The 144,179-nt window shown below is 46.3% G+C and overlaps 1 protein-coding gene across 2 annotated transcripts; it reads right to left on the bottom strand.

The window, feature by feature from the left end:
* Positions 1–32,557: 32,557 nt before the first annotated feature.
* On the bottom strand, positions 32,558–135,750 carry ARRDC2 (arrestin domain containing 2). 2 transcript variants are annotated; one of them, XM_073636859.1, is made up of 8 exons: positions 135,415–135,750; positions 37,816–37,882; positions 37,382–37,529; positions 37,113–37,215; positions 35,831–36,087; positions 35,295–35,457; positions 35,054–35,205; positions 32,558–34,139 (listed from the first exon to the last, which is right to left on the bottom strand). In XM_073636859.1, the coding sequence occupies exons 1-8, from the start codon at positions 135,671–135,673 to the stop codon at positions 34,086–34,088; spliced, it is 1,203 nt and encodes a 400-aa protein (XP_073492960.1). In that variant the 5' UTR covers positions 135,674–135,750; the 3' UTR covers positions 32,558–34,085. The 2 variants fall into 2 exon arrangements, with proteins under 2 accessions (XP_073492960.1, XP_073492959.1); XM_073636858.1 differs by lacking the exon at positions 135,415–135,750 and adding an exon at positions 38,682–39,068.
* Between the last annotated feature and the right edge of the window lie 8,429 nt (positions 135,751–144,179).

Below are 144,179 nucleotides of genomic sequence, written 5' to 3'. Positions count from 1 at the left end.
ACCATTCTTCTTTGGCAAACTGCTCCAGGTCCCTGATATTTGAAGGGTGCCTTCTCCAAACTGCCATTTTGAGATCTCTCCACAGGTGTTCTATGGGATTCAGGTCTGGACTCATTGCTGGGCACCTTAGAAGTCTCCAGTGCTTTCTCTAAAACCATTTTATAGTGCTTTTGGAAGTGTGTTTTGGGTCATTGTCCTGCTGGAAGACCCATGACCTCTGAGGGAGACCCAGCTTTCTCACACTGGGCCCTACATTATGCTGCAAAATTTGTTGGTAGTCTACAGACTTCATAATGCCATGCACACGGTCAAGCAGTCCAGTGCCAGAGGCAGCAAAGAAACCCTAAAACATCAGGGAACCTCCGCCATGTTTGACTGTAGGGACCGTGTTCTTTTCTTTGAATGCCTCTTTTTTTTTCCTGAACACTCTATGTTGATGCTTTTTCCCAAAAAGCTCTACTTTTGTCTCATCTGACCAGAGAACATTCTTCCAAAACGTTTTAGGCTTTCTCAGGTAAGTTTTGGCAAACTCCAGCCTGGCTTTTTTATGTCTCGGGGTAAGAAGTGGGGTCTTCCTGGGTATCCTACCATACAGTCCCTTTAGATTCAGACGCCGACGGATAGTACGGGTTGACACTGTTGTACCCTCGGACTGCAGGGCAGCTTGAACTTGTTTGGATGTTAGTCGAGGTTCTTTATCCACCATCCGCACAATCTTGCGTTGAAATCTCTCGTCAATTTTTCTTTTCCGTTCACATCTAGGGAGGTTAGCCACAGTGCCATGGGCTTTAAACTTCTTGATGACACTGCGCACGGAAGACACAGGAACATTCAGGTCTTTGGAGATTGACTTGTAGCCTTGAGATTGCTCATGCTTCCTCACAATTTGGTTTCTCAAGTCCTCAGACAGTTCTTTGGTCTTCTTTCTTTTCTCCATGCTCAATGTGGTACACACAAGGACACAGGACAGAGGTTGAGTCAACTTTAATCCATGTTAACTGGCTGCAAGTGTGATTTAGTTATTGCCAACACCTGTTAGGTGCCACAGGTAAGTTACAGGTGCTGTTAATTACACGAATTAGAGAAGCATCACATGATTTTTCAAACAGTGCCAATACTTTTGTCCACCCCCTTTTTTAGGTTTAGTGTGGAATTGTATCCAATTTGGCTTTAGGACAATTCTTTTTATGTTTTTTCATTGAAGACAAATTAAATGAAGATATTAATACCAAAGAATTTGTGATTGCAATCATTTTCAGGAAGAAACTGAGTATTATCTGACAGAATTGCAGGGGTGCCAATACTTTTGGCCACCACTGTATATAGATAGATTGATAGATAAAAAGCAATGAATGGAGGCAGCACACCAAGCAATATGGCAAAAACAGTGGTTTATTAGCCCATAATGCCACTATGGGCTAACAAACCACTGTTTTTTTGTCATATTGCTTGGTGTGCTGCCTCCATTCATTGCTTTTTGTCGGGATGGTTTTTGTTTTTGCCAGGGAGCCTTTGCACCCACCTTATCTTGGTTCTGCTCCTGCTTTTCAAATATATATAGATATATATATACAGCTCTGGCAAAAATTAAGAGACCACTGCACAGTTTTCTAAAAATCACCATCTCTACATGCCCGACAGCCATTCCATTCCAGTGTCAGTTGAATTCCAACCAAAGTCCACCTCATTCTACTTAATGTGCTTCTGATTAGGTGATCACCTGAACCAAATCTTATGTAACGAGGGAAAGTCTAAAAAACACTGCTGTGGTCTTCACAATCCTCTTGCAACAGGACAAGCTGGATGGCAAAACAAGTGCTAGGAATAGCCCAAAAGTAATTTGAATGAAAAAAAAACTTTTTACCATGCCAAAGGAGTTGAAAAGAAAAGTCTTGAGTGAGGGATACAGTGAGAGTCATGTTGCCTCCATCCTTAAAATTTCAAAGACGGCAGTCCATTACAACAAGGTCAAGCAGCAGACATTGGGGACAACAAAGCTACAGACTGGCAGAGGGCGAAAGCGACTCTCCACTGACCGGGATGACCATCATCTTATTCGAATGTCACTCAGCAACCGCAGGATGACATCAAGTGACCTACAAAAGGAATGGCAAATGGCAGCTTGGGTGAAGTGCATGGCAAGAACAGTTCGTAACAGGCTCCTAAAGGCAGGCCTCAAGTCATGTAAAGCTAGAGAAAAGCCTTTCATCAATGAGAAGCAAAGGAGAGCCAGGTTGAAGTTTGCCAAAGACCATAAGGATTGGACCATAGAGGACTGGAGTAAGGTAATCTTCTCTGATGAGTCTAATTTTCAGCTTTGCCCAACACCTGGTCGTCTAATGGTTAGACGGAGACCTGGAGAGGCATACAAACCACAGTGTCTTGCACCCACTGTGAAATTTGGTGGAGGATTGATGATGATCTGGGGATGCTTCAGCAAGGCTGGAATTGGGCAGGTTAATCTTTGCAAAGGACATATGAATCAAGCCGCATACCGCATACAAGGTTATCCTTGAAAAACACTTGCTTCCTTCTGCTCAGGCAATATTCCCCAACTCTGAGGACTGTTTTTTCCAGCAGGACAATGCCCCATGCCACACAGCTAAGTCAATCAATGTGTAGATGAAGGAGCACCACATCAAGACCCTGTCATGGCCAGCCCAATCTCCAGACCTGAACCCCATTGAAAACCTCTAGAATGTAATCAAGAGGAAGATGGATAGTCACAAGACATCAAACAAAGGAGAACTGCTTACATTTTTGTGCCAGGAGTGGCATAAGGTCACCCAAACGCAGTGCGAAAGACTGGTGGAAAGCATGCCCAGACGCATGAAAGCTGGGATTAAAAATCATGGTTATTACACCAAATATTGATTTCTGAACTCTTCCTGAGTTAAAACATGAGTATTGTTGTTTCTAAATGATTAAGAACTTGTTTTCTTTGCATTATTTGAGGTCTGAATGCACTGTTTCTTTTTTATTATTTTTACGATTTCTCATTTGCTGCAAATAAATACAACATTTTTAGATGTGAATTTCGGAGACATGTTCTCAGTAGTTTATAGAATAAAACAACAATGTACATTTTACTCAAAAATATACCTATAAAGAGAAAAATCAGAGAAAATGAAAATTTTGCAGTGGTGTCTTCATTTTTGCCAGAGCTGTATATATATATATATAGAGAGAGAGAGAGAGAGAGAGAGAGAGAGAGAGAGATACACAGTGGGGAAAATAAGTATTTGACACACTGACAAAGAATGGAGAGGTCTGTAATTTTTATCGTAGGTACACTTCAACTGTGTGAGACAGAATCTTAAAAAAAAATCCAGAAAATCACATTGCATGATTTAACATAAGTAATTTGCATTTTATTGCATGAAATAAGAATTTGATACAATAGAAAATCAGAACTTAATATTTGGTACAGAAACCTTTGTTTGCAATTACAGAGGTCAGACATTTCCTCTAGTTCTTGACCAAGTTTGCATACACGGCAGCAGGGATTTTGGCCCACTCCTCCATACAGATCTTCTCCAGATCTTTCAGGTTTCGGGGCTGTCGCTAGGCAACATTGAGTCTCAGTTCCCTCCAAAGATTTTTAATTGAGTTCAGGTCTGGAGACTGGCTAGGCCACTCCAGGACCCTGAAATACTTTTTACAGAGCCACTCCTTAGTTGCCCTGGCTGTGTCTTTTGGGTCATTGTCATGATGGAAGACCCAGTCACGACCCATCTTTAATGCTCTTACTGAGGGAACGAGGTTGTTGACCAAAATCTCATGATACATGATCCCATCCATCCACCCTTCAATACGGTTCAGTTGTCCAGTCCCCATTGCAGAAAAGCAACCCCAAAGTATGATGTTTCCTACGCCATGCTTCACAGTTAGGAAAGTGTTCTTGGGGTTGTACTCATCCTTCTTCCTCCAAACACGGCGAGTAGTGATGAACGAGCACTAAAATGCTCAGGTACTCGTTGCTCGGGTCGAGCAAATTGGATTACTCGCGTGCTTGACCCGAGCAACGAGCCCAATGTAAGTCTATGGGAAACTCGAGCTTTTATCAGGCGGCTCCCCCCAGCAGTCTGCAAAAAAATTGCCCAAATCGATGAGAACAGTGCTCAAATGACATGGGAACAGCATGGGGAAGACCCCTGGAAGCATTTCTGACTCCCAGGTCACTGCTGTCAACAACGTTGTCAGAAGTATTACGCCACTTTTACGGACTCACAATAAAACATACCAAAACGAAACCAAAATGGATTTTCCTGGGAAATATGTTAAGGAACATCCTTTCCATGACATGTACAATGTATATAAAGCAAAATAAATAACCAAAAACAAAAATACTCCTCCACACCTTGGGCTATGTTCACACATAGCGTTTTTGATGCGTTTTTGCACTTTTGCATTGCTTTCAACAAAGACAAATGCATTCACTGGGAAATGTCATTTTAACATTTTACAACCTTATCTGGCTATGCGGTGTGTGACACATCATCAGACACATGCATACAGTGCTGAAAAGACATGGGAACAGCATGGGGAAGACCTCTGGAACCATTTCTGACTCCCAGGTCACTGCCTAAAAGTGTGCCCATCATAAGTGATCCTTGGCGCATGCGAAGATGCCTCCCGCCATGCACCTGTCGTTGCAGACTTGTAACAATCACCGTCCACATCCTTGTCCCAGTGCAGAGTTCAGTTGTCCCTACCCCATTCCTTGGAATGCAAGTGCAAGTATGCAGCCAGCCACCCACCCACCCACAGGCTGCAATACTATACTGCCAAATTTTTGACAGCTGCTTGCACTTGAAATGTGGCCTTTTAGGCTCGTGGAGGGGGAAGCTTTTCATAACCTCATGCCGGCGGCGGCCGGGTGTCCATACTCGGTCCCCAGCCGCCACTATTTCTCCCGGTATCGTCTCCGCCTTCCACAAGCACGGGTCCCACAACATTACCCGTGCCCTCCCCAGTGCACTTATTGGGAAGGACCGCCTAACCACAAATACGTGGACAGGTGAATGTGGCCAGGGACGGTACGGAGCCAGTCAACAACTTTTTTTGCTGAGAGTTGTATTTAGCTCGGTGAATGTATTGGCATAGAGGGAAACCGTATCTACTCCGGCTGTCATTTCTCCATCACCAGGTTCCGCCCATTGTCACACACGACCATGCCTGGCTGTATGTTCAGCAGTGAGAGCCACAGATCGGGCTGCTGTGTTACAGCTTTCAACAACTCTGCAGCGCTGGGTGGTTTGACAATTAAGCATTAAGCATGTTATCTTCAGCACAGCCTGTTGTCGCTTGGCCAAGGCAGTGCTGCAGTGCTGTCAGCTTGTGACTGATGTGGTCATTTCGGAGATGGAGGTGGAGGTGCATGAGGTGAACAATGTGATTACATTGAGGTTAAATTGGTGACGCTGTTTTTTATACTAAAGAAAGATCCTATTGTTTTGGTTTTTTTACGTTATTTTTTTAGACAAATGCATTCACCGGGAAATGTCATTTTAACATTTTACAACCTTATCTGGCAATGTGGTGTGTGACACATCATGAGACACATCCTGTTTTATTTATGATGGAGGGACTCTCAAAGTCCTAAAACCTATTTTTATAGGGACATCAGACGGCCCTTACTATTCTTAAAAGGCCAGCAGTCGGCCCTCACTATTGTTAGAGAGCCATCAGTTGGCTATGCTTTGTTGTTCCCATTATTAACAAGTGGGTCTCCTATACTGTTATTGCGTATCCAGTGACTGCAATGGCCGCCAAAAATTTGGACGCAACCCAATACCCCTTTGAAGAGACATAGAGGAGGGTCTCAGTAAAAAAAAATGTTCCCATTATAAAGGAGCGGGTCTCCTATAGTGGTAATGCCCATTCTGTGACTGTAAGGGCTGCCAAAATTTGGGAAAAACCCAACTAAGAATTTAAAGACACACAAAGCAGGGCCACAGTAACAAGTACGACATGTTCCCATTAGAAAGGAGAGAGTCTGCTATACAGTTATAGGGTATGCAGTGAGTCCAACGGCTGACCAATTTTAGAAAAAGCCCCACAAAGAAATTAAAGACACACAGAGCAGGGCCACAGTGACAACAATTTCCCATTAGAAAGGAGAGAGTCTCCCATAGTGTTGGTCTATGCAGTGAATGCAAGGGCTGCCAAAAATTTGGAGGCACTTCAATGCCCCTTGGAAGAGATGTGGAGGAGGGCCTCATAAAAAAATGTTCCCATTAGAAAGGAGAGGGCCTCCTATACTTGTATTGCCAATGCACTAAGTGTATGGGCTGACAAACATTTACCCCTGGTGGGTATACATGAACATACTGTATAAAAAAAAATTTTTTACGGGCATCATAAACACTCTTTAAAAAAATGATGTGGGTGTTGCATCACGGACCACGGTCACCCTGGTGATATGGTGGTGGAGGATGAGGAGAAGGAGGAGGACAAGAGCAAATAGCCAAAATCAGGAAGCGTATACCCATGTGTGGGTGTGAAAAGGTGCATGGGAATACACCTCCCAAGAAAAGACACTGGATTTGAGTTTATGTTACGCTGCTATCATTCGGTGGTGTTGAGAAGTCTGGCCCAATCCAGCCCTTGTTCATTTTTATAAGAGTCAGCCTGTCAGCATTTTCAGTTGACAGGCCGATGCGCTTATCAGTTATAATTCCACTAGCGGCACTAAAACCCCGCTCTGATAAAACGCTGGTGGCGGGGCAGGCCAGGACCTCCAAGGCATAGAGAGCCAGTTCATTCCACGTATCCAGCTTGGATACCCAATAATTATAAGGCACAGCGGAATCACGGAGGACATTGGTACGGTCGGCAAGGTACTCCCTCAGCATCTTCCCAAACTTTGCACTCCTTGTGAGAGTACCCAGAGCCTCAGGGCCTGTGCGATGGGAGGGTCTGAGAAAACTCTCCCAGAACTTTGACAGTGTTCCCCTGCCTCTGCTGGATTGAAGTTGTGCCTCTCTCGCCTGTACTCCTTGGTTGTCCAACGAAGTGTGCCCTCTGCCGCCAGCGTTTTCAGATGGGAATTTTTTTAATAGTTCCGCAACAAGGGCCTTCTGGTACAGCCCCATTTTTGTAGACCTGTCCGCCTCAGGAATAAGAGATATAAAGTTCTCCTTGTAGCGTGGGTCTAGAAGTGTCACCAACCAGTAATGACTGTCACTCAAAATTTTGAGAACGCGAGGGTCATGGGAAAGTCAGCGTAACATAAACTCAGCCATGTGTGCCAGACTACTAACAGGCAAGACTTCTGTGTCCTCACCAAGAGGATGACTGACCATGCTCTCCTCCTCCTCCTCTCTGTCCTCTGGCCATCCACACTGAACAGACGGTATGACAGCTGTGCAGGTAGTACCGTCTATAGTGCATGAAACTAGCTCCTGTCCTTCCTCCTCCTACTTTTCCTCATTGTCACCCAATCCACGTTGGGATGAGATGAGGCTTGGCTGTGTGTAATCACCCTGTATGGTTCCTTGCTCCATCTCATCGTGCTCTGCCTGCAATGCATCCTCTTTGATTGTGAGCAGAGAGCGTTTCAGAAGACAGAGAAGCGGGATGGTGACGCTAAATATGGCATCATCGCCGCTCACCATCTTGGTGGAGTCCTCAAAGTTTTGGAGGATGGTACATATGTCTGACATCCATGTTCACTCCTGAGGTCTTATGTGTGGAGTCTGAACTGAATACCGATGGCCTTGTTGATTCTGGTACTCAACAACTGCCCTCTTTTGCTCACAAATCCTTCCCAACATCTGCAGTGTAGAGTTCCAATGCGTGGGGACATCACACACCAGTCTGTGAGCCGGAAGCTGCAAATGCTGCTGAAACACTGCAAGGGCGGCGGAAGCTGTAGCTGACTTTCTAAAATGGGCACACAGGCGGTGTACTTTAAGAAGCAGATGTGGCAGCTCCGGGTAGGATTTGAGAAACCGCTGAACCACGAGGTTAAGCACATGGGCCACGTGTGTGAGCTCACCTCGCCTCAGAGCCGCCACCAGGTTCTGGCCATTGTCACATACGACCATGCCTGTCTGTAGGTTCAGCGGTGTGAGCCACAGATCTGCCTGCTGTTTCAGTGCTGTCCACAACTCTTCAGCATTGTGCGGTTTTTCACCTAAGCATATTAGCTTCAGCACAGCCTGTTGCTGCTTGGCCGAGGCAGTGCTGCAGTGCTTCCAGCTTGTGACTGATGTGGTCATTTCAGAGATGGAGGCTGAAGAGGAGGAGGAGGCTGAGGAGGATGAGGTGCAGGAGCTGTAGACCATGGGGGCATGCCTGATTGACCTAGGGCCCGCAATCCTTGGCGTCGGGAGGACGTGTTCCGTCCCAAGGTCCGACTGGGTCCCGGCTTCCACTATGTTAACCCAGTGTGCCGTCAGCGAGATGTACCATCCCTGCCCACAAGCACTTGTCCATGTGTCCGTGGTTAGGTGGACTTTACCGGTAACTGCGTTGTTGAGGGCACGGCTAATGTTTTGGGACACATGCTTGTGGGACGGCACACCGGGAGAAATAGTGGTGACTGGGGACCGAGTACCAAGGGACGGCCACCGCCATCAGGTTGCGGAATGCTTCCGTCTCCACGAGCCTAAAAGGCAACATTTCGAGTGCAAGCAGTCGTGAAATGTGAGAGTTTAGTAGTGTGGCCTGTGGGGCGTTGGCTGCATATTTGCGCTTGCGTTCCAAGGACTGGGGTATGGACAACTGAACACTGCGCTGGGACAAGGACATGGATGTGCTTCCTGATGCTGCTACTTGAGAGTGTGCAACGACAAGTGCAGGGCAGGAGGCATCTTCGCATGCACCATGGACAGGGGATTGGCTTGCATGCACAACAGCGGAAGAAGCAATGGTGCCACCAGCAGACACTGTTCCTGGACCCTGGGCTTCGGCCCACAAAGTCGGGTGCTTTGCTGCCATGTGCCTGATCATGCTGGTGGTGGTCAGGCTGGTCGTTTTGCCACCCCTGCTGATGCTGGCCTGGCGGGTGGTGCAAATGGCCTTTTTGGGGTTATCGGCAGAGTCTTTAAAAAACAACCAGACTCGGGAAGACCTAACAGTTGTACTGGCAACTTCCTTCGTGTTGGTGTTACGGGGAACGGTTGCCTGCTTTCTGTCTGCGGCCACCACACTGCTTCTTCCTGCCTGTTGGGGTGCTCTGCCTCCCTCCCCCTGTGTGCTGCTGTCCTCGCTCTGCATGTCCTCCTGCCAGGTAGGGTCAGTTACTATATCATCCACCACCTCGTCTTCCACTTCCGCACCCTGGTCCTCCTCCTGACTTTCTGGCAATTGTGTCTCATCATCGTCCACCTCTTGTGACACTTTCCCACCGTCGCCTTCGTGTGACCGTGGCTGCTCAAATATTTGGGCATCGCTACACGCAATCTCCTCTTGCCCCGCTTCAAGTGGACCTGGCGAGAGGCCCAAATCTATAAATGGAAAAGTGAACAGCTCTTCAGAGTGTCCAAGTGTGGGATCAGTTGTCACTGGGTACTCGGCATGGTGGGAGCTACTGAGACTTGACCGTGTGGAAGACAGGGTGGTGGTGGTGGTGGCTAAGTGACTGGAAGCATTATTCGCTATCCAACCAACAATCTTTTGACACTGCTCTGGGTTCAATAGTGGTGTGCTGCGGTCCCCTAGAAATTGGGACAGGAAGGTCAGGCGAGAAGATGTGGGTGTTTGTTGTGGCACAATTTTGGCTTGCCCACGGCCTTGTCCTCGGCCTCTGCACGCACCATTACCATCACGTCCAGTTCCCCGTCCCTTGCCACGAGCCTTGCCCATTTTAAATGGAGGACAGTATCTTCCACGCACACTACAAATGACTGAGTTTGGAGCGAACTTATATGTGATCCGTGTTACGGAGAAAACAGAGTTTTAAATACCTGGCCTGTAGGTAAATAGTTTGAACAGCAAACTGCTGTGATTTGCTTCACTGACACACTAAAGGAAATTTTTAATGGAGACCAGAAATGGCAGTATTTTCTGACAACGTATATGTGATCCATGTGACGGAGAAAACAGAGTTTTAAATACCTGGCCTGTAGGTAAGTAGTTTAAACAGCAAACTGCGGTGAATTGCTTCAATGACACACTAAAGGAAATTTTTAGTGGAGGCCAGAATTGGCAGTATTTTCTGACAACGTATATGTGATCCGTTTGACGGAGAAAACACAGTTTTAAATAGCTGGATTTCTGGCGCTGTAATATGGAAAGGACCTGGCTGTATTCTGCAGTGCCAACAAGCAAATGTCACAGAAAAATGGTGTTCTCTGGATTACTTTTTAAGCAAATAATGAGGATTAAGATTGAAAGAAAAGTATTCCTGGCCCCTGAGACCTGGGCCTTTGTATAGAAATATCTAACAGCAGCAGAAGGCAGAATTGGAATGGAGCCTGTTGTGCTATATGCACTGCAGTCTGCTATATACCCTGCCTGCCTGATATCTCTGCAGATGGATTAGTTAGTCCTCAAAAGGACTGTTTGTTAAGATGGATATGTGTAATGTACGGTTTTTCTCCCTACGCTACCTAATACACAAGCAAATCTCTCCCTGACGCAGCTGCACCTCTCCCTACACTGTCTGATTCTGGAGTGACTGTGACGAGCATGGCGGCGCCAGGTCTGATATAGACCTGATGACGCTGTGCGGCCAGCCAATGACTGTAATGCCACAACCAACATGGCTACGGCATTACAGTGCATGGCAGGCAATCCCTGCATGTTCATTGGCGCCAAACATGCAGGGAGGGGACCCGAGCAGTAGCGAGCATGCTCGCTCATCACTAACGGCGAGTGGAGTTGATGCCAAAAAGTTCTATTTTGGTCTAATCTGACCACATGACTTTCTCCCATGCCTCCTCTGGACATTTAGATGGTCATTGACGAACCTCAAACAGGCCTGGACATGTGCTGGCATGAGCAGTTGACATTGCGTGCCCTGCAGGATTTTAATCCATGACGGTGTAGTGTGTTCCTAACGGTAATGTTTGAGACTGTGGTTCCAGCTCTCTTCAGGTCATTGACCAGGTCCTCCCGTGTAGTTCTGGGCTGATTCCTGACCTTTCTCAGAATCCGCCTTACCCCACGAGGTGAAACCTTGCATGGAACCCCAGACCGAGGAAGATTAGCAGTCATCTTGTGTTTCTTCCATTTTCTAATAATTGTGCCAACAGTTGTTGCCTTCTCACCAAGCTTGCCTATTGTCCTGTAGAGCACCCCAGCTTTGTGCAGGTCTACAATTTTGTCCTTGGTGTCCTTTGACAGCTATTTGGTTTTGGCCATGGTGGAGGGGTTGGAGTATGATTGATTGTGTGGTCAGGTGTATTTTATACAGGTCACAAGTTCAAACAGGTGTAATTAATACAGGTAATGAGTGCAGAGTAGGGAGGGCTTCTTAAATGAAAACTAACAGGTCTGTGAGAGCCAGACTTCTTGCTGGTTGGTAGGTGATCAAATACTTATTCATGCAATAAAATGCAATTTAATTATTTAAAAATCATACAATGTGATTTTCAGGTTTTTATTTTTAGATTCCATCTCTCACAGGTGAAGTTTACTTACAGTAACAATTTCAGACCTCTCCATTCTTTGTAGGTGGGAAAACTTGCAAAATCGGCAGTGTATCAAATACTTATTTTCCCCACTGTGTCTGTGTGTATATACGAGGGTCAGTCAATAAGTAATGCCTCCTATTTTTTTTGTCCTTAAATAAGGTAGTTATGTTAAATATTCGAATTTGGCACAATTCCTCAAACCTTCTTCTCCAATCCACAGCAATTGCAACTTCCTGCACCAACAGGTGGCAGGACTGTATGCGTTTGCAAAGTGGCTGACATCGATGTTCGTATTAGACAACGTTCTGTGATTGAATTCTTGCATGCAGAAGGTGAAACGCCCATTCGAATTCATGAGAGACTGAAAAATGTGTACGGTGATGCAACAGTGGATGTCAGTACTGTTAGACGATGGGTTCATCGCTGTAACACAGCTGAAGGGCCATCACCGTTGGCTGACAAAATGCGGAGTGGCAGGCCAGTAACCGCAGTGACTCCAAGCAACATTCAGCGAGTCAATGACATCATTCGTGGTGACCGCCGGGTGACTGCAGATGAATTGTGTGGCATTATCTGCCTCAGTAAAGGCAGTGTGATGAAAATTATTGGACAACTGGGATACAGAAAGGTTTGTGCACGGTGGGTCCCAAGAATGCTTTTTACCATGCTGGAATACATGCCCTTGTTAAACGGTGGACCAAGACTGTGGAAATGGATGGAGATTATATTGAAAAGTGACAAATTAATCGTTAATGTTGTGGTTTTCAACCTATGTAATTGCATTTGAATTTCTTGCCAATTAAAAGGAGAAAAAAAATAGGAGGCATTACTTATTGACTGACCCTCGTATATATATACATACAGACACAAACACTATATATGCTGTATATATGATAAACACAGCATATAACTCTGTATGTACTGTGTATACTGTATATACATACAAACACATATAAAATATATATACTTACCTCCTTTTTAGATCGGTAACTCCACTTGCCAGTTCCTGCTTCATTTGTGCAGATCCCAGATCAGTTGTGGAGGGTCAGACGTGATGAGGATGGGGAACAAAGACAGAACTTCAGTCTAGTGATGGGTCATTCGCAAATGAACCGAGAAAAACAGCCAGCTCCCTGCTGTGAACGATGGGAGCCGCCACCCTAGTGAGAGTTAATAAATTATTCTAATGGCTCTCACTGGGCGTAAAATTCTGGTGGGGGGTGGGGAGAAACCCCGCCCATTCTAACAAAACCCAGCCCACTGATTTTGACTGCTGGTGGGAGGGGTTTCAGACGCATTAATGTCATCTTAAATTTGTGTTCACCATTTAGGATTCAAAAGAACCGTCTGTTTACGGTGAGCGAAGCCAAGTGAGCCAGATCACCAAAAAGAGTCGGAATGCCAATCACTACTTCAGGCAGCTTCCTGCCCTGTCTGCACGCTGGTCTGCAATGGGCCGGGCCCCTCTTCCTCCCTCTCAACTTCTGAACCAACATTGCCGGAGGAGATAAAGAGAGTAGAGACACGCTTCCCAGAGGATGTGGAGTCTTACACACTGGAAGTAATGTTATACATCCTCTGTGTACTTCGTGGATGGGCTGCAGAAGCAGGTGCCGCCTTTTGTGGATGGGGGCACTGGGCAATTGCCCAGTTTGATTCCCCCTCCACCAATGCCAGCCCTGTCTGTCAGCGATGTCCTTGCTTCATTTCACCTCTAATCAACAGAGCAGCTCTTTTTCTTTACGTCAACGGGGCATCACTGCAGACATCATGATGACTGAAAGCCCGCTATCCAGAGTTCCGCAATATGGAGCAGTGACGTCCTGCTAACAGAGCAGAGTGGAGGAGATGACGCTGCTCTACCGACATGACGTCACCGGAATAGAATAGAATCACCGGCAGGAGCGGTCCGTGACCACTATAAGCCAGCAGAGATTGGTGCCTGGCAGAAGACAGGTAATTAGCAACTACTGTACCTGCCTGTTAGTTTTTAGCTTCATCCGCAAAAATAAATAAACGTTCCAGATGACCCTTTTAGTTTATACATTGAGGTATGGATTATACTTTGTATTGGCACTGATTGCTTATTCCATGCTACCATTAGTACAGGATCTCTTAAAAAAAATGTTCTACCTTGACCTCACTGTATGTAATACTATTATCTGTGATACTGTCTTCTGCGCTCGGGATCTTATCCTACCATGTGATACAGTTAGTTACGCTGTATTTAAGGCTATGTGTGAACTGTCTGCTATTATGCTGTGTATAAAGCTATAATGTGGGATACTGTCTTGATGCCTTGTGTGATACTATCTGTTGTAATGCAGTATCTAAGGCTATCATAAGTGACTATATTTACTCCCTAATCATTACAATTCCCATAACAATTGTCGCCCAACTTTCTATAGACCATGAATGTAAAATAATTCTAGACTCCAGTTATATCATTGTATTCAATAAGCTGAAGGCTCCACACCCTAGTGGAATATGTATTGCAGAGGAAATCACAGAATTCCTTTTTATATGACATTGGTAATGACATAGACCCTGTGATCATTACAGTAACTGTTAGTGACATGTGGAAAGTTTACAAGTATTGGTAAATGTGCATCCAGGGTGGAGACACTTCTCATCCCATGTTTATTTTAAAGGGAATATGTCAAGTCGCACAATACTTTTAAACCAGCACCTTTACATTTTAGAGCTTCAGTCCTGAAATAAGTTTTGAGGTTCCATACAAATGTACATATTTGTAAAGTGCAGAAATATCTACTGTATCTACTATATAATTGTCTTATCCCGTCTGTCTGTCTGTCTGTCCTGGAAATCCCGGGTCGCTGATTGGTCCGGCCGCGGCCAATCAGCGATGCGGCATTTCTGAAAAACATGGCGGCCGTTAGCGGCTCATGTGCGGCACGGAGGTCAGCGGCGATGCAGCCGGGAGATGCAGCCGGCTACTCGCAGCATAAGTCCGCCGACCGCAGGCGTCGCTGACCTACATGCGGCTATCGTCGGGAGATCAGCGGCTACGGCCGCTTATCTCCCGAGGACAAGTGTGACGCCCCTCCCCTCCCCCCCTCTCCCCTCCTCTCCTCTCCTCTCCTCTCCCCTCTCCTCCCGTCCCTCCCCCCGCTCGATCAGGACCCCGGCACCGGGCGTCATACTTACCCCTCCCCTCCCCTCCTCTCCTCTCCCCTCCCATCTCCTCCCGTCCCTCCCCCCGCTCGATCAGGACCCCGGCACCCGGCGTCATACTTACCCCTCCCCGTGCCTCCGCAGCAGCTCTTGTGTCTTCCGCTGATGCTCTGTGACGTCTCAGGTCAGAGGGCGCGGTGACGTCTTTACACCGCGCTCTCTCCTGACCGGTCACAGCGCACAGCGTCAACATGTCGGCTACGCTGGAGTCCAGAGAAGCAACTGAGAAGGGAGGTGAGTATTGGATTTTTTTTTTTTTGCATGGGGCAATAGGGGACCTGCATGGGGCACTATGGGGGGATGGATATACAGGGGATATGACTTCCTGCATGGGGCATTATATGGGGGGGAGAGGTGACATCCTACATGGGGCATTATATGGGGGGGAGAGGTGACATCCTACATGGGGCATTATATGGTGGAGAGGTGACATCCTGCATGGGGCATTATATGGGGGGAGAGGTCACATCCTGCATGGGGCATTATATGGGGGGAGAGGTCACATCCTACATGGGGCATTATATGGGGGAGAGGTGACATCCTGCATGGGGCATTATATACGGGGGATGTGACTTCCTGCATGGGGTATTATATATGGGGGGATGTGACTTCCTGTATGGGGCATTTTATGTGGGGGATGTGACTTCCTGCATGGGGTATTATATACGGGGGATGTGACTTCCTGCATGGGACATTATATGCGGGGGATGTGACTTCCTGCATGGGGTATTATATACGGGGGATGTGACTTCCTGCATGGGGTATTATATACGGGGGATGTGACTTCCTGCATGGGGCATTATATGCGGGGGATGTGACTTCCTGCATGGGGTATTATATACGGGGGATATGACTTCCTGCATTGGGCATTATATGCGGGGGATGTGACATCCTGCATGGGGTATTATATACGGGAGATGTGACTTCCTGCATGGGGCATTATAAAGGAGGGTCGGGAGATATACAGTATAGACCAAAAGTTTGGACACACCTTCCCATTTAAAGATTTTTCTGTATTTTCATGACTATGAAAATTGTACATTCACACTGAAGGCATCAAAACTATGAATTAACACATGTGGAATTATATACTTAACAAAAAAGTGTGAAACAACTGAAAATATGTCTTATATTCTAGGTTCTTCAAAGTAGCCACCTTTTGCTTTGATGACTGCTTTGCACACTCTTGGCATTCTCTTGATGAGCTTTAAGAGGTAGTCACCGGAAATGGTCTTCCATCAATCTTGAAGGAGTTCCCAGAGATGCTTAGCACTTGTTGGCCCTTTTGCCTTCACTCTGCGGTCCAGCTCACCCCAAACCATCTCGATTGGGTTCAGGTCTGGTGACTGTGGAGGCCAGGTCATCTGGCGTAGCACCCCATCACTCTCCTTCTTGGTCAAATAGCCCTTACACAGCCTGGAGGTGTGTTTGGGGTCATTGTCCTGTTGAAAAATAAATGATGGTCCAACTAAACGCAAACCGGATGGAATAGCATGCCGCTGCAAGATGTTGTGGTAGCCATGCTGGTTCAGTATGCCTTCAATTTTGAATAAATCCCCAACAGTGTCACCAGCAAAGCACCCTCACACCATCACACCTCCTCCTCCATGCTTCACAGTGGGAACCAGGCATGTAGAGTCCATCCGTTCACCTTTTCTACGTCGCACAAAGACATGCTGGTTGGAACCAAACATCTCAAATTTGGACTCATCAGACCAAAGCACAGATTTCCACTGGTGTAATGTCCATTCCTTGTGTTCTTTTGCCCAAACAAGTCTCTTCTGCTTGTTGCCTGTCCTTAGCAGTGGTTTCCTAGCAGCTATTTTACCATGAAGGCCTGCTGCATAAAGTCTCCTCTTAACAGTTGTTGAATAGATGTGTCTGCTGCTAGAACTCTGTGTGGCATTGACCTGGTCTCTAATCTGAGCTGCTGTTAACCTGCGATTTCTGAGGCTGGTGACTCGGATAAACTTATCCTCAGAAGCAGAGGTGAATCTTGGTCTTCCTTTCCTGGGGCGGTCCTCATGTGAGCCAGTTTCTTTGTAGCGCTTGATGGTTTTTGCAACTGCACTTGGGGACACTTTCAAAGTTTGCCCAATTTTTCGGGCTGACTGACCTTCATTTCTTAAAGTAATGATGGCCACTCGTTTTTCTTTACTTAGAATTTGTATTATGGCAAGAAAAAAGCAGCTAACAGTCTATTCAGTAGGACTATCAGCTGTGTATCCACCCGACATCTGCACAACACAACTGATGGTCCCAACCCCATTTATAAGGCAAGAAATCCCACTTATTAAACCTGACAGGGCACACCTGTGAAGTGAAAACCATTTCTGGTGACTAGCTCTTGAAGCTCATCAAGAGAATGCCAAGAGTGTGCAAAGCAGTCATCAAAGCAAAAGGTGGCTACTTTGAAGAACCTAGAATATAAGACATAATTTCAGTTGTTTCACACTTTTTTGTTAAGTATATAATTCCACATGTGTTAATTCATAGTTTTGATGCCTTCAGTGTGAATGTACAATTTTCATAGTCATGAAAATACAGAAAAATCTTTACATGAGAAGGTGTGTCCAAACTTTTGGTCTGTACTGTATGCTAGAATACCCGATGCGTTAGAATCGGGCCACCATCTAGTATTCATATAAAACCTCAAAAACATTCTTTTAATGCAAGAAAAAAGCAATGACAGTAATAGTTTAAGAGCATTGGGGGACCTGACAAGCTCCCTTCAAAGAAAAGATTATTGCAAACACAAGAGAAATGCGAATTATACCAGTCAGTCACTAAACGACTGGTGTATGAAAGCTGGACACTGGCAGCACCTCGGGCTAAGGCATATGTGGGATATCCTGAGCAAATATGGACACTTTAAATGAAAGGAATGGCTCACATTTTGGCCCAGGGACCCACTGGGTGATTCATCGGCTCCCCGAGGGGCCAGTCCGAGCCTGCTCATATGAACAGGTTTACAACAGGCATTTTGGTGCTATTTTCAAATAGGATCTGTCCTCAGATTTCACAATACAAACAAATTAAATGGATTTTTTGTTAGATCTGGTGAGGCTACTTTAAAAAGGATTATACGTCTAATCTGGATTTTCAAAGTTAGAGTCCAGCAAGAAAGTGAAAAAGCTTATGAATTCAAGTGTATTTATGAGCTAAACATTTCTGCCCACACAGTGTAATTGACAAGCTCCTCACTGTACTCCCTCCCTTGCTGCTGCTTACATTGCTCCACACAAGGTGCAACGTGTCAATAGGTGGAGATTGAGGTTAATTTAGGAATAATCTTAGATTCATTAGATTTTTCAGTTTTCTTTTGCTTGACGCAAACCTCGAAAAAGGATTATACAACTATTCTGAAATAAATTTGCAAAATAAGGACACCAATCTCATCAGGTCTAAGAAATCTATTTAATAATGTATCCAATTTCAATTTTGATCCTGATGACAGATCTGCTGTGAAGTAATTTATGCCAGAGTCAAGACTAAATCTTAGACGAGAACTGAAAAAAAACAATCATGTTCTTGTGATAATCACAGTGTAAAAGAATATGCGGAGTCACTAAAAAATCATGATGACCAAGAAACCAGCTTTTTATACTTTTTTTCCTCACTGCTTAAAGGGATTTTGAAAAGTAGTGTGATTTTTCCTTCACATAGCAATATCAAAACTTTTTGAAAACCACATGTATGTGGGACGTTTTGTGGCTTTACAACTGTTGGAAAAAAATGCCAATAATTAAAGATTGAATGGAAAAAAAAGATTTTTAAAGTGAACACTTGATACAACACAAATGACATTAAAGCAGTATTCTAGTCAACTTCATATATGGCATATCCACAGAGCCACCATCATTTTTAACATAACTTAGGATTCTTATTTAGAATATTGATATTCCCTACATTACATTAAACTTTGTTACAGCATGGGGCCCAGTGAGCAGAAGCACAAGAGGGGTTGGGGCCCCCCCTCTGTACTGCTGCTCACGGGGCCCCATACAGCAGTAAGAGCAGTAATGCCCTGATGGCGGCCCTGGCTGGGAGTATGCACATCACATACTTGGCAGTGCCAGGAGCGATTACAGTAATACATACATAATTGAAAAAAAGACACCAGTCCATCAAGTTCATCCATTTTCCACAAATTATAGTAGTGTTCAAAATAATAGCAGTATGTTCAAAAACATGGGTTAAGCACAAAATCTTTATACTGGTTTTTATTTCCATGCATTGGGAATATTGCACACTGTTTTCTAATTCAAAACATGAAGAGAAATGTATAGAATTTTTAACTAATTTACACAAAATATGAACATTGGGCTGTTCTAAAAAATAGCAGTGTCTGCATTTGTCTTTCCAAACTCACAGTATGTATTTTTTTGAGGATTTAGCATTCCTGTGAATCACTAACCTAATATTTAGTTGTATATCCACAGTTTTTTTAGAACTGCTTCACATCTATGTTGCATAGAGTCAACCAACTTCTGGCACCTGTCAACTGTTATTCCAGCCCAGGATGCTTTGACTACATCCCACAATTTTTTGCCATTTGTTGGCTTTGCCTCAGAAACTGCATTTTTTATGTCACCCCACAAGTGTTCTGTCGGATTAAGGTCTGGGGATTGGGCTGGCCACGCCATAACCTCAAGTATTTTAATTTATGCAAACTGGTCCATGATCCGTGGTGCGGTAAATAGGTCTGGCACCATAGTAAGAGAAACATGCCCATATCATGACGCTTGCACCACCATATCTCACTGTCTTCAGAGTGTACTGTGGCTTGAATGCAGAGTTTGCGGGTTGTCTGACGAACTGTCTGTGGCTCTTGGACGCAAAAAGAACAATTTTACTTTCATCAGTCCACAAAATGTTTCTCCATTTCACTTTAGGCCTGTTGATGTGTTCTTTGGCAAATTGTATCTGCTTCAGTACGTCTTTTTTTTAACAATGGGACTTTACACAGACTTCTTGCTAAGAGATTAGCTTCACACAGGCATCTTCTAACTGTCACAGTAATCACAGGTAACTTGAGACTGTCTTTGATCATCCTGGAGCTGATCATTGGCTGAGCCTTTGCCATTCTGGCTATTCTTCGATCCATTCGAATGGTAGTCTTCTGTTTTCTTCCAAGTCTCTCTGGTTTTGTTTTCCATTTTAAAGCATTGGAGATCACTTTAACTGAATAACCTATCATTGTCTGCACTTCTTTATACGTTTTACCCTCTCCCATCAACTTTTTAATCAAAGTATGCTGTTCTTCTGAACAATGTCTCGAACAACCCATATTTCTCAGGGTTTCAAGGAGAAATGCATGTACAACATGTGCTGGCTTCACCCTTAAATAAGGGCTACCCGATTCACACCTGTTTCTTCACAGAATGATTGACCTCACTAATTGAACTCCGCACTGCTATTATTTTGAACACACCCCCTTTCAATTAATTATTCAAATACACAGATTTCAAAAACATTTTAAAAAAATATTGATACGTGTCTCCACTAGACAGAAGACTCCAAATATGTACCTTAGAAATAAATGGCAAATGCTGATTACTGTATGTTGTTTTTATGTCTATTATTACTATTTTTAATTTACACACAAACTTGAATTATTCTTAAAGACAATGAGTGATAGGCCAATGTCAGACATTTAAGAAAAAGAAAGAAAAAGTGAGATTCCTTACTAAAGGTAGGGGCATTATTACCAATATTATGTTTTTAATGAAACACTGCTGTACATTGATTACTATTTTCCATCTGAAGTCCTCAAATAACCCAAACAGGTCACAATTTAAGGATATCCCTTAGAGAGAACAAACATAACAATTCCTGATGCACAGAGAATAATAAAATCACCTAGGAAAACAAAGGAAATCCTGAGAACATGAGTTGGTAATGGTCCTGAGGACTGGAGTACATAATCAAGATTAGAGAATTTAGTGGTTATATGCAGACTACAAGGACTTTGCCCACAAAGAAGCTCCTTTTGGGTGAAGGAAGGCATAGATTGATTCAAGCAGAGTTTCTGTCGAAACATGCATATTGAGTGGAGACAGGGGTGGATTAAGAGTAGCAAGGGCCCCAGGCAGTTTAGAGGGTGCAGGCCCCCCCCAAACACACACCTGATGTATCACATGTCACATGATCCCCTGTGATAGATCATGTGATAGTTCACGTGAAATTAATTTGGCACAATATCAATATATTAATTATAATAATTTTTTTTAGGCTGTGTGCCCACTATGCGTTTTTTAAGCGTTTCCGCAGCGGCAATTCCGCTGCAGAAACGCTTAAGAAACGCATGGTAGAAGGTCTGCCATGTTCCCCAATGATAATCTGCATGTGCTGTGCACATGCTGCGGAAATTTCCGCTGCGGATTATCATTGCGGAAAAATCCGCAGCACTACCAATTATTTTGCGGAAGCACAGTGTTTTCGCCGCCATTGACTTGCATTAGAACGCATGGAATCCGCATCACTGCATCTGTACATGCGGATTCCATGCGTTTAAATGAGCGGATGGTACCCGAGTCTGGAGAAGAGGAGACTCTCTTCTGGACCGGGTACCATAGAACCTGTAAAAAAAAGAATAAAATAAAAAAGAAATATTATACTTACCTTCTGATGGCCCCCGATGTCTTTATCCGATGCGTCCTGGCTTGCCGGCAGCTCGCGGTAGACTAAAGGACCTGTGGTGACGTAATTTAGTCATGTGACGGGTCACGCGACCGCTGACGTCGGCAGGCCATCAGAAGGTAAGTATATATTTATTTTTTACCATTCTTTTGGTCACACTATATAAATCCATGCCGGTTGCATGGATTTATATAGTGTGACCAAGTTGTCAAGCACTTTCCAAGTGATGCTAAAATCACTTGGAAAGCGCTTGACAACCCGCATGCAGAAATGCATGTGAAGAACGCTTCACTTCCGCATGTCTCTGGCAGGAAAAACGCATGTACAATCCGCATGCGTTTTTTTCTGCCAGGGAGATGCAGAAACGCTCAATAAAAATCCGGAGCATTTCTGCATCGTGGGCACATAGCCATACATTGTATGGCTTAATATTGAGCACACGTAGCCATCTATACACAGCAGGAGGCCGCATGTAGCTATCTATACACAGCGGGAGGCCGCACGTAGCCATCTATATACAGCGGGAGGCCGCACGTAGCCATCTATACACAGCGGGAGGCCGCACGTAGCCATCTATACACAGCGGGAGGCCGCACGTAGCCGTCTATACACAGCGGGAGGCCGCACATAGCCATCTATACACAGCGGGAGGCCGCACGGCGCCATCTATACACAGTGGGAGGCCGCACGGCGCCATCTATACACAGCGGGAGGCTGCATGGTGCCATCTATACACAGTGGTAGGCCGCACGTAGCCATCTATACACAGCAGGAGGCCGCAAGTAGCCATCTATACACAGCGGGGGGCCGCACGTATCCATCTATACACAGCAGGCCGCACGTAGCCATCTATACACTGCAGGAGGCCGCACGTAGCCATCTATACACAGCAGGAGGCCGCACGGCGCCATCTACACACAGCAGAAGGCCGCACGGTGCCATCTATACTCAGCAGGAGGCCACACGTAGCCATCTATACACAGCAGGAGGCCGCACGTAGCCATCTATATACAGCGGGAGGCCGCACGTAGCCATCTATACACAGCAGGAGGCTGTACGTAGCCATCTATACACAGCGGGAGGCCGCACGTAGCCATCTATACACAGCAGGGGGGCGCACGGTGCCATCTATACACAGCAGGAGGCCGCACGGTGCCATCTATACACAGCGGGAGGCCACAAGGCACATTCTATACACAGCAGGGGGAAGCACGCAGTCATGCACACACACAAACATATACAGACGTATACATACATACACGCATAAACACATTTGAAACACAAAAATACATATAAACAGACATCACACAATGATATCTGCCTGCACCCACACACTCAATCACTCACACACACACCATCCCCTGGCTCCCGTTGTCCAGCTCCTCTCCGGTGGTAAGTAGCAGTGCATGGCGCTCACTGCGTGACGTCACACTAGCAGACACGGCCGCGCACAGGGCCGTGTCTCCTAGCAGTGACGTGGCCGGGCCAGCACACAGGGAAGTTAACAGGTGCAGTGCAGGCCCGGCCGAAGAAGAAGCAGCGGCAGAGCGCCGCTGCTGGGGGAGCGGTCCGGGGGCCCCCCGCCTATGACTGCCGGTATGTGCCGCGGGGCCGCACATATTATAATGAGGGCAATCTGGCCATGGATCCCCCAGAGCCCCAGGGCCCTGGGCGGTAGCCCAGATTGCCCTCATTATAATCCGCCTATGAGTGGAGAAGAAGATCATCCTTGGAAGGTACCAAGTAATATTTTAAGAAAAAAATGAAAGTAATGTAATAAGACAGAGGCTGACGAGTGAATGGCCAAAACTGCATGTTTAATTTCAATTTTTTTTAACATGAATTCACCTGGTATATATTTCCAATCAGGCAAAAAACAGAAGTGACCATTACATTAATGATAAAAAAAAACACTTTTTTAAAAATCAAGAAAGGGTACTGGAAATGAAGAATAGCTACAATTAATAACACTAGCAATACAGGCAATCAAAAAACATAGATTATTGTATTAAATAATTTTACACACACCAGATAACCAATTGACTTACAAGTGTGCAGCTATAGTTTATAAAACTGCCTATTAGAAGCTTAAATCGAGTCAAGTCACTATAAAATGTGATCAGAATTTTAATGAGATAAATGCTCATAATATTTTTATACCATTCATAGAAACTTGATGGCACTGATAAGATCTAGCATAGTGAATAGTAATAGTTAAATCTGATCCATATAGTAAATGGTAATAATTAAACCAGACCTACAGATGGTATGACTATTGCAATCTAACAAGAGCACATATTTGAAAACTAATACACGGTAGCGGTGACATCAGATAGCCTCAATATTATTATCATGATTAAGGTAGATCATATATTTATGCCAACACCACTATCAAATGTAAGCATTATAAATGAAAAAGCTCATTAGTATAGATGTCATGTATGGTGCTGTTAACAAATCAAAATGATCACTCCAATACCATATCCTTAATTAAACAGATTATCTTTTAACGTGCTTTAGTGCTAAATTAATAAACCGGTTACCTGCATTTACAAATACAAGTTTGTAATCAAACGCTAAATAAGTAGGGTATAAGGAGCTCCAGCCTTCAGCCCCAACCCGCAGGTTTCGCCAATCTTCTTCGGGGGGCGAGTTTGATTCATACAGGTAAAACACGCTTTTTGCAATAGACTCTGTGCCCTAAAAGAATAAGAAATTCTACCCAACCTTAGAGTATAAAGGTCCCCATACACATTAGATTAGCCACATCTGAAGTCTCCATTATTGCCGGGATCAGACGATGATCTAATGTGTATGGGGGCTTTCCGACTCTTCCCTGACAGATGATATCAGTGGTGTAGGCGGAGTCATACAGAGCTCAGCATTCAGAGATCTGCAGATAAAATAATGATTTTATCACAATGACAGAAAGCAACCCAATAAGTGATACATCGCTGGAATCAGCATCTTCATTATTCTGCTTTCAGATGGGGTTGCAAAAATGAGGTGATAGATTCCCTTTAAAACATGACATGTCAAAAAACAAGAACTGCAGCAGAAAAAAAATGCAATAAAAATAAAAACACATGTCCGAACTTGCAGCCTCATATGTGTCTATAAGGCGGTTAGTCCGGGATTTATAGACACTGTAAGAGGGTCACTGGTGATATACTGGAGGGGAGATACTGTATGTTTCACTGATGTTAATAGCTTCAGTAATATAAACCTTGAAGTTTTCTCCAGCATGTTATGTGCTGAGAGGGGTTAATCGGCCATGACAGGGCCAGGTTTTTTGTGAACAGCCCTGAAATCCAGGAGGCAAAAGGTAGAGCTTCTGGACTCATTCAGTGTCTGTGTGCTCTGAAGGTGAGCTGACCTCCAGAGCTGTGCACTTGTTAAACATAGCTGAACCCTGTTGTCTGAGTGGGCGGACCCCGCAGTTATACGAGCTTTAATAAGTGCTGTTTGTTTGTGCCTACAAGATTAAATATGGCTATTTTGTTTTGGACTGGTTTATGGAGAAAGTTTTAATAAACCAGTTGAAGATTTAAATGAAAATTATTCCTCTGAGTACCCCATTATGCACCCGAGTGAGCCGATATACCATAATTGGTGCTTTGAATGTGGGCAGAAATCTCAGGACACAGATGATTGTCATCAGGAAACTGTATGACATTGGTCAAGGCATCTGTAGCAGTAAAAGCGGTAGGAAGCCATGGAGGACCTAATCAAGCAGTTGGTTCAAACTAACCTCCACCAGGAGACAAATAAACTCCTGATACAATAAATGCAACAGCAGCAACAGCAGTGGGAACTTTTGGCAGGGGTCGTCCACAGTAGGGAAACGGCTCCAACCCCAAGTCAAGGTGATGAGTCGCACATGAGGAAGACGGTAATGAGAGCCTTGCAAAAGATGACCCTGGGGAATGACATTGATGCGTTGCTGGTGGTTTTTAAAAGGGTGGCAGAGCGCGAAAAGCTGCTGCTCAAGCAGTGGGCGGAAGTGCTGATGCCTTATTTAACTGGTGAGCCCCAAAAGGCTTATTTGACCTGGCCTTACAGGATGCAAAAGAGTATGCCTTACTAAAGACAGAAATAATGGCACTCTTAGGAGTAACTATGACTGTCAGGGCATAAGGGTCCACCACTGGGCGTATTTCGAAGACAAACTCATCTGCTCCCAAATGTTTGACTTGCTAATGCTTGTCCAAAAGTGGTTGCAACTAGAGTCTTTCACCCCAGCCCAGATGGTCGAGCGTGTGGTTATGGACAGATTCATTCACGCCCTTCCTAGACTGGTGCAGACCTGGGTTGCCCAGGGGGATCCTTGGTATGCAGAAGACCTGGTTGGCCTAGTGGAAAGGTACCAGGTGATTGAGAAGTCATTAGGGAAATCAGGTGTCATTGCTTCCCCGTACTGGGGTACTCCAAAAAAAACTGACTCTCAAAAAAGGGGTACTAGAGCCACAAGGGGGGCATCCAAGGTCCCAAGAGCCTGCTGAGGGGTTGCCAAAGGTCGCGGTTAAGGACTTAATTTGTTGGGAGGTGTCAGGCTCCTGGGCACATAGCCACTCGTTGTCCCAGGTCCACCTAACCGATGGACTGCAGCCTAGGGTGACACAGTTCGTGTTACACCTATCCAGCCTGCAGTGTGGACTGTCAACCCAGGAAGGGACAGCAGACATGTCCCATGATGGTAAATGGTGTACTGTTGTCTGTACTCTTGGACACGGGGAGTTTGGTGACCCTGGTAAGGGCCATACTCCCCCATGAGTTGATCCCTGGAAGGATTGTGGACGTTCGCTGTATTCATGGAGATGCTAAGGACTACCCTGACACCAGAGTAACCGTAGAAACTAACTGTGGCACTGAGTCCAATGAGGTCGGAGTAGTCAAGGACCTGAAATAGCCGGTAATAATAGGGCGGGACTTTACCTTATTCTAGGGCTTATGGCAAAAAGGGGGTGCCAAGTAACTCAGATAAGAGCAGATTAATCCTTAAAAAAGCTACATCGCAGTTGAAGATGACTGATTTTCCCATGTGTGTGCTTGCTGGCGATGAGGAAGAGACAGCGACCCATGAGGCCAACATCCCTGAGTTGGGGAATTCCGGGGAGATCTTTGAGACTGCCCAACTGAAGGACCTTAAGCTAAAAGGGGCATTTGATAATGTCAGAGTTAAATGGGGTTGCTCAAGAGCTGTGGGCAGACACCAGGTTTCCATACTTTGCAGTAAACGGGGATGTGCTATATAGGGGGAGAGGTATTGGAACAACTGGTAGTAAAAGAGTCCTATAGGCGTAGAGTGTTAGACATGGCCCATTCTCATGTTTTGGGTGGTCATCTGGGTGTAGACAAGACCCAAGAGCAGATCCTTTAAAGATTCTACTGGCCTGGATGTCACCGAGAGATTTCAAACTATTGTAAGTCCTGTCCCACTTGCCAGTTAACTGCTCCAGTCTCTCACTTCCAGAGTCCCCTAGTGCATTGACCGCATTGCCATGTATCTAGTCGGACCCTTGGTAAAGTCCACCTAAGGGAACCAATATATCCTGGCGGTCCTGGACTATGCAACACGGTACCCAGAAGTGGTACCCTCCGCCAGAGAACTGGTCCATATATTTTCCAAGACCGGCCTCACAACGGAGATCTTGATGGACCAAGGAACTTCATTCATGTCCAGTGATGAGAGAGTTGTGTAGGGCCCTCTAGATTACGCAACTCAGGACATCAGTGTACCATCCACAAACGGACGGCCTGGTGGAGAGGTTTAATAAAACCCTGAAGGCCATACTCAGGAAAGTCGTGGAGAAGGATGCCCGAGACTAGGACTGCCTACTCCCGTATCTGCTGTTTTCCATCAGGGAAGTTCCACAGGTCTCTATGGGGTTCTCTCCATTTGATCTGTTGTATGGCCGGCACCCTTTGGGTATCCGGGATGTTGCAAAGGAAGCGGATGTTACACCCCACCGAAGCATCATCGATCATGTGGCCCAGATGCAGGAGAGAATTGCAGAGGTAATACCGAGAGCCTCCTCCAGGCACAAGAGGCCTAATCAAGGGTCTACAATTGGTCGGCAAGGCTGAGACAGTTTAGCCCTGGAGATCGAGACATAGTGCTGCTTCCATGGTAGAAAGTACATTTCTGGCTAAGTGGCAAGGGCCATACAAAGTGGTCGAGAAACTGAGTGAAGTTAACTATAAAGTCCACCAGCCAAGAAGAAGAAAACCTTATCAGATCTACCACATTAACCTGCTCAAGCCATGGAGAGATAGGGAGCCGGTGGAAGCTCTGTGCCTGGGAGCCAGTCCCGGAGCCAATATCAAGGATGTCAAGGTGGCAGAGATACTATCACTGGCCCAGAAACAACAGTGCCGAGAACTCCTCTAGCGAAAAAGAGACCAGTTTTCAGAGTTACCGGGATTTACTCAGACTGCGGAGCACGAAGCTCTGACGGAACCATATGTGCGGGTAAAGTCATATCAAATCCCTGAAGTCCTCTCAGACGTGATTTCGAAGAAGTTGAGGAGAATGTTTAGCCTGGGCGTCAAAGAATCAAAGAGCATCTGGTCCAGCCCCATTGTCCTTGTGCCGAAGCCAGATAGAGAATGGCGATTTTGAAATGATTATAGTAACCTGAATAAGGTGTCCAAGCTCGATGCATATCTGATGCCCCAGGTCAATGAACTCATTGAAAGGCTAAGGTCAGCAAGGTACATCACCACCCTTGATCTAATGAAAGGGTACTGGCAAATTCCCATGTCCCAAATGGCCAAATAGAAGATGGCCTTCTCTACACCTGATGGGTGGTTCCAACACACCAGGATTCTTTTGGCCTCCAAGGAGCCCCAGACACCTTCCAGAGGGCTATGGACTAGGTCCTAACTCCTCACAAGAAATACTCAGCAGTTTACCTAGATGATATTGTGATCTTTGGCCCGGATTGGGAAAGTCACCTGCAGAAGGTCCAGCCAATAATTGATGCGCTGAGGAAGGTGGAGTTTACCGTAAACCCAAAGAAGTGAGTGAAGGAGTTCAAATTGTTGGTAGGGGCGAAAACAAGCAGCAGGAGAACAAAGTGGAGTTGATCTATATTCAGGGAATTGTGGGATACTATAGGCGGTTCATCCCAAATTTCACCATGAGACCTGTACCCCTGACTGACCTCCTTAAGGGCACAAAGTCATCAATGGCCAAGTGGACTTCCGAAGCGGAGGCGGCTTTCCAGGAGCTGAAGCTAGCCCTATGTAAACAGCCGGTCTTGGTCGCACTGGACTTCAAGAAGTTCATGGTCCAGAGGGATGCTTCAGAGGTCAGGTTGGGAGCGGTGTTGTCTTAAGAAATAAATGGGGAGGAACATCCAGTCCTATACCCAAGTAGGAAACTCTCATTTGAAAAGAATTATGCCAGTGGAAAGAGTGCTTGGCCATCAAATGGGCAAAGTACTACCTGTTAACCCAAAAGTTCAAAGTTACTGTCAGACCAAGCACCCCTGAGATGGATGAGGGAATGGAACAAAAAGATTGCCCGGGTGACTAGGTGGTTTCTGGCTCTCCAGGACTTCAGCTTCCATGTGGAACATAGGCCAGGAAAACTACACGCTAACGCAGATGCTCTGTTGAAGCTTCCCTGTCTAGTGACTGAAGGTACCAAACCTGGCTTTGGGCAGAGGGGGGGAATATGTAAGAGGGTCCATTTGAGTGGCAAATCAGGGATGCTAGTGGGCGGAGCCGATTTTTTGGCGCGAACAAGCCGGAACCCCGAACACGAACTCCAATTTGAAACGCCGAACAAATTCCCTCAACACTACTCATGACAAGAACATAGTTTTGCCTCTACACAAGTTACTAGTAAGGCCACACTTGGAATATTGTGCACAATTTTGGGCTTCAGTGTGTAAGAAGGACATAGCTGAACTACAGTGGGTGCAAAGAGCAACCAAGGTTATTAAAGGAATGGGGGAACTGCAATACCAGGACAGGTTATCAAACTTGGGGTTATTCAGTGTGGAGAAAAAGGCTTGGGGCAATCTTATTACAATGTACAAATTTATTTGGGGGGGGACACAGTACAGCGATCCTTCTAATGATCTTTTTACACCGACATATGTGATGTTGATAAGGGGGCTTCTTCTACATCTAGGGGAAAGGAGATTTAATCATAAATCAGAGACGCAGATTCTTTACTGTAAGAGCAGTGAGACTATGGAACTCTGCCCCATGAGGTTTTAATGGTTGATTCATCACAAAACTGCAAGAAGGGCCTGGATGAGTTTCTTGAAAACTAAAATATCACAGGCAGGGGCATACTAGTACTTAAATTCAGCCCTGGCATTTGAAGGCACACAGGCCTATGCTATCTTCAGCTCCAAGCCCCAGATTAGATTTTCTATTACTAATATTACCCTGCCTGGAGAAAATCTAAATTGGACTACAAGACTTATTTATTTTTTCAATAATACCTCTATGTAAGATCCAATATCATCACCATAAGACTGCGTTCCCATGATGAGCTTTTGGTGAGTGTTTGGTGTTGCAGCCATTGAGTATAACAGGTTACTTGCATTTTTTTTTTAAATAAAACCGCAAAAAAAAAAAAAAAAAAAACGCACTAAAAACTCATTATGGGAACGTTGCCTAATATTGCAATATAATAGACAAATACAACAAGACCATAACTAAATATTACCAGCATATACAGTAGTGATAGTACTACTATCCTAATCAAAACCACTGTGCTAGGACTAAATATTACCACCATACAATGGTAAGGTCATTCCACACCAGTGCTCTGCAGACTGCATAGTGAACAAATAAATCGGGCACTCACTACTTAGCGTTTAATATAATCCTTTATTTGCGATTCCTCATGGAAAATATTACTTATGGCTCAGAAGAGTGGTCTCCACGCAAAACGCTGTAGGCTAAGCTTGTTTCAACAATTTGTTTTCCATGAAGAATCGCAAATAAAGCGCTACATGTTACGCTAAGTGGTGAGTGCCCCATCTGTTTCTTATATTGTTTATTTGGTGTATTTATACACATATCGACTACCTATTGCATCCATATAGGTATACTGTATAGGTTCTTACCAGTGGTGTTTTCGCTGATTGTAGCGATTTTTTCTCCCTTTTCCATTTGGCCCAGACCACAGTGACCACTTCTTCAATCCTTACAAAATTCAACACAGACACATATACGGCTTACTACTTCACATGCACCAGCCTTACATTGCCCTCTGTGCCCTGTATGGTAATCGTATCCTCCTTCTGTGCCCCTACCCAGGAATGTTTCCTCTGTACTCCTTCATAGTAATAATGCTCCCCTGTGCCTCCTTACAGTTAAACAGCACTCTACAGTAATAATGTGCCCTGTGCTTTAATTATCCCCTTGACCCTTTATAATAATGACCCCATACCTACTTATTATAATAACACCCTTAAGCTTTCTTGTAATAATAATAATGCTGCCCTAGAATGATAATGATCCCCCATTGTGCTTTTATATAATCACCCTCAGTGCCTCTTTATTGTAATAATGCTCCTGAGCAGGGGCGTACATAGGCCTTTTGCTATGGGGCCCAGTGATTTCTATCACAGCACATAGGAGCAGTCACAGTAGGGCATACTTCCCAACTTTTAAAGACATGGCGATATATATGTTTCCCAACTTACACAGTTATTTTGCCCCTACTGAAGCCCCTTAGTGTTCTCACCCACTATGATACCCGTGAAATGCCTCCCATAGAGTGTGATTCCCAAAAAATGCCTCCACGCTGTATAATGACCACATACAGAGCGATATCCTCACATTCCTCCACAGCATGATGGCACCACAAACCCCACACAAAGTTTGATGCCTCACAGCCTTCCGTACATTGATCATCACCACAGCTCCCCCCCTCCAAAGTATGATGAGCCTAATAGCCCCCTCCATACAGTATGATGTCCACCACAACCCCCAAACAGTAAGATCATCCACAACCTCCACACTGTAAGATATCGACATAGTATGATATCCCTCACAAACTTTACAGTATAATGGCCCCCACACTCAGTAATATGGCCACTATAGCCCCCACGTAGTATAAAGCCCACTTAAAGCCCCATATAGCATGATGTCCACCACAGCTCCCCACACAGTATATTCCCCAAAGCACCTACAGTATGATGCACACCAAACAGTATATTGTCTACCAAAGCCCACCATACATTGTTCATCAAAGCCCTCACATATTAAAATGGCCACCACAGCCCCGACACAATGTTTTAGTGTTAACAGTCATGTTAGTCTTTTTTCCGGCAACATTGATGACAAGGGTCAATACAAGTCTCTGGGTCTGTGAAAAACGTACAGCACATGAATGACTTTGACAAAGGATGCCGAAGCCACGTCCAAAACGCGTAGCACTTGTATGTCAAGTTTTTATTATCCTGCCCCTCATAGATGTCATTTTAAAGTTTCTTTAATAAAATGGTTTTACTGGAGCTGGAGATCATTGTTTTCTTCCAGCAATGAATGGTACCTGTGAGCTGTCTGAATTTAACAAAGTATAGGAGAAGCTTTGTAATTCTTTATCCATACTGGAAAAGCACTAGCTGAACCACTGATGGCACCAGTATGGTTTTTCTAAAGACATGTGAAGGCCTGACACTGTTTATTGCTGGCTGCAGAATGAGGTATCTGATGAGGAGCGTGCTCTGATGGTCCAATGGAAGTTTTAACTCCATCCCCTTAGTGCTTCTCAGCCGATTCATAACCAAGGACTACATCACGGCCATGTGGTTTCTCTGGGGGCTGGAAAGGTTTGCAGCCACCGATGTACAGATAAGCTCAATAGCTCGATCTGCGTCGTGACGTGCCATTACTGGGGCAAGATTATTCCCTACAGGTTTGGGGAGTAAAGGAAAATTGCAGCAATGCTCTACTGGCAAATTGTTGCTTTCTGGTCACTATAGAAAAACTGCTGAGCACACAGGAAGAGAAGAGCCCATAATTGCATAGGAAAAAGGTTGAAAAATTACATTGGGAAGGGGTTTCTCACATTGATATGGTTGAAGCAGTGATGAGAATTCTAAAAGATATGAATCCCCTGCCCCCACCTCAAATTTGTGGAATAAGTATGGACAACTTCATAGTAGTATAAAGTTTTATTTTATGAAAAACTAAATTAGTAATTAGTCAATACAAAAAGCATACAAAAAACACACATACTCTGGCGTATAAAGCGCACAGTGAATCAATTAACACAAGTTGCACATGGACCTTATCTGAATACAGTAACATAATAAAAGTGCAATAATAATGCCATCGCAGATTCAGCAGTGTGCCTCTTACCATAAAAAAAGCTTTGATTTTTACATACTTGGGCTCTGTCCACATCCACATTGTGCAGCACTAGTTTCCCAAATAAAATTACTTACAATGTGCTATAATCCAAGATCCTATTCATGTCACTGGCTTCTGTGACACAACCAACGTTGCAGTGTGGCTCCCCTTTAACAGAAGCCAGATACAGCTGTGTACAGTTCCCAAAACCAAAAAGGAATGATTTCATATGGTCATTTGAACTATGGGTCCATGCATACACTTAATGCAAGAGGCAATGTAATGGTGTGGTATTTAACCAATCTTACAGCATTAAATAAAAGCACACAGAAAAAAAAAATTCTCAGAAGAGTACAGTCAGAGAAAGAGTAAGTTTAAGGCACATTAGAACATAATGTTTAAAATATCACATTAAATCTAACACAGCATTTCCCATCCCATAATACTGTAAAAAGGGTCACATTTAAACACTAAAGTACATTTGTGCTTCACATACCAAAAAAAAAAAAAAAAAAAAAATCCCACTTCATTGACCTCACCTAATACAACCCTGTATTCAGAGCAAGAGCTTAGCGTGTTTGACAGAGCCACCACATTCTTAGTGACTACAAGTCATAAGGCATTTGATATGTTTTTTGGTGTTCATATATGATATGATTGCTTTTACGGAGCACATTTATGCAATTCTTCGTCAAGAGGTAATTTTGCAAAATGTCCTCCATCAAACAGGGGTTTCCTTAACCTGTACGATAGAGGTAAAAGTCTTGTGCCACAATGGTCTGGCCGCAAGAAATGGCTCAGTAGGGTCCTCCCCTTGTATACAGTCAAAGATCTTGGTTTAATCACATTGTCTCAGCCATAAAACAAAGATAAAGTTCTGCATAATATGCACTTTTCCCCAGTCAAGAAGTGCTAGGAGGGATTAATGTATCAAAAGATAGTTTTAAAGCCTCAAAAATAAGGCAACAGCTTTGGGGTTCATTATGGGACAAAACCTTAAAACCACCAGTAGTGCTGATAAGCAGAATCTTACACACCCCAGGCCTTCAGTGACCAGAGAACAGTTAGTGGTTATTGGATCATCTTTCTCCAATCCAGTCCCCTCTGCAATATTCATTTCAGGGACCCTCACCATGTACAGACTGCATTGTAAGCGCAGTTTTATGAAACGATCTGAACTGCAAGAAGACCACCCCCACTTCTGAATTGGCCTTCAGTCTCATCACTCACAGATGCAATGAGCCATCCTTATGGAAGGAAGGGGGCACTTTCATTTTTTGCAATAATTTTTTCAAGTGAAATGTAGATACACCTCTGCCTCTTGGGCATCATCCTTCAACAGGTCATACAACGAGGACGTATATCTGGAGTGGGTGGATTTGGATCAACCTACAAAAAAAACATTGTATTAATTTATATTTTACATCAATATTCAGTTTTAAAGTCCTAAGTGACTGAAAAGCCAGCAAGTTCTAGACAGAGCCTGGCCCTTGAATGGTACAGAAAATATAAAAATTGAAAGGGGACTTTAACATTGATGGCCTATCATTAGGCTAGGTCCTCAATGTCTGATTAGTAGGGGGTCTTACACTGGGTACCCCCCATTGATCAGCTGGAACTGCTCAGTTGCAGATTTGCACAGCTTTGTCAACTATATGGTGGTCGCAGTTGGGTACTGCAAATCTGCCCCCTATTTGAATCAATAGGGGGCAGATGTGCAGTACCTAGCCACAGCTATTATTCCATTGACCGAGCTGTGCAGTTCCAGCCAGCACCAACTAATCGGTGGGGTGCAGCAACCTCAGACAACAACCTACCCTAAGAATAGGCCATGCTAAAAGTTGCAGATAACCCGTTTAAAGTGCTCAATATCAGGAAGGCCATCGGTGTGATCTAGGATCTGTGGGCAGCATAAATATTCCCATATACTATGCTGTCTAGCTGCAATTCCAGAGATTGCCAGATAACAAGCTGCGAATGTCGATGAGACTGCAGCCTTATAATATTGTACACATCCTCATTTTAGGGCTAGTTTGGCAAAGTGAATTATAGGCACTTATGCGCCATGGACAGCACACGCACCCATTATGGCCAATGGCCCATGTTTTAGTAAAGACTTCTAAGCCTAAAAATGAAGGAACAGGTTGGATAGACTCCACATGTGTATATGAATGTCAGCATTATTCCATGTAACTAGCTACAGGGTAAAATGTATTTATGAAGCAGGGGGTAGCATTTGTTTTAGCCAGAAGTTTGGCGTTTCAGAAAGGAAGACAAAACCAAGTCAGAAAATTAAAGCTTACCTCTGAGTACAGAGGAGGAGGTCTGTTCCTGAACTCCTGGATGTAGGCATAAAATGGCCCCTCTAGAATACAGCCCATACTAGCATGCCGTGGAGGGGCGATCCGGTTTTCAACTTCCTCTTCTGACACAATGGAAGAATATTCAGGAGGAGCTGTGAGAAGAGATTAGAAATTAAAATACTTCAGAGTGTTTTACAGGGGTAGGGGAGAAAGAAAGACACAGGATTGCTTAGATACATACGTTCTGGTTGCTCTGGGGCAGTCAAGTACCTCCAGTCCAGATTAACACTGTACTGACTGCCCACACTGGAAGTGCGGCTCCCGAAAGGATGGAGTGGAATAGTGCCAATCACCAACGGCAGCTCTAAGAGCAATTTTGAGGAACCAGGAATTTCTACACACACCTAAAGACAGACAAAGTCTTTATAACCTATTCTCCACCTAATCAAGTCTCAATATGCTGGGGCAGATTTACTGATCTATACAAGAAAAATAAATGTGGCGTTTGTAATTTGAGTTTTTTGGTGCAATACAAGACAGAATTTTGGCAAATAGGCAGATCCATGAAGTCCAAAGGGCACAGACAGCTGTATAAATCGGAGTGAGATTGGAACAGTGCATGGACTGGCCAGAGGCTCTACTGACCGGAGCGTGACACTTCATGCATTTCTATGCAGCTGTCGGCTGGGAGAATCACCTTCACTGCATTACGATCTCTGCCCCATTTATACGGCCGTCTGACTGCACCCTTAGTATTTAACGTGAGCAAATTTTTACCTTCAAAGCATATTCCACTCTAATAATCCGGCACTGTAAAATGGAGGGTCCAAGTGGAGGGATTTTCAGAGCTCTCCCATGCCAAGTCTCCCGCTTTCCAGCAGGCACAGCATCTCCAGCCAAAGTAGCTACTATAGATTTCTTCTGTTTCAATGTACCACGTGCAATGAATGTCTGAGACTGTATTATGGCCGCTTTAGGCACGACTGTTCGACTGGTGCAATTGTCAATCTCGGCAAAAATCGGAATGACTTCACCTAGAGAAAGAAAATTGAAAGAAAAGTTAGCCTGTTTATAACCTCTTACATTTAGATTGCTATCTATTTGGCACAATGTTTAGAAAGGTTTATGAAGAAGCCAACAGCGCTGATACTGGGTGCCCCCGCTGGAATTAAAATGGCTCGATTACTACATTTCATATTTTGTGCCATATTCAACTTTCCTTTAAGTCTAATTAGTTTCAAATTGTGTTGTATCATTTGTGTATCTTTCCAGAAAGTCGCAAAATTTGTTGCGAATGTACTCTAGAAAAAGTTTAAAGCGCACCTGTCAGCAGGTTTGTGCTCAGTAAACTACATACACTGTCAGGTGGGCGACATTACACTGATTATAATGATACCTTGGTTGATTAAATCCATCCTGTGGTTGTTGTGTAATCTTTACTTTCAGTTTGGAGATGATATACTTGTGCTCCAGGGGGCCGCTCTATCTGGTGCTCTGCCTATATATTCATCTGTACGCTCTTATGACCGCTCACTGCGCCTTCACTGACCTGCCTCCTATATTACATAATGCATCTAGTAGTGCAGGGCTAAGCAAAATAGGAGGCAAGTCAGTGAAGGATCAGTGAGCTGTCATAAGAGCATACAGATGAATATGTAAGGAGAGCACCAAATAGAGCGCCCCCCCACAGGCCGACCCGGAGTACGGGCATATCTTTTTCTCCAAATTGTAAGTAAAGATTACACAAGGACCACAGGACGGATTTCATCAACCAAGGCATCATATTAATCAGTGTAATGTCACCCTCCTGACAGTGTATGTAGTTTACTGAGCACAATCCTGCTGACCAGTGCACTTTAAGTAAAAGTGCAGCTAATGATTCGTGCCCAGAGTGGACGTCTAATTGTCACAGCTGTTTGTTTCCACATCATCCAAGTTTGTAAACGAGACTTTTAAAGGATCATAATATTGAAAAGGGGACAGATAAAATAAACGAAAGAGGGCTATGTGGCAGATATCCAAGAAAGCCTTCTGTATGTAGAAAATGCAATGCCTGTACCTGGAGTATATCCCTTCCGGTCAATCTTGGCAGTGACAGTGACTTGACCCAAGTTGCAGTACCAGGCATGTGCAACCTTCTCCTTAGTGCCCGCCTGAGGAGCCTGAAGAAAGAAACGGTTTACATCACTTGTTAAAAAACAGCTATAGTTATGTGCAACTAAGACATGGAGGACAGAGCCAATCGACTGCTATTGTAATGCACAAGACTTCATTATTCTATGACTACCAGAAGACTACTACTGTACCAGGACACCACCTATATCTTACCAGTAGGTCTGGCGTGTTAATATCAATGGGTTCAATCACAGTAAACTCCTTCTTTGTCTTCTTCACTGTTGACCATGGGCGGTGCAGTTTTGCTTTGACCCAGTAGCGAACACATCCGTGCTTTCCTTCAAAGGAGGTCACCAAGTTCCTGTAAGACATGACGAGCAGCGAGCGTGAGACATCTGTTGAACTGCCAGCAACTGAATATGTGAACTCAGAGATCCCCATCCAGGAATTGGCATGCCTCCATACTTTCTATTCTCTCCAGCTACTGACGGGCTGGCTCCATTACAGTGAGGGGGACACTATGTAATAAACAAGCAAGGATCATACACCAAGGGATGGGCGATGGTAGGAAGCCAGCCACCTGGCTCATATCTGACAAGCCACAAGGTGCCAGGCCAGCACTACAGTGGAGGAGGTAACATACTCACTCAGGCAGCTGAAAGGTGAAGGGAAACTCGTGCTTTCCTGCTGGCAGAACATGAAGGGCGCCGTTGTCTGTGTGGAAACAAAACAAAGAAATATAAGTGCATGTCAACTGCTTCTTGCCGCATTTCCTCCCACAAGAGTACACCAGCTACACTTCCTGTTTAAAGGGACACTTGACGGTACCTTTAAATTTGAGGTTTGTCACATGCTCGGACTTTAAATGATTCCGTTTATAATGTGACAGGAAACCACATTGCTAAGTACAGTACAGAAGCCACAGCTGTCAGCAGCGCTGCAGCGAGAGAGGCAGCAGGGGGCTCAGCTACCAGGGGCATAGATAGGGTCCCATCAGACAGCCTAATGGCTGATAACAGAGCAGCTACCAGGAGCATAGGTAGAGTCCCACCAGACAGCCTAATGGCTGATAACAGAGAAGCTACCAGGGGCATCGGTAAGGTCCCACCAGACAGCCTAATGGCTGATAACAGAGAAGCTACCAGTGGCATAGGTAGGGTCCCACCAGACAGCCTAATGGCTGATAACAGAGAGCAGCTACCAGGGGCATAGGTAGAGTCCCACCAGACAGCCTAATGGCTGATAACAGAGCAGCTACCAGTGGCATAGGTAGGGTCCCACCAGACAGCCTAATGGCTGATAACAGAGAGCAGCTACCAGGGGCATAGGTAGAGTCCCACCAGACAGCCTAATGGCTGATAACAGAGCAGCTACCAGTGGCATAGGTAGGGTCCCACCAGACAGCCTAATGCCTGATAACAGAGAGCAGCTACCAGGGGCATCGGTAAGGTCCCACCAGACAGCCTAATGGCTGATAACAGAGCGCTTGGGGGGCAGTGTCTGCAGTCCTCACCTGTCTGCAGTAAGCTCTCCCGCAGCTGCAGGTACTCCACCTCATCGCTGTAGTTCTGGGTGTACGCCGTGCTGGAGCCGGCGCTGCGGGACTCCGTCCAGTGCACCTTGGCGTAGCCTCCAGCGTGCAGCTTCACCGACTCCACTTTAGCAGCGCTCACAAGCTCCAGCAGCACCTTCCCGGACACCGAGGTCCCGCTGCTGAACACGGGTGGAGCGTCCTCCTCAGAGCAGTCCAGGACCACAAGAAACTTCTTCACTTTATCAAAGATCATCCTGCAGCCGTGTGCCCCGGTGATGCCCAGTCCGTGTATACAGGTCCGCGCAGCGGAGAGACCGTCCCATTATATCGGGGACTCAGGGAGGCGTGTCCATACGGGATCAACAACACTATTCCCGCCAATGGTAGAGCAAGAAGGGTGTGGCTCAACGGGCACACCCAATAGGAGGAGGCGGCTCCAGGTTGCCTTGTGGAAAACAAGCCTAGTACACACCCTGCCCTCAGCCATGGTCCTGTCCTGAACCCGCGCACAGTCCTGCATGACCGGTCCGGCCTGTACCATGTACACCAGGGCTGCACGCTACTACTGCCGGAGGTCACCCGGTGCGAGTACGTCAGTGTCAGTAGCTGCACCGCTCTCAGTGTGCACACAGCCCTACTGCCGCGGATTCTCTCCAAGTCATTTCTATACACAATGCACTTTGCTGTTCATATGTTTCTAGCTGTCCCTTCCCGCATGAGCTTTTGGTGAGTTTTTCCTGCACCTATTAAATCAGTCAGGCTATGTGCCCACCATGCAGAAATGCTCCGGATTTTTCCTGAGCGTTTCTGCATCTCCCTGGCAGAAAAAAACACATGCGGATTGTACATGCGGATTGTACATGCGGATTGCACATGCGGATTGCACATGCGGATTGCACATGCGGATTGCACATGCGGATTGTACATGCGGATTGCACATGCGGATTGCACATGCGGATTGCACATGCGGATTGCACATGCGGATTGCACATGCGGATTGCACATGCGGATTGTACACGCGGATTGCACATGCGGATTGTACATGCGGTTTGTACATGCGGATTGTACACGTGGATTGTACATGCGGTTTGTACACGTGGATTGTACACGTGGATTGTACATGTGGATTGTACATGCGTTTTCCTGCCAGGGACATGCGGATGTGAAGCGTTCTTCACTTGCATTTGCGCATGCGGGTTGTCAAGCGATTTTAGCATCACTTGGAAAGTGCTTGACAACTTGGTCACACTATATAAATCCATACAGCCGGCAACCGGCATGGATTTATATAGTGTGACCAAGTAATAGTTAAAAAAAAAAAAAAAACCTTATACTCCCCTTCCAATGGCCCCCGGTCTCCTTGTCCGATGCGTCCGGTCTCCCCGGTGTCTCACGGTTGTGTGAAAGGACCTTCCATGACGTCATTTAGTCATGTGACAGGTCACGGGATGGCCGACGTCAGCGGTCGCGTGACCCGTCACATGACTAAATTACGTCATGGAAGGTCCTTTTACTCCATCACGAGCCACCGGGGAGCCAAGACGCATCACTATGGAGACCGGGGCCACCAGAAGGTGAGTATAATGTTTTTTTTATTTTATTCTTTTTTTTTTACAGGTACTATGGTACCTGGGTCTGGAGGAGAGTCTCCTCTTCTCCAGACCCGGGTACCATCCGCACATTGAATCGCTTCATATCCGCGTGTGCACATGTACTCATGCGGATATTAAGCCATTCAATGCAAGTCAATGGCGGCCAAATCGCCGCGATTCCACAAAATAATTGGTAGTGCTGTGGATTTTTCCGCAATGATAATCCGCGGCGTAAATTGGGGAACATTGCAGACCTTCTACCATGCGTTTAAGCGTTTCTGCAGCGGAATTGCTGCTGTGGAAACGCTTAAAAAAAAACGCATAGTGGGTACACAGCCTTACTTGTGGTTTTTTACTCATTTTTATCAGGTTTTTGATGCTGCGGTTTGTCTCTTGTTGGGATGTCATGTTTGTTATTTTGGTTTTGATACTTTCTGGTATTTGGCTTTGACAACTTTATAGATACAGTCATGTGCGGATTACATGTGTTTGTGATTAGTTTCTGCAGTGGATAAACACTAAAAGCGCATGTGCATTTTTCCCCTGTGGATTTTCCACATCTAATGCAAGTCTATGGGGAAAATCTGCAGATAAAACTCCGCGTACCGGCAAGAGATATTGACACGTTGCGGATTTGTAACATGCACCGCAGGTCAGTGTATGCGGAGTAAAATAAAGCACAATGGCCATGCGATTCTATATATCCCATCCACTTTGCGGGAACTGTAAGGTGCGGTGTTTTTTGATGCAGTGAAAATACACCAAAACCTAATTGTGGGAACACTGCCTAAAAAAATTCAGGGAAAAAAAAAACGTATGTCACCTCACTGACGAGGATCCTGAGGGAAATTTCTCCAACCTAGGCACTGTCCAATCAGAGAGCTGCAAAGAACACTTCAGGAAAACGTCATAAACTCCCCAACAAAGAAGAGATTCTTGCTTGTAAGGCTATGTGCGCACATTCAGTATTACATTGCAGACAATTCTGCAAGGTTTCTGCATCTCTTGGCAGCAAAAACACTGTAGCAAAAGTGCACATTTTGCCGCGATTTTGTACAGCAATGAATGCTTTTTGGTACAAAATAAAGATATTTGAAAAATGAAATATGTGACATCGCTTTAACCCTTGGATTACCAGCGGACCTGGGGTGAGTATATTGGTTAATTTAAATGATTAAAGAATGTGTCTGTTGTATTTCAAATAAAGTGTTTTATTCTCTGTTTATTTCACTCTTTACTTACAGGTTTAGTAATGAGGGTGCCTGGCTGACACCTATTCATTACTAAAGCTAGGGTTAGGTGTCAGCGACACCTAATCCCATTCACCCTAATCCCATTACTCCTAATGCCCCACTTGTTTTATTAGTACATAGGAATCTGTCAGCAGGACTTTACCCCCAAATTATTTATATGCACACATAGCTCTTACAAAGACAAGTCCGGCGATACCTTTACATGGCCAGTCCTTTCCTCTGTTACTGAGAAATCAGTGTTTGTATTGATATGTAAATGAGGCTGTAGATCTGAAGCCTCTGTCACTCCAGCATTATTCCCAGCATTCGGCATGAGAAAACAATCGCAGCATGCCGCATGTGGCTTCAATATTCGGATTACAGCGCATCCATGAAAAGTCATACTGCACTCGGATGTCATCTGATGTACGCTCACAGAGACAATGAAGCAGATGGAGAAATTAAGTTTGACATCTCTGCACCTTTGCTGCGATTGTCTCAGGCAAGAGAATCTGATCACACTCAGATGACACTCAGCTCAAACTATGTCAGAGATAGAGCTGAGTGTCATTAGCATAATCGGCTCAATTCTCTCACATGAGAGAACATATGGCAGTGTGAGCGTATCCATACACTGTATTCAACATCACTGCAAGTACAGTACAGAAGTCTCTGACCACATTCAGGTTGTAGAATACAACTTTCTCCAATAACCCCCCACGACAGCACCAAAGGAGGATGTCACCCCACCCTAATAAAGACAGGAAACACAAAGAGGTCAAATAGCCCCTCCCTCATCCTCCCTTCAGTGTTTTTCCTGTCCCTATTGGGATGAAGAGGTCATCCAGGGTGATCTGTGCCGGCGGCAGACACCCAGCATACCTTTAAGCCGGGCATCTGAGACCGGGCAGTTTTTCCTCCTCCTCCCCTTATGCTGCTCCTGTCTCCTCCAGGACTCTGGACCCCCATCCCCACTGAGTCCGCGCCTGCGGGTAAGGTCCGGTGAGTGTCGGGCTGGAGGCTTCCTCGAGCTCTCCAGCCCAGCTCCTCCCCCCTCTCAAGGCGGCATCCGGCGGTCTCCATAGTGGAGAGACGCGCGTTGGATCCCGGAAGTGACGTGGACCGCTGATGACGTCACTTCCGGTGTGCGTTCCACCCTGGAACGCAGTAACCTGAAAACGGCCGGAAAGTGACGTGGGACTCCGAAACAGGGTCCCTTAGGTCACTTCCGGTTCGTTTAGGGACATCCTCTGCGAAAAAAAAAAATTATATATACACACACATATATATATATATATATATATATATATATATATATATATATATATATATATTATTTATTATAAATAATCAAATAATCCCGTAGGTGATCGCAGGTGTTCCTGCTTCACCAATTGGACCAAGGGGGAGGAGCCTTCCCACCCCCCTCCCCAGGGAAAGAGGGAGAGCGCTGAGTCCAGTCGCCTATATAAGAGCCCTAGACAGAAGACATCTAAGGTAGGACCTAATCCGTTTTTGTATTTTTATACACTGGATGGTCAGGAATCTATCTTCTCTATGTCTGCGGAGCCCAGCGCAATTCCAGTCCCAGTAAGTCTGGCACTGGGGGTCCTTTCCTAGGTGCAGGTTAGAATTGATACATTAATTACCCTTCTCCCTCTTTTTTAGGGGGACAAGGATCCTGCACCAGGAAATAAATCTAGCCGGAAGTGTGCTATATGTTCAAAAAAACTATCTTCTTCAAACAAAAGATATTTATGCCAGAAATGTACGGAGAAAATTATTAGGGAAGAGCAGCCGTCCCTCATAGACGAGATCAAGGGGATAGTCTGTCAGGAGGTTCAGTCTTCATTGGCCTCCTTTTCCCGATCCACTTCTGATTCGCCTCCAAAGGCTAAAAAGAGGAAGATTTCCCTGGAAGAAAAAAGAAACTCAGACTCCCAGGACGAAATATCCCTTCCAAAAGACTTTATAGAGGAAGGTGAACTTAGCCCAGCAGAGGAAGGTCTGGGAAATAAGAAATATTATTTCTCAATGGAATTTATGGAAGATCTCCTCACAGCAGTAAGAAGAACGATGGAAGTGGAAGAAGAGAAGCCCACTAGATCAGTCCAGAAACAGATGTTCGGTGGGCTCCGCTCAAAGAAAAAGATGGTGTTCCCGATACATAAAAACATTCAGGATCTAATCCTGGACGAATGGGAATCCTGAAAGACAACTGAATACACCAGCAGAATTGAAGGACAGGTTTCCGGTAGATGAAGAAACCTCAAAATGTTGGACCGAGATACCTAAGGTCGATATTCAAGTGGCAAGAGTCGCCAAAAAGACAGTATTGCCATTCGAGGATTCGTCGCAACTAAACGATCCTCTGGACCGCAAGATGGACAGCCTTCTCAGAAAATCCTGGGAAACATCAGCAGTCCTTTTGAACACAAACGTAGTCTCCACGTGTATTGCACGATCCATGTCAAGATGGCTCAACCAGCTTGAAGAGCATCTGGCTATGGGCACATCCAGAGAGGAGATACAAGCTTCCCACCTTTACTGCAGAAGGCCGCTGACTTTCTGGCGGATGCTTCAGCAGAATCTGTGAGGGTAACCGCCAGGGCACCAGTCCTATCGAACTCCACAAGGCGAGCATTATGGCTGAAATCGTGGAACGGTGATGTGGCCTCTAAAATAAAACTTTGTTCCATTCCCTTCAGGGGAGAATATATGTTTGGCCAGGCCCTCGACGACCTCCTGGAGAAAGCGGCTGATAAAAAATCCCTGCCTGAACCCAGACACTACAGGAAGACCCCCTTTCGCCCCCCTCGGGAGCAGAATCCCCAGTACAAGGGGAAAGGGAAGTCCGGTCGATGGAGCTACCCCAAAGGGGGGAATGATAGGAATATTTTTTTCCCAAAAGGACAGCGACAACAGAAGCGGTGACGCCAGAGCAGTAGGGGGACGAATCATGAGATACCTTCCCCAATGCCAAAAGATTTGCTTCAGTCAATGGGTCTTAAAAACAATTCAAGAGGGGATGAAGATCGAATTCTCTTCATATCCACCAAAGAAAGTGAGAATAACCCGGCTAGCCTCCCCAAGATTAAAAACCGCTCTGATGTCCGGCCTAAGAAACCTGTTATCATTGGGGGCTATTTCACCGGTCCCAAAAACAGAAAGACAAACAGGCCACTATTCACGCCTGTTTATGATAAGAAAACCAAACGGCACTTACAGAATAATAATAAATCTGAAACCCTTAAACCAATACATCATCTACCAAAGATTCAAAATGGAGTCCATCAGATCAGCAGTTCCCTTGATAGGACAAGGATATGTAATGGCAACCATCGACTTACAGGACGCATACTACCACGTCCCTATACATCCAACATACCGGAAATTTCTAAGGTTTGCGGTGGTTCAAGAGGATCAAACGTTACATTTTCAATTCAACGTATTGCCGTTCGGAATATCCTCAGCACCAAGAATATTTTCCAAAAGTATGTCAGAGGTAGTGGCTTCTATAAGAAAGGAGAAAATCTGCATCATTCCCTACCTCGACGACTTCTTGCTAGTAAGTCCCTCGGTGGCATCACTCCAGGAAGATCTGCAAAGAACAATCCAAATCATGACCACCCTAGGGTGGTTGATAAATCATCAAAAATCAGACCTGGTCCCTGCCACAGAAAAAATGTTCCTGGGTGTTCTATTAGACTCCGCCAGACAAACCTCCTTCTTACCAAAGGACAAGCAGATACTTTTGAGATCCAAGATATCGAAGCTGAAAACCCTGAACAAGGTGTCCCTAAGATTTGCCATGTCAGCCCTCGGCTCCATGACAGCCTGCATCCAATCAGTAGCCTGGGCTCAAGCTCCCACCAGGGTATTGCAAACCCATATTCTCGCACAGTGGGACGGATCCCCAGACTCCCTCAACAAGAAGATCCCGATCCCTCATTATGTGAAAACATCCCTGTCATGGTGGCTCAGCCCAAGAAACCTAAGAACAGGGGTTCCATGGTCTCAGTCCCCTCTGATAACAGTCACGGTAGACGCCAGCAAGACAGGATGGGGAGCCGTCGTCGCCCAAACCTCCTTCCAGGGGGTCTGGACAGAAGAGATCAACAGGAGAGCCTCCAACTTCCGCGAATTAAAGGCAGTGGAGGAAGCACTCAAAACATCGGCTCCAATCATTGCGGGCAAACACGTAAAAGTCTATTCAGACAACATGACTACCGTAGCTCACCTGTCCCATCAAGGGAGTACAAGGTACGAGAATCTAAAAAGTATCTCAGCAAGAATATTCTTCTGGGCGGAAAGACATCTTCATTCCTTATGAGGTCTGCACATAAAAGGCTCAGACAACATCCAGGCCGATTTTCTGAGCAGAAGGAATATCCATCCGGGGAATGGGAACTGGACTCAGACGTTTTCCACATGCTGACCAGACAATGGGGTCATCCGGAGGCGGACCTCTTTGCAAGACGCCAAAACACCAAGGCAGAAAAATACTTCTCCCTAGATCCGGATGACGTATGCCTGGGGATAGATGCATTCGCTCACCCGTGGCGTTTCCTTCTAGCTTACGCTTTTCCCCCAATTCCATTGCTACCCAGGACCTTACAGAAAGTAAGGACCGAGGAGGTCAAGGTAATCTTGATAGCCCCACTTTGGCCCAAAAGGAGCTGGTTCTGTGCACTAAACAGTCTAAGCATAGAAGACCCCCTCATTCTACCAGCAATCAAAAACCTTCTCCATCAGGGTCCAATACTCCATCCAGATCCAGAGAACCTTCATCTAGCTGCCTGGCTTCTGAGTTCACAATCCTAAAAGCCAAAGGACTCTCAGACCGAGTAATTCATACCCTACAAAGAAGTAGGAAACAAATAAACTCCATATACAGCAAGATATGGAAGACCTTCCTAATATGGTATAAACCAAATATAACAGATCTTCGGCATCCTGACATGACCCAGATCTTGGATTTTCTACAGGAGGGGCTGGAAAAAGGCCTTAGGCCCAGCACCCTCAAGGTACAGATCGCAGCGCTGAGTGCCTATTTCGACCAAAGCCTAGCCGAACATCGATGGGTAAAAAGGTTCATGACAGCAGCTACTCGTCTGCGTCCCAGAATAATCAACCACGTTCCCTCCTGGGATCTTAATATCGTCCGTAAAGGTCTGACACTACCACCTTTTGAACCTTTGGCCTCAATAGAGCTGGATAAGTTAGCCTGGAAAACAACTTTTCTAGTAGCAATTACCACTGCCAGGAGAGTGGGAGAAATCCAGGCCTTCTCAGTGAATGACCCGTATTTGAGAATCCTAGATGATAGGATTATTCTACAACTGGACCCATCTTTCTTACCAAAAGTGGTCTCAGACTTTCATAGATCATAGGAGATAATTCTGCCCTCCTTCTGTCAGAACCCAAAAAATAAAAGAGAAGAAGAATTCCATTCTTTGGACGTAAGACGGGTCGTTCTTCACTATCTCCAAAAGACAGAGGCCTGAAGGAAGGATCAGAACCTCTTCATTCAGCCATCTGGTCAAAACAGAGGAAAGAAAGTCTCAAAAGTTACCATCGCTACTTGGATCAAGAAGGCAATTGTGGAGTCATATCAGATCCAGGATATCTCACCACCAGAAAAGCTGAAAGCACACTCTACTAGAGCCATGTCCGTCTCCTGGGCAGAGAAGGCTAACGCTTACCTCGAGCAGATATGTAGAGCAGCTACATGGTCCTCGGTCCACACCTTCACCAAACATTACAAACTTATATGTCCATTAAGGACTTGGCCTTTGGGCGGAAAGTGCTTCAGGCCATTGTCCCTCCCTGAGCATGAGTCTTTGGTACTCCTCCTTTGGTGCTGTCATGGGGGGTTATTGGAGAAAATAGAATTAGACTTACTGGTAATTCGGTTTCTAATAACCCTCCACGACAGCACTGGTAATTCCCTTCCAGGCTTGGTTAGCCAATCATTTAATTTGAATATGAATAAATATAATTTGAAGCATCCATACTTGTGTGGTCCTTTATAAAAACACTGGAGGGAGGATGAGGGAGGGGCTATTTGACCTCTTTGTGTTTCCTGTCCCTATTAGGGTGGGGTGACATCCTCCTTTGGTGCTGTCGTGGAGAGTTATTAGAAACCGAATTACCGGTAAGTCTAATTCTATTTTCATGACATTTCCATTTTATAGCCTAAGGCCGTGGTCACATGAGCATAGATTTTCTCTTCTGAGAGAATCGGATCAATTATGTTAATGACACTCTGATCAGCGTTTAACCCGACTGACATCTTAGAGTGATCCTATACTCTTGGATGAGAGGATCGTAACAGGTGTGGAGAAGGTAGAGAACAAGATTGCTCCATCTTCTCTATTGTGTGAGTCCGCGGAATAGTTATTTTATATTGCTGCCTGTTATAACCTAACTGGACAACCATGTGTTTGGATCTTCCCGACCTTGTGAAAAGTGGTCTTCTAGAGGGTTGGTAGTTCAAGAATCTTGTGGCAATGGACGAGTTAACCTGCTGGTATTGTGAACAGTTCACAGAAGCAGGGTTGCCAACCGTCCAGAAATTCCTGGACAGTCTGTAAAAATAGGGTACCTTTATACCCTGTGCGTAAAAACTTAATATATCATATCAGAATTACTTTTAATCATAAATTATGGTTTTCCAATGTATCCTTAAAAAATATTGTCTGTCCATGATTTTTTGATAAGCTGTCCAGAAAAAAAAATGAAAAAAAGTCAGGTTGGCAACCTTCCACAGAAGTCTGAGGAGATAACCTGAGGACTTGGATAAATTCAGTATACAAACACACGTCTGTGGGACACAATTCTGCATTAAAGCTTTGACACAAGGCCTAGAGAGATGATGGTATAGAGACACTCTGAGCCACTTGTAACCCCACGTGGAACACCGTAACAACATACATTGACCCCCGAGGATGGAAGTCCCAGCATATAGTGAAGAAAAGGCAGATGAGGCATGCGATAGCTAAAAGAAGAAGCCCTGAAGACTGGACTGCGGTCAGAGGGGCAGCCCGAGAGGTATTAGGTGTTTGTTTTTTTTTTACATTTGTCAGCACTTTATAATGCACCTAAATGGCGGCTGGGTATTTTTTTTATTCTCACAAATCATATTGCAAAGTGTTGAATAGCGGATTTCAGGAGATTCTACAAGAACTCAATCCTCAACAGATCGATCCTTTCCTTTCTAGCGACAAGTCTTTAACTCCTTCACTGCCTGGCGATTTTCTGTTTTTTCATTTTTTCACGTGACAGAGGCTCCAATAGGGGGTATGAATGACGCGCTTCCAGCTAGCGCATGTTAAATCCAGCTGTCAGTGATTGACAGCGGGATTTACCTCTTTAACATCCGCAGCCAGAGCACCACTCCACCCGCGGCTGCTAGAGGCACATGATGGCTGATTAAACCAGCCATCAAGTGCGAGTAAAGATGTCGGTTCAGCATGCGAGCCCACATCAAAGGCAGGGACACTACTTTTGACGTACATGGTATATGTACGTCAAAAGTAGTGAATTGGTCAAATAGATGTTTTTGGTAGAAAGCAAAACCTTGTCGTTGGGAGCAAAGTTGGGAACAGGTCAGGTGTTTATCAATGCTACTCTTTGTTTTAGCTGCAGAAAAATTAGATTCATAAGGGTATGTGCTTGCGATCAGGAGCCGCTGTGGCCCCGAAGCTGCAGGATTAGCCGCACCACTTCCGCCCTAATTATGCAAATGAGCGGTTGCAATTTTTTTTTCCACATGCGACTTTTCCTCATTGATGCAAGTCTATGGGGAGAAGTCCACATGCGGACCTGCAAGAGAACTTGACATACGGCGGTCCTGAAAGACGCACCGCATGTCTGTGTCCATGGGTGATCCGCAGCCTCTGAGGCACGCATAGTGGACATGGGATTTCTAGAGATCCCATCCACTATGCTGTAACATCTGGACGCTGCGGGTTTGACGCTGCATAAACCCGCAGCAATTCTCTAAGTATGAAGGTGGTTTTGTCATTGTCTCTTAAGAGCAGAAAGGAAAGAAGACAATGAGTCACCAAAGCCATGATTCATCAAAGTGTTTACATGAGTTTTCTTTCGTAAAACACTTTGAAAAGACACAGAAGGTTCACACAAAAAGATTTGGCAACATTTGTAATTTTCAGTTTCAGGCAGCTCTGCCAAAATGAGCAGAACTAGGGGAGAGCCAGAGTGGGGACGAGGCGTAGCCATGCAAGCCCATCAAATTTATCAAAAGTGGCGGGGTTTCTTAAGCTAGAAAAGTTACTGCAGTCCCTGTGCAAAGAGGCGCACACCACTGATTAGATGTGCTGAATTCCCGAAGAGGTGTGCGCCTCTTAATGAATTCAGCCCATCTTATTCCTGTACGCCCCTCATTAAGACTGGCACACATATTATCAGTCTTAATGAATTGGGGTCTAAGTCTCTAGTGAAGGTTAGAATGTCATCTAGACAGATCCAGACTGTAGCATGTAATTGATACAGGACATCACTAAAGATCTCATTGACAAAGTGCTAGAGCACAACCAGTGCATGGCATAATCTGAAAGGCATCAGTAGATATTCACAGTTACCATCACAGGTATTAAATGCTATCTTCCATTCATCATCCTCTTTAATATAGATTAGATTATAAAATCAATACAAGTTTGGTGAAGATGGTAGCACTTTCAATACAGTCAAGTAACTCAGAGATGAGGGGCAATAAAGAACAGTCTTTCAGAGTGATTTTATTCAGTCAACTATAGTCTATGAATGGTCTCAGACCAGTCTCCCATGTTAACGGAAGAAAAAGTCTGCACAAACTGGGGTAAAAAGGAGGCTGTGGATGCAAAAGAGTTTCAAAGGAGGTGGCTAAGTTAGAGCTTTGAGGCAGTTGTGAAAATAAGATGGTCCCCACTGGGCGATCTGGTCGAATGACCAGTCCATGGCATCGGTATTGTAGCAACTGCACTTTTGGAGTTCATTGTCTTTAGTGTTCTGTTAGGATCATCTGGTGAGGTGGACTCACAAAGCCACTGGTCCAGGTGGACACTTGGTGCCAGTGATTCAGTGCAGCAGGCTATGAGACACGTGAATAAAAAGAGAACTTTGGATAACTGGCTATGGAAGATGGCAGACAAACCGGCAAGGTGGACGTATTGGGACCCACAGAACTAGGAGGGCAGATGTACGAACATGGCAAGTTTGAAGCAGACACAAAGATGTAGGAAATGCAAAAAGTCTCTAAAAACTTCAAAATGTTCGCAGCAATCAATTAACAGCAGATGCAGGTAATACAAACAGACCTCGCTAGTGGTTCTGGAAGCTTATGGCAACAGATCAGTTAACTAGCTAGACTTGAGTAAAGTTCACCGATGTCTGAGAAGATAACAGGAACAAAGTACTTGGATATACACTGCTCAAAAAAATAAAGGGAACACTTAAACAACAGAATATAACTCCAAGTAAATCAAACTTCTGTGAAATCAAACTGTCCACTTAGGAAGCAACACTGATTGACAATCAATTTCACATGCTGTTGTGCAAATGGAATAGACAATAGATGGAAATTATTGGCAATTATCAAGACACACTCAATAAAGGAGTGGTTCTGCAGGTGGGGACCACAGACCACATCTCCGTACCAATGCTTTCTGGCTGATGTTTTGGTCACTTTTGAATGTTGGTTATGCTTTCACACTCGTGGTAGCATGAGACGAACTCTACAACCCACAGAAGTTGCTCAAGTAGTGCAGCTCATCCAGGATGGCACATCAATGCGAGCTGTGGCAAGAAGGTTTGCTGTGTCTGTCAGCTTAGTGTCCAGAGGCTGGAGGCGCTACCAGGAGACAGGCCAGTACACCAGGAGACGTGGAGAGGGCCGTAAGAGGGCAACAACCCAGCAGCAGGACCTCTACCTCCGCCTTTGTGCAAGGAGGAACAGGAGGAGTGACATGCCCCCTGGGCCGTGGGGTACTCGGTAGCCAGGCCGGTCATTGCTAGGGGAGATGTCACAGTGGAGGTGACCCAGGGCGGTCAATAAAAGGGGATTTTATAGTTTTTGTATTTAATGTTCGTGACGCCACCTGTGGTATGCGGCTATATAGAGCCTCCGCTGCGGAGCAGGTCCTCTGGAGTTGTTAATGCAGCAGAGTTGGTTCAGCTCTCCACAGGTAGAGCTAAGCTCCAGGGCGTTGCTGTGATGGTGAATGATGAAGTAACTGTGGTGGTGCACAGTTACTTTCTGTGTGTCCCTCTTGGTTGTCTTCCTGCGCTGGCTCTCACCCTCCTGCCCTGCGCCTCACAAACAGTGTCCCTAGCTTTCACACTCGTGGTAGTATGAGACGAACTCTACAACCCACAGAAGTTGCTCAAGTAGTGCAGCTCATCCAGGATGGCACATCAATGCGAGCTGTGGCAAGAAGGTTTGCTGTGTCTGTCAGCGTAGTGTCCAGAGGCTGGAGGCGCTACCAGGAGACAGGCCAGTACACCAGGAGATGTTGAGGGGGCCGTAGGAGGGCAACAACCCAGCAGCAGGACCGCTACCTCCGACTTTGTGCAAGGAGGAACAGGAGGAGCACTGCCAGAGCCCTGCAAAATGACCTCCAGCAGGCCACAAATGTACATGTGTCTGCACAATAGGTTAGAAACCGACTCCATGATGTTGGTATGAGGGCCCGACGTCCACAGATGGAGGTTGTGCTCACAGCCCAACACCGTGCAGGATGCTTGGCATTTGCCTCAGAACACCAGGATTGGCAAAGTCGCCACTGGCGCCTTGTGCTCTTCACAGATGAAAGCAGGTTCACACTGAGCACATATGACAGACGTGACAGAGTCTGGAGACGCCGTGGAGAGCGATCTGCTGCCTGCAACATCCTTCAGCATGACCGGTTTGGTAGTGCGTCAGTAATGGTGTGGGGTTGCATTTCTTTGGAGGGCCGCACAGCCCTCCATGTGCTCACCAGAGGTAGCCTGACTGCCATTAGGTACCGAGGTGAGATCCTAAGACCCCTTGTGAGACCATATGCTGGTGCTGTTGGCCCTGGGTTCCTCCTAATGCAGGACAATGCCAGACCTCATGTGGCTGGAGTTTGCCAGCAGTTCCTGCAGGATGAAAGCATTGACGCTATGGACTGGCCCACCCCAGACCTGAATCCGATTGAGCACATCTGGGACATCATGTCTCGCTCCATCCACCAACGTCACGTTGCACCACAGACTGTCCAGGAGTTGGCGGATGCTTTAGTCCAGGTCTGGGAGGAGATCTTATAGGAGACCATCCGCAACCTCATCAGGAGAATGCCCAGGCATTGTAGGGAGGTCATACAGGCACGTAGACGCTACACACAATACTGAGCCTCATTTTGACTTGTTTTAAGGACATTACATCAAAGTTGGATCAGCCTGTAGTGTGTTTTTCCACTTTAATTTTGGGGGTGACTCCAAATCCAGGCCTCCATTGGTTAATAAATTTGATTTCCATTGATGATTTTTCTGTCATTTTGTTGTCAGCACATTCAACTTTGTACAGAACAAAGTATTCAATGAGAATATTTCATTCATTCAGATCTAGGATGTGTTATTTGAGTGTTCCCTTTATTATTTTGAGCAGTGTGTATAGTGTACAAACACATGTCTGCTGTACACAGTCCTAGTTTAATAAGGCTATGTGCCCACGATGCAGATTTTAAGCAGAAATTTCCTGAGCGTTTTTTCCTCTCCCTGGCAGAAAAAACGCATGCAGATTTTACATGTGTTTTTTCTGCCAGGAAGAAGCATTTTTTAAGTGTTTTTACATGCGTTTATGCATGCGTTTTTTCAATCACTTTTCCAAGCGATTTTGAGCATCACTTGGAAAAGTGCTTGACAAGTTGGTCACACAACATAAATCTATGCAACTGGCATAATTTATATTGTGTGACTTAGATTTCTGCTTAAAATACTGCACATATAGTAAAAAATAAAAAAAAAAATATTCATACACACCTCTCCGGCGGCCCCAGGTCTCCTCCAGGCGGCATCCTCTCTCCTCGGCGGCCCGCGATGTTCTGCCAGGACCTGCGGTGACGTAATTTAGTCAGCTGATGGTCACGCGACCATCACCTGATGGCTGACGTCAGCGGTCGTGTGACCATCAGCTGACGTCACCGCAGGTCCTGCCAGTACACCGCGGGCCGCCGAGGAGAGAGGACGCCGCTGGGAGCAGACCGGGGGCCGCCGGAGAGGTGTGTATGAATATTTTTTTTATTTTTTACTTTATAATTCTTTTTTAACTTGCAGGTACCATGGTACCCCGGGTTGGAGAAGAGTCTCCTCTTCTCCAGACCCGGGTACAATCCGCGCATTGAACCGCATATATACATGCGGATGTTATGCGATTCAATGCAAGTCAATGGCGGCTATTTTGCCGCAAAATTGCACAATAAATGGTTGTGCTGCGGATTTTTCCGCAATGATAATCCGCAGCGGAAATTCCCGCAGCATGTGTATAGCACATGCGAATTGTCATTGGGAGACATGGCAGACATATTAACAAGTGATTTTAATGTGTTTCCGCGGCGGAAATGCATTAAATCCACATCGTGGGCACACAGCCTAACACTGAGACACAACGTTGTGTCCAAATGGGCTTAAGAGGCTTTGAGAGATAATGTCACGCTGGGCCACTTGTAAAACGCAAAATGGAGCACAGCAAAGGGAAAGGGCCATAGAGGAAGGTGGCAAAGCCTGACCCAGCCAAGCCAGGTTCATAACAGAATTGAACATTATAGTTTCATAGTTTTTAAGGTTGAAGGAAAACTTGCATGCATCATGTTCAACCTATAGCCTAACATGTTGATCTAGAGAAAGCCAACAACTCCATAGGGCAGACTCCATAAAAGGGGAAAAATTCCTTCCTGACTTCACATAGGGCAATCAGACTAGTTCCTTGGATCAATGTCCCATCACAGACTCTAGTACCCATAACATGTAATATTATATATTACAAGAAAGGCATCCAGTCCCTTCTTGATCTTCCACAGCTAATGTGAAGCCCCGGCCGGCCGCTGCGGTCATGGTACTGGTGCACAGCGGTCCGAGTACTGGTCAAGTCCGACTGGGGGTGCGCGCCAGTATTTGTCAATTGTGTGGTTAATAAAATAATTAAAAGGTTCGTAACGCCAGTTGAGATGTTCAGCCTGGTATGGCCGGGCACTGATGAAGGTCCCTGGGAGTGAGATGGTGATGGACCGTGCCAGACGATTAACCCTTTCCAACCAGGGCTGGCTCCCAGGGGAGTTGGAACAGGAATGGTGCAGCAGAGAATAATCAGCGTTAGACAGGGTAATAATCAGTTTGTACATTTTACTGAAGTTCTGCAAACAGTTCCAGAAGATTCCATACAACTCATACAAAGGGTTTTGGTCGGACCTGCACGGTGAGGTTTCAGTTTCTCTGCTGTGATGTTATGTAGCCTCCCTGCTGCTAATTATATCTCTGGTAAAAGATTCCTTGGACCCCAGGGATCCAAGATAGACAGACAGGTACTGGATACGGGATCCCTTCCAGCAAGCAGGCAACGTGAATCCTGTCAGAACACTCACTTTCTCTTGCAGCAATGTCCCTGATTCCATGCAGTTGTTGAGCTCCTGGGCAAAGCACTTTACTGCTCGTTATATGAAGACAGAGCAGTCTCTCAGTTTCACCACGATACCCTGCCTCCTGCAGCTTGTCCTTGAAGTGAGCACGCTGCTCCTCTTCATCAGGACCTCCATGTTGCTACTTCTCATATTACAACTTCAGAAGCACCTACCCACCCCCCTGAGGGATCGTGCACACTTCCTGGATCAGGCAAAAGTGAAGTGCACAATTCTCCAGTAAGGGATCGGGTACAATATGTGGATGCAGTTTTCCCAGCCAAGCAACCAGCCCTCACCATAGCTGGCAATATATATATATAAAAGTATATCATATATGCAGGCATTTTATGGCTCTACAGACCTGGGCACCACACTAACATCTGTTTCACACCAGTCTTTACTTGTCTAGACACACCAGAAATAGATGAAAAATGCCAGCTCAGCCCATCACCATTTTATTCTCAACAGAACATAGAACACAGGTCAAAAGTTGAAAGTTAGATATTTTTCTATTTCATTTGAAAAAAATTAACTTATTTAGAAATTGATAGCAGCAACACTTTAAAAAAAATACTGGAAAAGTAAGAGGTACTAATGAAAAATAGCTAGTGGGTCAATTTTCAACAAAGACACATGACTGTGTATAAAAAGAGCATGTTACAGAGAAAGAGTCTCACAGAAGCAAAGATGGTCAGATGTTCACCAATCTATGAACAACTGCGTCTAAAAATTGTGAAACGATTTCAGAAAAATATTCCTCAGCGTAAAAGTGCAAAAATTTGAATATTCCACCATCTAGAGAACATAATATAATCAAGAGTCAGAGATTCTGAAGAAATTGACGAGTCCGACGGTCGGTATTGGAAGCTTGTGACCTACGGCTCTTAGGTAGCACAACATTAATAAGTGGCATGATTCAGTTGGGCAAATCCCTGCATGGGCGCAGGAATACTTCCAGAAATCATGGTCTGTGAACACAGTTCACAGTGCATTCCACAAATACTATCATGTAAAGAAGAAGCCATAAATATCAACATAGTCCAGAAACGCTACTGACTTCTCTGGACCAAAGTTCATTTACAATGGAGTGAGGAAAAATGGAAAACTGCTCTGTGATCAGATAGATCAAAATGTGAAATTCTTTATAGAAACCAACGACCGAGTGTCCTGTAGATGAAAGAACAGTAGGACCATCCAGCTTGTTATCAACGCACAGTTCAAAAGCCTGCATTTCCGAAGGTATGGGGCTGCATTAGTGCCTATGGCATGGGCTGCTTACACATCTTTAAAAGCACTATCAATACTGAACATTATGATTATAGAACAACATGTGTTCCTATATAGACAACATCTATTTCAGGGAAGACTCTGCATATTTCGGTAAGACAATTCTAAACCACACACTGAATCGATCACACCAGCATGGCTTCACAGAAGAAGAGTTCGGGTGATAAAAGGCCGCCTGCAGTCCAGACCTTTCACCAATAGAAAACATTTGGCACATTATGAAATGAAAAATCAGCAAAGACCCAGGACTGTTGAGCAGCTAGAATCCTACATCATATAAGAATGGGACAACATTCCTCTCCCAAAACTCCCGCAATTATTCTCCTCACTTCCCAGACATTTATAGACTGCTCTAAAAAGAAGAGGGGATGCTACACAATGGTCAACTTGGAGTTGTCCCAACTTTTTTGAGATGTGCTGCTGCCATCAATTTCTAAAATTAGTTATTTTTTTCAAATTATATGGAAAATTCTCTAACTTTCACCTTCTGATCTGTGTTCTATTGTGAATAAAATATGGCTATAAGAGATTTCCAAATCATTGCATTCTTGCTTTCTGTACTTTTTACACAATCAGAGTCCCAACTGTTTTGGAATTGGGCTTGTACTATTTTAGCTATAAAAGGTCACCTGTCGTCTCTTCCGAAACCATTTTTATTTTATCTGTTATTTAAATTAGTCATCACAACCTTACCTGAGTTCTGGCTGCAGGCAGTATTTCCTTGAAATGCTATATGTAGCCATACAGACAATGACACACTATATTACATTCTAATTGAAATTGTGCCAAATGACTCATGTTAAAGGTAATTGTTCTGTAATTAACTGGCATTTTTGATGAGGACATTAAGAACTGTAAACCCTAATTTCTTTCTCAGCATTACATGGCCAGCAGTTCAATATATAGTTCACCATTTACATTCTGTACATCCTCAAAACCTTTACTGAAAAAGCCATACTGCCACCATAAAAAAACAGTGCTCAACCAATGTGAAATAGGTATCGCTAAGGGAAAAGCAAGTTGTTACTATAAAATTACTATGCAATATATTTTCATTAAAGTACCTTCATAGATGAAATACTTTTAGGCACCAATATTGTAAGCATTTCACGGACATGGGTTCAAGCCCAGTAATAAAAAAAAAATATTCTCGTATTTTAACTCAGCCCCATTCAGATGAGTCCCCTTGTAGGCAGTAAGTGGGGGGTTACTGTGACAATGGATTCCCACTGAGGACTCACTACAAATAACCAGTATATCCTTTGGGTACAATTGTATACATCAACAATTGACATTTATTAGAAATAAAAGTATTGTCTGCTGAATTATCAGCACAATCCAGATTTCATGCTGACAACCAGATGCCATAAGAACACTGTTTTGGCATACATTTGGCCCATAGAAATCTATACCAAGGTTACAGTATATGCTTCAATACATAAATGGTGTGAAACTAAAGCATCTTGGCTGTTATGCACACGCCCGGGCTGAGCGGCGTGTGCGTGTTATTGTAGTGATTCCACTGGACCATGAACCGGAGAGTGCCTGGAGGGGCGTGACTAAGTATCTGGCCGATCCGACCAAGATGGCACGACGGCATACGACGCCAGTGCACCAGGGAGAAACCGGGCAGAGGGACCAGGTGCTACTCCAGGTCAAACTCCGGACACGGGGGTTGACCCACACAGGGATTACTGGATCAGGCTGGTTAGGCTGGCGCACAGACTGGAGGGTATAGGCAGGCACGACTGGTATGCAGGCAGGCGGGTAAAGGCAAGCGCAGCTAGAGTGCAGACAGGGAGGCACTAGCAGGTAGGAACACAGGCGGGATAGGACCCAGTACACACTGGGACTCAGGAACAATACAGGTAGAGGGGTACAGGCAAGCACAGCTAGAGTGCAGACAGGGAGGCACTAGCAGGTAGGAACACAGGCAGGATAGGACCCAGTACACACTGGGACTCAGGAACAGGCAGGTTAGGCTGGCACAGACTGGTGGATATAAGCAAACACGGCAGGTATGCAGATGGGTGGATACAGGCGAGTATGCAGGCAGGGAGGTACTGGCCGAAAGGACGGGCTGGAGCACAGAAAGGTTAAGACCCAGTACAGACTGGGTCACAGAACCGCAGATGCGGTAGACAACCACAGCAGAGAGGGAACGCCCGAAGCGGTGGGCAAGAACAGAGCAGGACAGGGCTGCAGGAGCAGCGAGCAGAAGCAGGGCAGGACAGGACTGCCGGAGCAGCGGGCAGAAGCAGGGCAGGACAGGACTGCCGGAGCAGCGGGCAGAAGCAGGGCAGGACAGGACAGGACTGCCGGAGCAGCGGGCAGAAGCAGGGCAGGACAGGACTGCCGGAGCAGCGGGCAGAAGCAGGGCAGGACAGGACTGCCGGAGCAGTGAGCAAGGAGTCAGAGCAGACTAGAACCGCCGGAGCGGTAAGCAAAGGAGTCAGAGCAGACTAGAACCGCCGGAGCGGTGAGCAAAGGAGTCAGAGCAGACTAGAACCGCCGGAGCGGTGAGCAAAGGAGTCAGAGCAGGCTAGGCTGAGTAGGGGGGACAGGGCTCTGTTCACACGGAACAGACAGGAAGGGAAAGGCAGAGCCAGACACCCACAGGGTACTTGCAGTGAAGTAGCGAGTGGACCACAAACTCACAAACGGGAGTACAGAGACAACAAGCAGGAGTTAGGTACGAGTTCAGACTCTGCAGAAAAAGGAAGGGAACGGACATAGAGGCAAAACAGGTAAAGGATAGGAGAGAGTTCAGACTGGAACTGAGTGTACGGAGGAGACCGACACTGCAGCGGGATACAGGAGCGGGTCTGGGAATACTGCCCCCAGAGAGGCAGGACGAACAGGCAAGGAGCGTGTTCAGACAGGACAGACAAGATACAGGAGCAGGTCTAGGTAATCAGCCCCTAGAAGGCGAGAGGAACAGGCTAGGAGCGTGTTCAGACAGGTCAGACAAGATACAGGAACAGGTCTAGGTAATCGGCCCCTAGAAGGCAGGAGGAACAGGCTAGGAGCGTGTTCAGACAGGTCAGACAAGATACAGGAACAGGTCTAGGTAATCGGCCCCTAGAAGGCAGGAGGAACAGGCTAGGAGCGTGTTCAGACAGGCCTGGAAATACAGCCTCCAGGATAGGCAGACAAGAGAACACAGAACGGGACCTGGCACCTTCAGAGTGCAAGCACACACTGAAAGAAACACTATGCTCAGGCAGGGATTGATTGGAGCAGCTGAGCTATATACCAGGTGACAGACAGCAATAGGCTGAGGACGCACAAGAGGTGTGACCCACAGCAGGTACAAAAAGCAGGAAGTGATCGGGCGTCGCCCTTAAGCAGCAGAAACAGACAAACAGACAGCAAGGAGGGAAGCCAGAGAGACATTCTGGACTGGAGATCAAGTGCGCGCTCTTGCACAGTGGGAGATGGACCACTATGCAAGGACGCCGCCAGGTATGTTACAGTACCCCCCCCCTTACGCCCCCTCTTCTTCAGGCCTGCCAGAATCTTCCGCAGGGAATTCGAGGGCCAATTCTTCACTTCGAAGAGATCACTTCCACTGTCCACCGGAAAAACTGATCTCATCTGGTTAGCTAGGATGCTACCTCCCATCCAGCCACCCTTAGCAACAGACGAAACGGGTGGAGTACCAGGAACAGCACACAAGGAAGTCTCTCTCCACATATTTTCAGGTGGCACCCCAGAGGGTACAGGAGACAACTGGAAGTCCTCCACCGGGTTGGAGGGGGACAGAGACTTGGGGGTAATCTCTGCTTCGAGGTACATCTTGTCAAGCTCACAGGAAGAAATAGACGGGTTATCAGGTACATAATGAGGAAAAGTCACTGTCTCTTTGTTTTCTGGTGGTACCCCGGAGGATTCAGGAAACAACTGGAGGTCCTCCGCCGGGTCAGAAGAGTGCAGAGGCTCAGAGAAAACATCTGCTTCAGAGTACACTAGGTCGGACTCACTGGACGAAGTAGGCGAGGTATCGGGTACCGAGTATAGGAAAGTCTCTGTCCATTCTCCACCAGGTGGCACCCCGAAGGGTTCTGGAGACAACTGGCGGTCCTCCGCCTGGTCAGAGGGGTGTAGAGACTCACGGGTAACCTCTGCTTCAGAGTACACTAGGTCGGACTCACTGGACGAAGCAAGCGAGGTATCAGATCCAGGATATAGGAAAGTCTTTGTCCATTTACCACCAGGTGGCACCCCGAAGGGTTCTGGAGACAACTGGAGGTCCTCCGCCTGGTCAGAGGAGTGTAGAGACTCGGGAGTAACCACTGCTTCAGAGTACACTAGGTTGGACTCACTGGACGAAGCGAGCGAGGTATCAGGTACAGAGTATAGGAGAGTCTCTGTCCTTTCGCTACCAGGTAGCACCCCGAAGGGTTCAGGAGACAACTGGAGGTCCTCCGCCTGGTCGGAGGGGTGTAGAGACTCGGGAGTAACCTCTGCTTCGGAGTACACTAGGTTGGACTCACTGGACGAAGCGAGCGAGGTATCAGGTACAGAGTATAGGAGAGTCTCTGTCCTTTCGCTACCAGGTAGCACCCCGAAGGGTTCAGGAGACAACTGGAGGTCCTCCGCCTGGTCGGAGGGGTGTAGAGACTCGGGGGTAACTACCACTTTGGGGTACCCATTGTCAGGCTCACAGGACGAAGCGGACAAAGTATCGAGTACCGGGTGTAGAGAATTCTCTCTCCATTTGTCATCGAGTGGTATCCCGGAGGATTCAGGAGGCAACAGGGGGTCCTCCGCCAGGTAGTAGAGGTGCACAGACTCTGAGGTAACCACAGCTTTGGAGCATCCTTGGACATGCACACCGGTTAAAGTGGGTGAAGCATCTGATGCCGGGTGCAGGAAGTTCTCCTGTGTGGAGTCTGGATGGGCAGAAGTCTCTTCGGGCAGGAGAACTGGTGCACTACCCACGCACATTACCCGTTGGGGCTTCTCCGGGATACAGGGAGATGAAGCTTCAGTAGGGACTTCAAGGTTGGGGTCAGGAGGTCTCAGGGAGGACAGACCCTGGCGTGACGGCTTGCCTCTACGTCTAGCACGTCTGGACTGCCTCTTGAGGTTGGGAGAAGTATTCCGGAAAGCGTAGTCACCCTGTGAGGATTCTGGGTGGGCAGTAGTCTCATTGGGCTGGAGGACTATTGCGCTACCCACACACATTACCCATTGGGGCTGCTCCGGGATATTGGGAAGTGAAGCTTCAGCAGGAGCCTCCGGGTTAGGATCATCGAAGACCATTAGAAAGGCCACCAGGAAGGCCATTAGGTCCAGGAGGATCGGATCCTGTGTTTCATATAGGGGGTTGATCCATTCCAAGGCATCACCCGCCAGGTAAGACATAATGAATGCCACCTTAACCCGATCGGTGGGAAAACATAGAGGGTAGAACTTGAAGTGTAGCATGCATTGCTCCACAAATGCACGACTTTGTCTAGGATCCCCATAATAACGTAGCGGATCCGCGGGAACGAGAGCAGATAGATCCATCTGGACGGGTGCGTAATTTGCCTGGAACTCAGCTAAAGGAAAAAAAAAATATTTATTTATTTATTTTAATGCATGTATTCGCTGGAAAACTTCTCAGAGAGCGAAGGCCGTGGGGCTCAACGGGAACCATGGCCTGAGCATGCTGTTATGCACACGCCCGGGCTGAGCGGCGTGTGCGTGTTATTGTAGTGATTCCACTGGACCATGAACCGGAGAGTGCCTGGAGGGGCGTGACTAAGTATCTGGCCGATCCGACCAAGATGGCACGACGGCATACGACGCCAGTGCACCAGGGAGAAACCGGGCAGAGGGACCAGGTGCTACTCCAGGTCAAACTCCGGACACGGGGGTTGACCCACACAGGGATTACTGGATCAGGCTGGTTAGGCTGGCGCACAGACTGGAGGGTATAGGCAGGCACGACTGGTATGCAGGCAGGCGGGTAAAGGCAAGCGCAGCTAGAGTGCAGACAGGGAGGCACTAGCAGGTAGGAACACAGGCGGGATAGGACCCAGTACACACTGGGACTCAGGAACAATACAGGTAGAGGGGTACAGGCAAGCACAGCTAGAGTGCAGACAGGGAGGCACTAGCAGGTAGGAACACAGGCAGGATAGGACCCAGTACACACTGGGACTCAGGAACAGGCAGGTTAGGCTGGCACAGACTGGTGGATATAAGCAAACACGGCAGGTATGCAGATGGGTGGATACAGGCGAGTATGCAGGCAGGGAGGTACTGGCCGAAAGGACGGGCTGGAGCACAGAAAGGTTAAGACCCAGTACAGACTGGGTCACAGAACCGCAGATGCGGTAGACAACCACAGCAGAGAGGGAACGCCCGAAGCGGTGGGCAAGAACAGAGCAGGACAGGGCTGCAGGAGCAGCGAGCAGAAGCAGGGCAGGACAGGACTGCCGGAGCAGCGGGCAGAAGCAGGGCAGGACAGGACTGCCGGAGCAGCGGGCAGAAGCAGGGCAGGACAGGACAGGACTGCCGGAGCAGCGGGCAGAAGCAGGGCAGGACAGGACTGCCGGAGCAGCGGGCAGAAGCAGGGCAGGACAGGACTGCCGGAGCAGTGAGCAAGGAGTCAGAGCAGACTAGAACCGCCGGAGCGGTAAGCAAAGGAGTCAGAGCAGACTAGAACCGCCGGAGCGGTGAGCAAAGGAGTCAGAGCAGACTAGAACCGCCGGAGCGGTGAGCAAAGGAGTCAGAGCAGGCTAGGCTGAGTAGGGGGGACAGGGCTCTGTTCACACGGAACAGACAGGAAGGGAAAGGCAGAGCCAGACACCCACAGGGTACTTGCAGTGAAGTAGCGAGTGGACCACAAACTCACAAACGGGAGTACAGAGACAACAAGCAGGAGTTAGGTACGAGTTCAGACTCTGCAGAAAAAGGAAGGGAACGGACATAGAGGCAAAACAGGTAAAGGATAGGAGAGAGTTCAGACTGGAACTGAGTGTACGGAGGAGACCGACACTGCAGCGGGATACAGGAGCGGGTCTGGGAATACTGCCCCCAGAGAGGCAGGACGAACAGGCAAGGAGCGTGTTCAGACAGGACAGACAAGATACAGGAGCAGGTCTAGGTAATCAGCCCCTAGAAGGCGAGAGGAACAGGCTAGGAGCGTGTTCAGACAGGTCAGACAAGATACAGGAACAGGTCTAGGTAATCGGCCCCTAGAAGGCAGGAGGAACAGGCTAGGAGCGTGTTCAGACAGGTCAGACAAGATACAGGAACAGGTCTAGGTAATCGGCCCCTAGAAGGCAGGAGGAACAGGCTAGGAGCGTGTTCAGACAGGCCTGGAAATACAGCCTCCAGGATAGGCAGACAAGAGAACACAGAACGGGACCTGGCACCTTCAGAGTGCAAGCACACACTGAAAGAAACACTATGCTCAGGCAGGGATTGATTGGAGCAGCTGAGCTATATACCAGGTGACAGACAGCAATAGGCTGAGGACGCACAAGAGGTGTGACCCACAGCAGGTACAAAAAGCAGGAAGTGATCGGGCGTCGCCCTTAAGCAGCAGAAACAGACAAACAGACAGCAAGGAGGGAAGCCAGAGAGACATTCTGGACTGGAGATCAAGTGCGCGCTCTTGCACAGTGGGAGATGGACCACTATGCAAGGACGCCGCCAGGTATGTTACAGTACCCCCCCCCTTACGCCCCCTCTTCTTCAGGCCTGCCAGAATCTTCCGCAGGGAATTCGAGGGCCAATTCTTCACTTCGAAGAGATCACTTCCACTGTCCACCGGAAAAACTGATCTCATCTGGTTAGCTAGGATGCTACCTCCCATCCAGCCACCCTTAGCAACAGACGAAACGGGTGGAGTACCAGGAACAGCACACAAGGAAGTCTCTCTCCACATATTTTCAGGTGGCACCCCAGAGGGTACAGGAGACAACTGGAAGTCCTCCACCGGGTTGGAGGGGGACAGAGACTTGGGGGTAATCTCTGCTTCGAGGTACATCTTGTCAAGCTCACAGGAAGAAATAGACGGGTTATCAGGTACATAATGAGGAAAAGTCACTGTCTCTTTGTTTTCTGGTGGTACCCCGGAGGATTCAGGAAACAACTGGAGGTCCTCCGCCGGGTCAGAAGAGTGCAGAGGCTCAGAGAAAACATCTGCTTCAGAGTACACTAGGTCGGACTCACTGGACGAAGTAGGCGAGGTATCGGGTACCGAGTATAGGAAAGTCTCTGTCCATTCTCCACCAGGTGGCACCCCGAAGGGTTCTGGAGACAACTGGCGGTCCTCCGCCTGGTCAGAGGGGTGTAGAGACTCACGGGTAACCTCTGCTTCAGAGTACACTAGGTCGGACTCACTGGACGAAGCAAGCGAGGTATCAGATCCAGGATATAGGAAAGTCTCTGTCCATTTACCACCAGGTGGCACCCCGAAGGGTTCTGGAGACAACTGGAGGTCCTCCGCCTGGTCAGAGGAGTGTAGAGACTCGGGAGTAACCACTGCTTCAGAGTACACTAGGTTGGACTCACTGGACGAAGCGAGCGAGGTATCAGGTACAGAGTATAGGAGAGTCTCTGTCCTTTCGCTACCAGGTAGCACCCCGAAGGGTTCAGGAGACAACTGGAGGTCCTCCGCCTGGTCGGAGGGGTGTAGAGACTCGGGAGTAACCTCTGCTTCGGAGTACACTAGGTTGGACTCACTGGACGAAGCGAGCGAGGTATCAGGTACAGAGTATAGGAGAGTCTCTGTCCTTTCGCTACCAGGTAGCACCCCGAAGGGTTCAGGAGACAACTGGAGGTCCTCCGCCTGGTCGGAGGGGTGTAGAGACTCGGGGGTAACTACCACTTTGGGGTACCCATTGTCAGGCTCACAGGACGAAGCGGACAAAGTATCGAGTACCGGGTGTAGAGAATTCTCTCTCCATTTGTCATCGAGTGGTATCCCGGAGGATTCAGGAGGCAACAGGGGGTCCTCCGCCAGGTAGTAGAGGTGCACAGACTCTGAGGTAACCACAGCTTTGGAGCATCCTTGGACATGCACACCGGTTAAAGTGGGTGAAGCATCTGATGCCGGGTGCAGGAAGTTCTCCTGTGTGGAGTCTGGATGGGCAGAAGTCTCTTCGGGCAGGAGAACTGGTGCACTACCCACGCACATTACCCGTTGGGGCTTCTCCGGGATACAGGGAGATGAAGCTTCAGTAGGGACTTCAAGGTTGGGGTCAGGAGGTCTCAGGGAGGACAGACCCTGGCGTGACGGCTTGCCTCTACGTCTAGCACGTCTGGACTGCCTCTTGAGGTTGGGAGAAGTATTCCGGAAAGCGTAGTCACCCTGTGAGGATTCTGGGTGGGCAGTAGTCTCATTGGGCTGGAGGACTATTGCGCTACCCACACACATTACCCATTGGGGCTGCTCCGGGATATTGGGAAGTGAAGCTTCAGCAGGAGCCTCCGGGTTAGGATCATCGAAGACCATTAGAAAGGCCACCAGGAAGGCCATTAGGTCCAGGAGGATCGGATCCTGTGTTTCATATAGGGGGTTGATCCATTCCAAGGCATCACCCGCCAGGTAAGACATAATGAATGCCACCTTAACCCGATCGGTGGGAAAACATAGAGGGTAGAACTTGAAGTGTAGCATGCATTGCTCCACAAATGCACGACTTTGTCTAGGATCCCCATAATAACGTAGCGGATCCGCGGGAACGAGAGCAGATAGATCCATCTGGACGGGTGCGTAATTTGCCTGGAACTCAGCTAAAGGAAAAAAAAAATATTTATTTATTTATTTTAATGCATGTATTCGCTGGAAAACTTCTCAGAGAGCGAAGGCCGTGGGGCTCAACGGGAACCATGGCCTGAGCATGCTGCTATGCACACGCCCGGGCTGAGCGGCGTGTGCGTGTTATTGTAGTGATTCCACTGGACCATGAACCGGAGAGTGCCTGGAGGGGCGTGACTAAGTATCTGGCCGATCCGACCAAGATGGCACGACGGCATACGACGCCAGTGCACCAGGGAGAAACCGGGCAGAGGGACCAGGTGCTACTCCAGGTCAAACTCCGGACACGGGGGTTGACCCACACAGGGATTACTGGATCAGGCTGGTTAGGCTGGCGCACAGACTGGAGGGTATAGGCAGGCACGACTGGTATGCAGGCAGGCGGGTAAAGGCAAGCGCAGCTAGAGTGCAGACAGGGAGGCACTAGCAGGTAGGAACACAGGCGGGATAGGACCCAGTACACACTGGGACTCAGGAACAATACAGGTAGAGGGGTACAGGCAAGCACAGCTAGAGTGCAGACAGGGAGGCACTAGCAGGTAGGAACACAGGCAGGATAGGACCCAGTACACACTGGGACTCAGGAACAGGCAGGTTAGGCTGGCACAGACTGGTGGATATAAGCAAACACGGCAGGTATGCAGATGGGTGGATACAGGCGAGTATGCAGGCAGGGAGGTACTGGCCGAAAGGACGGGCTGGAGCACAGAAAGGTTAAGACCCAGTACAGACTGGGTCACAGAACCGCAGATGCGGTAGACAACCACAGCAGAGAGGGAACGCCCGAAGCGGTGGGCAAGAACAGAGCAGGACAGGGCTGCAGGAGCAGCGAGCAGAAGCAGGGCAGGACAGGACTGCCGGAGCAGCGGGCAGAAGCAGGGCAGGACAGGACTGCCGGAGCAGCGGGCAGAAGCAGGGCAGGACAGGACAGGACTGCCGGAGCAGCGGGCAGAAGCAGGGCAGGACAGGACTGCCGGAGCAGCGGGCAGAAGCAGGGCAGGACAGGACTGCCGGAGCAGTGAGCAAGGAGTCAGAGCAGACTAGAACCGCCGGAGCGGTAAGCAAAGGAGTCAGAGCAGACTAGAACCGCCGGAGCGGTGAGCAAAGGAGTCAGAGCAGACTAGAACCGCCGGAGCGGTGAGCAAAGGAGTCAGAGCAGGCTAGGCTGAGTAGGGGGGACAGGGCTCTGTTCACACGGAACAGACAGGAAGGGAAAGGCAGAGCCAGACACCCACAGGGTACTTGCAGTGAAGTAGCGAGTGGACCACAAACTCACAAACGGGAGTACAGAGACAACAAGCAGGAGTTAGGTACGAGTTCAGACTCTGCAGAAAAAGGAAGGGAACGGACATAGAGGCAAAACAGGTAAAGGATAGGAGAGAGTTCAGACTGGAACTGAGTGTACGGAGGAGACCGACACTGCAGCGGGATACAGGAGCGGGTCTGGGAATACTGCCCCCAGAGAGGCAGGACGAACAGGCAAGGAGCGTGTTCAGACAGGACAGACAAGATACAGGAGCAGGTCTAGGTAATCAGCCCCTAGAAGGCGAGAGGAACAGGCTAGGAGCGTGTTCAGACAGGTCAGACAAGATACAGGAACAGGTCTAGGTAATCGGCCCCTAGAAGGCAGGAGGAACAGGCTAGGAGCGTGTTCAGACAGGTCAGACAAGATACAGGAACAGGTCTAGGTAATCGGCCCCTAGAAGGCAGGAGGAACAGGCTAGGAGCGTGTTCAGACAGGCCTGGAAATACAGCCTCCAGGATAGGCAGACAAGAGAACACAGAACGGGACCTGGCACCTTCAGAGTGCAAGCACACACTGAAAGAAACACTATGCTCAGGCAGGGATTGATTGGAGCAGCTGAGCTATATACCAGGTGACAGACAGCAATAGGCTGAGGACGCACAAGAGGTGTGACCCACAGCAGGTACAAAAAGCAGGAAGTGATCGGGCGTCGCCCTTAAGCAGCAGAAACAGACAAACAGACAGCAAGGAGGGAAGCCAGAGAGACATTCTGGACTGGAGATCAAGTGCGCGCTCTTGCACAGTGGGAGATGGACCACTATGCAAGGACGCCGCCAGGTATGTTACATTGGCATTACTTTGTAACCAAAACCACTATGGACTATCATATGATAAATCCAAATGGAGGCCTAGGGTCCCAATCATTTTTGAATGAATGAATGAATGATGGATCACCATGCACGGATGATGGATCACCAAGACGCTCTGCTGATAATCTAAGGTCTTCTTCTGACATCTGTGTTTCAATACCTGTCCTATCTGTTTTTCACACACAAACCCATTATAGACTATGTGGCAGTTCACATGACTACGTTTTTTTGCTGGCTGTGTGTCTGCAAAAAATACCACACAGATGTGTCCCATTTTGATCTGAGTCATGGATCAAGAATTGCACATTCAAATCAATGGGTGTGTGAAAATACTTGCGTCCTATTGCAAGCTTCATCTGTGTGCAATTCTAACGGTATGTGCCCACGATGCGTCCAGCCCTGCAGCACAGATGCTGCGGAAGAGCTGCAAGAGTGGTGGACATTTTTTTTTTCATAAGCGGACTTTCCTCATAGAGGTTAGGTCTATGGGGAAAGCGACGCATGTGGACCCGCAAGAGAAATTGAAATGCTGCGGTCTGGAAAGACGCGCTGTATGTCAGTTTCCAGGGGTGATCCGCAGGCGCATAGTGGACATGGGATTTCTACAAATCCCATCCACTATGCTGTAACATCTGGCCGCTGCGGGTTTGACGCTGCACAAGTCCACATTGTCAAACCAGCAGCGGTTCCGGATCGGGGGCACACAGCCTAAGGGTATGTGCATACGGTCAGTATTTGCTTGCAGAAATTTCTGCAGAGGTTCTGCACCTCTTGGCAGCAAAAACGCTGAGAAAAATCCGCAATATTTTTGATGCGTTTTTGCCTGCGGATTTGCCATGTGTTTTTTCCAATGACCTGTATAGGAAAAACGCAGGCAAAAACACACAAAAAATAGACATGCTGCTTCTTTTAACGCACATGAAATTCAGCAAGAAAAATTCCTGATCATGTGCACAGATCTTGCCAAATCTCATAGGAAATGCTGGGATAAGGTTTGCAATGCGTTTTTGGAGCCAATTCCGCACGGATTTACAGCATCAAAAATGCACCGTGTACACATTGCCCACTATTAGGGTACCACACCCTCCATGAACTGGTAGGTTGTGAGTGGGTGTCTCACCAGTATTTTGCACCTGTGTTACCTCAACCTTTATTAAAGAGGTCTGCTGCATCCTGTTTGTGCATTCGTTTCTGTGACCTTGGGTGGTAAATACCATTGCCTTTTTGCTATGTTTATGTTTAGAATATAATTTTTTTGGAATTATTTTGAAGTTTCTTTTATTTCTTTGGCTGTGCTTTTGAAGAAACTAGTGCAAGCTGCAATTTTTTTTCATGCACAGATTTGGTCTGTGAAAAATAAAACGCTCATAGGAACAGCACAACAGAACAACATTGGTCAGCGTGCTGTGCTTTTGTGTAATGCCTGTGTAGTACCTCACTCGGGAATAATTGGTTAAACACTAAAAATCACAACTGACTCTGCCGGTTCCTGTACAGACTAGGTATTTTGACACCGCAGTCCCTAGTGGTGCTTGTGGGTACAGAAATAACCCTAACCACAAACTAGGAGATAGCAACTCGGACCTAAAACTGCCTAAACGGCCGTCGAGTTGCTTCATGTTCCTCCTAAAGATCCGAAGGGCAGAGCAGAGTGTAAATTACCAGCAAGAGGAGAAGTGTACTGAACAAAGAACAGTTCCCAGAGTGAATAAAGTAAATAACAAAGAATAGAGCAAATACTGTTAAATAGTCTGCCTACATCCTAATGACAGACAGAAGATAGTAAAAAGTTAAGTGAAGAAACCGCAAATCGGGAACCCTTCGCTGGAAACTCACAGACTGGATCTAAACATCAATAGACAGTGAGAACATCTAAATGAATCTAACACCAGCAGAGAACACAAGCAGGAAAAGGATTAAGCCCTTAAGGACCGAGCCTCATTTTTTAAATCTGACCAGTCATTTTATGAGATAATAACTCTGATTCTGAGATTTTTTTCATGACATATTGTACTTCATGATAGTGGTAAAATTTGTTCGATATGACTTGCGTTTGTGAAAATATTGAAAATTTGGAGAACATTTTTAACATTTCACAATTTTATAAATTTTAATTCTTATGCCCTTAAACCACAGTTATGTCACACAAAATAGTTAATAAATAACAATTCCAAGTCTACTTTACATTAGTACAATGTTTGAAAAAAATATATATATATTTTATTTATTTATTTTTTTAGGAAGTTAGAAGGGTTAAAAGTTGATCAGCAATTTCTAATTTTTACAACAAAATTTACAAAATAATTTTTTTAGGGACCACATCACATTTGAAGTGACTTGTGGGGGGTCTATATGACAGAAAATACCCAAAAGTGACACCATTCTAAAAACTGTACCCTTCAAACACGCAATCAATAAGTTTATTATCCCTTCAGGGGCTTTACAGGAATTAATGGAATGTGGAAGGAAAAAAAATTACATTTAACTTTATGTAAAAAAAAAAAAAAAAAAAAAATTTTTACTTCAGACCAAATTTTTTTTATTTTCATAAGGGTAACAGGAAAAAATGAACCAACCCCAAAATTTGTTGTGCAATTTCTCCTGAGTACGCCGATACCCCATATGTTGATGAATACTACTGTTTGGACACAGAAAGTAAGGAACTCCGTTTGACATTATGAACGCAAAAAATTGATGGAATCGAGAGCAGACACCATGTCACATTTGCAGAGCCCCTGATGTGCCTAAACAGTGGAAACCCCCAACAAGTGACCCCATTTTGGAAACTAGACCCCTGAAGGAATGTATCTAGATGTGTGGGGAGCACCTTGAAACTCCAGGTGCTTCACAGAAGTTTATAAAGTAGAGCTGTGGAAAAAAAAATCAAATTTTTCCCACAAAAATTTTCTTTTAGCCCCAAATTTAACAGGAGACAATGGACCCCAAAATGTGTTGTGCAATTTCTCCTGAGTGCACAAATACCCCATATGTGGTTGAAAACTAGTTTTGAGGCAGAGTGCAAAGCTCATAAGGGAGGAAGCGCCATATTGGAATTCAGATTTTGCTGGAATGGTTTGAGGGTGCCATGTCACATTGGCAGAGCCCCTGAGGTGCCAGAACAGCAGAAACCCCTCATAAGTGACCTCATTTTACAAACTACACCTCATAGAATTCATCTAGGCGTGCAGTGAGAATGTTGACACCACATGTGCCTCACATAAATTTATACCATTGGGCGGTGAAGAAAGAATAAATTACATTTTTTACCGCTAAAATGTTGTTTTAGCCCCAAAGTTTTAATTTTTAGAAGGGCTAATAGGAAAAAATGGGTTTTTGTTGTGAAATTCCTCCTGATTGCGCCAATACCCTGCATGTAATCAGGAACTACTTTTCAGGCACAGTGCAAAGCTCAGAAGGAAGGAGCACCATATTATAGTGCAGATTTTACTGTTATGGTTTGCGGGTGCCATGACCCACTGGGAGAGTCTGTAAGGTACCAGAACAGAAGAACACCCCATAAGTGACCCCATTTTACAAACTATACATCTCAATGAATTCATTTAAGGGTGCAGTGATCATATTGACACCACGGGTGTGTCACAGAATTTTATACCATTGGGCAGTGAAAAAAAATAATTACATTTTTGCCACAAAAATGTTGTTTTAGCCCCAGATTTTACATTTTCACAAGGGGAAATGGATAAAAATGGCACCAAAATTTGTCACACAATTTATGCTGAACGTGGAAATACTCCATATGTGGCTGTACAGTACTGCTTCGCCACACGGCGAGACTCTGGGGAAACAAAGCGCTATTTGCCTCCTGGTACGCATATTTGTCTTGAATAGTTTGCGGACTCCATATACAGAGCCCCTAAGTGCTAGAAGAGCAGAATTTGCCCCTCAAGTGATCCAATTTTGGAAATTATACCCCTGCCAAACATGTGGATGCTAAATGTGGTTTAGGCACACTGGATCTCAGGAGGGAGAGGGGCATTTGGATCTGGGAGTGCAGAATTTGTTGAATTTCTTTTGGGGGGGCGAGGAGCCAGTATATTTCCATTGACAAATGACAGACCTGAGTGAGGACTTGCCTTTTTTGTGGATTAAGTTGAAGCTTTTATTTTACATAGGCCAGACGGCGTCCACAGTGCCTCCATCTGCCTCATTATAGGAAATCTTCCGCCAGGGATTCTGTCTGAATCACAAATTTCAGAGATTTACATGGAAACCCCGATGTAAGCGCTCAGCACAGCGCACAGGATAAATGTGCGCCAAGCCTTACTGCGATCTTTGGAAGGCTGAATGAACAAATCAACAGCAGGTGAAGAATTGGTTTTATTTATTTTTTACGCCGCTCCCCGCGTGGTATAAGTGATTACACGACTTTATTCTTCGGTTCGGTGCGATTACAGCGATACCAGATTTATATTGGGTTTTTAGGTTTGGCTGCTGTCACACAGTGCGGGGACTGACGGCATGGGTCCCCGCACTTCTTCCCGTGCTGCTCAGCTGTCACTAACAGTTCAAAGTCATGATGGGCATAGCACGTCATGGTGCGGGAGCTGACACCCGCTCATGACGTGCTATGTCTGTCATTGGACGTAAAGGGGTTAAATAGAAGCACCAGCAGTGTGATAGGACAAGTTAGACAGCAAATGGAAAACACCTGTTGTCAGAAAGGAATGAAGGAAAGGCAAAAGATAATTAACACCTGGACAGCATCAGGATCTCATGTGGCTGAGCGGACAGAGATGCCGACAGAAGACCACAGGACTGCCGGATCGAATCCCGAGGCACGACAGTGTGATGTCAGTAGTTTCACAGACAGCACTCGGAACGAAAATACAGTCATATGAACTTGGGTTTAGGGTAATGCTTAGACTTTATCAGACTAAATAACCAAACATAACAGTGTACATGTGATTATAAGCTCAAGTGAGAATTGTAAAGATTTCAACAGCACGTTCCAAAAATGACTTCACATTGTAGAGACAATGAAATATATCAAAGCCAAAAAATTGTGATAATACCTCTCAATCCCTCATGCAAACAAACCTCCCTAACGCCCGGGTAAAGGATGCTGGGCAACTTCCTTTTATGATGAAAACATGAGCTCTTTAAAGTTTATGCTGGCAAATGTGGCCTGCTGCCTGGAAACTCCAGTTATAAACTTTCTTTTAAAAGTACAAGCTTATTGATATGATGTGAATCCCTTCCATACCGGTATTTGCTATTACTGCACATACCACATATTCTAGGGCAGGGCCGCCATCAGGGCATTACTGCCATTACTGGTGTATGGGGCCCGGTGAGCAGAAGCAAAGAGGGGGGGGGGGGGTTCTGACTGGGTGAGACACCCTGCGCAGCCTGCACTGAGGCAGCGCAACCGAGCCACTGTATAAATGGCCTGCAGACTGTGTGGCACTCACAGCCACAGCGACAGCGACTTACATTGTATGACCACAGCAGAGGAGGCTGGCCGCTTTAGGCATCAATGACGTCAGATGCTGCCTGCCCGCCCTCTGTTTCTAAGCTGCCGTCACGCCCCTGGCTCATGCGGCACATTATTTGCAGCAGTTGAGGGCCCGAAAGTGGTGAGGGGTGAATGCACGCCCATACACCCACCCATTCCCCCATCCGACCTCCCATTTGCCCATCCGCTATCCCACCCACCAGCTACTCTTCTTGTGCCCCCCCCCCCTCCCTGCTCGTGCAGTGTGAAGTTGAAGGCAGTCATTGTCTGCTACTTGCCAATTTTAATTTAAGGTTAGAGTACAGTATGGCCCTGCCAGAAGAGTCTACCTTGTTGTGCTGGTAGGATTAAAAATTCTTTTGGCCAAAACAAAAGGTGATGGCTAAGTAAGTGATATGGTATTCAATGTGAACTGTTAATGTGTGATTGGTGAGGACGTGGTGCAGATGTGAAGTTATTCCAAAAGTGGTCGGTGGGACTGTGGAAGGTTTCGGGGGATGGAGGCGGAGCTCGGTGGAGGCAGAGCTGGGGTGGAGCCTGGGCAAAGTCTCAAGGGGGCCCAAAAATGTTGCCAGTATGGGCCCTGAAGTTCCTGTTGACAGCTCTGTTCTTGTGTAATGCTTAGCACAGGGAAATTGTCCTAAATAAGTTCAGGACTTGATGCACAGCTGGAATTTAACCCTACTGTTGCAATATTGTGGTACTTTGTTTGGTATTATGGTAGTTTGATATTGTGGTAGTTTGGTGAACACTCCACCCATCAGTCTCTGATAGTTTTAATCACAGCAGGATCCTACCTTCCCATACAAGTAGAGGCCATCAGCCCATGAGAGGAGTCTCATCAGATTAGGTCCCAGCAGAGAGAATCGCCTTATCGAGGCTCCCGGGTACACATGATTTGGCCAATTTACGTGCTAAGTATTCTCATTTTTTCCTATTTTCTAGAGCAGTAATGCTATTCAAATTTCATATATTTCATGTTTGCATACTTAGCGGTACAGAGTGCTACTTTATTTGTTAGTTATATATGGAGATGGCTACTCTTAGTAAGCATCTGTACACACCTGTTTTCTGTTTGGAAATGACAGTCAGTCTTTTGATAGCCTTATAAAATAGTCAGCACAGCCTCTATACAGTATGATGCCCTCAACAGCCCCCTATACAGTTTGGTCACCACAGCCCCCTTTACAGTATGATGTCTCCATAGCCTTCAGTATAATGTCCCCCACAATTCCCTATACATTATGATGTCGCCACAGCCCCCTATGTAGTATGATACCCTCCACAGCCCCCTATACAATATGATGCCCTCCATATATCTTATATAGTATGATGTCCCCACAGCCCAGGTATTGTGTCCCCACACAGCTCTCAGTATAATGTTCCTCACAGTCTATCATACAATATAATTTCCACCACAGCCCCTTTTGTTATGTCCCCACTGCCAGACCCAGAGCTAGCCCTACGTATGTCCCCACAGCCAGCCCCACGTGTATATATGTCCCCACAGCCAGCCCCACGTGTATATATGTCCCCACAGCCAGCCCCACGTGTATGTACAGTTAGGTCCATATATATTTGGACAGAGACAACATTTTTCTAATTTTCGTTCTAGACATTACCACAATGAATATTAAACAAAACAATTCAGATGCAGTTGAAGTTCAGACTTTCAGCTTTCATTTGAGGGTATCCACATTAAAATTGGATGAAGGGTTTAGGAGTTTCAGCTCCTTAACATGTGCCACCCTGTTTTTAAAGGGACCAAAAGTAATTGGACAGATTAAATAATTGTAAATAAAATGTTCATTTCTAGTACTTGGTTGAAAACCCCTTGTTGGCAATGACTGCCTAAAGCAGGGGTCTCAAACTCGGCTGGGTATATGGGCCGCACATGGAAAAAATTTGAATTTGGGGGGCCGCATTCTTTGTTCAATGTGACATTTTTAGTGATACCATTTTTTTTGTATACACCTTTTGAACATTTTTGCCGTGTTTATTTTTTTATGGCTTGGGTCGTTATGGATGTGGCGATAATAAACGTGCACTTTTTTGTGTTTACTTTAGTTTACATATAAAACAGCATTTTTAGTGCCCAATATTTTTTTTTTTATTTTTTTTACAATTTTATTTCCCCCAATTGGCCACATACAGTAATATTGTCTTACAATTAGCATCATATAGTAATAATGGAAAACATCTTGTAGTAATGTTCCCCATCCAAGTCCCCATCTTGTACTAATGTGCCCCATCCAGGTCCCCATCCTGTGGCTATGTGCCCCATCCAGGTCCCCATCCTGTAGCAACGTTCCCCATCCTGGCGCCCATCTTGTACTAATGTGCCTCATCCAGGTCCCCATCTTGGGGCTATGTGCCCCATCCAGGTCCCCATCCTGTGGCAATGTTCCCCATCCAGGTCCCCATCTTGTGGCTCTGGTCCCCATCTTGTGGCTCTGTGCCCCATCCAGGTCCCCATCTTGTGGCTCTGTGCCCCATCCAGGTCCCCATCTTGTGGCTCTGTGCCCCATCCAGGTCCCCATCTTGTGGCTCTGTGCCCCATCCAGGTCCCCATCTTGTGGCTCTGTGCCCCATCCAGGTCCCCATCTTGTGGCTCTGTGCCCCATCCAGGTCCCCATCTTGTGGCTCTGTGCCCCATCCAGGTCCCCATCTTGTGGCTCTGTGCCCCATCCAGGTCCCCATCTTGTGGCTATGTGCCCCATCCAGGTCCCCATCTTGTGGCTATGTGCCCCATCCAGGTCCCCTCTTGTGGCTATGTGCCCCATCCAGGTCCCCTCTTGTGGCTATGTGCCCCCTGTGTTGTTCTTCACACACATAAAATAGAAAAAAAAAAAGATGATTCTCACCTGTCCTCCGTTCCCTCGGCGGCCTTCCTGCAGATGTGGCCCGCAGGCACCACAGAGTCCGACCGCTTGACAATCCCGACCTGGTCCAGGAGGAGCCGCCGACAGCAGCGCTGCATTGCCACACAGAGACTGTCTCCCAGCACTGCATTTCCAATGCCAGCCGCTGGCCAGAGGCCAGCAGCTGACATCTGCATATGGCAATGACGTCATACTCACTGCGCCGACACGCAGATATCAGCTGCTGGCCTCTGATTGGCCAGCGTCTGGCATTGGAAATGCAGTGCAGGGAAACAGTCTCTGTGTGGCAATGCAGCGCTGCTGTCGGCGGCTCCTCCTGGACCAGGTCGGGATCATCAAGGGGTCTGTGCCTGCGGGCCGCATAAAGCAGCCTCAGGGGCCGCATGCGGCCCGCGGGCCGCGTGTTTGAGACCCCTGGCCTAAAGTCTTGAACTCATGGACACCACCAGACAAGGTGTTTCCTCCTTTTTGATGCTCTGTCAGGCCTTCACTGCGGTGGTTTTCAGTTGCTGTTTGTTTGTGGGCCTTTCTGTCTGAAGTTTAGTCTTTAACAAGTGAAATGCATGCTCAATTGGGTTGAGATCAGGTGACTGACTTGGCCATCCAAGAATATTCCACTTCTTTGCTTTAATAAACTCCTGGGTTGCTTTGGCTTTATGTTTTGGGTCATTGTCCATCTGTATTATGAAACGACGACCAATCAGTTTGGCTGCATTTGGCTGGATCTGAGCACACAGTATGGCTCTGAATACATCAGAATTTATTTGGCTGCTTCTGTCCTGTGTCACATCATCAATAAACACTAGTGACCCAGTGCCACTGGCAGCCATGCATGCCCAAGCCATCACACTGTCTCCGCCGTGTTTTACAGATGATGTGGTATGCTTTGGATCATGAGCTGTGCCACGCCTTCGCCATACTTTTCTCTTTCCATCATTCTGGTAGAGGTTGATCTTGGTTTCATCTGTCCAAAGAATGTTCTTCCAGAACTGTGCTGGCTTTTTTTAGATGTTTTTTAGCAAAGTCCAGTCTAGCCTTTTTATTCTTGATGCTTACGAGTGGCTTGCACCATGCAGTGAACCCTCTGTATTTACTTTCATGCAGTCTTCTCTTTATGGTAGATTTGGATATTGATACGCCTACCTCCTGGAGAGTGTTGTTCACTTGGTTGGCTGTTGTGAAGGGGTTTCTCTTCACCGTGGAGATTATTCTGCGATCATCCACCACTGTTGTCTTCCGTGGGCGCCCAGGTCTTTTTGCATTGATGAGTTCACCAGTGCTTTCTTTCTTTCTCAGGATGTACCAAACTGTAGATTTTGCCACTCCTAATATTGTAGCAATTTCTCGGATGGGTTTTTTCTGTTTTTGCAGCTTAAGGATGGCTTGTTTCACCTGCATGGAGAGTTCCTTTGACCGCATGTTTACTTCACAGCAAAACCTTCCAAATGCAAGAACAACACCTCAACTCAACTCCAGGCCTTTTATCTGCTTAATTGAGAATGACATAACAAAGGGATTGCCCACACCTGTCCATGAAATAGACTTGGAGTCAATTGTCCAATTACTTTTGGTCCCTTTAAAAACAGGGTGGCACATGTTAAGGAGCTGAAACTCCTAAACCCTTCATCCAATTTTAATGTGGATACCCTCAAATGAAAGCTGAAAGTCTGAACTTCAACTGCATCTGAATTGTTTTGTTTAAAATTCATTGTGGTAATGTCTAGAACCAAAATTAGAAAAATGTTGTCTCTGTCCAAATATATATGGACCTTACTGTATGTCCCCACAGCCAGCCACACGTGTATATATGTCCCCACAGCCAGCCACACGTGTATATATGTCCTCACAGCCAGCCCCATGTGTATATATGTCCCCACAGCCAGCCACACGAGTATATATGTCCCCACAGCCAGCCACACGTGTATGTATGTCCTCACATGCCCCCATTCATTGGTAAACTAATATAAAATAAATAATAAAAAAGCTTATACTCCCCCAATCCAGGCTCCCCATCCAGCGCAGCTCCGTCTCCTCTTCTATGAAGTACAGCAGTGGGTGCCATCTCCAAGTGGCCTGCGTTCTGCTGGAGTTCTTGGCAGAGTAGGGAGCTGATTACAGCTCCACTATTCCTGTACCAGCGGCGCGGCTCACAGCAATTGTATTCGCGTCTGACAGGCATGAAAACAAATGAGTGCAGGGAAGGAGTGACGGCCGGAGCGCAGCCAGAGAGAGGGGTTAACAGTGTCGGACCGACACTGCTCCCCTGTGTGCCCATCACTGTGCTAAATGCCTGCAGCTGGAGAAAGATGCTGGGTGGCCACAGGCATTCAGCAATGTCATTTTTTCCCTCATAGTGCGTCCCCATGGGGGAAGCAGGAGGTAGCGCCCGAGGCGGGTGCCTACCCTGTCTACCCCTCATCCTGGCCCTGGTCGCCAGCATGCAGTTTTTCCCATCATTCCCATAAATGGCTGAGACTGCAACACCCTCTTTTCTCTGTCAGCATAAACATTTATGGGGATACCAAAATATATGTATATGACTATACCTCTTGAAGCTCATCAAGAGAATGCCAAGAGTGTTCAAAGCAGTCATCAAAGCAAAAGGTGGCTACTTTGAAGAACCTAGAATATAAGACATATTTTCAGTTGTTTCACACTTTTTTGTTAAGTATATAATTCCACATGTGGTAATTCATAGTTTTGATGCCTTCAGTGTGAATGTACAATTTTCATAGTCATGAAAATACAGAAAAATCTTTAAATGAGAAGGTGTGTCCAAACTTTTGGTCTGTACTGTATGTAACTCAAAAATCAGATTTAAACAATAGGTCATTTAATAACCTCACTTAAAGGAACATGGAAAAACTGAAGTAAGGGAAGGTTTTTCTGTGGCTGGATATATGCAAAAGTGACAGCAAAACAACTTGCAATCAACCCCTTAACAACATTTGTCGTACTAATACGCGTCTGTGCCTTGGGACTTAAGAGCCAGACCAGTATTAGTACGTCATGGCGATCGCGCGCACACACAGGCTGATTGTCACAGCTGACACCCGGCACTATGTGCAGGGAGCGGTCACGCACCACTCCCAGCACATTAACCCCCGCGATGCTGCGATCGAAGTCGATTGCAGCATTGCGGTGGCAAGGGGAGGTGATCGCAGATACTCACCTCCTCTTCCGGCTTCCAGCGCTGTCTGCCGTGGCTTCCAGGATGTTGCCATGATGACCCCATGTCGTCATGACAACATCCGGGTCACCAGACAGCAGGAAGATTTTTTGGACATGCGCAGTGCATCTCCAAACAATCTTCTCCCTTTCCAGCGCTGACAGCCTGCATGGCACAGGGATGGTGCTTCAGAGAAAAAAAAGTGAAAGTCCCATAGTGGGACAAAGTAATAAAGTATAAAAACTATCAGAAAGTGAAAAAAAAAAAAAATAAATAAATAAATAAATAAATAAATAAAAAAAATAATCCACCAAAAATAAAAATATAATGTACCCATCAATAAATATTATTATAAAAAAAAAACAATAAAAGTACACATATTTGGTATTGCTGCGTCCGAAACAACCTGGCCTATAAAACTGTCCCACTAGTTAACCCCTTCAGTGAACACGGTGAAAAAAAAAAATAAAAAACGAAGCAAAAAACAATGCTTTATCACAATACCGCCAAACAAAAAATGGAATAACAGGCGATCAAAAAGACAAATATAAATAAAAATGGTACCGCTGAAAACATCATCTCGTCCCGCAAAAAACAAGCTGCCATACAGCTCCATCAGCCTAAAAATAAAAAAGTTATAGCTCTCAGAATAAAGCTATGCTAAAAAATATTATTTTCTATAAACTTGCTTTTATTATGTAAAAGTGCAAAACATAGAAAAAGGATATAAATGTGGTACTGCTGTAAACATACGGATCGGAAGAATAAAGCTGCCTTATCAATTTTACCACACGCGGAACAGAATAAAAAAAAACAAAAAAAACAATTCCTGAATTGTTGGTTTTTGTTTATTCTGCCTCCCAAAAATCGGAATAGAAAGCGATCAAAAATTGTCACGTGCCTGAAAATGGCACCAATAACAACGTCAACTCATTCTGCAAAAAACGAGCCGTCACATGACTGTCTGCCAAAATCTGGAAAAATTAAAGCTCTCAAAATATGACGATGCACAAACTAGATTTTACAAAAAATGCGTCTTTTAGTGTGTGACAGCTGTCAGTCATAAAAACCCCATATGATTCTGGTATCGCTGTAATCACACAGACCCGAAGAATAAAGTCGTCTAATCACTTATACCGCACGAGGAACGGCGTCAAAAATAAACTCTCGGGTTAGGGTTGGGCTAGGGTTAGGGCTGGGTTTGGGGTTAGGGTTGTGATGGGGTTGGGATTTTTTTCAAAAGTAAGAAAAAAAGATGACGATATGGCGACTAGTGTTGAGCGCAAGTGCTCGCTACTTGAGTTTGCATCGGGTGCTCTGGTATGCATTGAGTATCGTGGGTATTTGAGTGACATGCTCGAGTCTCCGCCCCATATGCTTCGCGGCCAAAAAAACTTTGCGGGGATTGCCTGCCATGCACGAGTGATCCCCGCATGTTTTTTTTTCGGTGTCTAATAACCGTGAAACATGCGGAGCAGGGACTCAAGCATGTCACTCGAGCACACGCTGTACATGGTGCATACCTGAGTACCCAATGCAAACTCAAGTAGCGAGCACTTGCGCTCAAGACTAATGACAACTTATTCAATATGATGACCTAATGTAAACAAATTCTGTGTCGTACCTCAGGGTTCAAAATGTTCACTATACACTTTAATAAAATCCTTGAGGGGTATAGTTTCCAAAATGGGATCACTTGTGGGGGAGCTCCACTGTTTAGGCACATCAGGGGCTCTCCAAATGCGACATGGTGTCCGCTAACAAATTGAATGGGAAATCGGCTCAAATTGTTAGCGGACACCATGTTGCGTTTGGAGAGCCCCTGCGTGCCTAAACATTGGAGCTCCCCCACAAGTGACCCCATTTTGGAAACTAGACCCCCCCAAGGCACCTATCTAGATGCATAGTGAGCACTTGGAACCCCTAGGTGCTTCACAAATTGATTTGTAAAAATGAAAAAGTGAAAAAAAAAACACTTTCATTTTTACGAATCAATTTGTGAAGCACCTGGGGGTTCCAAGTGCTCACTATGCATCTAGATAGGTGCCTTGGGGGGTCTAGTTTCCAAAATGGGGTCACTTGTGGGGGAGCTCCAATGTTTGGGCACACAGGTGCTCTCCAAACGCAGCATGGCGTCCGCTAATTATTCAAGCAAATTTTACAATCAAAAAGTCAAATGGTGCTCCTTCCCTTCCGAGCCCTGCCGTGCGCCCAAACAGTGCTTTTTCCCCACATATGGGGTATCTGCGTGCCCAGGGGAAATTGCACAACAAATTTTGGGGTCCATTTTTTCTTGTTACCCCTGTGAAAATAAAAAAAAATTGGGCCTAAAGTAACATTTTTGTGAAAAAAGTTAAATGTTCATTTTTTTCTTCCACATTCCAAAAATTCCTGTGAAGCACCTGAAGGGTTAATGAAGTTCTTGAATGTGGTTTTGAGCACCTTGAGGGGTGCAGTTTTTAGAATGGTGTCACTTTTGGGTATTTTCTGTCATAAAGACCTCTCAAAGTGACTTCAAATGTGATGTGGTCCCTAAAAAAAATGGTTTTGTAAATTTTGTTGGAAAAATGAGAAATCGCTGGTCAACTTTTAACCCTTATAGCTCCCTAACAAAAAAAAACTTTGGTTCCAAAATTGTGCTGATGTATAGTAGACATGTGGGAAATGTTATTTATTAACTCTTTTGTGTGACATATCTCTCTGATTTAAGGGCATAAAAATTCAAATTTTGAAAATTGAAAAATTGAAAAATTTTTGCCAAATTTCTGTTTTTTTCACAAATAAACGCAAGTGATATCGAAGAAATTTTACCACTATCATGAAGTACAATATGTCATGAAAAAACATTCTCAGAATCAGGGGAATCCGTTGAAGCGTTCCAGAGTAATTACCTTATAAAGTGACAGTGGTCAGAATTGTAAAAATTGGCCTGGTCATTAAAGTGCAAACCACCCTCGGGGGTTAAGGGGTTAAATTAAGTTCAGTATGACTGAAGAAACCTGTATACATGGTAGTTCTGAAAAAGAAGTCAAAGAAGCCATTGTCAGCACATTACACAGTAAGACTGGAAGAATCCTACCATCTAGTGGGTGACTTCAGTACTACAGTGTGCAGAGTAAACAAGGTCACAAGTTTTAAGTCACATAGCTCTCCTATAGGGTTATTCCCATATTTTTAGGTGCTTGTAAAAACGAAGACTTTTGAAATTTACGGCTTTTTAAAAGTTCCAGCTCTTCGAGATATCAACACTTTGCCTTTGTTTATAGCTTGTTGTCTAGGACACCCACCACAGCTTGTGCCAGTCATTGATTGGTTACCCATTTGCCACACAGTGCAATATAAACCTCTCACCCAAAAAGCCCTCCACAGTTCTGCACCACCCCACGTCTCCTCCCCAATCTCCATCTATCACCCTACCTGTGCTCTCCTTTCTGCAACTGATCTAAGACTAATACCCTCCATAATCTGAACCTCCCACCTCAGTCTCCACTTCTCTCTTTCTGCGCCAGTTTTCTGGTATACACTACCCCAATCTGATTAATATTTAGCTCCCACATTTTTGAGTGCACTTTAAAAACACATCTCCTTAGACTGGCCTATCACCCCACTTTACTAATCTAACTCTTTCCTGTTCTCTCTTTCTAAATTTTCCGCAGCATCTGGTCCCTCTTATTCATCGGTCTCCACATCCTCCATGCACCCAATAGCACTTGGTAACTGTATATAGACAGATGCTGGCTGGTGACCGGATCATGCAGCTTTATATGAGATGCCCTATTTATTATAATGATGGCTAGACCATACATGACTTTTTATCTATTGTGTCCCCCCCTATTTCCATATCGATTGTAAGATTGTGAGCAGGACCCTCACTCCTCCTGATGTTACTTTGTATTGTATTCATTGCTTGTTCATGCCCTCACATAATTGTAAAGTGCTGCGGAATATGTTGGCGCTATAGAAATTAAATTATTATTACTACAACCAAATCTAGATACAAACCAGACTATTTCCTCCTTTCCTTTAATAGGAATACTTAAATCTCAAGGTCCGCAAGGTCTTAGAACCAGTTTATATACATACTTGTTATTAACAGGTTTGGATCAGAATCCTTTGACAGCTAAAAATAAGTGGAGACTTTTGATTCCAAATATGGGGGAGGAGGAATGGGAAGGAGTTTGAGTCCCCATCCTTTGTTTCCCTCTCCGCTAATAAGATGATTCAGCTGTATATTGTCCATCATTCATATCTTACCCCCCTTAGACTATATCAAATGGGGCATTCCTTTAACGCAGAATGTTTTTGATGCCATGTCTCTGATGCTGACTTCGTCCATTTAATTTGGGACTGCCCAATTATCTGGTCCGTTTGGCAGGAGGTAATCTCTTTATTAACCTCTTTAATATCTAGCCCAATTCCATGTGATCCTCTGATCTGTTTATTTGGGGTACTGGAGGACGATGCCTGGGATCACTATATTAAAGATTTTCTACAGATACTTTATTTTTGGCCAGAAAACTGTTGGCACTAAGATGGATGGGCAACTCACAGCCAACATTGCAATCTTGGATTGCATTGGTTAACTCAATAATCACATACGAAATGATAATATATCAAAATAGAGGATGTCTGCTAAAATTCTCCAAAATATGGGATTACGGGAATTCATCGCATCTCACGGTTTGTGTTTAGCTTTAGGATATGGGTTGAGAGAGTATCTTTGAAATTGATATGTGAACAAATAGGAAACCACTTGTTATCATGATAAGTGATGTCTATATGGGCAGGTATTTATGCTTACATATATTATGATAAGAGTCAATCTGAGGATGGAAACGATGTAGACAGCATAAGTTTGAAATGTTGTTATGGTTGAAGGTTCAGAGTTTGAGCTGTACCTAAATTTGGTTGTTTCTTTGATGTATTGGACTCTCATACGTAAATCCAGAAGCAGTGACATTCATAGGGCAAAGAGGTTACGCATACGACAACCCATCTGACCAGTTTATTTTAATGTGCCCTCATTGACAGTAAAGGATTAGTACGATGTATTCTGCATATTCTTTATTACCAACTGTAATGTGTAATTGTTTAAAAGATTTTTTTTAAATTCGTTTTGTTAAACAAAAGTAGTTATTATTACAGCCTTGAAGCTGGCTGGAATTAGGAGGTAACTGTGTAACAGCGATCCTGGCCAGCTTCAAAATAGTGCTTACAAACTCAAGAGAAAAAAAATTTCTTTCCAAATCAGACAATGTGATTTTCAGGATTTGTTTTCTCATTTTGTCTCTCATAATTGAGGTCTACCTATGATGTCAATTACAGGCCTCTCTCATCTTTTTAAGTGGGAGAACTTGCACAATTGGTGGCTGACTAAATACTTTTTTCCCCACTGTATTGGGGCATCATTTTGTGTATGTGACGCGCCCCCTGGGCCCAGCGTACACGTGTAGTGGGTTACCCGGAACCAGGTCTCTGGGGGGTTGTAGTCTCCGTGGCGGTGACCCGGTCCCGTGGCTCAGGGTGGTCAAACCAATGGGATTTTTATGGTTAATTGTCCGACTACGCCACCAGTGGATTGCGGTCAGTGCGGACCGCCGCTGCAAGGCAGACCGCTGGGGCTGATGGTGTATGCAGCTGAGAGAGCCAGGCGGAGGTGACCGAGCGGACCGGGAGGACCAGTAGGAGGCGACCGGAGGGACGAGCGCAAGAGAGCGCTGTGGCAGCGTGCAGTGCCGGCCAGCGGAGGGTGCCAGGTGGTGGTGACCAGGAGGTGATCAGGAGGACCGGTAAGAGGCGACCGGAGGGACAAGCGCGCTGTGATAGCGTGCAGCGTCCCTAGAGGAGGTGAGTGAGGGGCAGGAGGCCGCGATAAGCGGCCCTACTGAACCCAAGTGTGTACTGTACTGTATTGTATTTGTATCTGTATTGTAATTGTATTGTATTCCCTAGTCCATATTTAATTGATTACCCCCCCGTCCATATTTAATTGATCACCCCCGTCCATATTTAAATTGATTCCCCTGAACACCCCCGTCCATATTTAACTGATCCCTCTGACCACATTAAATTGACCCCCCCGTCCTCATTTAATTGATCCCCGACCACCCCCCGTCCATATTAAAGTGATCCCCCTGACCACATTTAAATGATTGACCCCCCCAGCCCATAATTGAGTGATCCCCCTTGTCCTATTTAATAGATTCCCCTTGTCCACTTTTACTCATCCCCAGTCCCTATCTATTTGCCTTATCCCCCACCATATTTAATTAACCCCTGTCCATAATTAATTGATTGATTCCCCAGACCACAATTAATTATTTCCCCAGTCCATATTTATTGATATTATTGATACTTATTGATCCCCAGTCCTTAGTTAATTGACCCACCGTCCATACCTATTTATTTGCTTTACCCCCCATCCTATTTAATTAAACCCCTGTCCATAATTAATTGATTGATTCCCTAGTCCACAATTAATTATTTCCCCAGTTGATACTTATTGATCCCAGTCCATAGTTAATTGACACACCGTCCATACTTAATTAATCCACCTGACCCACTCAGCTGATTCCCCGTCCATACTTAATTGATACTTAATTGATCCCCCGTCCATACTTAACTGATCCCGCGCCGATATCTAATCGATACACTTGCACATCCCTAATTGATCCCCGTCCATACACCTATATATAAATAATTGTGTTTTGTACTTGTACATATATACTGACTGTATCCCCATATTTAGAATGACGTCCATGTTGGCCGGAGCCGTGCAGTGTACATCTTGCGCAATGTATGCATTCCCTGAGCTACCGCTCAGGGATCCATACTGCTGCGAGAGATGTGAGCATATCGTGCACTTGGAAGCCCAAATCCTGGATCTAAGTGCTCAGATAGCGGTACTGAGGAGCATCGACAACATGGAACAGAGTTTGCTGCTCACCGAGCAGATACTCAATGGGTCAACACTGGGGGTGGAGCTTAGTGGGGAAGCGCAGGCTGAACAGGCAGGGAGCTGGGTAACAGTTAGAAGGGATAGAGGGAAGAAGTATAGGAAGGCTGGTTCAGAACCGGCATTATTGGAGCACGACAGACCCTCTGACCGCCGGGGGAGTGTATGCTCCAGTAATGAGGGGGAGGGGGGAAGTGTAGGGCAGGCTAGACAGGTCCTGGTAGTGGGTGACTCTATTATTAGGGGGACAGACAGGGCAATCTGTCACAAAGACCGGGATCGCCGAACGGTGTGCTGCCTCCCTGGCGCTCGAGTCCGGCACATCGCGGATCGGGTTGACAGGTTACTGGGTGGGGCTGGCGAAGACCCAGCGGTCATGGTCCACATTGGCACCAATGACAAAGTGAGTGGTAGATGGAGGGTCCTTAAAAATGATTTCAGGGATCTAGGTAGGAAGCTTAGGGCAAGGACCTCCAAGGTAGTTTTCTCAGAAATACTACCAATCCCGCGAGCCACACAGGAGCGCCAACGGGAGGTTAGGGAGGTGAATAAGTGGCTAAAGAGTTGGTGCAAGGCAGAAGGGTTTGGGTTCATGGAGAACTGGGCCGACTTCGCTGTCGGCTACAGGCTCTACCGTAGGGACGGGCTGCACCTCAATGGGGAGGGTGCAGCGGTGCTGGGGAAGAAGATGGCTAATAGGTTGGAGGAGTTTTTAAACTAGAGACGGGGGGGGAAACCAAGGAAATAGGTGGGATGTGAGGCAAGCAAGGGGGAAGGGGAGAAGTGAATATAATGAGGGTGGAGAGGGGGGTGGGGATAGTACAGTTAGATCGTTAGAGAAGAATAGGATGCTAAATAACCCCAAAGTTTTATCTTGCATGCTGACCAACGCAAGAAGCCTGACCAATAAGGCGGATGAGCTGCAGGCGCTTATATCGGAGGAGAGGTATGACATCGTAGGTATAACAGAGACTTGGCTAGACGATAGCTACGACTGGGCGGTAAATTTATTAGATTATAGTTTATTTAGAAGGGACCGGAAACAGGGGAAGGGCGGAGGAGTCTGCTTATATGTAAGGTCACGTCTAAAGCCCAGACTAAGGGAAGATATAGGAGAGGGAGAAGAGGGGGTCGAGTCCATGTGGGTAGAGATAGAGGGAGCAAAAAATAATAATAAAATATTACTGGGGGTCTGCTATAAGCCACCTAATATAACAGAGGAGAATGAGAAACTGCTGTTAGGACAAATAGACAAAGTAGCAAAACATAATGAGGTGATTGTAATGGGGGACTTCAACTACCCGGATATTGACTGGGAAACAGAAACCTGTAGATCTCAGAAAGGAAAAAGGTTCTTGACAAATATCAAGGATAATTATCTCTCCCAACTAGTGCAGGAACCAACGAGAGGGAAGGCCGTGTTGGACTTAATATTGACTAATAGGCCTGATAGAATAACTGAGGTACAGATAGGGGGGCACCTAGGTAATAGCGATCATAATATTATCAATTTCAAAATGCCCTTCAGTAGGGTTATCACTAAGGGAACAACTAAAACATTAAACTTTAGGAGGGCGAAGTTTGATCAGCTGAAAGAAAACCTTCAACTTATAGACTGGGACAAAGTTCTTAATCAAAGGAATACGAATAGTAAATGGGAAACCTTCAAAAGAATTCTGAATACTCAGTGCGAGAGGTATATACCGTATGGGAATAAAAGGGCCAGAAATAAGAGGAAACCAATATGGTTGAACAAGAACGTAAAAGGGGCGTTAAATAGCAAAAAAGAGGCATTCAAGAGATTAAAACAGGAAAACAGCAAGGAGGCACTAATGTGTTACAAGGAAAAAACGAGAACCTGCAAAAAAACAAAAATAGCGAAGGAGGAAACAGAGAGACGTATTGCTAGGGAAAGTAGATCAAATCCCAAACTGTTCTTTACGTATATAAATAGTAAAAGGATTAAATCGGATAATATTGGACTGATAAAAAGTGATGAAGGCAAAATCATAGAGAAAGATGAGGATAAAGCTAATCTATTAAATAAATTTTTTTCGTCAACTTTCACAAAGGAAAAAGAACTAACAGGAGAAATGAGAAGTGACAAGCTTAATCCTCCACTAAGTATGACAAATCTAACCCAAGCTGGGGTACAGAAACGCCTCAGTAACATTAAAATAAACAAATCACCAGGACCTGATGGCATACACCCACGGGTACTAAGGGAACTAAGTAATGTGATAGACAGACCGTTATATCTTATATTTAAGGACTCTGTTGAGACTGGGTCTGTGCCACTTGATTGGCGACAGGCGAATGTAGTGCCAATATTCAAAAAGGGAGCAAAAAGTGACGCCGGAAACTATCGGCCGGTGAGTCTGACGTCCGTTGTGGGCAAAATTTTTGAAGGCTTTATTAATGAGGCAATCATGGAGCATCTTGATGCTAATAATCTATTAACCCCGAACCAACATGGATTCATGAGGAATCGCTCCTGCCATACAAACCTGATTGACTTCTACGAGGAGGTTAGCTCTCGAGTAGATCAGGGGGAACCAGTGGATGTCGTGTATCTCGACTTCTCAAAAGCGTTCGATAGCGTGCCACATAATAGGTTGGTATACAAAATGAGAATGATGGGGCTGGGGGAAAATGTCTGCAAGTGGGTAGCTAACTGGCTAAAGGATAGAAGGCAGAGGGTGGTTATAAATGGAATATACTCAGATTGGGTAAGCGTCACTAGTGGGGTACCACAGGGGTCTGTACTAGGCCCAATGTTATTTAATATCTTTATTAACGACATAGTCAACGGGATAAATAGTAAAATATCAATATTTGCAGATGACACAAAGTTATGTAAAACAATTAATACAAAAGAGGACAGTGCAGACCTACAGAGGGATTTGGATAAGCTGGGTAGGTGGAGCATTAAATGGCAAATGAGGTTTAACGAGGAGAAATGTAAGGTCATACATATGGGAAGGAAAAATGGAAGTCACCAGTACTCACTGAATGGGAAATCATTGGGGAATTCAGAGATGGAGAAGGACTTGGGCATCTTGATTGATAGCAAACTAAATTGGAGTGCCCAAAGTCAGGCCACTGCTGGAAGGGCAAACAGGGTAATGGGATGTATCAGAAGAGGTATAGCTGCAAAGGAGGAGAACATTGTTCTTCCACTGTACAAAGCACTGGTCAGACCACACTTGGAATACTGTGCTCAGTTATGGGCCCCAATATATAGAAAGGATATAAATGAGCTTGAAAAGGTACAAAGGAGGGCAACAAAATTAATAAAGGGAATGGAGGGACTGCAATACCCAGAGAGGTTGGCAAAACTAGGACTATTCAGCCTGGAAAAGAGAAGGTTGAGGGGGGACATAATAAATGTGTACAAATATGTTAGGGGACAGTATAGAGACCTTGGCCGGGATTTGTTCAAAAGGAGGGATATTACGGTAACAAGAGGGCATGCACTAAGACTGGAAGAGAAAAGGTTTCAGCACCAGCATAGGAAGGGGTTCTTTACGGTAAGAGCAGTGAGAATATGGAATTCACTGAGTGAGGAGACGGTAATGTCGGATTCACTAAACCAGTTCAAGCGGGGACTGGATGCATTTCTAGATACCAGGCAGATTTCAGCATATACTTAAAAATAAAATAAAATAGTAGGTTGATACAGGGATTTATTCTGACTGCTGGTTTCAGAGTCGGGAGGGAATTTTTCCTCAGGTGAAGATTGGCCAAATCATTTGGGGTTTTTGCCCTCCTCTGGATCAACCTTAGCAATTACAGAACTAACAGGTCGAACTTGATGGACGCAAGTCTTTATTCGGCTTTACTAACTAACTAACTAGTGTGACTCCCCACGGGAAGAGTGCAGCCCCAGGGCAGAGAATGTGTTTTATGGGAGTGATGGTGCACAGGCGTCCCAGCACTAGTAGTGCTGGTGCGGCGATGAAGCACAGAGATGTGGGGTTGCAGTTCAAGTTCTTTACTCACAGTTCTTTATGTCCCAAGTCATTCCGCGGGCAATGACTGCCCAAGCCGTGCTGCGTCCACCAGGTGCGGGGGCTCGGTCAACCCCCAGGCAATTCCAGAGTGTGTCACAGGTCTCACTTCTACTCCTTTCTCTGGCCGTGCCCCACCAGTGACATTACGTCTGTCCAGCTCCCGCGGGCCTTCTCTTCGGAGGGCTTCGTGCTCACCTCCCTGACCCTATGTGCTATGCCTTTCTAGTAGGTGTAGTGAGGGGTCGCACCAAGATATGATCGTGACCGCCGGTCCTTGGCTGAGGATTAGTCGCCTCCACCAACTTGGGATCCGGTACCCTGTTCTGCCAACCCGTCACCCGCAATCTCCTGGGCCTTTGGGGTTCCTTCTGCCTTCGTGTCTCTGGGCCTCTCTTGGTGTTCTGTTCCTTTCTTCCTTTCCTTTCTGTTCCTGTCTTTTCTGCTGGCTCTGGCCTCACAGGCTAGGCCTGCCTCCGGAGCAGAGCTCCACAGAGGCCCTGCTCTGTCACTTCCTCTCTCAGACTGAACACTGTTCTAAGATGGTGCCCACCTCTTATACCTCCCTCTCTGTGTATGAGCCCAGGTGATTTGCAACCAATGGGCTCCTACCTATGCCCAGAAACCCAACCCCTATCTGCTCCTACATCACTCTGTTTTCCTCCCCCCTCCCCACTCCAGCCAGGGACAGATTCTGTCGTGCCTGCATTACTGTCTAATGGGAGCACCGTTGAGCTGTCCCCCGGAAATGGGGTGTGTGTGATGCATGCAGCTAAACGAGCCCTGGTCCACACTCCATCCTTACCCGGGAGTGGAATATCACACCTCTGGTTGAGGTGCAATACCCCTGTAGCGACCGAACCCTCGGGGCGCTACATTCCCCCCCCGGTAAACCACAGCACGTCCTCGGGCTGGAAAAGAGTAAGGACAATTCAAAACATGCAATACTTTTTCACAAGTTTTCACATTAGAAATCGGCCGGCATTATTCAACTTCCCTTTATGGGAAACACTTTCTCTTTACTAGACATTATACTGCACTTTTAATATTACTGGAACTCTTTTGTCATATAACATTTTCTAGCAGCATATAAAACTATTCAGTATATCAAACTTTTTCAGGTAAAACATTTTTTTAGTAGATTCTCTTCTTCACTGGCCACTGTGCAACTTGCGACCAGGTGTCCATTTTTCTATTAGGGGAATTGCTGCTCTCAGTCCTCAGCCAGGTAAGGAAGAGGGATGGCTGCTCTCAGTCTTCAGCCAGATAACAGTTCAGTCGAGATCAACTTTGTATCAGACAAACAGTTCCTTTTATCCTGACGGGCAACTATGTACACAGGTACTCTGCCACTCACTAGTAGCGGTATCCTCCTGATGCTCCTTCCTCATATTGATCTTCAGACCCGTCTGGGTCCTCTGAAGTGTGACTCTCTGCGCCCACCCAGTGGATGTTGAGGGCATACCAGCCCCTTGCGCCGCGGTGCAGTGGGCCTTGCGGCGGGGCCTGGAGTGGGCCGCTGTTGATGACGCCCGGGGTCAGAGGGCGCGGGCTGGTGGTGGCAGCGCCCAGGGCGGGAGGGCTCGGCTGCAGGGCTTGTTTCGGAGTCTGGAGCAGGTCGGTGTCTGCAGCGCCCCGGATCGGCGGCTCCACCAGGGGGCCCGGGAGCTGGCTGACGCTGGCAGCGTCCGGGACAGGGAGACTCCTCTTACCTGCTCCCGCGACCGCTCCTGCGTCACGCGTCTTCTCCTGGCGCTGGTCGGGACCCGCGACGTCTGGGGCACTGCCGATGCTGGGCAGCTTAGTCTGCTGCCGGTCCGCCATCTTGCTCTCCATTCCTGATGTCTTCCTCCCCCCTGGTTAACCGTGGCCTACCTTCCAGCGATCCTCTTCTGTAGGCCGCGGCTCCGCTGACGATAGTCTGCGTTGAGGACCTGGCATCGCGCGCTTCTGACGTCAGCGCTCGCTGGGCTCCTTCCAGGACCTTGTGTGGCGTCAGCGCGTGGGGCGGGGCTTCGGACTTTGCGCGTTTTTGACGTCCACACCCCTCTTCTTCCCGCTCAGCGTTCTGAAGATGGCGTCCGATGGCGGGAAAACGGCTGAAGATGGCGGGAAACGGCTCCGGATGGCGGGAATCTTCACTCAGGTAAGTGCAAAGTCTTTTTCAGGCACGCAATACCCATTTGTGGTGGGTTGGTAACGATCCTGCCGACTACGCCAAAAGTTGACGCGCCCCCTGGGCCCTGCGTACACGTGTAGTGGGTTACCCGGAACCAGGTCTCTGGGGGGTTGTAGTCTCCGTGGCGGTGACCCGGTCCCATGGCTCAGGGTGGTCAAACCAGTGGCAGTCTATTTATGGGATTTTTATGGTTAATTGTCCGACTACGCCACCCGTGGATTGCGGTCAGTGCGGACCGCCGCTGCAAGGCAGACCGCTGGGGCTGATGGTGTATGCAGCTGAGGTAGTGTGACTCCCCACGGGAAGAGTGCAGCCCCAGGGCAGAGAATGTGTTTTATGGGAGTGATGGTGCACGGGCATCCCAGCACTAGTAGTGCTGATGCGGCGATGAAGCACAGAGACGTGGGGTTGCAGTTCAAGTTCTTTACTCACAGTTCTTTATGTCCCAAGTCATTCCGCGGGCAATGACTGCCCAAGCCGTGCTGCGTCCACCAGGTGCGGGGGCTCGGTCAACCCCCAGGCAATTCCAGAGTGTGTCACAGGTCTCCCTTCTACTCCTTTCTCTGGCCGTGCCCCACCAGTGTCACTACGTCTGTCCAGCTCCCGCGGGCCTTCTCTTGGGAGGGCTTCGTGCTCACCTCCCTGACCCTATGTGGTATGCCTTTCTAGTAGGTGAAGTGAGGGGTCGCACCAAGATATGATCGCGACCGCCGGTCCTTGGCTGAGGATTAGTCGCCTCCACCAACTTGGGATCCGGTACCCTGTTCTGCCAACCCGTCACCCGCAATCTCCTGGGCCTTTGGGGTTCCTTCTGCCTTCGTGTCTCTGGGCCTCTCTTGGTGTTCTGTTCCTTTCTTCCTTTCCTTTCTGTTCCTGTCTTTTCTGCTGGCTCTGGCCTCACAGGCTAGGCCTGCCTCCGGAGCAGAGCTCCACAGAGGCCCTGCTCTGTCACTTCCTCTCTCAGACTGAACACTGTACTAAGATGGTGCCCACCTCTTATACCTCCCTCTCTGTGTATGAGCCCAGGTGATTTGCAACCAATGGGCTCCTACCTATGCCCAGAAACCCAACCCCTATCTGCTCCTACATCACTCGGTTTTCCTCCCCCCTCCCCACTCCAGCCAGGGACAGATTCTGTCGTGCCTGCATTACTGTCTAATGGGAGCACCGTTGAGCTGTCCCCCGGAAATGGGGTGTGTGTGATGCATGCAGCTAAACGAGCCCTGGTCCACACTCCATCCTTACCCGGGAGTGGAATATCACACCTCTGGTTGAGGTGCAATACCCCTGTAGCGACCGAACCCTCGGGGCGCTACATATGAGGTGGGGGGGGGACTGTGGAAGCATAATATTGTGTGGTGGTCTGTGAGGGTCATTATATTATGTGGAAGGCTGTGGGTAGCCTTCACAGTGTGTTGGGCCGCTCTGATACGGTGTGCGTTGGTCATCATACTGTGTAAGGGGATATGGGGGAATTATACTGTGTGGGTGAATCGTAATGTATGGAGGGCTATGTGGGCATCATGCTGTATTGAAGGTCACTGGGGCCTCAATGTGTGTGGGACACAATTTAGTGATAATACTATTGGGGGGACATGGGGCATCATACTATGGGGGGGGTCACTTTGGGGTATCATACTGAATAGGGAGGTCTTTGGGGTCATCTTGCTGTTTGTACATCACACACTGAGTAGGGGGTCACTTTGGCAAAAAAAAAAAAAGCCAACAGACAGTTCCATCAGCGGAAAAACAAAAAAGCTATAGCTCTCAGAATAAAGTGATGCAAAAATAATTAATTTTTCTATAAAATAGTTTTTATTGTGTAAAAGCGCCAAAACATAAACAATATAAATGTAATATTGCTGTAAACGTACTGATCCGAAGAATAAAGCTGCCTTATCAATTTTACCACACAAGGAACGGCAGCAATGTCCGTCTTTTTAGGCGTGCATAAAAGTGCCATCCGCCACAGTTTTGTGCACTTTTAAAAAGAAGGACAATGCTGAACAGAGGTCTGCTGTCATTATAGTGAATGGGTCCCTTGGGGTTTCATCTGAATCACGGCACTCTGAGATTTAGATGGAAACCCCGATACAAGTACTCAGCGTAGCGCGCAGGATAAATGTGATCCCAAATGTTATGTAAAATGTTCCCAACAAAAGCTTCCACTCAATCCACAAAAAAAAAAAAGTGACCACTCAGGTCCGTCATCTCTTAAGGGAAATATAGAGGGCTTCCACATTACTGGTAGTACAAAGGCTCTGAAAAAGTGAAATGGCTCCTCGCTCCCCAAAGGAAATTCAGCAAATTCTGCACTCCCAAATCCAAATGCCTTCTCCCTTCTGATCCCTAGTGTACCTAAACCACATTTAGCGTCCACATGTTTGGCATTTCTGTGGCGATGAGAGCCCGCCTAATTTATGAGTGCGTGTCTCCAAAAGCACGAGCTGGGCACTTCCACGTACTGGGCACTACAATGGCAGTTTGCAATTTTCACTCAGCAATATCCGCTGCTGCCTGTTTCTGGAAAATACCCATGGAGTCAAAACCGTCACTACACCTGTATATAAATTCCTAAAGGGGCATCATTTCCAAAATAGAGTCACTAGAGGGTGATTCTGCTCTTTTAGCACTTAGGGGCTCGGTGTATGGAATCCGCAAACTACTCTAGGAAAATCTGCACTCCTCAAGGCAAATAGCGCCTTCCTGAGACTCACCACATGGCTAAGCAATACTGTACAGCCATATGTATGGCATTTCTACATTCAGCAGAAATTATGGAACACATTTTGGTGCCATTTTTACCAATTTCCCAGTGTATTTTCACATCTGGAAAATCTGGGGCTAAAACAAAATTTTTGTGGTAAATAATGTAATTATTTTTTCTTCACTGCCGAATGGTATAAAATTCTGTGACACACCTGTGGTGGCAATATGATCACTGCACCCCTAGATGAATTCTTGACTTCTGGCACCTCAGTGTCTCTGCCAGTGTGACATGGCACCCTCAAACCAGCCTAGCAAAATCTGAACTCCAATATGGTGCTTCTTCCATTCTTAGCTTTGAACTGTGCCTCAAAAGTAGTTGTTTTCACCCACCTATGGGGTGTCTGTGTACTCAGGAGAAATTGCACAACAAATTTTAGGGTCCATTTTCTCCTGCTATCCCTGAGACAATGAAAAAAATTGGGGCTAAACCATTTTTGTAGGAAAAATATATTTTTTTCATTTTTTCATTTTCACAGATCAACGTTGTAAAATTCTGTGAAGCACCTGTGGTTTCAGGATGCTCACCACACGTCTATATAAAGTCCTTGAGGGGTATAGTTTCCAACTGTGGGGATTTCCACTGTTTAGGCACACCAGGGCTCTCCAAATGCGACACTGCGTCCGCTAATTATTCAGGCAAATTTTGCATTGAATAAGTCAAATGGCGACCCTTCCCTTCAGAGCCCTGCTGTGTGTCCAAACAATAGTTTTCTCCCACACATGGGGTATCAGTGTACTCAGGAGAAATCGCACAACAAATTTTGGGGTCCATTTTCTCTGGTTACCCTTATGAAATGAAAAGTATGGGGGTCTAAAGTGAAATTTTTGTGAATAAAATTTAAAGGTTAATTTTTCCCTTCCACATTGCTTCAGTTCCTGTGAAGCACCTGAAGATTTAATAAACTTCTTGAATGTGGTTTTGAGCACCTCGAGGGGTGCAGTTTTTAGAATGGTGTCACTTTTGGGTATTTTCTGTCATATAGACCCATTCAAGTCACTTCAAATGTGATGTGGTCCCTAAAAAAAAAATAAAAAAAAATGGTTTTGTAAATTTTGTTGGAAAAATGAGAAATTGCTGATCAACTTTTAACCCTTCTAACGTTTTTACAAAAAAAATAATGTTTCAAAAATTGTGCTGATGTAAATGCTATTTATTAACTATTTTGTGTGACATAACTCTCTGATTTAAGGCCATAAAAATTAAAAGTTTGAAAATTGCTAAATTTTCATCAAAATTCCCAATTGCTTCCGAAATAAACGCAAGTCATATTAAACAAATTTAACCACTATCATGAAGTAGAATATGTCACGAAAAAACAATCTCAATCATTTGGATCCGTTGAAGCGTTCCAGTGTTAATACCACATAAAGGAACATTAGTAAGGCTTGTAAAATTTGGCCTGGTCATGAAGGTGAAAAACAGCCTTGGGGGTGAAGGGATTAAAAATTACAAAAAGGAAAATGGGCCGATGCAAAAATTTGGGCACCCTTGGAGATTTGTCTGCTCAGATAAGGTCTGAATCCTTGGTCAAAGTTAATTAACCTGTTAGGGTTATGGCTTGTTCACCATTGTCGTCAGGAAAGGCCAGGTCATGCAAATTTCCCAGCTGTATAAAAATCCAGCCTCCTCTAACCTTGTGCCAAAAAACAGCAGCCATGGGTTCTTCTAAGTAGCAGCCTAGCACTCTGAAAATGAGAATGGTGGAGGCCCACAAAGCAAGAGAAGGTTATAAGAAGATGGCAAAGCGTTTTCAAGTTGCCCTTTCCTCAGATCGAAATGTAGTTAAGAAATGGCAGTTGACAAGAACAGTGGTGGTCAAGATAGGGACTGGAAGACTAAACAAAATTTCAGTGAGAGCTGATGGTAGGATTGCTAAATCAGAACCCCATGCTTGACTGCAAAAGATCTTCAGAAAAAATTTAGCAGATCCTGGAGGAGTTGTGCATTGTTCTACTAGTCAGAGACACCTGCACAAATATGGCTTTCATGGAAGAGTCATCAAAAGAAAACCTCTCCTGCATCCTCACAATAAAATTCAGCATCAAAAGTATGCAAATGAACATCCCTTGGACCGATGAGGTGAAAATAGAACTCTTTGGCCACAGTGTTCAAAGGTATGTGTGGAGAAAAAAGGGCACAGAATTTCAGGAAAAGAACATCTCACCAACCATTAAGCATAGGGGTGGATCAATCATGCTTTGGGGTTGTGTTGCAGCCAATGGCACGGGGAACATTTCACGGGTAGAGGGAAGATTGGATGCAATGAAATTTCAACAAATTCTTGATGCAAACATAACACCATATGTAAAAAAGCTGAAGTTGAAAAGAGGATGGCTTCTACATATGGATAATGATCCTAAACACACGTCAAAATCCACAATAGACTTCCTCAAAAGGCGCAAGCTGAAGGCTTTACAATGGCCCTCACAGTCCCCTGATCTGAGCATCATTGAAAATCTGTGGCTAGACCCAGTGGCGTATCAACAATGGCGGCAGGTCATTGTTACTGCTATGGGGCCTGTGAGCCGGGGGAAGCCCGCACCGGGCCCCGCCTCTGCCCATTAGCGCCTGTACTGCCCGTCCGCCCGCACAGAATGATAGGGGTGGAAGCGCCTGCTGACTCTCCCTCCTCCATCAAAATTGCTCGCGCTGATGGCTAGAGGGGGGGCCCAGTGCGAGCAACGATGATAGAGGAGAGAGTGTCAGCTGACGCTTCCACCCTCATCATTCTTCCTCTGCGTCTGACGTCATTACAGGGCGCCCGCTGTTGTGAGATGTCCGGCGCTTCACACCGCATGCTGAGGAGAATGGAGCATCGGGTGGAACCAGTAGAGTACTGTATTTATTTATTTTTAAATCAGTGACCGGTGGCCATAATACCGTGTGGAGGACCACGGGGAGAGCATTTTACCGGGTGGAGGACCACAGGGAGCGCATTTTACCGTGTGGAGGACCACGGGGAGAGCATTTTATTATATGGAAGACCATGGGGAGTGCGCTATATTCTGTGGAGGACCATGGTGATTGCATAATACTAGATGAAGGATTATGGAGGGCACATTATGCTATATGGAAGGCTATGTGGGGCCATTATAATATGTGGGGGTCCATTATACTGTATGCAAGCAATTATACAGTGTGAAGGTTTGTGAGGGGGCCATTATACTGTATGTAGGCCCATTAATGTGCATGGAGAGTTATGTGGGGGTCACAGTTGGGGGATCTTACTGTGTTGTGGTCACCATACTTTGCTTTGGGAGTTCAGGTGGAGTACAGTAGGGTCATGATATTGTACATGTGGAGGAATTCACCATGGTTGGTATCATACTGTGTTTGGGGGGCACTTTTGTTTGCATAATACTTTATGAGGGCAATGAAAGAGGAATCTATGACTTCAGCAGGAGGAAAATTACTATGTAAAGGCTGGAAAGTTGTGATATCTGCTCTTCTGTGACAATGACAATTATTTATTCATTTTTATTTTTTGGGGGGGCAGACCCAATTAGAACTTCTGCTATGGGGCCCCATGATTTCTATGTATGCCCCTGGCTAGACCTCAAAATAGCAGTGCATGCAAGGCGACCCAGTAACCTCACAGAACTGGAAGAATTTTCCAAGTAAGAATGGATGGAAATCCCTCAAACAAGCATTGAAAGACTCTTGGCTGGCTACAAAAAGCGTTTACAAGCTGAAATACTTGCAAAATGGGGTGCTACTAGGCACTAACCATGCAGGGTGCCCAAACTTTTGTATCGGCCCATTTTCCTTTATGTAATTTTTAAAATGTAAAAGATGAAAATATTTTTTTTAAGCCTAAAATACAAAGGAAATGTGTCATCTGTAACTTTAGGCCTTTAGAGATTATTTCATCTTCAACTTGATTAACTGTTCACAACAGTAATTTTGACCAGAGGTGCCCAAACTTTTACATGCCACTGTATATATACACAGTATATTTAGGAGTGTGGGGGGCAGGTGGGGGGGGGGGGCTTTTGAAGGAGAGCCCTATGATTTCTATGTATGCCCCTAGCTACAGGACTTGTTCACAGAAATGTAAAATCTGTTGCATATATGTAAATCGGACTGTTTCTGTAGTACAGGGGTCTCAAATACGTGGCCCAGTTCAGGGGCCTTCCAACGACAATGCTTTGTTTCAATGGAATGTATGTCCTTAAATGCACAGTCAATTGAAATGCACAGTCAATTGCCTCTGATTGGCCAGCAGCTGACATTGGTATTGCTGTGCAGAGATGGAGACACCTGGATGGGGACATTACTCCTGGATGGGGACCTGCTAGGGGACATTACTCCTGGATGGGGACCTGGATAAGGACATTACTCTTTGATGGGTTCCTGGATGGGGACATTACTCCTGGAACGGGACATTACTCCTGGATGGGGACCTGTTAAGGAACATCACTTCTGGATGGGGACCTGTTAGGGGAGATCACTCCTCGATGGGGACATCACTCCTGGATAGGGACCTGGATAAGGCCATTACTTTTTGATGGGGACCTGAATGGGGATATCACTCCTGGATGGGGACATGGATAAGGACATTACTCCTTGATGGGGACATTACTCCTGGATGGGGCATTACTACAAGAAGGGAACCAGGATAGGGCATTAGTACAACAAGGGGACCAGGACTGGCACATTACTACTAGAAGGAGACCAGGATAGGGAATTAGTTCAAGATAGGGACCATGATGGGGCATTAGTAAAAACAACTGGACCATGATGGTGCATTAGTACAAGAATTGGACCAGGATGGGGGCATTAGTACAAGAAGGGGACCAGGATAGGGCATTGGTTCAAGAATGGGGCCAGGATGGGGTATTAGTACAAGAATTGGACCATGATGGGGCATTAGTAAAAAAAGGTGACCAGGATTCGGCATTAGTATAAGAAGGGGACCAGGATGGGCACTTTACTACAAGATGTGGACATTTCTTCAAGATGAGGACCAGGATGGGGCATTACTAAAAGATGGGGACTAGGATGGGGCATTACTAAAATATGGGGACCAGGATGGGGGACAATACTACAAGATGTTTGCCAGAATTGCTAATTGGGAGAAACAAAATTGTAAAAATGTAAAAAAAAAAAATTCAAAATAAAGCATGAAAAAATATTTTGCCACTGAAAATGCTGTTTTACATGTAAACTAAAGTAAACAAAAAAGTGTACCTTTGTTATCGCCACATCCATAACGACAAGCTATAAAACTGTACTATAAACCATACGATAATTTAAAAAATAAAAACAAGGCAAAAATGTTCAAAAATGTGATCAAAAAGTATATATATAAAAAAACGGTATCACTAAAAATGTTACGTTGTCGTACAAAGAATGCGGCCCCCTGAATTTAATTTTTTTTCTATGTGCAGCCCATCTACTCAGCCGAGTTTGAGACCCCTGCTGTAGTATAAGCATAGATTTCTACAAACACAAGATGCAGGGGTGAATTAAGAGCAGCCAGGGCCCCGGGCAGTTTAGAAGGCATGGGTCGTCGTCCCCCAGGTACCCGATGTATCACGTAACATGTCACATGATCCTCTTTGACTGATCATGTGATAGGTCACGTGAGTAACACACAGATGCTCTGATCACATCTCTAGACGGAAAATGACGGAATTTTTTTTCCAATATATACAACCCTATACATAACATAGCGCTATACAGGTGCATCTCACTAAATTAGAATATCATGAAAAAGTTAATTCATTTCAGTTCTTCAATACAAAAAGTGAAACTCCTATATTATATAGTCATTATAAACAGAGTGATCTATTTCAAGTGTTTATTTCTGTTAATGTTGATGGTTATGGCTTACAGCCAATGAAAACACAAAAGTTATTATCTCAGTAAATTAAAATACTTAGCAAAAACACATGCAAAGGCTTCCTAAGCGTTTAAAAAGGTCTCTTTGTCTGTTTCAGTAGGCTCCACAATCATGGGGAAGGCTGCTGACTTGACAGGTGTCCAGAAGGCAGTCATTTACAGACTCCACAAGGTCCCAGAGTTCCAATTTTCATTTGGAAATCAAGGTCCCAGAGTCTGGAGGAAGAGTGGAGAGGCCACAATCCAAGCTGCTTGAGGTCTAGTGTGAAGTTTCCACAATCAGTGATGGTTTGGGGAGCCATGTCATCTGCTGGTGTAGGTCCACTGTGTTTTATCAAGACCAAAGTCAGCGCAGCCGTCTACCAGGAAATTTTAGAGCACTTCATGCTTCCCTCTGCCGACAAGCTTTTTGGAGGTGGAAATTTCATTCACCAGCAGGACTTGGCACCTGTCCACACTGACAAAAGTACCAATACCTGGTTTACACACAACAGTATCACTGTGCTTGATTGGCCAGCAAACTCGTCTGACCTTAACCCCATAGAGAATCTATAGGGTATTGTCCAGAGGAAGATGAGAGACACCAGACCCAACAATGCAGACGAGCTGAAGGCTGCCATCAAAGCAACCTGGGCTTCCATAACACCTCAGCAGTGCCACAGGCTGATCACCTCCATGCCACGCCACATTGATGCAGTAATTGATGCAAAAGGAGCCGCGACCAAGTATTGAGTGCATTTACTGAACATATATTTCAGTAGGCCAACATTTCGGATTTTAAAAATATTTTTCAAGCTGTTGTTATAAAATATTCTAATTTACTGAAATAATGACTTTTGTGTTTTTATTGGCTGTAAGCCATAATCAACAACATTAACAGAAATAAACACTTGAAATAGACCACTCTGTTTATAATGACTATATAATATAGGAGTTTCACTTTTTGTATTGAAGAACTGAAATGAATTAACTTTTTAATGATATTCTAATTTAGTGAGATGCACCTGTATATAATAGAGCAGGGAGATTAATGTTCCCGAAGGCCCACAAAAGAAGACCGTGACTGTTGTGGAGGCCGAACCAATAGGATGAAATTAATTCTGCTCAATATTAATATTAACAAAATAATAAAAAAATTATATTAATTGTATGGCTTAATATTGAGCAGAATTAAGTATGCTGACATCCCCTATATATAGTATGAGTCCCCACATAACTCCCTATGCACAGTATAAGCCCCACATAGCTCCCTATACATAGTATGAGCCCCACATAGCTCCCTATGTACAGTACGAGCCACCAAATAGCCTCTTATATACAGTATGAGCCCCCACATAGCTCCCTAGATACAGTATGAGCCCCGCATAGCCCCCTAGATACAGTATGAGCCTACACACTGCCTCCTACATACAGTATAAGCCCACACATAGCCTCCTATGTACAGTATGAGCCCGCAAATAGCCCCCCATATACAATATGAGCCCGTACATAGCTGCTCATATACAATATGAGACCATACATAGCCTCCATATATACAATATGAGCCCCCACATAGCCTCCATATATACAATATGAGCCCCCACATAGCCTCCATATATACAATATGATCCCCCACATAGCCTCCATATATACAATATGAGCCTCCACATAGCTCCTTTCTCTGATCGACTGTCAGTTACACAGCCAGCTCAGAGAATGATCGAATCCCACTCCTGGGGCGGCAAAATGCAGCTGTCTGGGAGACACCTCTGACCACCGCATGAGGTGGCTCAAAGGCACCCCCCTGACGGCTGTACCCCAGTCACATGCTCCTCCTCTTCCCCTAGGTATGGCCCTGTACAGTCTATATGAGAATACATGACTGGTATCTATAATATAATCAGAGATGTGTCCGTCTGTCCGAAGCCTCTATAGACTGTGCATGCAATGTGCCTGCGCAGTCTGGCCAGAGACAGAAGAACACAGACGTTACAGGTGAGAGGGAGGAGGACGAGGATAAAGGATTTTGATGCCGAAGATCGCGGTATGCCTAAGCGCTGACCGCATACCGCCATCTCCGGCGCCATTAGGACACATACCTCGATCTCTGGCGCCATTTTGTTGAAGACACTGTGTGCAAATTTGTCTTCAACAAAATGGTGCCGAAGATCACGCTATGCTCAGGCGTGAATTTTGACGCCACACTCCTACAGCCTCACCAGAAGAACAGCAGAAGAGGCAGAATGGGGGAGCATGTACCGGAATGGGGGAGCATACACCGTGATGGGGGAGCTTTCAGTTTCACTCATGGGGTCTGGCCCGGCAGCGGTTCAGTCATTGCCTTGATAATACAGAGCGGCCGATGTAACCCCGGCCCTGACTGACAGCCGGCCTCAATGTAGAGCCAGTGTCAGTCAGTGCTGGGGGCGCAGTTATAGGGGACGCTCTGTATACTCAGAGTGGTGACCGAACCGGCACAGTCCCACCCCCATGACTGAAACCAAATGCTGGCGAGGAGAATAAAGTTAACTTTCTCCCCGCTGCATTCAGCTGCTGGGCAGCATAATAACGCTGTTAACCTGCCATGTAACTGTTATATATGCAGGTTAATAGTGTTATTTCTGATGACAGGATCCCTTTAATTTTGTAGCACAATAATTTTTTGTTTGAAATTTGTTTGTGTTTTAAAAACATGCAAATAAAATGAATAAAATTGTGACCATGAGACGGATTTGGGGGCTCACAGTGCAATACAAGAGATTGGGGTGGTGCCTACACCTTACACATCCAGCTCCAGCCTTAGTGACCACACACAGCCATCACTCGGACATGTCGCTCCCCAGAATACCTGATTGCTTCTCCCATCTCCTGGCACCGGCAGTGTACGGCGGCTGTGTGTGCGCTCTGCTTCTCCGCGGAGGCCAGATCTGATAGATACACACACGGGCCATAAAATACACTATGACAACACTTCCTGGCACAGCACACAGGTGGGAATAGTTTTGTACACTGCTCAAAAAAATAAAGGGAACACTCAAATAACACATCCTAGATCTGAATGAATGAAATATTCTCATTGAATACTTTGTTCTGTACAAAGTTGAATGTGCTGACAACAAAATGACAGAAAAATCATCAATGGAAATCCAATTTATTAACCAATGGAGGCCTGGATTTGGAGTCACCCCCAAAATTAAAGTGGAAAAACACACAACTTTGATGAAATATCCTTAACAAGTCAAAATGAGGCTCAGCATTGTGTGTGGCCTCCACGTGCCTGTATGACCTCCTTACAACGCCTGGGCATGCTTCTGATGAGGTTGCGGATAGTCTCCTGTGGGATCTCCTCCCAGACCAGGACTAAAGCATCCGCCAACTCCTGGACAGTCTGTGGTGCAACGTGACGTTGGTGGATGGAGCGAGACATGATGTCCCTGATGTGCTCAATCGGATTCAGGTCTGGGGAACTGGCGGGCCAGGCCATAGCTTCAATGCCTTCATCTTGCAGGAACTGCTGACACACTCCAGCCACATGAGGTCTGGCATTGTCCTGCATTATGATTTCAAAAAGCGTCCTTAAATATATTGTTTAGCACTTCATCGTTACAAATGCTTATACACCATGCTCATTGGGTACTGCTATCCAATGAGTTTAAGAAGTGACACACATATATTTGAATAAAATATACATTTTATTATTTTTTTTTTTTTAAATATATATTAAAACAGAAAGGAACTAAAAAATACACTGGGGCATAATCATTAATACATTTCTATGATATTAGGTGCAATTAAACTATAGTCTGCACAAGAGGTATAAATGTGCTTAAAAAGAATTTAAATGTGGATCATCCCTCTACAATGGGATTTACTGCGTAAAGTAAATATCCAAATTAAGACTAAATGAATTCAATATCGCAAATGATCACCATTGAGGGGAAAGAAAAGGTCACCACACATATAATCGAAGCATTGCTGTCACCAGTTCCTCATAACATGTAAAGTATGGGGTCTATAGCCTCTCTAAACTTCCACACCAGCTTGCTATATCAGCCATATCCTCATGACACATAGGCAAACAATATGCCAACAATATGCTACGCGCAGCTATCCCCTCGCGCCAATAAAAGCAAGTTGCTTGTGTATAAGACTAGAGTGAAAAAGCAGTTTACCTAATGAGATAACTTGATAAAGATCTGCTCCACAGTGCAGCCCCAGTCCTGCATTAGGAGCAACCCAGGGCCAAAAGCAACAGAATATGGTCTCACAAGGGGTCTGAGGATCTCATCTTGGTACCTAATGGCAGTCAGGCTACCTCTGGCGAGCACATGGAGGGCTGTGCGGCCCTCCAAAGAAATGCCACCCCACACCATTACTGACCCACTGCCAAACCAGTCATGTTGAAGGATGTTGCTGGCAGCAGATCACTCTCCATGGCATCTCCAGACTCTGTCACGTCTGTCACATGTGCTCAGTGTGAACCTGCTTTCATCTGTGAAGAGCACGGGGCGCCAGTGGCGACTTTGCCAATCCTGGTGTTCTGTGGCAAATGCCAAGCGTCCTGCACGGTGTTGGGCTGTGAGCAAAACCCCCATCTGTGGACATTGGGCCCTCATACCACCCTCATGGAGTCAATTTCTAACCATCTGTGCAGACACATGCACATTTGTGGCCTGCTGGAGGTCATTTTGCAGGGCTCTGGCTGTGCTCCTCTTGTTCCTCCTTGCACAAAGGCGGAGGTAGCGGTCCTGCTGCTGGGTTGTTGCCCTCCTACGGCCCCCTCCATGTCTCCTGGTGTACTAGCCTGTCTCCTGGTAGCGCCTCCAGCCTCTGGACACTATGCTGACGGATACAGCAAACCTTCTTGCCACAGCTCACATTGATGTGCTATCCTGGATGAGCTGCACTACCTGAGCAACTTCTGTGGGTTGTAGAGTCCGTCTCATGCTACCACGAGTGTGAAAGCACAACCAACATTCAAAAATGACCAAAACATCAGCCAGAAAGCATTGGTATTGAGATGTGGTCTGTGGTCCCCACCTGCAGAACCACTCCTTTATTGAGGGTGTCTTGATAATTGCCAATAATTTCCATCTATTGTGTATTCTGTTTGCACAACAGCATGTGAAATTGATTGTCAATCAGTGTTGCTTCCTAAGTGGATAGTTTGATTTCACAGAAGTTTTATTTACTTGGAGTTATATTCTGTTGTTTAAGTGTTCCCTTTATTTTTTTGAGTAGTGTATTTTAATTGCAAATGAAAAAGAAATCTGCACCGAAAATAGGAAAAAAAAATCAGATTGTGAGATTCTTGCAAAAATGTCACTTTCTCTTATTGAGCAGAGATAATAAAGTACACCCCTGTCAGTGTCAGCTGCATCCATTGTGTGAGACCTCTGCTGCTGTCAGTGAATAGACACCACCTGCGCTCAGGCGCAACTAATGACTGCTTCCATTACCTTCTCACAAGCAGAGATTAGGGACACCTCAGGTCACGTGACACCAAAGTAAAAACAAGTGAAGGTGTAAGACAGAGCGCACTACAAGCCGCAGCATGCTGACACCACAGTGCACACCTACCTCTCAGGGCACAGGCTCACACATCCTGGAGGATGCGCGATTGGCATCGGTGCGCAATTATGACAACATGCGGCCGAGGCGGCCGGCTAGGAGTGGCTGCACGATGTCAGTGAGCACCGTACTTTTAAATTGACGAGCCCAGCCTCCCATGCTTTGTATGCTGGGTTCACTCTGCCTGACGTCATGCGGCAGGGCGAGCTCAGCATTATTCAAGTTGCCTGCGACCACGGGCCCGTGGCGGTGACCAAAAAAAACCATGGGATTGCGAATTATAATGGGGGCAATTCATGGGGCCCCCCTGGGCACCGGGCGGTAGCCCAGATTGCCCTCATTATAATCCGCCTATGACGAGATGTATGGAGTACAGTAGTGTAGCTATCGAGGGGAGGCAGCAGGGGCAGTCGCTCCGGGCTTTGACTTGAAGGAGTCCACCTGTAGCGAATGCCTCCCTTAACTTTATATACAGTTAAACTCTGCGGTAGAATATGTGAGGGCAATTATGTGTGGGGGCTACTAAGGGGAACCCATACATAGTGGGGGCTGCTAAGGGGGCTCCTATACATAGTGGAGGCTACTAAGTGTGTCCTCATATGTAGTGGGGCTACTAAGGGGGGCCTCTTACAAAGTGAGAGCTATTAAGGGGACTCTCATACACAATGGGGGCTACTAAGAGGGTCATCAAACAGAGTGGGGGCTACTAAAGGGGTCCTCATACATAGTGAGGCTACTAAGGGGGCCTCATACATAAGAGGGGCTACTAATGGGGCTATCATACAGGGTGGTGGCTACTAAGGAAGCCATTATACAGTATGTGGGCTACCAAGGCGCCATTATATAGTGTGGGGGCTACTAGGGGGGCCTTATTCCTTGTGGGTGCTACTAAGAAGCCCTTATACCATGTGAGGGCTACTTTGAGGCCATCATACAGTGTTGGGGCTACTATGGGGCTCATCAACTGTGAGGGCATCGTACAGTTTGGGGGGCATTATACTGTGAATAGGCGAGCTGTGGGTGCATCATACTCTGTTATAGGAATCTGTGGGGACATCATACTGTATAGAGGGGAGCTGTGGGGACATCATACTGTGTATAAGGGAGATGTGGGTCCATCATACTGTGTATAAGGGAGATGTGTGCCCATCATACTGTGTATAAGGGAGATGTGGGTCCATCATACTGTGTATAAGGGAGATGTGGGTCCATCATACTGTGTATAGGGGAGATGTGGGTCCATCATACTGTGTATAGGGGAGATGTGGATCCATCATACTGTGTATAGGGGAGATGTGGATCCATCATACTGTGTATAGGGTATCTATATGGACATTGTACTGTACAGGGGGAGCTGTGGGCCCAGCATACGGTGTATAGGGGAGCCGTGGGCCCATAATACTGTGCATAGGGAGTTGTATGGGCATTATACTGTGTATAAGGAAGGTGTTGGGACATCACACTGTGCATAGGGGAGATTTGGAGATATCGTATTGCATAGGGGGGAACTGTGGGCCCATCATACTGTGAATAGGAGAGCTATGAAGACATTATACTGTGCATAAGGGAGCCCAATGGGACACACAGGGGATATTATTACTTTGTAGGTTGGCAAAATGTGGGCACTGTTTTCTAGGGCACTTGCACAGGGAATTAATATATTCTAGGGGTCAGTTTTAGAGAACACAAAGGAGGCATTTTACTTTATGGGCACAGCGGCGGGCATTATTATGTGGGGCAATAAGAGGAGCCTCGCTTTTGCACCATATAGCAGGTGCAGTAATAAGGACACATACGGCGGCAGCGGCTCAGTATTGGGGTATCAGAAGGATGAGGAGTTTGTGCAGGTTGGAAATAGATTGGAGCTGGAAATATGAGAAGTCTAATGTGACTCTGTCATGAGTGTCATGTCACTCTGGGCCAGATGGAAAAGACGGGGAAAATGAACAATTCCATCAGTAAGAACGTCACCTGTAAGTCCCAATATATAACTAATGTAATCACTTTTATGTTCTGCAGGACTGGCATCTACCACTATATAGTCACCATATGGCGGGTAATATCGATGTTGGTCTTTTGTATAGTTGCACCATAGTAGTTAACATGGTTATCTGGTTAGGGGCCCACTTAGAAGTTTTGGCCCCCCGAGCTGAACCTCTAGCTACGCCTCTGATGGAGCAGAAATGTCTGAAACAAGTCTGCCACTCTTGAACCTTGACTCACTTTTAGTTCTCACTTCCCTACAATTCTTTGGACAATGCTTGGACTTACAAGACAAGTCTATAAATAAATACAAAGGGAAATTGTTTTTAGGGCATGTTCACATATTTTGCAACCTTTTTATCTGCAGGAAAAACACAAAATCACATCAGAAAGCCATAGCAGCAATTCTGCTTTCATTTTTTTTTACTGTGGATTTCTGAATAGCAATGTGAGACTGTGAAAACAAAGTTACTTTAAAACTACAGCAAATCCACAGTAAAATAAAGAATTGTCATGCTGTGAATTAAAAAAAATGCATCACAGACCAATTTACGAAAGGGAAAAAAATGCAACGGGTGAACGAGAAATCTCAATGCATCTGCTGCTACTGTAGTATGCTGTGTTTTTTTTCTGCCTGAAAAACAGGACAGAAAAAGCTACAGTAGCTCTACATGTGAACAAGCACTAAGACTAAAAGAAGAAAAAAATTCCAAGACAAAATGTATAATTTAAATAGACACTGGCCTTTCAACAAACATTGCATAAATCAATAGTCGGGGCAAAAATAAGAAACTCTGCAACATATCTTAACAGAGATATCTGTTTCATTCTCCACTTATGAGATGCTTTTTCCCTTCCCCCCTGCCTCCTGAACTTCCCATCTACTCTGAAAAAAATGCTCATATTGGTCAAAATATAATGGACTGCAGCAAAGTGAGGAGCCACGTTACAACTGGGGGAGGAATGAGATGCACTCAGCACAGTGAGACACACACAGATGTGTGCTGCAGATTCAAGTAACGGTAGTACAGAGTTGGATTCACATCTACACTGCTCAGTACTGCTGTATAACATACACATAGAGAGTTTAAATTTGACTAGGATTGGGGACAGGGTGGATTTGAACTTCTGAAACAGGGCCCATGAGTTTTTAGGTTCTCCTCTGTCTGCATATGAGACTGTAAGTAACAAGATTAAATTAGTACTCTGTCCACTATTCCCTCATACTTTCCATGGAAAGCTCAGAGTGATTTCATGACCACTGTCAAATCTCTGTGTGTTATAATACTTAATGATACAGTTTCTAGCAAAGAGGCCCCACATAGTAAACATGTTTTGCTGACCTTCAGCAGGGTTTTCCTTCTGCAGAATCTCCCAGGAGGCCAATATAGAGGAAGATTTGGCAAGTTTAGAGCACATTCCTGTGATATCATTCCACTGTGAACAAACAGCTCCCACTATATCCAGTTCTCCACCGTCTATCGTCTGACCATCTATTCAGCAGATGTTTAGAAGCTTCATTAAACTTTTCTACACAAATATGCAAAGATATTTCTTGGGCAGTACTCTCATTTTCAGTGGCATGGAGCTGCATTCACTATATAAATCACACACTACCAAGTTTACGAGGACATTTCGTTTTTTGTCTGCAATACAGGACTGGGTGTGTTCCAGAAGTTTTGTCATGACAAGAACAAAACTTTACAGTTGTACCTAGACCCCTTTCCTTCATTCAGTATACTCCCCCATCCCTCGGGTGAACTTGATTGACGTATGCCTTTTGTCATTTAGCTATGTAATATCATATATCTGACTTTATACAGTATCACTAGTGTAGTGTTATTCCTTTATTGGAGGCAATGGCTACGGGGAGCAATGTTATTGAACAGCTTGCTGCGATATTTGTCACTCGAAGATGTCTGTGCTTTGCTAAACTTAAGGAAATGAACAGGAATATCGAGATATATCACACATAATGTTTTTTTTAAATCATATCTTTTTTTTTTGTCCAGTGTTAGTGATTGCCAGTGATTTTTTTTTTTTGTGCCAAAATGGCACATGTGGTTCATGAATTTTGCACAAAGTCAAAAATGTTCTGTAATTTTGTCTTTTACCTTTTTTGTGCCTTTTTAGAGAATAAGTCACATGATCATACACCTCTAACATTTGTGCAAAAAATTTCCAGCGTACAAGTATAGTTCACTCGAGGGGGACTGGAGTATATTTGTGCCAAAAATTACTGATTTTTTTTTTTAAAAGTAGCAATTAATGAATTGACCACAAACATCTGGATTAGAAAAAAACATGACCACAAAAGGAGAGCAGAGAAAAAAAAAATAGACGTACTAGTAGAAACTAGACTTCAAAATGAGTGCAACTTAAAAGAAAAAATATTTGGCACAAGACAAAAAACAGACTTGGGCTAAGTTCCCATGATAAGTATTTGGGGTGTTTTAACCCCTTAACGACTGCTGATACTTATTAAAACGGAGGCCATTAAGGGGTCTTATTCCCTCATTGCCATTTTAAAAAGGCAATCGGGAATAAGGCTGTAGCGCCCCCTAGAGTCCGAAAATCTCCGGGGTCTCGGCTACCGGGGATAGCTGAGACCCTGGAAAACATGATCAGGGCCAGATTATTCAGTGAATAACAGCGATCACGAAAAATAAGAAAACTGTGCCGGCTGTTAAAAACATTTGATCTGTCCCTCGGCCCTCCGCGTCATCTTCTCAAAAAAATGGCGGGCGAATACGCATAGCGCCTGCCGAGATCTGCTGGCCGGCACCTGGCAACAGCAGAGATATTTTTCCTATTGGTTCATTTTGATCACCGTGATAGACCCTCACACAGTGATCAAAAGCCAATAATTAGTATGCAACCCCTGCATGCACACTGAGTATCGCAGTGCTCGAGTGATATGCTCGAGTCTCCGCCCCAAATGTTTTGAGGCTGTTAGCCGTGCAAAAAACATGCAGGGATTGCATGACATACGCAGGCAATCCCCACATGTTTTGCGGCTGTTAGACACTCAAAAAAAAACATGCGGGAAGGGGACTCGAGCATGTCACTTGAGCACTGCAATACCCGAGTACCCGATGCAAACTCGAGTAGCGAGCACTTGTGTGCAATACTAAATGGCGGCATATTCAATATGATGACCTAATGTTTTTATCAAATTCTGTGTAGCACCTTTGGGTTCAAAAATCCTCACTATACCCCTTGTAAGGCAGCGCTAGTCATCATGCTGGGGGACACTCGCTGCACCGGGTCAATTAAAGCACACCAGCCACGTTTTCCAGTATTTCACAATCCAGCAGTTTATTACTCTTCATAACTGCTTATAACTGAGTCCAACTCAGTGGCTCGCCGACATATTGTCCAAGAGCCTTTCAAGTGGCAGACAGGCCCACTTGGCTCCAGTTACAGCCTTCAGCAAAGTCACTTATATCAATGTCCATATAAGGCAGTGTTTTACCTTTGCCGGGTTTTAGCTGCTTCAGTCTTGTTCTGCCACAGCTGTGGCTTTTACGGCTTCCCAGATGGGGGTCTCCAGCCCTCGTACCTTCAAAGGCTACTGGTATGTTTTCACACCTAACATCCAGCCTCTGCCTTCCAGGACTCTTGCCTTCCAAGCCTCTGGCCCTCCAAGGCTACTGGGATCGCTTACACATAAGGATCCAGCCGCTGCCTTTCAGGCTTCACCAGGCTTCACTAGGCCTCACTAGGCCTCTCCAGGCTAACGGTGTCCCACACACGGGGACAGGCCTCACGCCTTACACACCTGTCTCAAATCTGCCAGGGTTTATATATCCTCTAGTGCACAGACAGGACCTGTGCTGATGTCACAGTCATGTGATTAGACCTTTTGTGTGCACAGGACCTGTGCGCTGTCACAGTCATGTGACCAGTCACCTGGGGGAGGTACATGGTCGGACAAAACACACCCTGGACCATTACAGTAATGCCGCAAGCCGCTGCATTACACCCTGAATAAAATCCTTGAGGGGTGTAGTTTCCAAAATGGGGTAATTTGTGGGGTGCTTCTGCTGTTTTGGCACCTTAGGGGCCCTGCAAATTTAAATATTGCTCCTTCCGCTCCTAGCTTTGCTGTTTGTCCATACAGAACTTTTTGACTACATGTGGGGTATCACTGAGTTCGTAAGAAAGTGGGTAACAAATGCTGGCATCTATTTTTTGGTGTTACCTCTTACAAAAGTGAGAAATTTGGGGATAAAGCAAGATTTTTGGGGAAAAAATTAACTTTTTCAATATGACGGCCTAATGTTATCAAATTCTGTGTTGTACCTGTGGGTTCAAGATGCTCACTATACCCCAAGATAAAATAAATCCTTGAGCAGTGTAGTTTCCAAAATGGGGTCACTTGTGGGGGTTTTCCACGGTTTAGGCACATCAAGGGCTCCCCAAACCCGCTCTCGATTCCAGCCAATTTTGAGTTGAAAAGGTCAAACAGTGCTTCTTCCCTTCCGAACCCTGCCGTGCTTCCAAACAGTTTTTTCCCCACATATGGGATATCAGCATGCTCAGGAGAAATTGCAGAACAAATTTTGTGGTCCATTTTCTTTTGGTACCCTTGTTTTATTTTAACAATTTGGAGTTAAAATAATTCTGAAGTTAAATTTTTGTGAAAAAATGTTCATTTTTTTCCTTTCACGTTGCTTCAGTTCCTGTGAAGCACGTGAAGGGTTAATAAACTTTTTGAATGTGGTTCTGGGCACCTTGAGGGGTGCAGTTTTTAGAATGGTGTCACTTTTGCTATTTTTTGAAGTCACTTCAAATGTGATGTGGTCCCTAAAAAATGGTTTTGTACATTTTGGTGGAAAAATGAGAAAATAGCTGTTCAATTTTTAACTTCCTTAAAAAAAAAAATTTTTCAAAAATTGTGCTGATGTAAAGTATACATGTGGGAAATGTTATTTATTAACTATTTTGTGTGACATACACTACCGTTCAAAAGTTTGGGGTAATTTAGAAATGTCATTATTTTTTAAAGAAAAGCACATTTTTTTCAATGAAGCTAACATTAAATGAATCAGAAATACACTCTATACATTGTTAATGTGGTAAATGACTATTCTAGCTGCAAACGTCTCGTTTTTATTGCAATATCTACATAGGTGTATAGAGGCCTTTTTCCAACAACTACCACTCCAGTGTTTTAATGGTACATTGTGTTTGCTAACTGTGTAAGAAGGCTAATGGATGTTTAGAAATCCCTAGAAAACCCTTGCACAAGTATGTTAGCCCAGCTAAAAACGGTTTGGCTGATTTGAGAAGCTATAAAATTGATCTTCCTTTGAGCTAATTGAGAATCTGGAGCATTACATTTGTTTGTTCTATGAAACTCTCAAAATGGCCAGAAAAAGCGAACTTTCATGTGAAACTCGACAGTCTATTCTTGTTCTTAGAAATGAAGGTTATTCCATACGAGAAATTACCAAGAAACTGAAGATTTCCTACAACGGTGTGTACTACTCCCTTCAGAGGAGAGCACAAACAGGCTCTAACCAGAGTAGAAAGAGAAGTGGGAGGCCCCGCTGCACAACTGAGCAACAAGACAAGTTCATTAGAGTCTCTAGTTTGAGAAATCAACGCCTCACAGCTCCTCAACTGGCAGCTTCATTAAATAGTACACGCAAAACGCTAGTATCAAGGTCTACAGTGAAGAGGCGACTCCGGGATGCTGGCCTTCAGGGCAAAGTGGCAAAGAAAAAGCCATATCTGAGACTGGCTAATAAAATGAAAAGATTAATATGGGCAAAAGAACACAAACACGATAAAACTGAATGTAAAAAAAACATACTAAAAAATGCAATGAAATAACCTCAAGAAACCTAAAGCCACGAGCACATGTTCAGTATTTGGTCAGTATTTTACAATAGTATTTGTTAGCCAAAACTAGGAGTGGAACAATCAGAGGAGAAGTATAATAGAAACATGTTAACCACTTCTGCATTTTTCACCCACTCCTGGTTTGGCCTTATTTAGCTAAAAAGGTACAAAAATGCTGCAGAAAACCTCATCGTGGTAACGTAGATCACATCCCAATATGCAGTAGGTGTAATAATAATATTATTAGCAAATACCTCCAATTAGAAATGTAGTATAGTTTCTGATTCGCTATGTCTCTTTCCTCATGTGCAGGCGTTGCAGGACCTTAGGTATGCATGGTTACATCCACTGATCAAGTCACAGTTAGTTAGCTAGTTGCTAGTGGTCGTAACCATGGATACCTAAGGTCCTTCAATGCCTGCGCATGAGGAAAGAGACATAGTGAATTAAAAATACTATAGTACATTTCTAATTCGAGATATTTGCTAATATTATTATAATACCTATTACATATTGGAATAGGATCTTGGAGATAGGAATACCCCTTTAAGGCCTCTTTCACACGTCCTGATATTTCCGGTACTAGAAAAACTAGTACCGGTGCTATCCATGTCCGTGTGTAATGTCTGTGTGCTGCATCAGTGTGACATGTAACGGCGCCTGGGAAAAGCAGTACAGTTAGCTCTGTTCCCAGGTGCCGGTTGCTGAATCCAGCTCTCATCATTGTCACCTGATCTCCCTGCGATCAGCGCTACCAGGCGACGCTGGTGACAGTTGTAGTCAGCACCCGCCATCTGTATATCGCGCGTATTAAATAAATTTCAAAAAAACGACGTGGGGTCCCCCTTAGTTTTCCTAACCAGCTGAGGGTTCCCAGCCTATTAATAACACCTCACAGCTGTTTGCTTAGCTTTAACTGGTTATTAAAGGAGGGACCCAAAAAAATGGCGTGGGGTTCCCCCCAATTTTTAATAACCAGCTATGGCTAAACAGACAGCTGCGGGCTGATATTAATAGGCTGACCCCATAGTCAAAATTACTTTAGACAAACAGGGAGAAAAGTCCTTTAATTGAAAAAAAAACAAAAACTCCCTGACAAATCCCCTTTTACCCATTTGTTGACCTAAAAAGAAAAAATCAAAGAAACTTCTCACGCTACGAGCGGTGACGTCAGTAAGGTTACGGGAGTTCATAGGCTGTCTCACACAGAGATTACCTTGGGAACCGCTGCCTGTGACTGGCGGTAACCTTAATGACATCACTGCTCGTCACTACAGCAGCATTCTCACACTAAGCTCAGTCTGTTCAGGCTGGCGTGCTGAGCGGTCACATTACTGATGTCTCGGCTAACCAAACCATCCAGATGGAGCAGAGTTGGGGATCGTCATGGGACCTTATCATTATGGATTAAAGGAGGATAGCTGTTAATAAATGCGTAAAAGAGGGGATTTGTCGAGGTTTTTTTTTTTTTTTTTTCAATTAAAAGGACTTTTCTCTGTAAGTCTTTATTAATTTTGACTACAGAGTTAGTAATGGAGGTGTCTAATAGACACCTCTTCATTACTAACCCCTGGGCTAGATGTCAGGTGACATAAAACAGCTGACATCAACTCCAAAACTATTACCCACTTGCCAACACACCAGGGCAAGTGGGAAGAGCCGAGGCTCCTTCCCAGCCTATTAATATCAGCCCACAGCTGTCTGTTTAGCCTTGCTGGTTATTAAAAATTAACTGCAGCAACCAGCTGTCGGCTTTCCCTCAGCTGGTTAGGAAAAGTCAGGGGGATCCCACGCCATTTTTTATTTATTTATTTAATACGCGGGATACACAGATAGCGGGTGCCAACTCCAACTCTCATCAGCGTCGCCTGGTCGCGCTGATCACAGGGAGTCCAGGCGACAATGATGAAAGTTGGATTCAGCACCCGGCGCCTGGGAAAAGCGCTAACTGTACTGCTTTTCCCAGGTGCCGGTACGTGTCAACCTGATGCGGCATACACGGACATGGATAGCACTTGTACTTTTTGTTTCCAGTACCGGAAATATCAGAACGAGTGAAAGAGGCCTAAAACAGGAAAACCTAGACAAATAAATAGGTGTAAATGATTTGGTCCTCATATGTTAGAAACCAATTAAAAAAACAAATATTTTGGAATATTTTACATGTTCCTGTTTAATTGACCACTAAAAACTACCACTAAATATTCCCCTACAAATTTTTTTTATCTTTTTAACCGTTATGTAAACACAGGATTTGGCCTCATGCACATGATATGGAGGCGGATATGAAATTTTGTTGCCATTGTGTGTCGCTGTACAATGTACCTCTGAAGTATCCTAAGTACGGAGCTTCACTGCAGCATTTTTACTAGTGTTTTTTTTTTTTCTTGAGACGAAAAACTTTATGACCAGATGTTAGCTAGCAGTCCTTAGGAAATGATGAAACACAATATAACAAAATAATAAAAGCATTTGTATGTGCTAGGCCTTCTTTTTCCAAAAAGTGGTAAAATTAACAATTAGAAATATAGTCAGAAAGGTGTAACAGTAAAAGGAATATTCCAAAGGTGAACTTGCAGGCCAATACAGAAGTTTGGACAGGAAAATAAATGGGACCGTCCCTCAATTGTACAGTAGACAAAAACTATATATGATACAATAAATATAATGATATGGAGCACCTATACCTAAAATCATATACTGCTAAAAGAATATATTAATTAAAAAATACACACAGAATGGCAGTGTATCCATATGCTAATCAGTATCAGACCAATGGGGCAACAATGCACCCAGGTACAAAAGAAATAGGTATATAGAAATAATGATAACTAAGGGCATCACTGGTCACATATGCAGTAATATAGAAAATTCGGAAAGGTTCACAAACTATTAAGTACCTCTGTAAAAAATAATTCTATCAAAATAGCACTGCACACAATTCCTCTGAAAACAGTGCAGATAATAAATATTCTGCCCTGAAATTAACTCTGTATATAATGTAAAAAATATGGTTTCCCCAAAATATTTCTGTATATGGCACTGCAGTGTGTCTCATTCAAAATGACGCCATATAAAATGTCTCTAAACTGGCACATATAAAATAATGATCAATATAAAAATGCATCTCATATTCGTGAGGAAAAAAATTCAACATTTTACAGTAAGAGCAAAATGAATGAGATTTCTAAAAATCTCATTCACATGGTGTGTTATTTTTTCCTTTTTGATTTCTTTGACCTGTGGTGCATTTTTAAAAAACGTAGTATGTCAATTTTTTTCAGCGCTTTTAAAAAAAAAAGTACGAAAAAGCATGGCAAAACCGTTGCAAAAAATTAAGATAGTGCACAGCAATGTAAAAACAAAATTGTTGGGCACATGTTCAGTCTTTTGCTACTCATTTGAACCACTCTAAATTTCGGAAAGTGGTTAAAAGTAGTGGCATGTTTATTCCACTCTAGTGGAAAGTACAAAGAAAAGACGCCAGTGGTGGAACTGCTCCAAAAAACTATGGCAATGCCATTAGCAAAGCCACTTCCGGAAAAGTACTTACCAGAGTTTACTAAAGCGGCTTCGCCTAGGAAAACTCGGAAGCTCTGCGGTCAGAAAACGGACATCTTGTGCACATATCCTAAGGTGGGCTTTTTTTGGACATTCATAAAATGAAAACACACTCAACTTATAATGCCACAAGCAGTGCGGAGTTAAAAAATGTTTTAGGTTAAGTTCTTATGATGAGTTCTTTTGCTGAGCAAAAGTGAATTGTAGGCCGCCGTCCTAGTAGAGGCTGGCAGCTGACATGTGTGTGCCCGTCACATATGACGTCTCTATCGCATCTGAACTCTGTGATGACATGGAAAGAGGGCTGACTAGTCAGGGGCAACTAACGACTAGTCAAAGCCCTCATTAGCATAGGAAATGGGGACATTATAAATGCCTTTTTTTAAACCTCATTTTTACAGAAAAACATTATACAGGGCTGGTTAGACAGGGAATTTACTCATCAATAAGTGAATGTTGCTGGGTTGGAGGGCATGGGGGACCTGACAAGTTCCCTTTAATTACTGTATGGGGGCCAGAATGAGGAACAAACATTATTAGTTTATGGTGGTAAGTGGGGGCATTATTACTGCTATAATTTACTTTTTAGGAGACTGTTTTCCATGCGGGGAAAAAAAAAGGGGGTCCTGTTACTGAGCAGGGCGGCACTATGTCGCTTTTTTTCTTCATCTGGCAAAGTGTAGAAGACGGGGTAAAAGCAAGGAAATGTGCTCTACAAGAGATCAGCTAAATGACTGTTATTTTCTGCAGAGACAAGTCCCGGCAGGAAGAAGTGATGGCGGTCTGTGCCAGATGAAGAAGAAAAGTGAAGATGAAGGACTTGACCTAGAGACTGGTAAGTCAGTATATTACATGTAGACATGTTTACGTTACACTATTCATGTACACTTTACACTATATTCAGAGCTCCTGTGTATAATGTCACTGGTGATCACTGTATTACCAGTACACTATACACTACATACAGAGCTCCTGTGTATAATGTCACTGGTGATCACTGTATTACCTGTACACTGACACTATACACTCCTGTGTATAATATTACTGATGGTAATAACAGTGTTGTTAGTTTTGTGGTTTTTAATCATAATCAGTATTGTAGTTGTAACATCCCTGGCGGCGTGCTTGCATAGTGCACCACCTCCCACTATGCAAGACTGCAATCTTACCTGTCAGTCCAGCCTACAAACCTTGCTCCAGTTCATGCTGTGTGCATGTCTCTTGACTGACTGCTTAGGGCGGCGGCCCGGTTACTTCCTGATTCTTATAGCTGCTGTGGGCGCACCCCTAATGCGTCTCCAGTCTATTGCTGTGAGTCACTGGATATTTAAACCCCCTCCACCCAGAAGGAGGTGCCTGAGCAACACCTTCACTCAGTTAGTCTTTGCTACTGAATTGCCAGGTCCTGTCCTGTTTCTAGTCTGTTTCCGCTACTCTGGGGGCTGCATACCCAGACCTGTTATCTCTGACTTCTAGTCTGTTTCCGCCAATCTGGGGGCTGTATACCCAGGCCTGTTACTTGTGACTTCTAGTCTGTTTCCGCCACTCTGGGGGCTGTATACCCAGGCTCGTTCTTGTATCTCATTGCAGTAGCAGTTCCTGTCTGAACTGTATCCTAGCCTATTACCTGTTTGTCTCTGTAGCATCGGCGTCTCTGCCCCCTACCAGGCAGAGACGCCGTCCCTCTCACCTCCCCGCGCGGCATCCTCCTGCGCTCCTCTTCCTGCTGCTGCCGGCGCTTGCAGCTTCCCGGGCACTGTGCTTAGGGCGCACGCGCGCTCCCTCTCTCTTAAAGGGGCCGCGCGCGCCGTCCTAAGGAGTCCCCGGCCAATAGCCGAGGGTTCTCCCATATATAAGGCACCTCCTCCAAAATGGAGGTGCCTGAGCAATAGTTGTTGCACAGTATACTTACCTCTGCTCCAGCCCTCAGGTCCAGTTGCCAGCCTGACTACTGTTCCAGTCCGCCAGCCTGACTACTCTTCAGCCCGACAGTCTGACTTCCGTTCAACCCGCCAGTCTGTCTATGGGCAAGTCCGCCTGCTTACCAGGAAGCACCTGCCAGTTAACTGCCTGCTACCTGCCGTGCCTGCTAGCCCGCTCACCTGGGAGCACCCGCCTGTTACCTGCCTGCTACCTGCCGTGCCTGCTAGCCCGCTCACCGGGGAGCACTCGCCTGTTACCTGCTAGCCTACCTGGAGGATCGGCCGTCACTTTCCGTGACCACCTGATAGCCTACCTGGAGGCTCCTGCTATCACTTGCCGTGATCACCTGTCTGCTAACCTAGAGACTTTAGCCTGCTCTGCCGTCACGTGCCGTGACCACCTGTCAGCTAACCCAGAGACTTCTGCCTGCCTGTTGTGCCCACCCGCTATACCAGTCAGTCCCAGTCATCTGACCCGTGGGAGCCACCTGCTCTCTTACAAGGTCGTCCCCAGAGTAGCACCTGGTCCCTCTGCTCAGTCCCTCCCTGGTCACGGAGTCGTTAGCCGCCGTACGACCAGGGTCGGTCTGAGTTTATACTTAGCTACGCCCCTCTGGGTCCCTCCTTGCACCTCGGCACAGAGGTTCAACGCCCCGGACCCGTAACAGTTTGCTCGGGCCATGGAACCCGGTGGCACCCAAGCTCCCTCGCTCTCTGACCTATACCAGGAGGTGTCCCATCAGAGATCCCAACAGGAAACCATCCTGAACTTCCTGCGGAGTGTCAACTCCCACCTGGACACACTGCCTGTTCCTCCTGCATCCACCTCGAGTCGTACGACTCCCGCTCCGGCAGCGCCGCTGCCCACCAATAGTATGGCATCCAGCCCCGGTCCCCGGCTTTCTACACCTCCTCGTTTTGGTGGCAACCCCGCCTTAGCTCGAGGTTTCATAAACCAGTGCACCCTGCACTTTGAACTCCTGGCACATCTGTTCATCTCCGACCGGGCCAAAGTGGCATTCATCATGTCCCATCTCACTGGGGAGGCACTGGCATGGATAAATCCCGTGTGGGAGAGAGGGGATCCCCTGGTGTCCGACCTGTCGTCTTTCCTTGCTGCTTTCCGGAAAGTCTTCGATGAACCAGGACGAAAAACCTCCTCAGCCTCCTCTCTGCTACATCTCCGCCAAGAGAATCTCACCGTGAGCCAATATGCCATACGGTTCCGTAGCCTCGCTTCTGAGCTTGCCTGGGATAACGAGGCTCTGGTGTCCGTCTTCTGGGAGGGCCTTTCTGGTCAAATTAAGGACGAGCTAGCTAGTCGGGACATTCCTACCACCCTGGATGACCTGGTGTCACTAGCCACCCGGATTGACATCCGGTTCCAGGAACGCACCAAAGAGACCACCTGGGAGAGAAAGTTTCCTCGTCTTGCTCCCACTTTCCAGAGACCTGCCTCTCAACCAGTCACTCCCCGGGCACACTCGCCCGAACCCATGCAGATCGACCAGACCAAGATGGTCAAATCTCGCCAAGAGTTACGCCGAGCCGAGGGGAGCTGTTTCTATTGTGGCAGTAAGGAGCACTTGATCCGTTCCTGCCCGGAGAAGCCGGGAAACTCCAGTGTCTAGGACCGCTCGGAAAGGTCGTCCTAGGCAAAAGTAAGCCCTCTCCATCCCTGACTTTGTCCGTCTCTATCTCCTGGGGTGAAAACCGTCACTTTGAAATTGCTCACCTGGATTCTGGAGCTGCTGGAAACCTCATTTCCCAGTCCCTGGTAGAGAGATACCGGATTCCCACCAAACCTCTGGCTGAACCATTGTCAGTCGCCTCCGTGGATGGAAGACTCCTTCCGGTGACCATCCTGCTCGTCACTGAACCCATAACCCTGCAGGTGGGAATGCTGCACTCTGAGAAAATCTCCTTCCATGTGCTACCCGGACTCTCCCACTCCCTATTGCTAGGTCTACCCTGGCTCCAGACACATGAACCCGTGCTGAACTGGCAATCCAGTGAAGTACTCCGGTGGGGTCAGGACAGCCACAGGACCTGCCTGGTTCCAGTTCGCCCGGTTCGTCCACCACCTACCCCAGCTAATTTACCCGGTCTTCCTGGTCCTATGCGGATGTCTTCGGTAAAAAGGAAGCAGAGACACTGCCATCCCATAGGCCATATGATTGCCCGATCGACCTGGTACCTGGCGCCACTCCACCCCGTGGGCGTATTTATCCGTTGTCGGCGGCCGAAACCTGGGCCATGTCCGAATACATTGAGGAGAATCTGGCTAGGGGATTCATCCAGAAATCTACCTCACCAGCTGGAGCCGGATTCTTCTTTGTCAAGAAGAAGGATGGCTCGCTACGCCCCTGTATTGATTATAGAGGACTCAATCAGATCACGGTAAAAAACAAATATCCCCTGCCGCTCATCTCCGAATTGTTTGATCGCCTTAAGGGTGCCAGGATCTTTTCCATGCTGGATCTTCGTGGAGCGTCTAACCTGGTCCGAATCCGTCAAGGAGATGAGTGGAAGACGGCATTCAATACCTGAGACGGTCACTATGAGTACCGTGTGATGCCGTTCGGTCTCTGCAATGCTCCCGCTGTCTTCCAAGAATTGGTCAACGACATCTTCCGTGATCTTCTTTACTCCTGCGTGGTGGAGTACCTGGACGATATCTTGGTCTTCTCTCCGGATCTTCCCACACACCGGAGGGATGTTCGTCAGGTTCTGCTTAGGCTCAGGCTGAACCACCTCTATGCAAAATACGAGAAGTGCCTCTTTGAGCAGACCTCTCTTCCATTCCTGGGCTATGTTATCTCCCAGATAGGCCTACGAATGGATCCTGAGAAGCTCTCTGCTGTCCTGAAGTGGCCCCGTCCGGAGGGGTTGAAGGCGATTCAGCGATTCCTGGGCTTCGCCAACTACTATCGTCTCTTCATCCCGCACTTCTCTTCTCGGACTGCTCCCATATCTGCGCTCACCCGTAAGGGAGAAAATCCCAAGGAATGGTCGCCCGAAGCCGAAGAGGCCTTCCTTTCCTTAAAGCAAGCCTTCTCCTCTGCCGCGGTGCTGCACCGTCCGGATAGCAACAAACAGTTCTACCTGGAGGTTGATGCTTCCTCCTCCGGAGCCGGAGCGGTGCTCACCCAAAAGTCTTCTTCCGGGAGAATGGTAACCTGCAGCTTCTTCTCCAAACTCTTCTCCTCCTCTGAGCGCAACTACTCTATAGGAGACCGAGAACTGTTAGCCGTTAAATTGGCGCTAGAGGAGTGGCGTTACCTGCTTGAAGGGGCTCTACACCCGGTGATCATCTATACTGATCACAAAAATCTGGCATATCTCCAAAATGCCCAAAGACTCAATCCGCGTCAGGCCCGGTGGTCTTTGTTCTTTGCCCGCTTCGACTTCGTCCTACATTTCCGCCCGGCGGACAAAAATGTCAAAGCCGATGCCTTGTCCTGATCCTTCCTGTCCTCCGACCAAGAGGAGGAGCCTATGCACATCATCGATCCCTCCAAGGTTATGAATGTGGCCCCCTTGGATCTGACTCGTCTTCCACCCGGTAAGAAGTTTGTAGCAGTACCAGATCGGAAGAATGTTCTTCACTGGGGTCATTTATCTAAACTAGCCGGCCATGCTGGCCAGAAAAAGACCTTCCTGCTCATTACCCAACATTACTGGTGGCCTACCCTGTGCAAGGATGTGGTAGACTTCGTCTCAGCCTGTTCGTCTTGTGCCCGCAACAAAGTTCCCAGACATCTACCAGCCGGTCATCTCCTACCTCTTCCCATACCTGATGCCCCATGGCAACACATTGCTATGGACTTTATTACAGATCTCCCTGTCTCTGCCGGTTGTACAGTCATTTGGGTGGTCGCCGACCGCTTTTCTAAAATGGCCCACTTCATCCCTCTGCCTGGTCTCCCGTCTGCATCAGAGTTAGCTAAGGACTTCTTCCTTCATATCTTCCGTCTCCATGGTCTACCCCTCCACATCGTGTCGGATCGTGGGGTTCAGTTCACCTCACGTTTCTGGAGAGCTACGTGTAAGCTGCTGGATGTCACCCTAGATTTCTCCTCCGCTTACTATCCACAGTCCAATGGTCAAGTGGAGCGGATGAACCAGATCCTTACTGGCTACCTCCGGCACTTTGTTAATGCTCACCATACTGATTGGGTGGATCTCCTACCATGGGCCGAATTCTCCTACAACAACCATGAGAGCGAATCGACTTCCAAGTCCCCATTCTTTATAGTCTATGGTCAACATCCCCGGATTCCGTTTCCCATCTCCGCTTCTGTGGACAACCCTGCGGCGGAGTCTCTGGTCAGCGAATTTTCCACCATTTGGGAGAATACTAGGTCCGCACTTCTTCAGTCCTCCGAGCGGATGAAGAGATTTGCTGACAAAAGACGTCTGGATCCGCCTTAATTCCGTCCGGGAGACAAGGTTTGGCTCTCCTCCAAACATGTTCGGCTCAAAATACCTTCCTACAAGTTGGGCCCTCGGTTCATCGGTCCATTTGAAGTCCTTAAACAGATCAATCCAGTGGCCTACAAGTTAAAGCTTCCAGCCACCTTACGGATTCCCAACTCCTTCCACGTATCTCTCCTCAAACCTTTAATTCTTTTTCCAACAATCCAGGTACTTTCCCTGCCCCGGTTTCCGCTGAGGACGTTTTTGAGGTAGAGCATATTCTGGCCACCAAGAGGGTAAGAGGAAAAACCTTTTTTCTGGTGGATTGGAAGGGGTTTGGCCCAGAGGAGAGAACTTGGGAACCCAGGGAGAACATCCATGCCCCGCTTCTCCTTGAAAAATTTCTTTCTGGCCTAAAAAAGAGGGGACGTAAGGGGGGGTACTGTAGCATCAGCGTCTCTGCCCCCTGCCAGGCAGAGACGCCGTCCCTCTCACCTCCCCGCTCCCCGCGCGGCGTCCTCCTGCGCTCCTCTTCCTGCTGCTGCCAGCGCGCTCAGCTTCCCGGGCACTGTGCTTAGGGCGCGCACGATCCCTCTCTCTTAAAGGGGCCGCGCGCGCTGTCCTAAGGAGTCCCCGGCCAATAGCCGCGGGTCCTCCCATATATAAGGCACCTCCTCCAAAATGGAGGTGCCCTAGCAATAGTTGTTGCACAGTATACTTACCTCTGCTTCAGCCCTCAGGTCCAGTTGCCAGCCTGACTACTGTTCCAGTCCGCCAGCCTGACTACTCTTCAGCCTGACAGACTGTCTTCCGTTCAACCCGCCAGTCTGTCTATGGCCAAGTCCGCCTGCTTACCAGGAAGCACCTGCCAGTTACCTGCCTGCTACCTGCCGTGCCTGCTAGCCCGCTCACCTGGGAGCAACCGCCTAAGACTTCAGCCTGCACTGCCGTCACGTGCCGTGACCACCTGTCAGCTAACCCAGAGATTTCTGCCTGCTTGTTGTGCCCATCCGCTATACCGGTCAGTCCCAGTCATCTGACCCGTGGGAGCCACCTGCTCTCTTACAAGGTCGTCCCCAGAGTAGCACCTGGTCCCTCTGCTCAGTCCCTCCCTGGTCACGGAGTCGTTAGCCGCCATACGACCAGGGTCGGTCTGAGTTGATACTTAGTTACGCCCCTCTGGGTCCCTCCTTGCACCTCGGCACAGAGGTTCCACCCCCCGGACCCGTAACAGTCTCTATGTCCGTACCTTCCCTTTTCCTGCAGTATCTGAACCTGCACCTAACTCCAACTCGTTGTCTCTGTACTTCTGTTTGTGAGTTTTGTGTCCACTCGCTACTTCATAGTAAGTACCTAGTGTGTATCTGGTTCTGCTTGTCCCTTTTCCCTTCCTCCGTATCTTCCTCCTGTGTTCTAGCCATCTTCCTGTATTTTCCAGTCTGTTCCATGTGAACAGAGCCCTGTCCTCTCTGCCTTGTCCACCGCACCTGCGGTTTCGCTCTGCTCTGTCTTGCCCACCGCACCGGCGGTTTCTCTCTGCTCTGCCTTACCCACCGCTCCGGCGGCTTCTCTCTGCTCTGACTTGCCCACCGCTCCGGCGGCTTCTCTCTGCTCTGCCTTGCTCACCGCTCCGGCGGTTTCTCTCTGCTCTGACTTGCCCACCGCTCCGGCGGCTTCTCTCTGCTCTGCCTTGCCCACCGCTCCGGCGGCTTCTCTCTGCTCTGCCTTGCCCACCGCTCCGGCGGTTCTGCTCTGCTCTGCCTTGCCCACCGCACCTGCGGTTTTCGCTCTGCTCTGCTTGCTCACCACACCAGCAGTTCCTCTCTGCTCTGCCTTGTCCTCCGCTCCGGCGGTTTTGCTTTACTCTGCTTGTCTACCACATCTGCGGCTCTGTACCCGTCTCCCAGTCTGTACTGGACCCTATCCAGCCTGCGCTCCAACTTGCTAGTACCTCCCTGTCTCAACTCCAGCCGTGCTTGCCAGTGCCCACCTGTCTGCATACCAGCCGTGCTTGCCAGTGACCACCTGTCTGCATACCAGCCGTACTTGCCAGTACCCACCTGTCTGCATACCAGCCGTACTTGCCAATACCCACCTGCCTGTATGCCAGTCTAACCTGCCTGTTCCTGCATTCCCCGGTGGGGGTCAACAACTGTGACCGGGGTCTGACCTGGAGTCGCACCTGGTCCCTCTGCTCGGTTCCTCCTTGGTCCACAGAGTCGACTAAGCCGCCGTGCGACCTTGGTCGGATCGGGTTGATACTTAGTTACGCCCCTCCAGGCACTCCTCGGTTCATGGTACAGTGTGATCACAAATCACGCTCACACCAGTCAGTCCGGGCGCGAGAGTAACAGTAGTATTCAGTCACTGTGGTGGTAATATGTTGTCTGGTCATGGTGTGGTGGTATTTCTCCCTTGTATGTAGTATTATTCGGTCACTATGTGGTAGTAATATGTGGTCTGGTCACGGTGTGGCGGTATTTCTCCCTTGTATGTGGTATTATTTGGTCACTATGTGGTGGAATATGTAGTTCAATCATGGTGTGGCAGTATTTCTCCCTTGTATGTGGTATTATTATAACTTATTTTAACCAAAGAAGCCCTTTAATGCAAACTATTGTAATTGTACATCCCAGTTATGGTGTGCGCACAGTAGATGTGCAGGAACCTCCTGTGTTTTACAGTTCATGCTCCACTATAACGGAGATAACAACTAAAATATATTTGCAAATAGCTGTGGGGTGGGCGCCTAGGGTCAATTCTCTCTGTGGGCCCCAGACAGTCCAGTCTGAAACTGATTGCAGAAATGGTGCAGAAAATCTGTAACATCTAAAGCTCACCAAATACTCCTCATGGTAATGTAACGTTCTTTGATACGTATACTTGGCAAGTTCACTGCTACCATGATGTACAAGACCCAAAAGGGGAGAATTATCAAGCTAAATGCACAGTATTCCAGAATAAGTGACTTTCATGACATCATGCATCATGTTTCTTATTATATGTTTTAGGCACCCTGCGCCTTCTTCATCAAGCGGTATGACGTGATCTAACTAGCAACACCGTGAGCGAAAACTCAGCACAAAGTAAGTCTACCAACGGGAGGTGTCAAGATGCACCAAAGTGATCAAACGGCACAAATCACTGTGATAAATCTGCTGCATTTTAAGGCTGTGCAGTGTCAATTTATACTGTGTGAGGACTCATTCAGACTCATAGTTTTTACGTATAGAACCCCATACCTATGATGCTGTTCACATGTCAGTGCATTTTTGTGGACCGAGTGACCCGCGCAAAATCACAAAGACATGTCGGATTTGGCTCCGAGTCAGGGATCAATCTCACCAGTGCAGCAGCATGGGTCTGCCCCGCTGTATGGCCGGACAGCACTCGCTAGCCTTCTGTGTGCTGTCCATTTATCACAGACTGACAGGAGAAGCTTGAGAAACCGCCAGCAATTTTTTTCAGTAGAAAAAAAAAACTAATGAGACTCTCACCAAACTCTAGTGGTAAAAACCAACACTGACCAAACTCTGATGAAACCTCTATTGCATACGAGAGAAATCACGGATATGAATGAGCCCTTAGAATTACCTGTATTAATAAATCGGCCCCATTATCTGCAGTCCGTCCCACTTTACAGGAAGAATTAAAAACAATGCCAAGATGATGACGTGTTTTACACTGCTTGCAAAAAACTATTAGCTTTTATGAGGCTTTGGGTCAGATATTTTTACTTAAACACTTGTCACAAAAGTATTTTTCTATTAAGTTTTTTTTCCCCAGACAGCCTCATGAGACTAAAAAATGCTTGTGGTTGCAGCAATGAAGCAGAGACTTGATTGTGGTGGGCACTGTTGGCAGATTACCTGTTGTAAGCCTGGGTTTTGTGCTGTCGTTTCTGTTTTTACGATACGATTACGATGGCCCCTTAACAATGCATGCTGCTGGTGTGGCTTGTAGGGTCTTGTCACTGTGATGCAATGGGGTCATCCAGCTAGTAGCAGCTGTGTGCAGTAAAGCACAACCTTCCATGTCTTATTAAGGGGGATGTGTGGCACAGACTTCTCTCACTATGACACTCTGGATTAACATGGCTTCCAAATAGCTTTAGTCCCTTAGAGTAGATTCACACGTTCAGTATTTGGTCAGTATTTTACCTCAGTATCTGTAAACCAAAACCAGTAAGTTTAATAGAAACACGTCACCACTTCTGTATTTATCACCCACTCCTGGTTTTGGCTTACACATACTGATGGAAAATACTGACCAAATACTGAAAATGTGAATGTGGCCCAAGACTGTGATTTACCCCCCTTCCTTCTGCTGGCATGTACAGCCACATTATAGGGATTATGTCAATACCCATAATGGTTAAAAGAGCAAAGTGTTTGTAAAAACAAGCAACTTTGCAAGTTTAATCTTATTAAAAACCCTCTCTGCTGACAAGAACATCATTTTATTTACTATGCGAATAGCCAACCTTCAGGAGAGCACTGCCCACCACAACCAGGTAGCCTGGAGGCTAGGGAGCTGTGCGCCCCCAAAGAGGACGCATGGAAATAACCCTTAAAGGGTATGCGTGCACACAATATGATTTTCAGGCAGGTCGGCTCCGTAACTCACCTAAAAAAGCTTAACAAATTCTAAAAAGAATAAACACGTGCATTACAATGTCAAAACGGCTTGCTGTGCACATGCTCACTCTTTTTGAGCTTCTTTTACCCATCCATGTCAAACTCTGGCCCGCTGGGTGATTCTATATGGCCCGCGACGCAGGAACAAGGAGAGGTGAGTATTTTTTTTTTTTAATGTGGGGCCTGTTACTCTGTATGGGGGACTATGTTGGCTCCGTTACTCTGTATGGGGCCCATTATACTGTATGGAGAACTATATGGGGCCCATTATTCTGTATGGAGAACTATGTGTGGCCCATTATACTGTATGGAGTGCTATGTGGGGCCCATTATACTGTATGGAAGACTATGTGGGGATCATAGCTGGGGCATCATACTGTGTTAGGGGTCACCATACTGTGCCAGGGGAGGGGGTACATTATGGTCATCATACCGTTCGGGTGGAGGAATTCACTGTGGGGGTATCATACTGTGTTTGGGGGGCACTTTTGTTGGCATCACAGTTTATGGGGGCAATGAAAGGTCAATCTATGGGCTTCAATAGGAGGAGAATTAATTACTTTGCAAGGGCTGCAAAATTCTGAGATATGCTCTTCTGTGACCCCACCGAATATTATAACTTTTTTTTCAGAGGGGAGTGCAGAGAAATTAGAACTTCTGCTATGGGGCCCCATGATTTCTATGTACACCCCTGCCTGCAAGGAAATACCCAGTGCTTCGGTCATGTGATCTGACTCTTAAGATCTATTAATAAAAATGTACTTTGTTTTAGCACCTTTAAGTTTGTTTCCATATGAAAAAGTTCCTTGTTATATTTGATGACAAGGAAAAACTTCCTCTATTTTAGAATTTTTTGTCATAAATATCAAAGTTGGCTCGCAGCTTTGTCCAAGTTTTTAACTTTAGCCCCTCTGTGTCTTTGAGTTTGACATCCCTGTTTTAACTGCTCCAGGCTTCGAAAGCCGCAAAGCGGTTAAAAGTGACAGCTCAATTCTTCAGACAATTTTCATTTGGAAGCCGTTCACTTCTGAATATATAATGTAATAAATTTCCTAAAGCATCTTCCTATTGCAAAATTCGGAAGATATGCTGGCATCTAAAAGATGTTGTGGGCACAAACCCTAAATCTGTTTAGTGCTGAATAATACGAGTAGTCAGACATTAAGACCTACAACTCATCATGGTCTCCAAAAACATACTGAGGGATTCATTGGTTTCCTCTGAAATTGCGTATAGTGTGTGGTAACAATCACTGCACAGAACTATGGAATATATTGATGCCATAGTATCAATAATTATTTTTTAAATCTTACATTTATGAGTACAGTGAGCGGGCAATTTATAAGTAGATGTATCTGCAGATGCAAGCTTTAGCCAAATACCGATGCTATGCATGACATTACCACAAGAGGGCACTTGCTCTGCTTTCTAACATAGCTTACTCTCTGAGGCTATGTGCACACAAAGTTTTATTAGGAGTCTTTTGGAGGGAGTGCACTAAAAAAGACCCGAAAAATCACTCAAAATATACTTGAAAAACTCTTCATTTCTATTGTAAAATCACTTTTACTGTTCAAATGTTGAGTCTCTTAAAGCGAACCTGTCAGCAAGATTTTGCTAGGTAAACTACAGGCAGTGTCATGTTGGGGCTGCTGCACTGATTAATATGATACCTGGGGTGAAGAAATCCGTCTTGTGGTTCTTGTGTAATCAGTGTTTGCAGTTTTGAGTTAATGAGATGGTCGTGCTTCGAGGCAGGACTGTAGGCAGGGTCTTATTCTGGTGCTCTAGGCCAGATCAGCAAGATAAGACCTGCCCACCTGTTCCCATGGTGAGTATTTGGTGAGTTTTTAATGGTGCAAATTTTCTGCAACATTTCTGCACCTATTAGATAAATTAGATTTTTCCTTGCAGTTTTGAGTGCGTTTTTTTACATTTTTTTAAACGTTTTTTGTCTCTATTTGGTGTGCCCAAATACTGACTGTACTGACACTCCGTCTGCATTGGGGCCAGCTGTCAGTCAGAGCCTGGGACGTTGTTACAGCTGCCGCTCTGTATACTCAAGAGCGATGAGTGAACCAGCGTCGCCTCCGTGACCGAAACTGCGCCCCCCGGCCCAGACTGATGCTGGCTCTACATTGGGGCTGTCAGTCTGGGCCGGTAGCGCGGTTACAGATCTGTATTCTCAGAGTGGTGACTGAACCTGCGCCGGCGTCGCCCCCGTGACTGAAACCGAATGCTGCGGGGGAGAATAAAGTTAATTTTCTACTGGCAGCATTTGGCTAAGTGCAGGCGCCGGGCAGCATAATAACGCTGTTAACCTGCAGATTAACCCCATATCTGAAGGTTCATAGCGTTTTTTTCTGGTGACAGGTTGTTACGCTCGCACCCGGACTGACTGGCGTGAGCGTGATTAGTGATCCCACTGTACCATGAACCGAGGAGTGCCTGGAGGGGCGTAACTAAGTATCAACCCGATCCGACCAAGGTCGCACGGCAGCTTAGTCGACTCCGTGGACCAAGGAGGAACCGAGCAGAGGGACCAGGTGCGACTCCAGGTCAGACCCCGGTCACAGTTGTTGACCCACACCGGGGAATGCAGGAACAGGCAGATTAGACTGGCATACAGGCAGGTGGGTATTGGCAAGTACGGCTGGTATGCAGACAGGTGGGTACTGGCAAGTACAGCTGTATGAAGACAGGGTGGGCACTGGCAAGCATGGCTGGTATGCAGACAGGTGGGCACTGGCAAGCACGGCTGGTATGCAGACAGGGAGATACTGGCAAGCACGGCTGGTATGCAGATAGGGAGATACTGGCAAGCACTGCTGGTATGCAGACAGGGAGACACTAGCAGGTTGGAGCGCAGGCTGGATAGGGTCCAGTACAGACAGGGAGACAGGTACAGAGCCGCAGATGCGGTAGACAAGCAGAGTAAAGCGAAACCGCCGGAGCAGAGGACAAGGCAGAGCAGAGAGGAACTGCTGGTGCGGTGAGCAAGCAGAGCGGAGCGAAAACCGCAGGTGCGGTGGGCAAGGCAGAGCAGAGCGGAACCGTCGGAGCGGTGGACAAGGCAGAGCAGAGCGGAACTGCAGGAGCGGTGGGCAAGGCAGAGCAGAGAGAAACTGCTGGTGCGGAGAGCAAGGCAGAGCAGAGAGAAACCGCCAGAGCAGTGGGCAAGGCAGAGCAGAGAGAAACCGCCGGAGCGGTGGGCAAGGCTGAGCAGAGAGAAACCGCTGGTGCGGTGGGCAAGGCAGAGCAGAGAGGAGCCGCCGGAGTGGTGAGTAAGGCAGAGCAGAGGGAAGCCGCCGGAGCGGTGGGCAAGTCAGAGCAGAGAGAAACTGCCGGAGCGGTGGGTAAGGCAGAGCAGAAGGAAGCTGCCGGAGCGATGGGCAAGTCAGAGCGGAGAGAAACCGCCAGAGCGGTGGGTAAGGCAGAGCAGAGGGAAGCCGCCGAAGCGGTGGGCAAGTCAGAGCAGAGAGAAATCGCCGGAGTGGTGTGCAAGACAGAACGGAGCAAAACCGCAGGTGAGGTGGACAAGGCAGAGGACAGGGCTTTGTTCACATGTAACAGACAGGAAAATGCAGGAAGATGGCTAGAACACAGGAGGAAGATACGGAGGAAGGGAAAAGGGACAAGCAGAACCAGATACACACAAGGTACTTCACATGAAGTAGCGAGTGGACACAAAACTCACAAACAGAAGTACAGAGACAACGAGTAGGAGTTAGGTGCAGGTTCAGATACTGCAGGAAAAGGGAAGGTATGGACATAGAGACAAAACGGGTAACAGGCTAGGATACAGTTCAGACAGGAACTGCTACTGCAATGAGATACAAGAACGAGCCTGGGTATACAGCCCCCAGAGTGGCGGGAACAGACTAGAAACAGGACAGGACCTGGCAATTCAGTAGCAAAGACTCAGTGAAGGTGTTGCTCAGGCACCTCCTACTGGGTGGAGAGGGTTTAAATATCCAGTGACTGACAGCAATAGGCTGGAGACGCATTAGGGGTGCGCCCACAGCAGCTATAAGAATCAGGAAGTAACCGGGCCGCCGCCCTAAACAGTCAGTCAAGAGACATGCACATAGCATGAACTGGAGCAAGGTTTGTAGGCTGGACTGACAGGTAAGATTACGGTCTTGCATAGTGGGAGGTGGTACACTATGCAAGCACGCCGCCAGGGATGTTACACAGGTTCTCTGTAAAACCTGTAATAAATCGGGTCTAGAGTCTTTAATTTGAAGATAGAGTTGGTGTCAGTACATTTCTACTTACTGACTGACTCCACAGGCTTTATCCATACGTTTGTCTTTTTTAGGATAGAACAAATTAGAATCCATGGGCTTTTGCACATTCCAATGATCCGCAAAAAAAAACAAAAAATGGAGACATCCAATTTGCAGATCAAACTTGCCCATTCAAGAGAATGGTTCTCCTAAAAAAAAATTTGCACATTACACACGCCATCTGGAAGCTTGGAAAACTAATCCGTTTTTTTTCTTAGAAAAAAAATGATAAAACTAACATAGTTAAAATGGTTATAGAGCCCAATTGCTGACAATTGGATCCGGCACACTGATGAATAACTTTCTTTTTTTTACATACTAGCAAAAACAAACAAACAAACAAAAAAAAAAACGGATATGTGAATGAGGCTTTACCCCCTACCCATTGGTGGAGTAGAGTACGGGAATGTAGGTACAATCATAAAAAAGGTTGGTAAGGAACGTCAGAAGACTTGGCTGCCCAATATATAGAGGTCCTCTCTACTTATCGGCCGGCTAAATCTACTGACTATTCCTGGCCACGAGTGATGCAGCGGCTGGGAAGAAAGGACAAGGAATAAAGAAGTGGACGGACACCATTTAGTACTGGGACCACTAAAGGTAAGGGCCACATAGGAGCTGTGTGGTCTGCGTCCATAGAAGGTATGCCACTGTATACTAGCCCACTGGTAGCCAAAAAGACACGTTTTTAACCTCCATAGGTTGGATAGGGCCTGTGGATACATATGCCGTGATCGAGCCATGGCAAATGGATGCTACACGCACAATGTGCATGCACCTTAACTGAGGTCACTCTCACATGTCTCAAAATCTGGAGCATTTTACAGCTCCTACTCCACCACAACACCTGGACTTCCTGCGGTTCTAAACAAAGCTCATCACCATAGGGCTTGGTAACAACGGGAGGTCCAGGCCATAGGACCGTGTGAAAGCAGCCATATGTTTAATCAAGTAGGTCGCTAAGGACACAAAGCCCTATTCTTAGCGATGTGTTTGCTTTCTGCCCAGGACGGAGCAAAATGTCCAAAGCTCAACAAACTATGTACAGCGCAGAAGTCATGGTGGAAAGGTGCGGAAAGCTTCCTTAGGGGACGAGCTAAGGTGGGCCGCTCTGCTGGATCTGAGACGTGGATGCCTTGTGTATGGACGATATGAGCAAGATCCATGGGTACAAGCACCAGCCATGGAAATGCAGCACCACGCAGGGTGGATTACTGTCCTTTAACCCTTTACGAGCTACAACAAATGGAACTTTAAATAAACAGGCTTAAATATTATTCTTACTTCTCCACTTTGTGGACAGAAAACACAGGGAAAATGCAAGAATGACCAAGGTCTTAGCTTTGTAACGATCTAATGGATTTGTGGGATAGAATCATAGGGAAATATTGATCCCCTATGTGACAAACATGGAGGAGATGCCATATTGTCGGCATCATGGTGGTAATGGCTATGTTCATATGGAAAATAGGCAAATGCTGGAACAAGCTGTGGAAAATGTGGGCACTAAGGGAGGGGAGCTGGGCAGCAGCTGGCACATGGAGGGGCATTACAGAGTAAGATGGCTGGAAGGGGCACAGCACCCACCTGTTATCAGCTGCTGCCTCTCTCTTAGGTAGGTCTCATGGGCAGTGAAGTCGCTGTAGACCGTGTTCATGCCAATGCTGCGGCTCTCCAGCCAGTGCACGCTCGCCAGCCCCATGGCACAGACTTCCAGAGCTGAAACGCCGATGTCCTTGCAGAGCTCCAGGACCACCTGGCCGGCCAGCACCAGCCCAGCAGTGTACCCCCCGAGGAGACTGGGGCTGAGCTCCACGCTGAAAGCCGTGACCTTACTGAAGTGCATGGTGTGCCCACTAGGCTGGCAGAGAGCCGCACAGCACTGTGTACAGCACTGTGTACAGCCGATACTGCGCACAGGGCGGCACCGGCGCACACCCCCTGCAGGGACACGGGCAGGAGTGTGACGTACGACCCGGAGGGGAGCTTGTCGGACAGGTGCTCTAGAGCTGTAGGGGTTAATAAGGACCTTGGTTCTGCGGGATGTTTGTGCTACAGGGGCTCAGTGTATGAAGACAGGGGGAGTCCAGAAGTTATTCAATGTGCCATAGGCAGGCAAGCTGGATTAGAAAGCTGAACTGACTGGGCATGGAAGGGTTCCAGTGCATGAGGGGTTAATGTGCTGTGACCACCAGCAGTTCTGGTGCTGAATGGGTGCAAATGCGGTAGATGGGGGGTTGGGAGAATGGAGAGTTGTTTTTTAGTTTAGTGCAGACTACACTGCAAAAGAAACAAATGGGGGCTTGTCTACCTAATCCATATGTGTAGAACCAGGAGACCCCTCTACTGCGACCAATGACAGGGACTGCCATTCTAGTTTTCCCACTTGCCCTTATAATTCTCCTCCTGCCCCCAGTATAGTAATTACCTTGTAGCTGGGGAAAATGGAGTTCCTGCTACTGGGGCGATCTGCTGATAATCCCTACACTCTATATAACAACACATTTAACTCTGTAGATAACGCACATTGCACGTAAAGGGATTCATTCAGCCCCAAACTGCCTTTCAGACTAACTACAGTGGGGAAAATATGTATTTGATACACTGCCGATTTTGCACAGTTTCCCACCTACAAAGAATAGAGAAGTCTGTAATTTTTATCGTAGTTACACTTCATCTGTGAGAGACAGAATCTAGAAAAAAAAAGCAGAAAATCACATTGTATGATTCCTACATAATTAAAATAGCATTTTATTGCATGAAATAAGCATTTGATCACCTACCAACCAGCAAGAATTCTGGCTCTCACTGACCTGTTAGTTTTTCTTTTAAGAAGCCCCCCCTACTCTGCACTCATTACCTGTATTAATTGCTTCTGTTTGAACTTGTTACCTGTATAAAAGACACCTGTCCACACAATCAATCACACTCCAACCTCTCCACCATGGGCCAGACCAAAGACCTGTCTAAGGGCATCCGGGACAAAATTGTAGTCCTACACTATGCTGGCATGGGCTACAGGATAATAGGCAAGTTTTTTTTATTGTATCAAATACTTATTTCGTGCAATAAAATGCAAATTAATTAAGTAAAAATCATACAATATGATTTTCTTGTTTTTATTTTTAGATTCTATCTCTCACAGGTGAAGTGTACCTACGATAAAAATTATAGACCTCTCCATTCTTTGTAGGTGGAAAAACTTGGAAAATCGTCAGTGTATCAAATACTTTTTTTTCCCCACTGAATATACACTGCTCAAAAAAATAAAGGGAACACTTAAACAACAGAATATAACTACAAGTAAATCAAACTTCTGAGAAATCAAACTGTCCACTTAGGAAGCAACACTGATTGACAATCAATTTCACATGCTGTTGTGCAAATGGAATAGACAATAGATGGAAATTATTGGCAATTATCAAGACACCCTCAATAAAGGAGTGGTTCTGCAGGTGGGGACCACAGACCACATCTCAATACCAATGCTTTCTGGCTGATGTTTTGGTCACTTTTGAATGTTGGTTGTGCTTTCACACTCGTGGTTGCATGAGACAGACTCTACAACCCACAGAAGTTGCTCAGGTAGTGCAGCTCATCCAGGATGGCATATCAATGCGAGCTGTGGCAAGAAGGTTTGCTGTGTCTGTCAGCGTAGTGTCCAGAGGCTGGAGGCGCTACCAGCTACTGGGGCTGACTGTAGGGACATATGAGGGGCTGGCTGTGGGGACATAATGAGCAGCTAGCTGTGGGAACATAACAAGAGGGGAGGGGTTGTGGGGGACATTATACTGGGAGCTGTGAAGACATTATACCTGGGCTGTGGGGACGTAATACTTTATATAGGATATGTGGGGGGGCATCATACTGTATAGGTGCTGTGGGGGACATTATACTGGGGGCTATGGAGACCATACTGTGTAGGGGGCTGTTGAGGACATTACACTCTATATGGGTCTGGGGTAGACATCATACTGTATATTGGGGGCTGTTGTGGATATCATACTGTATGGACGACTGTGGTGACCATCATACCATGTAGGGGGACAGTGTTAGGAGGGAGTCCAGTTTGGAGAGGACAATGTGGTGAGAAGGCATAGTCTGAAATGGGGGCACAGAATGGATATGGAGAGGGTGCAGCGTGAAATGGGAGCACAATATAGAGAGGGGTTAGCATGGTGGGAGAACAGTATGGAGATATAGAAAGTGTAAGGAAAAATAGTGGAGGGGGGACAGCCATGGTATAGGCCGTGTTTCATAAGGGCAGATGGTGTGGTGGTTTTAGCTGATGATGGCAGACAGTGGGGTGGTTATAGATCATTAAGGCTAACAGTGTGGATGTTTTAAACCATAGGAGGCTTATATAGGGCATAGTATGAACAGATGTTTTTATGCAGAAGGCATTTTAATAACACTCTTATTTTTAAGGGCACCGTGTTGGGATATGCTACTGAAAAGCAGAGAAGAGCTGTGGAAAAGTCATCATGGCATCTGGACAACATGGAGACGAAAAGAAAGAAACGACTTAATCAGAGAAGATGTACCAGGTATAAGGTACCTGGATGTAAATGTTTACTTGTTGATACTGACGACATCTCATCAGTACTGTGGTATGATCTGCAGTCTGATAAAGACTGATAACAACAAGTCCCAGCATCTTTTTACCATTGTTAAGGACATACTGGGAGGTGTAGGTTCATGACCTACAAATGTATATAGGCCTGACTTGACATTACAATTGATTGCTGTACTACGCTTAGTGATGTATTCATACACTGATGGTGGTTATGGTGACATATAAATATACTGATGATGATATCGGGTGTTTTCATTTACTAACAGTGGTTCTTGTTATGTATTCATGTACTGATTGAGGTTCTGGTGACTAATTAATGCACTGATCGTGGTTCTGGTGATGTATTCATGTCTTGATGGTGGTTCTAGTGACCTACTTACTGATTATGGTTCTAGTGATATATTTATGTACTGTTGATGACTCTGGTGTTTTATTTATGTACTGATGATGATTTTGGTTTCACATTCATGTACTGATGATGATTCTGGTGATGAATACAGTATCACAACCATCATCACTACATGAATACCTTAACCAGAACTATAAGTAGTACATGAATCTAGCACCAGAACAACCATCACCTGTATGAAATACAATCGCAGAACCATCATCTGAATACGTTGCCAGAACCGCCTTCAGTACAGGAATAAGGCACCATAACCACCATCAGTTCAGGAATATGGCACCAGAACTGCCATCAGTTTTGTTGCAAACTGTACTTGTCATATGACAAACATAAAAACCATCATACATATCCCTTTATCTATAATGGGGTCTGCTTAGTTTCCATTAGGGTATCCGGCAAATGCTGGACACCTTAATTGAAACCAATTGTCCCCCATTCCCTTATTATAGTTAAGATATATTAGTTTTCATGACTCTGTGTGTCTGACATATAAAATATAGGATGAATATCGCTATTTGACACTGGCCATGTGTAAATGGTTTCCAAACAATGAATAATTCTATATCTAACTTTGTAAACATACTCCCTGTTGAACTTTTTTTTTTTTTTTACTTTGCTGGTTTTTTTTTATTCAAAAAGGTAACAATTGTAGTGGAAGTGGTCATTAGAGCTTGTTATCTGACCCATCAGAAGTGGAGAGGACGTGTATCAGTGATCTTTATACCTAAAGGCCCCGTCACACATAACGAGATCGCTAGCGAGATCATTGATACGTCATTGTTTTTGTGACGCAATAGCGATCTTGCTAGCGATCTCGTTATGTCTGACAGGTAGCAACGATCAGGCCCCTGCTGTGAGATCGCTGATCGTTACAAAGCTTCCTTGACCACTCCTGGGTCGTTGCGCTCCCGCTGGGCAGTGTGCATCGCTGTATTTGACACCTTATCAACGACCTCGTTAGCGATTCAGAACTGAGACACGTAGACTTTTCCGCACCCCTCGTCCCCGATTGGTGGTCGCTACAGCGTTCTCATTTTCCGCTGTGCATAAAGAAGGCAACAGAATAGCGATTCCATCCCTTGTTTCTGACCTCGTGCTGGATTGCAGATCCTAGCAGAATTCTCCGGGCTGTTGATATCCGTTCATTCGACTGAGTCCTGATTTTGCGTAATTTTATGCACGCCTTTGGGACACAGTACAGTCCTTATCAAGGTGTGGATCGTTGAAATAGCTGCTGTGTGAAAGCGTCCCAACGACCGCCGAGATCGCTAGTTAGATCGCTGGGGCGGCCGAAATCGTTGGGAAGTTCTGCATGTTTGACAGCTCCCCAGCAATCACGAAACGACTCTCCAGCGATCCCAAAACCGTGACGTAATAACGATCTCGCTAGCGATCTCATTATGTGTGACGGGGCCTTAAGTCTCTGACCCATTCCTTTACCTGGGAGCTGGGGGTTCATCGGGGGAGGGGACGCCATTGACTTCATCTGCCTAGTGTACCAAAATACCTTGTCATGGCCCTGTTTGTACCTAAGGTACAATTGTCTTATGGCAATAATGGCACTTTAAATTGCACTCTTGACCTATTGTTGCATGCTCCCAGATGACGTTATGTTTTATATGTGACCGGAATATTCTGCTTTATAGTTGTCACATCAACATGAGAATGTAACACTGTGCATACCGATCAATGACAGCATTCAAAAATGTTGTTTATTTTTAAAATATCCACTGAATGTGTGAAATGTAACCTGGTGACTACACAAATAGTGTCCTCAGGTGCCAAGCACGATGCCCTTTGTGCTCAGACTGGGGTGCATTGGCCTATTTACTTGGGTTGATAAGGGTTGAAGACTTGGTGGACACAGTTAACTAGGGGGCACCAAGTCCACTTACATTTTCCTGCCTATACTTTATTCTCTCCTTATCTCTATCATAGGAGTAGGATAGCAAAAGAAAGCTAAACTTTATCACAAGAGAGGATGACAAAATTTAGATTCTGCAGTTTCTGCTGTACAAATTCTTTGGCTATACCACATGGCAAAGGTTGAAATTCATTGTGAATACCCGCAGCATAAATTGACAGACTATCAAATGTACAGCACTAGTGTCACGCCAGGGCGGGGAGATATCTGGAGAACGGCACAAAGGGAGAGGGGCAAACAGGAAAAGGAAGGCCCTGATGATAGGAAGAGAGGGAGAAGGTGACCCCTCAACACTTACCTAATGCTGAACCCTGTGCTCCATATCGCCCTAGATGGGTCCTTTCCCCCATGCGCCGTCACGTGCTTAAGCCCTGGGTGACCCTGGGCTTTGCCCTGATTAGTGAGATGGGCAACAAGACACTGGTCTTACTGCTACCACAGGACAACACAGGGAAGAAGACAAGCAGGGGAAAACACACAAACAAATAACTCCACAGTGTAGCATCCTCGTCTCTGCCCCCTGCTAGGCAGAGACGCCGTCCCTCTCACCTTCTCGCTCCTGGCGTGGCTTCCTCCAGCGCTCCTTTCCCCGCTGCTGCCGACGCATGCTCCTTCCCCGGCACCGTGCTTAGGGCGCGCGCTCCCCCTCTCTTAAAGGGACCGCGCGCGCCGTCCTAAGGAGTTCCCGGCCAACTGCAGGAGGACCTCCCTAATATGAGGCACCTCCTCCAAAATGGAGGTGCCCGAGCAAAGTTGTTGCACAGAATACTTACCTCTGCTTCAGCCCTCAGGTCCCGTTGCCAGCCTGACTACCAGTCCTGTCTGCCAGCTTCTCTTCCCTCCTGCCCGACAGTCTGCCTCCGGTCTTCCGCCAGTCTGTCTATGGGCTAGTCCACCTTCGTACCAGGAAGCACCTGCCAGTTACCTGCCTGCTACCTGTCGTGCCTGCTTAACCCGCTCACCTGGGAGCGCACGTCTGCTACCCGCCTGTTACCTGCTAGCCTACCTGGAGGCTCTGCCATCACATGCCGTGACCACCTGCCTGTCAGCCTAGAGACTACAGCCTGCTTGCCGTCACTTGCCGTGACCACCTGCTAGCCTACCTGGAGGCTCTGCCGTCACATGCCGTGACCACCTGCCTGTCAGCCTAGAGACTACAGCCTGCTTGCCATCACTTACTGTGACCACCTGCTAGCCTACCTGGAGGCTCCCGCTGTCACTTGCCGTGACCACCTACCCGCTTGCCAAGAGACTTCTTCCGTCACGTACCGTGACCACCCGTCAGCTAACCCAGAGACTGCTGCCTACCTGTTGTGTCCATCCGCTATACCGGTCAGTCCCTGCTGTCTGACCTGTTGGAGCCACCTGCTCTCTTACAAGGTCGTCCCCAGAGTAGCACCTGGTCCCTCTGCTTGGTCCATCCCTGGTTACAGTGTCGTTTGCCGCCGTCCGACCAGGGTCGGTCCGGGTTGATACTTAGTTACGCCCCTCTGGGTCCCTCCTTGCACCGCGGCACAGAGGTTCCACCTCCCGGACCCGTAACAGTTTGCTCGGGCCATGGAACCTGGTGGCCCCCAGATCTCCGATCTGCACCAGGAAGTCTTACGTCAGAGAACTCAGCAGGAAGTGGTGCTGTCCTATCTACGGTCCGTTAACTCTCGTCTAGGCGCATTGTTTGAATAGTCTATGTCTATCTCTGGCCCAGCCGTGCCTGTTCCTGCGGCACCGCAATCCAGTCCCATTATGGCACCCGGCTATGGACCTCGGCTCCTGGAACCTCCACGCTTTGCCGGCGACCCCGCTTTAGCTCGGGGTTTCATAAACCAGTGCACTCTGCACTTTGAGCTCTTGGCATACCAGTTCATCTCCGACCGGGCCAAGGTGGCCTTCATCATGTCTCATCTCACTGGGGAGGCACTGGCATGGCTAAATCCCCTGTGGGAGAGAGGGGATCCCCTGGTGTCCGACCTGTCGTCTTTCCTCGCTGCTTTCCGGAAAGTCTTCGATGAACCTGGACGGAGAACCTCTTCTGCCTCCTCTCTGCTACGTCTCCGACAAGAGAGTCTCACCGTGGGCCAATATGCCATGCGGTTCCGTACCCTCGCTTCTGAGCTTGCCTGGGAGAACGAGGCCCTGGTGTCCGTCTTCGGAGAGGGTCTTTCCGGTCGGATTAAGGACGAGTTAGCCGGTCGGGACATTCCTACCACCCTAGATGACCTGGTGTCACTAGCTACCCGGATTGACAACCGGTTCCAGGAACGTACCAAAGAGACTACCCGGGAGAGAGAGTCTTCACACCTTGCTCCTAATTACCAGAGACCTGCCTCTCAGCCAGTCACTCCCCGGGCGTACTCGCCTGAACCTATGCAGATCGACCTGACCAAGATGGTCAAATCTCGCCAAGACTCACGCCGAGCCGAGGGAAGCTGTTTCTATTGTGGCAGTAAGGAGCACTTCATCCGTTCTTGTCTGGAGAGGCCGGGAACTGCCAGTGTCTAGGACCGCTCGGAGAGGTCGTCCTAGACAAAAGTAAAGCCTCTCCGTCCCTGACTTTGTCTGTCTCTATCTCTTGGGGAGAGAACCGTCACTTTGAACTCGCCCACCTGGATTCTGGAGCTGCTGGAACCTCATTTCCCAGTCCCTGGTGGAAAAATACCGTATTCCCACCAAATCTCTGGCTGAACCACTGTCAGTCGCCTCCGTGGATGGAAGACACCTTCCGGTGACCATCCTGCTCGTCACTAAACCCATAACCCTGCATGTGGGAATGCTGCACTCTGAAAAGATCTCCTTCCATGTGCTCCCCGGACTCTCTCACTCCCTATTACTAGGTCTACCCTTGCTCCAGACACATGAACCCGTGTTGAACTGGCAATCCGGTGAAGTACTCCGGTGGGGTCCGGACTGCCATAGGACCTGCCTGGTTCCGGTTCGCCCGGTTCGTCCACTACCCACTCCAGCTAATTTACCCGGTCTTCCGGCTCCTTACTGGCCCTATGCAGACGTCTTCGGTAAAAAGGTAGCAGAGACATTACCACCTCATAGGCCATATGATTGCCCGATCGACTTGGTACCTGGCGCCACTCCACCCCGTGGGCGTATTTATCTGTTGTCTGTGGCCGAAACCCGGGCCATGTCAGAGTACATAGAGGAGAATCTGGCTAGGGGATTCATCCGGAAGTCTACCTCCCCGGCTGGAGCCGGATTCTTCTTTGTCAAAAAAAAGGATGGCTCGCTATGCCCCTGTATTGACTATAGAGGACTCAATCAGATCACCGTTAAAAATAAATACCCCCTGCCGCTCATCTCCGAGTTGTTTGATTGCCTTAAAGGCGCCAGTATCTTTTCCAAGCTGGATCTACGTGGAGCGAATAACCTGGTCCGTATCCGTCAAGGAGACGAGTGGAAAACGGCATTTAATACCCGGGACGGACACTTTGAGTACC

The sequence above is a fragment of the Phyllobates terribilis genome, unplaced genomic scaffold (assembly GCF_046119375.1).
Source record: "Phyllobates terribilis strain yellow unplaced genomic scaffold, ASM4611937v1 Scaffold_1__5_contigs__length_1240528914, whole genome shotgun sequence".
Lineage (NCBI taxonomy): Eukaryota > Metazoa > Chordata > Amphibia > Anura > Dendrobatidae > Phyllobates > Phyllobates terribilis.
Note: the sequence above shows the minus strand (reverse complement) of the source record. Positions and strands in the feature narration are given on the sequence as shown.

Excerpts from the sequence above, each read along its gene's own strand:
- ARRDC2 (XM_073636858.1), bottom strand. The coding sequence starts at position 38,955 with ATGATCTTTGATAAAGTGAAGAAGTTTCTTGTGGTCCTGGACTGCTCT. Across the intron at positions 35,458-35,830 it reads GAGTGGAATATGCTTTGAAG|GTGTGTGTAGAAATTCCTGG; the intron begins GTAAAAATTTGC and ends GTCTGTCTTTAG. Across the intron at positions 35,206-35,294 it reads TGCCCCAGAGCAACCAGAAC|CTCCTCCTGAATATTCTTCC; the intron begins GTATGTATCTAA and ends CTCTTCTCACAG.